The sequence below is a fragment of the Rhamphochromis longiceps genome, linkage group LG6, assembly GCF_057381845.1.
Source record: "Rhamphochromis longiceps isolate RC_006_pf linkage group LG6, R_longiceps_female_GT1.1, whole genome shotgun sequence".
NCBI lineage: Eukaryota > Metazoa > Chordata > Actinopteri > Cichliformes > Cichlidae > Rhamphochromis > Rhamphochromis longiceps.
In genome coordinates this window covers 42,017,256-42,161,434 of record NC_140562.1, presented here as the reverse complement: position 1 = coordinate 42,161,434, position 144,179 = coordinate 42,017,256, and the positions used below count along the sequence as shown (strand labels likewise).

Below are 144,179 nucleotides of genomic sequence, written 5' to 3'. Positions count from 1 at the left end.
CTCAGTTTTCAGTGACCCAAAACGGCGTTACCATGTGGTCGAAAGGCCCAAACGCATAGAAAACTCTGCATCTTCAAAAATACCCGTGTACGTGTGGCTGTAGCCTAAAGCACCTGGAAAGACTTCAGGAACAGGCATGCACGCATACACTACCATCATCTATTGGAGATTAAGTATTGGAATTTCAGGAGCGGGACCACGCCTCCAAACACGCTCCTTCCGGTTGTCATCTATATAGGTTCCCCCCAGCCCCAGTTCTGCAAACTGTTCATTCTCGTTTATGTGCCCTACCCTCTCTTCCTCCTTGTTCTCAATTCTTTAACTTCTTCACTCCTATTTCGTACATGGGGATCTGCCAGGCCTGGGAGCCGTCGCCAGTCCCCTTCGAGGCCTTGCCCAAGCTCAATTCATGTCCAAGCATTCACCTTTACCTACTAAAACGCTGTCAAACCTAAAACGAGGACGTGGGCCCAGCTAGTGAATATATATATAATAATGATCGTCAGGTATATGTGCATATGTTTTTGTATGCACCCCTTGGCAATTTTAAAAGAAAATTTGCAAGAAGATACAACAACTATTAGCATCAATTTTCTTTTTGAAAAACATTTATTCTAAATCCCATTTTCCATTTGCGCTAGACGTATGTCTAAAAATTCAACATAAGCCGCCCATACGTAACTTAACGATGACCAAATTTTGCTCAACTCACCACTAAACATAGAATGAAGACTCTGAAAAGCACCACGTGATAGTTATAGTGCTTTAACAGTGGTGAATGCTCAAAGTTTTAAATAATGATATAAATGGATGCGTAATCCCTGTGAGCCAAAAGCTCAGACCTCAGATTGATCTGAACACGTAGTTTTTTCCCCTCTTGGCTCAGTGTGATGTCACAGACAAAGGATAATATTAATATTGTCGTCTTAGGCACAAAAGCCTCACAGACCAGCTGTTCAAACCTTCTGTTAATAAGAAGCAGCCAATCACAAGAAAGATGGCTTAAAGGGATGGGAGCAAGAATGGCTAAGATATAAGTATGAGATAAATAAAGATTATTCTGAAGTCATCACACTATTCTAGTGAGGCCCAAGAATAAAAACTATTAATGTGGAAAACAGCATAATAGGTGCCCTTTAAAAACTCTGTTTATCAGATAATTGAATTCGTTTCTGCAAGTCATTAAACTACAACCAGATGTCGACTTCTCAAGGTCTCAGGATATTAATCCTCTATGTTTCTCAACTGAAACACAAATAATCCCGTGTCACTGAGAAAACCACAATTATCATTTGTAACCCTAATTAAATCCATAATGACTGAGGCCTAAAACATTACCGAATGGGACGTGTGCAGGTACAGTAACTCTCTTTGTCATATGCATCACAGATTTTAAAGTTTCCACATCAGTTCCCTGTCAGGCAGCCCCTCTGTGCAACATGTTACAGTTTACTGTCAACATATTTCAGCTCTGGCACACACACACACACATCAACAGTTGGAGGGATTCACACCTGCCCGGTTTAACACTGTTTTCAACAATTCAAACAGCTCGAGGCTGAATGGAAAAACTATACAGCCTCTAGCTACATGCTTCACTTGTTTGAAACAAAAGTGGGCAGAGGACTGGAAGAGGTTGACAAATCAAATCAGGTGTGGAGACATGGCATTTCCCAGTGATGGACAGCTCAGGAATCCTTGAAAGACAGCCTGCACAGCCACTCAAAAGGTCAACGAAAACAACAAAAGACAGAAAAGAAAATTTCCCAGCCTGGCTCAGTGGCGACTAAATATTTCATCATAGTTGGAAGCGAGCCTCCATGTGATTTCCCTTTACATTTTCTTTTTTAGAAAGACTCAATCCTCCTCTATTTTGTTTCTTCTTCTTCACATTTATCTAATTATAATGCATCTAATTTGGACAGCCGTTAATTTAATATAGACAGGGAGACGGAAGAAATTAACAGAACAGAAGAAAAGAAAGAGAGGCGAGCAAACGCATATGGCCGTGCATGTGTGAGGACTTGAGTGGGAGAGCCATATGCTGCAAAATGGCAGCCCAGAGGGGGTGAGAGACTGATAAAGATACAGTGAGAAGTGGAAACAGAGGGAAAGGCGTAGAGAAAGAGTGAATCCATGACAGAAAGAGAGGAAAACAAGTGTAAAGAGAGAGAGAGAAAAATAGTTTGGAGACTAGATTGAGAACAGCAGAGCTGTCAGAGAGCTTTGTGTCACACAGGGCAGATGAAACCTGACATACTCTAGCTATCGCCCACTCCTCCCTCCATCACTCTTTCTCTGTGAGAGTCCCTTTCAGCTCTTTTCTGGTGAGTGGTATTGACTGCGTCGGTTCGATGTTGGCTATTTCCATTTTCTCCTGCGGGGAAAGAGGAGACAAAGCATAGACAGTGGATTTCACTTTCACCGCAGCCGAGGCTCAAACCAGTAACACATCACTCACTGTGACATGCGTCGCTTTTTCACTTTCCCCACTTTCCCTCGCTTCTCCACTATGTGTGCATAATTTTAAAAAATACACACATGAAACAGCTTCCACACAAACACACACCCGACTGAAAAAGAGGCCCAAAGCGCTCAAATTCTGTTTGTAGTTCATTCCCAGGAGGAACCCGGCTTGGAAGAGGGCATAAATAAAGTCAGGTACAGCAGTTCATCTTTACCTCGCATGCACATGTTTACATATGCAAAACATACCAAGCACACCAAACAGACATGTCATTTATGCATTAACACACAGACACACATGCTGACACCGAGGTCTATAGAGGGAACGCACACACGCAAACGCACACACAGACGCACCTCTGAGCTCAGCTGTGTGGAATGGGGCCACTTTGAAGTGCTTAAAAACGTCCTCCCTCCATCTCCACCGCTCTCCGCTCCCTGCGGGATGTCTACTATGGCAACAAACACCACACACTCCTCACTTTGGGTCCACGCGCACATGCATGCATGAGTCCAAACATGCATTACATTAAGATCGTCGCTGTCGACAGAACCATGTTATGGTCGTGTAGCATCTGATAAGAAAACACATAAATAAACACGCAGATCCATTTTCAGACCTGATTTTACAAAGGCAAACGTGGCGTGAAGCGCTGACATGGTTACAGTCTCCATGGTGGAAAAAAATAAACATATATGGAGGAAAGGATGAGAACAGAAAGAAGATTGGATTTAAGGAAGAAAATTAGTAAAAAAAAGAGAAGATTACAGAGCTTAATACTCTCCACAACAAACATTTACACCAAGGCAAAGAATCCTTAAACACAGCAGTGTGTTTGGCATCCACTGCTTCCTAGCTCACAGTTGGTTGAATCCAGGCTGTATATTATTTTCACTCAGGCAGTGTAACGCTACCAATCCGGTATGAAGCAGAAGGTGAGGCCCACATGGAGCTGTGGAGGCCTTGGTGCATCTTTTCTGACACACAATGTGCAACAATAGAGCAGAAGAGACAACAACTCTCTGAAACCTTAAATAAAATAAGTAAATGAACCTTGCAGCCAATTTTACCATAAGATTTTAGATGTTTATCCTCACTTCACTACTTAACCTCCTAAGACCCAAACTCTCCCAAAGCATGCATTTTTAATTTCTCTTTGATATTTGGGCATATTGGCACCCGATGAATGTAAAAACAAAGAATTACCAGATTTAACCTTATTTTTGTTTCTGAGAAAAATGAGAGCCCTATATAAGGATATTCGTTTAAAATTTCGGCAGTATAATGTCCTCGTAAGTGGAGTAAGACCCTTGTAGAGTAAAATTGAGTATTTTGATCTAAATAACCCAAAATGTGATGTCCACATATGTGGACGCCAGGTCCTAGGAGGTTAAACTGCAAGGCTAGTTAGAATAATTCAAAATAGTAAAATAATACAAATAAAAGGAGAAGATGAAGCACTATAAATCAGTGTAAGTTTACAGGATGAGAATGTATTTGGAGTTGTAAATATGATTTGCTTATGTGTTGTGTGTGCTCATTATTTGTGGATCCTGTATCACACAGCAGTGTTTCATGAAGAACAGGATCCTTGGTAGCTGTGTTAGATCCTGCCTGAAGTTCAGCTGGGTACGTACCTGCTTCAAGCCCTCAATGCTTAGATGTCATTTGAAAATATCTTGTCATCTTACTATAATGATCGTAGCTTAAATATGTGTGACCATCACCTCCAATCTTAACGAAACCTTGCGTGAACCGTGTCTCATTTCCAGCGATTATTATCATCCATATTCAACATCTGACAAAAAAACTGCCAGTAAGGTTGTGTTAGTTTTCTGTTTGTCGTTAACAACCACTTATTTTTGCACAGTGTGTTTACATTTTGGGTTTTGGGCTTCATGCAGACATGTGAAACGCAGACTGTTGTTGAACCTGAGCACAAGACTTTGTTGTTAACCACCTGACCCCTGCAGCTATTTTACTTCAGCTTACAGAGTCTCACTCAAATCACACAACTCTGGTTTTAATCTGTGCCATTTGCACTGTGATCAACCCTCACGCCCCCGTACACACATTCCTTCCAAACAAGCAGGCAGAGGTCGATACTACATCCTCTAATTCTAGCCCACAGCACAGGCCACACACACCTCAAATCAAATTTTGCCCATGGCTTTTTTTCTGGGGGTGGGGGGGCTCATGTGTCAGAGAAGGCAGGCTGGTTGCCTCTACTTCACAGGTAATCTCTCCTGTATTGACTTAATGGGTTCAGGCTCTGTAATAGAGGTCATTTAGCGCAATGGTTTAGTGCTGTGGAACATTATGGGCGAAAGTGGGGCTTACCAATCCTAATGTTACATTTTAGCTGCAATTTAGGGATATTTACGCCTTTCCTTCAATCCTTGAACCCCCATGGTAAGCCCCTCCCCCCCCCCAAAAAAAGCCCTGGAGCAGCACTCAAACAGCCCCTCGAGACCACAGATTTACAGGATCATCTTCCTGTGTATATGTGAGCGTGGAGCAGTTTGTGGATGGCTGAGGGATATAGATTGATTTGGTTTTGTTAGGCAGAGAGGATTTGCACCGCAGCAACGCTTCAGCTCTTTTAAAGTCTCTCTCTCTCTGTTGATTTCTCTCCCACTCTCTTCCTCTTTTCAATGGGGACAGGGAAGTAATTAACAGCTACTTAAATTCCCTTGATGGATTTTGCGGACCAGGAAGCGAGGGGACGGAGGCATCATGGTGGAAGCTGTGCTTTTTTTCTCCGAAGCTTAATGCCACCATTTACACAGAGTAATTTTGTCCTCGAGAATTATTTTTTTTAAGATTCGTTGAAAAAAGAAATCTATTTCCTTATGTGGCATTATTCAGTAATGAAGCAGAATATTACAAGAAGCTGCTAATGCATTATGAAAACCTCTTTGAATTTATGCAGCTACCACTGATTGCATCAAAATTTCAACCGCCCTCAGTGCAGAGCTGCTTCTTATTGTTTACTCTCTAACTGTCCACTAGTGGCTTATGTGCTGACTCTTTGCATCCTGTTAGAAAGAAAAATCAGTCCTTAACACGTTTAATGATTCACACCACAATCAGCTGCCACGTCCCCACTTGTCAACAGGAAGCCAATAAAGCCACTTTTTTTTAAACAAGTAAAGTCAATCACATGCACATTTAGTTCCCCCTGATCAGACAGCAGTCCCCAGATTGAAACCGCATCACTTCCTGTCACCCAGGTTCACCTTCCTCTCCCTCCAGTTCTAACTGCTGCATCAAGTGTGTCAGGGCTGCCAGATCAGATGTCCCGTGTCCTGCGTGGATATCAAACTAGACAATGGACCTCCTGCTGCTGGCCGAGAAAATGCCGTCTACCCCAGAAAGCATTCATTTCCCGTCTCGGGCTAATCCTTGATCCCAGGAGAGACGGGCGGGAGGCTAATGAATACAGACGAGGAAATATGAGTCTGTGTGCGCCACACCAACGAATGCACGCCATCTTTATATACACATACGCACAGAGTTTGGACACATCCATACAAATACTGCACACTAAAACAGCGCTTAGTTTCCCTCGGCTGCTGGTCAGCAGTATAAATATTCATCGCAATGAAAGGGGAAATGCTCGACTGCACACACACAAACACACAGAGTTTATTTGCTGTGTCAAACTTATCCACAGGGATCAGCAGTTGGGTAAGTCTCATTATGAAAGAGAGTGATTATGGAACCAAAGTGATCTACTTTCCACACAGGTGAATGCGTGTGTGTCTGTGTGTGCGCGTTTAAGTTGCATAACCGTGCCAATGAAATATTCAATCACTGTCAACCTCAGTTAACCCTGCGCTGTTATACAGACACACACTGATTTTCCCACCAAGATACTTTTAATTCTTTCCACCTGAATTCCCTACATTGCTTATTTTTAATTTGCTCAAACACCTTTTTATTCAAAATGTGAAATAAGCATCTTTATTATATTAAGAAAATGTAAATTCTACTTTACTAATATTAAAAATATAAAACTAAAAGTAAATCAGAAGCAGAAACTTTATTGTCATTGTCACGAGAACAACGAAATGAAGAATGGTCCCCGATCATTGCATCACCCCTAGCAATATCAAAATATAAATAAAACAATAAAATTCAATAAATAAAATAGATAGAATACTTAAAATACTAATAAGATGTAACAGTAAAACATTCACATACATTCCCACACACATGCTTCAGACCGTGCATAGATTAACACAAGAGTGGCGTGATGGACATTTTTTTTGTAGTATTCAGATGTGTTATTGCAGTTGGATAACAACTGTGTTTGAGTCTATTAGTCCTTGCTCTGATTGCCCTGTACCGTCTGCCTGAGGGCAACAGTTCGAACAGGGAGTGGCCAGGATGTGAGGTGTCTTTTATGATGTTTTGGGCCTTTTTAAAACAGTGGGCGTTGTGTAGAACTTCCAGTGTGGGGAGAGGGCAGCCAGTGATCTTTTGGGCGGTGTTAGTGATCCCTTGGAGTGCTTTCCTCTGAGCCCCTGTGCAGCTAGTGTACCAAATACATATGCAGTAAGTTAGAACACTCTCAATGGTGGCTCTGTAGAAGGACACCAGCAGTCTCTGTGTGATGTTATTCCTCCTGAGAATTCTCAGGAAGTACAGTCTCTGTTGGGCCTTTTTCAGCAGCTCGGAGGTGTTCACACTCCAGGAAAGGTTCTTGACTCCCAGGAAGTGGAAGCTTGCCACCCTTTCTACACAGTCCCCATTTATGAATAGTGGTTGGATCTCTGCCTTTTTCCTTCTGAAGTCTATTATGAGTTCTTTGGTTTTTGAAGTGTTGAGGAGGAGGTTATTGGCCTTACACCATGACGTCAGCTGCTCCACCTCGTCTCTGTACGTAGACTCGTCTGTGGTGTCATCCGCAAATTTCACAAAGATGCTGCTGTGGTGGCGAGGAGTGCAGTCGTGTGTGTAGAGAGAGTAGAGCAGTGGACTGAGCACACAGCCCTGGGGTGAGCCAGTGCTGAGACTCAGGGCTGAGGATGTGTGATGGCCAACTCTGACTCTCTGTCTACGGCCCGAGAGGAAGCTATTGATCCACATGCAGGTGCTGTATGGAAGCCCCAGGTCTTGTAGCTTGGCCACCAGTTTGTGTGGAAGGATGGTGTTAAAAGCTGAGCAGTAATCCACGAAGAGCATCCGCACATAGCTACCATGCTCTTCCAGGTGAGTTAATGCAGCATGGAGTGCTGTGGCTACAGCGTCTTCCGTGGACCGGTTTGCTCTGTAGGCAAACTGGTGTGGATCCAGGCTGCGGGGCAGGGCTGCTGTGATGTGTCTGCGGACCAGCTTCTCAAAGCATTTCATTACCACTGGGGTGAGTGCCACCGGTCTGTAGTCATTCAGGCCGGTGATGTGGGGCTTCTTAGGCAAGGGGACTATGGTGGAGGACTTCAGGCAGAGTGGGACAGTCGCCTGTGCGAGGGATTTGTTGAATGAAAAAAATAAAACTCCAAGACATTTTCTTTTAAATAGTAATAGAAATGCCTTTAACCTCAGGTCACAGACAAATTTAATCTTAATTTTTTTTACTGAAATGGTACACTGGTGGGTAAAGGGACTTTAAGTATGCCTGCGTGTCAGTTACCCTGTCCGCAGTGACATGCGAGTAGCGGGTATCCAACGCACCACTGTTTGAAAAAAACAAAGTGTTTTGCTGTGTTTTGTGTTGGCAGATTTCACGGGGACAGCGGCTCTTTTCTGGTGGTTTTCTATGAACAGGAATCCTCACATATGCACTGTGCTTTGACTTACGCTGTGCTGCATTGAGGAAAGCACAGCAGAAGCCGACCAACAGAAATACATAACGACAGCCCACAGAATCATCCAGGCCATGCAGCACACCAGCTACTCTCCTTGTAACCGTCAGGCAGATAGAGGCGCATGGCAACACAGAATACCAGATTTTACTATCAAGTCATTAGATTACTCAACTGCAACACCTGACTAACCACAGTTCACTGTTTCTGGGTCTTGTTGTTGTTGCCTTTAAGTCTGGAAATATTGACTGGGTCATGCGCTGCTGCAATGTGCAACAGTGTTATTTTACCTGTCACTGGTACTGCTACTTACAACAATGCTGCATAACATATACCGCCCATCCCATATAGATGTATGAATTTAAGAATGTTTTTTATTTATTTATTGCTTTTATTATCTTATTTTTATCTCTCTCTTTTTATCGTCTTAGTTTTTATACTTATTTGTATAAATACTTTATTGTTTTTATCTTGTGACGTTTTCAGATGCTGAGTGACTTTTTTTTTGTCTGGTCAAACACGTTTCGTTGTAGTGTTGACCCTGAACTTAGGTTTGAAAAATAAACCTTGAAATGGTCACATATAGAACAGATGAAAACTGTGAGTGGGCTCTTCCAAGTGGATTCTTGGGACGAGTCAGTCTCTGTAGACTCACCTGTTAAAAATGTACAGATTTACAGCTTATTTGTAGCCTGGCAGAGAAATTAATAGATCAATACTCCCTTTAACTCTTAGTGGGTGAATTTTCCAGGATCCTACAGTACATTCATCTTTTATGCTGTCTATGAGTTTTATAGCTTAATGAAGCTTTAGCATGTGACATAACCACAGACTTTTTAAAAAGCAACAATGAAAAATGACACAATTCAATCCAGATATAATTTTATATGTACATTTATTTTAATATTTACACAGTTTTTGCTGTTAATAGTTAGTCAAAACATTAAACACCCTCCCAGGTCCCGCGTCCATGGTCTAAAGTGATGTGGACTGTGTGCATACAACTGTGCAATACACATAGTCTATTTAAGATACAGTGGAAAGGTTAATAAGTAATCACCACATATTTATTCAGCACAGTGACTCTTTTCCAAATATTCCCCAACATGACACCGCTCGGTTCTTGGATTTTCCTTGAGCCTGCTTTTAACTCATCGCACTATATTTACCCTTTACAGAAAAAATAAGCTCACAGAGGTCTGATGATATCATGGTATTAGCTGTAATGCGAGTTGGCAGAAAAAGGAAAGAGTCTTGATTCTCTAAAAGTGAGCGCTGACACTTTGATAGCTACCTGTCCAACCACAAGCCTGTAATTTGCCTCCATCAGGTGTCTGATACCTCTGGATATAAATACCCACCATTACTGGGAGGTTGCCAGGGGACCGATCGAACCAAGGCTGCGGCTTTGGCCTTCTTTACCACACATACACACACACACACACACACACAAACATACATCCAGTGGAGACAAACACTCACAAAATATCACCTCTTCAACTGGTAATCACAAACAAATGTTCTTAAAATAGAAGTGATAGCTTCTACTTGAAGCCAATATATGGATCTAGTGCTTTCAGGCACTAAATGAGTAGGTGTGTGTGTGTGTGTGTGTGTGTGTGTGTGTGTGTGTGTGTGTGTGAGAAAACCAGGGCCACATCAAGCTGAGGGACAGGTGCCTCCCAACTGCCCTTCAGTGGATCAATAGCCCTCGCTCTAGGTTTTAATTAGCTAATCAGTGGAACATGGGCTTTTAAGCGTGGTGGGAGAACGTGGCTAAAACCTGGCATCAATACCTATTAAAATAGCTGCCTTAAAAACGCGGCTGCCATTGACCCAGAGCCATTACTTTTTGTAGCAGTCACCAGCTTAGTGCTGTAATGAAACTCTGAGAATAAACAGCAGAAAATGGACACAAGCCTGTAGAGAGATATCTGCTCATTAATGTGTCACAAAACTTCACATATTATTTCAGTTTTCTAATATTATTACCATCTCCTCCTGGTTCACCTGGTAAAGGTCTCCCTAAGAATAAAAACACCTTTTCAGGACTAACTTGCCCAAGAGAGCAGCAAACATTGTTACAACAAAAGACAAATATAACAGCCACACATTAGAAATAAGGGAACACAATATCCAGTTCGTGACCAATAAAAGAGCAACGTTGAAATGTCAAAATGCCATTTTCCAAAACGCCACCTGCGTCTCCACATTATAAACAAGCTGTCCTTTGTTGTCGGAGCCTCGGCGAGCTGGTTATAGCCTATATATAATTCCAGATGAGGACTGGTTGTGATGCTAGTCTCAGGTTTATCAGCCCAAACACTGCAGCTCACATCCCTTTGAAACCTTTAGCTTTTCCTTTATTCCTTTTTCTTTTTAATTTGCCCCTTTGCAGCACTAACTTTGCCAGCTAAAAAAGGAGAATACTAAAATCATAATAAACAGCATTAAATTAACATTGATGCTATCACACTGCCCAAGAGTATTTTCTCTTTCCTTTAAAAATCTATTCATATCCTCCCACAGTAACCGGCTCTGACATTTCTCCTTTTCTATTTTATTACAGGAAAAACTGAAAGTGTATTCAAAAACCTTTTTGGAAAATTCTTTTTTCACTCTGGGGACAAACATTTGTAAAATATTTTGAGATTTGGAGGTCATGTGGATTTGGGGTTTTGCACGTGTGCACAAAAATAAAAAGGAGCAATGGACGCAAGAAAAAAAAATCCAGACATACATCTGGCAGCCTGCAGTGAACAGTGGTGTAACAAACTAAAAATAAATGTAAAACAGAAAGCGGCTTCTGCAGGTGTGGATCAGCTGCATTCATGAAGAGCAACTAAAGGAAAAAGGTCAAAAGCTGATGGGATTTATTTTAAAATAAGAAGGTTTTAACATATGATGATAAATTCTGATCAATAATAACACCAAATATTAGAGATGCACAAACATATCAATACGGTTGACTAATATCGACACATTGGCAAATAAGATGACATTTATTAATGTCAGTGTTTGATATTTATCTGGCACATTGGATCCATTTCAAATGTTACAAAATACAATAAAAAAAACTTAGATGATTACTTTAAACCATACGTGCCAACATTAGTTGGTTGTGGTTTGGGGGAGGGAAATAATTCAAAGTGTTGTCTTCCTCCAGCTGACGTCATATTGATGGCACAGTTTAACACTGAAGTTTAAGATGCAGTGAGATCTGCTATGGTGTATGGCACTGTCAAGGCCAAGCTGGAGGTAGCAGAGTTGAAGATGTTTGAATTTTTATTGGGAGTGACCAGTATGGAGAGGATTAGAAATTAGTATATCAGAGGGGCAGCTCAGGTCAAGGGCTTTGGAGACAAAATTAGAGGCAAGGCTGAGATACTCTGAACATGCACAGAGGGGGAACACTGCATAAAGGATGTTGAAGCTGCCAGGCAGGAGGAAAGGAGGAGGACTACAGAGAAGATTCAGGGATGTAGTGAGGGCTGGTGTGACAGAGAAGGATGCTAGAGATGGGGTAAGGCAGACGATAGAGCCAATATATAAAAAAAACAAAACACCCAGCACGCCCCTGCGGGCGGTTTATCCTTCAAGCTCGGGTCCTCTACCAGAGGCCTGGGAGCTTGAGGGTCCTGCGCAGTATCTTAGTTGCTCCCAGGACTGCGCTCTTCTGGACAGAGATCTCCGATGTTGTTCCCGGGATCTGCTGGAGCCATTTGCCTAGCTTGGGAGTCACCGCACCTAGTGCTCCGATTACCACGGGGACCACCGTTACCTTCACCCTCCACATCCTCTCGAGCTCTTCTCTGAGCCCTTGGTATTTCTCCAGCTTCTCGTGTTCCTTCTTTCTGATGTTGCTGTCATTCGGAACCGCTACATCGATCACTACGGCCGTCTTCTTCTGTTTGTCTACAACCACTATGTCCGGTTGGTTACCCACCACCATTTTCACAGGATCTTAGCTCGGTCATTCTCCACCACCCTTGGGGGCGTGTCCCATTTTGACCTCGGAACTTCCAGGCCATATTCGGCACAGATGTTTCTGTACACTATGCCGGTCACTTGGTTATGGCGTTCCATGTATGCCTTGCCTGCTGGCATCTTGCACCCTGCTGTTTTATGTGCTGGATTGTCTCTGGGGCATCTTTACACAGCCTGCACCTGGGGTCTTGCCTGGTGTGACAGACCCCAGCCTCTATGGATCTCAGAGCTTGTTCTTGTGCTGCCACAATTAGTGCCTCCGTGCTGTCTTTCAGTCCAGCTTTGTCCAGCCACTGGTAGGATTTCTGGATATCAGCCACCTCCTCTATCTGCCGGTGGTACATACCGTGCAGGGGCCTGTCCTTGCATGATGGTTCCTCGTCTCCCTCCTCTTTCTTGGGTTTCTGCTGCCTGTGGTATTCACTGAGCACTCGGTCAGTTGGGGCCATCTTCCCAATGTATTCTTGGATGTTCGTTGTCTCATCCTGGACTGTGGTGCTGATACTCACCAGTCCCCGGCCCCCTTCCTTCCGCTTAGCGTACAGCTAAGGTGGTAAGGAGCTTTCTTGTCTGTCTTTATGTCAGTGGCTTCTATCTCCTCCTTTGGCCAACTTATTATACCAGCTGGGTACCTGATCACGGGCAGGGCGTACGTGTTGATGGCCCGGATCTTGTTCTTACCATTCAGCTGACTCCTCAGGACTTGCCTGACCCTCTGCAGGTACTTGGTGGTTGCAGCTTTCCTAGCTGCCTCTTCATGGTTCCCATTCGCATGCAGGATCCCCAGGTACTTGTAACTATCCTCTATGTAAATGGTAAATGGCCTGTATTTATATAGCGCTTTACTAGTCCCTAAGGACCCCAAAGCGCTTTACATATCCAGTCATCCACCCATTCACACACACATTCACACACTGGTGATGGCAAGCTACATTGTAGCCACAGCCACCCTGGGGCGCACTGACAGAGGCAAGGCTGCCGGACACTGGCGCCACCGGGCCCTCTGACCACCACCAGTAGGCAACAGGTGAAGTGTCTTGCCCAAGGACACAACGACCGAGACTGTCCAATCCGGGGCTCGAACCGGCAACCTTCCGATTACAAGGCGAACTCCCAACTCTTGAGCCACGATCGCCTGCAATGTTGCCTTCTGGTAGCTTGATCCCCTCAGTTCTGACTACCTTCCCTCTCTTTGTTATCATCCGGCTACACTTCTCCAGCCCGAATGACATCCCTGTCATTGCTGTATATCCTGGTAGTGTGGATCAGTGAATCGATGTCTCGTTCACCCTCCTGTGAATGAGACATCCTCCAGAGGCCCCCTCTTTCCAGCTATCAGGGGCGGAGCGTGGGGGTGGCTTACTGGGCTTAAGCCCGGGTTGTCTTGTCAGAAGCCCGGGGTCTTTTGGAGTGTAATTTTTTCATAGTTAGATGCCTGGCTGACAACTGTATAAAACAAAAAGTACACACAATATTCGAAGCACATAGTGCACACTGTGGGAATTTACGACTGTGCGTGAATCCCCCCTGATATTGGTATGATCCGAGCTCAGGCACTAAGCGACTGAGCGAGGGAGCGGGACAGCTGCTGCCTGTGAGTGCGCTCTTGGAGAAACGGAGCCAGCCATACTAAGGAGAGCTTAAGGTTGACCAGGTACCAAAGCAAATCATTCGTACCGTACAAATAATGTAAATATGATGGTGAATCACGAAAGATTGATATCAAACTGATCACTTGACCAATATTACGTTACTTGCTCTTCAAGTGAATCAACAAACGGCGAAATGAAAAGCCGAACAACAACAATGCTGTTTCTTTAGAGAGTCTTAGCTTACATGTGTGTTTATTTCATATTTTCAGTTGTTTCCCTCCACGGCTAAATAAATCAGTTTCAGTAATGCACTGATATACAAGAATGGACATAAGGAGCTTCTTTCAAAGAAAAAACTCAGGTAGATGTTATTTTATATATTATGCTTTGTATGTTGTTCAGTATATTTCTATGCAAAACAAGAGGAACTTCAATACACAGCAGTATATTCACAGTTGAAACCAGATATTTACATACACTTTATGGAAAACACAAGAACATTTTTTTACTGTACAACATCAATTTAGAGTAAACTTGTTTTGTTTTGGATAAATAAATATTGAAATATCTTTTGAATTAGTTAAATGTCAGAATAAAGAGAGACAGAGCTGTCTATTTTTTATCACTTTGATCAAATTTAGGAGTACATGTATACTAAGTTTATTGTTAATTAATAAGAAACTCCAGACGATTCCATTCTTTCTTTTTTTTTCTTTCTTTTTTTTGCCTGTCCCATTTGGTTCTTTAGCCATCAGAATTGTTGTCTGAAGACCAACAAGGATACCCAATGGATGATCTCAATGCCACGATGATCCATTTGGCAAAGTAAATCCATTGGGTATCCTTGTTGGTCTTCAGACAACAATTCTGATGGCTAAAGAACCAAATGGGACAGGCAAAAAAAAAAAGAAAAAAAAAAGAAAAAAAAGAATTGTTGTCTGAAGACCAACAAGGATACCCAATGGATTTACTTTGCCAAATGGATCATCGTGGCATTGCCGTATTGGTCAATCCAACATCCATTCCCACCCTCATGCTCTCATATGCACTCACTCCACACTCAACCAACGTGGAGACAGACATAAAGAGACGCTGTACACACGATCACACTCCCCAAGCGTACTCTACAAACCGGGTCTAGGTACCCTTGCCCCTGGAGGGGGGAACTGCACCCAGACCCAGGTGGTGTTACCCTTTTCCCTGCGGTGGGGAGAGGCAGACCACCCCGACTCCGTAGCAGCAGGGAGGCCCCACACCCCAGACCGCAGTCGGACGGCCAACTCCTCCTAGCCCTCCCGCTCCAGCAGGCCGCAGAGAACGGGGGTGGGAGAAGACTCCAAACCTCACTCCACCCGCTCATTGTAGTGTTGATGCATTTGTGTTCTAAGGTGCAATTAAAACCCAGGAGGGCATGGAGCTACCTGCCAAGGAGCAGCAGGTAAGCGCATAGTCCCTCCTGCTAGCCCTCAATGTCTAAGTGTATTTAAAATTGAGAGGTGGGCAACGACGCCAGGGGTGAGGTGTACACCCTGATGGTAATTTGGACTCCGTGATTGTGCCCCCCCCCCCCCCCCCAAGATCCTATATGTATGTGTAATGAGAGTGTGAATAATGTGAATGTCTAAGTTGTGGGATAAAATTGAGGCAGAGGCAGCTAGAAGGGGACGGGGGGGGGGGGGGTAGCCTCCTCTGCACCCTGGTGCCATACCCCTACTCCAAGGCCCTGCATGTGTGGGTGGTTGTGGTGGAGCGGGAAGAGGGAGGCAGCTGGAGATGGGGAGGGAAGGAAGGGAGGGGCAGGTAACCCCTCCCTGGGGCCAGCTCCCCCGCTGACCCCAGTAGGCACTCCCATACTCCGCGACCCGCCAGGGAAAGGGGGCCCAGGCCCATCCAGACTGGGGCCCAGTGCAGCAGCGCCCCCCGGCCCCACAGAGCCCAGGACAGTCCACCCAACCCCACCACAGAGAAAACTGCACCCACCCCACCATCCACTCATCTTCCAGACTACATAAGACAGTAAACGCCCAGGCTGAGATCTTCCTCCACCTCTCCTGTATCTCCCCCTCCTGCAGAGAGAGTTCCTGAAGAGAGGAAAGCTCCTGCAAGATGTGACCATCTCCCCCACCAGTTGAAGAGCCCCCCAGGCGGCTCGACGCACCGGCGGCACCCTGCTCCAGGGCTGGGCCCCCATGCACCCACCCGCCCACAACCCCGGCAACACACCAACCAGGACCCAAGCCCCCAAGGCCCGGCCCGGGCCCCAGCCCAGAGACGGAGCACCCCCAGAACCCCACGCCCATCCTGGACCCAGCCAGGGCCAGCCAGGCTACCAGGTCAGTAACCCACGTCCGTCAGCACAGACGATTCCATTCTGAGCTGAAGAAGCTGAAGAAGCTTCTGATAGGTTAGTAGAGTCCATGTGAGTAAATTGGTGGCACAGCTGTGGATGCATATAAGGCAAAACACAGAGCCTGTTTCTGTGACATGGGAAAATCAAGAGATGTCAACCAAAACACCAGGAAAAGAATTGTGGAGCTCCATAAGTGTGGCTCAATTTTGAATACAATTTGGTGCCATTTACAATTAAGAAATACAGATAGTTTCTCTCTTTACTCTTAAAGTTAACAAATATGTTATTGATAAATAATATATTTATCAATCTAAAAAAAAATAAACATTTAGTCTGATTTGATGTTACAATTAAAAAAGTGTTTTGATCTGAAGAGTATGTAAATATCTGGTTTCAGCTGTATATTTGATGATTGTCAGCACAAAGAGAGAGAGAAAGGAACAGAGAGGGAGAGAGAGGAGAATGACAACAGAACAGAGATGAACAAGAGCAGGTGAGACAGACATGTTAGTCAAATGGTTGTTTACCAAAAGTATCACCGTATCATAGGTACTCATGTATCTCGTACCTAGTGTTTCTTTTTAGGTTTACTATTTTTCAAATTCTACATTTATTAAGTTATGCAGCTTGTTTGCACAACAAGGCTAAATAATTATATAAAGTTTTCTCAATCTAAATATTGTACTTTGGTAGAATTAAAAAAATAAGTGTAGTGCAGGTCTATGATGATTTTTAGTGCTACTATCATCTAGTTCTGATTCTGGTTCTGTCTTGGTTAAGTCCTCAGTAGTCCTGATTTTGAACTGTTGTAGTCCTGTTTTAATTCAGGATCAGTTCTGCCTGGTTGAATTGGGGTTTAGTCCACGTGTCTTGATGCAGCCCCGATTTTGTTCTGCCTTGCTGCTTAATTAAAAAACTAGTTTAAGGTGTCCTGCATATGTGATATATATTTTTCCCTATATGAAGTCAGTCTTTCTTGAACAAAACTCAAAACAGAGCCTATTAATCTTTCAGTCATTTCTACCCCCCCCCCCCCCCCCCCCCCCCAAAAAAAAAAAAAAAAATCCCACATGCATACTACCCTTTAGGGCTAAGCCCCGGGTGTTTCAAATGTCTGGCTCCGCCTCTGCCAGCTATCCGGTTGTTCAGTCTGACGTCACTAGCCGTGTCTGGGTCTAAACTCCGCTGCAGGTCCATATATCAAACGATCACTATGGCATTACTGAGAGTTGAAAAACTGTCTAAAGTCTTTCATCTTTAATAAAATGATCAGCGTTCTGCTCTACCAGGTGTAACAATTGAGTTTAACATCCAGGCATCCATGAAAACGGAATTTATGACATTTAACGGAGTTAGAAGTTAGCAGGGAGTTAGCTCGCTAGCTTCTATCTAAATACAATATAGCATGTCCTGACTGCGGGGTTTTGGAAACAAATTAAAACATACAGCTTTCTTATCACTTCCAGCATAAATGAAGACAGAAAACTAAACAGCAGTGACGTTTGTAGGGTTACTGAAGTTTGGCTAGCTGGTATATAATGATGCGCTACGTGACCGCTAGCGACATAGCTATGTTAGCATAATATAAACAAGCTAACTTTTTTTCCACTCGATAAAAGTTAACGTGAGTTTTCTCGGTGGTCAGAAACAAATGTAATCGCATGGCAGGATGCTGTAAAAGGACCAAACTTCAGCCAGGAGAACAACTGAGATAATTCATCTACAATACAAAGTTAGTCATTCATATACTGCTGCATGGGCTGGGCTGTAGTTACATCCTAAGGTTTTAAAAACTGAGCTTAAATAAATGATTAGCGGTAATAAAAGCCGAGGGAGGTCAACAGGGATCACTGACTGTTTTAGGAGCTTTTTGAGATCAAATAGAAGAAAATACATAACATTAAACATGTTAACAACACAAAAACCATATTAAACGCAGACTACTTTAGACCCGGAAGTAGGGTTGCCAACCGTCCCTTAAAAAACGGAATCGTCCCGTATTTAGAAACAAAAGCACACGTCCCGTGTTGAGCTAATAAGGGACGCACTTTGTCCCGTAATACAGTGAGAATCAAAAGTAGTCTATAAATGTTAATGGAATTAACGCTTTGTTTGAAAGCATAACTCCCAGCCCCTCTCCTGCTTTGTGACCAATGAGCTGACAGCACACTTATGACAATTCAGATTACCGCTCATCTCATTGGTCGAGGAAAGGTCGCTTGCGGAGAAAATACCGGAAGACAACAGATGACCACAACAAGAAGCATGGCCAACAGGGAAACAAACGCCGACACTGCGGTCTCGGACGACAGTACACCTAAAGCTGGGCAGACACTGTGTGATTTTTTCAGTCGCGTTATTCAGCTCCTGCTCAAACTGCACGATTGACTCGCAGGGGTTAGAAGTTGGTAGGTCACGATGCAGGTCTCACACTATACCACCCGATGCTCTGATGCGACCCGAGTGCTCACACTGTGCCTCCATAACATGAAGGTTATAACAGAAAATCTGTCGCTCTGTCTTTCACTCACACAGACACACAAACCACCACCATCAACTTTGCTAAATTGCTAATGAAAAACATTGATCAGGCAGCTGTGATTGAGCAGCAGTGTAAATCCAACTATTTTCACGGTTGTTGTGGTCGTGATAATTTTGTGATGCCACATCGAAAAGGCTCGGATGAGCTTTCCGAAGTTCTACAAGTTGTGCCTCCATCGCTTGTGTCCAGATCACACGCTGCACAGCCGTGCTGCTCCGTCTTTTTCACCGACGTTTACGTGTTTGCGCGTGAGCAGTGTGAGCGGCTCACGAGCGATTGATGATCGGGAGCTGCTCGAGGTGTTCATCGCTTCTCGTTACCCCACGTATACTACACGATGCACGATGAAGGCCAAAATTGGGCCGATCACCAAATCGGTCGCACGACTCAAAAATCGTCTCAAAATGGGCCAGAAATCGCACAGTGTGAGCCCAGCATTAGAGCAGCAATGTTTGTTCGCTCAGAGAAAGAAAAAAAGGCTGCAAAAGCACAGGGAGGAATGGGAAAAGGGAAACACCTGGCTGGAAAAGGTCACCATAACACCTATAAAACGCACTGCACTGTGTGCCGGCGCACTTTTTCCATAGGCATGCTTCTAATGGTCGGCACATGAAGAACATGAGGGGCGTGAAAGCTCAGGGAACCCTTAACCAATTTCTTGTCCACCAGGCCACGGCAGAAGCAGATATGGTATGTAAACACTGGTTTGTTTTTTAAACCCTCTGGTTAAGGTTAATATGGGCATGTGCAGTGAATATCAGCGCTATGTGGCCAGAAGTGTGATAATATAATTTATTTTGTGTAATAAACAACTGCAAGGATAGATGATTACAACAAATAGATGACTAATACATAAAAGTAATACATAGATGAATAATGATGATGAGTTATGATGCGTAATCATGGGAACAAGTGGGTTTACAAACAGGAGCAGCTGATTAGCATTAGAAAAGCTGAAATAATACCTCAACTGAAGCCAATTGTACTAAATGCACTAAATGTGCACAGTTACAAGAATATTTTTCGTTCTATTGCTTTCTATTAATTTATATAATTTTAAGTTAAGCAGGACAGAGTTCTTTTAAAGAAAGATTTACTTATATTCTCAAAAGTTAAGCATGACAGGCTTCTGTTTAAGAAAGAGACCTGTTTTACTGTGTTAATGTTGTCATTTTGAGCTAAAAATAAATGGCTAAATGATCATTTGTTTCCCATATGGTCATATCACAAAGAATATGCATCTGCTTAAATCAAATTCAAGTCAAATGGTTAAAAAATAATTTCACACACACAAAAAAGAGCTACCACACTGGGAAGGGTGAAGACAACTAGGTTGCCCGGCCCTGGCCACGAGGTGTCCCTTATTTATTTTTCAGGGAGTTGGCAACCCTACCCGGAAGTAGGATTCGTCGCGTCATCACTGAACAACCGGATAGAAATAACTGACTGAGATCATTTTGATGAAGACTGCTGAAGCTACAATTACGACTGGAAAGATATGTTGTTTGCATTTTCATCATTTTCATGTTTAGATAACACAGCAGTACTTCCTGAAGCTCAAATCAATGAAAATCTTTACAACTGCGGATTTCCAATTAGTCAAAAACTTGCCCATATGTATTTTGGTGTGTTGATCTTTACTTTGTCTTCACAGTAAACAATACTAAAAAGGTTAAACAAGAGCTAATAAATTCATCATCAAGCCGGTGTGTGTGCACAGAGATTATCTGTACACACATACCTTGAGTCAGGTTGCCAGGTTGCACTGATAGTCTGAAACTGTATTTAGAGTGTGGACTGTTTTGTAGACAGTCTTTGGTACTTGAGTAATATCAGATGAACACACAAAACTTACAGATGTCTCTATCACTGTTACTCAAAAAAAAAGTCTTGCAAATTATAGAAGTAGAAGTGTAAAAATGTCAGCTATTGTTTAAAATAAAGATCCACATAAAAATATACAGATGTAAGAATAACCTGTAAGCCAAGTCTTTATTTTTTTAACTGGAGGGGTTAGCTTTTTAATAATATCATGGATTTGGTGTGTGTTTGAACAACATTGAAAGATTTAAAGGGTTTGCACTCCTGAAGGAGGCGAGGAATAGATAATGGTGTCATCAACATAGAGAGGAAACACACCATTTGATTTATTACCACAAATAATATTTACTTCAGTGTGGAACAGGTGCAGAGTTCTGAGGCACATCTGATGATGCGACGAGGATGGCGAAAGAAGGCCGAGCAAAGATGTGCAGAGCCATTTCTGAGAAAATATAGACATGGCTGTTTTCTGATTAAGAAATAAATAGTCCTCTTCTATGCCTCTAATATTAAACATAACTTAATCCAAACATTTTGTGGTAATTTCAATGCCACAAATGTGGCTCTGACTAAATCACCAAGAGTGCTGCGTTTTTGCTGATCTGATCCAGAGTCTCAATTTCAAATCAAGAGTAAAAAGCTCTTCATTGGCCCTAAATTTCTTATTTTCACCTGACACAGAAGAGTGAAACGACGTCAAAAGCCCGGGTTTATCTGAGTGCACACAAAGCCTGCAGCAGAACTGGCTGGTTTAACAAACACAAAAAAGCAAAATGAAGCAACAGCCGGTTTGTTACCCATAAAGGAAACAAAGAAATGCAACTTCATGCGAGGAGTGTGTTTGTTTGTGTAGAAACCAAAAAGAAAAGTCAAAGCCACACCCAGTGGATCCTGGATGAACTGTCACATGCTGTAAATACCAGAGGGATTAAGATGACAGAGTGACACACGGCCAAGAGACAGGCCAAGTACTCAGCAGCCACGATAAACTGTTTGGTAAATACGCTGCTGTGTGTATGTGTGCGTCAGAGGTTAGGATGACATGTTTGCTTTGTGTCACAGGGCTCTTGCTCTGTGCATTGTGTAGACGCTCTAATTTATGTTCTTGTCAGAGGACTTACTGTGTGTATGTATTTGTATATGCATATGGACTCTGTGTGTGTGTTGGCGGGACTCGTGTTTGCCTTGAGCTCAAGCCTGGAGGTGGTGTCTGATTTTGGGTGACAACATGCATGCAGGTGGTTTTCCTGAGCCTCATGGTCACCAGTTAACTTTGCCGGGTTTCAGGACCGTACTGGGGCACCCAGTGAATATGCACTTGCTGCAGGGTGAGAGAAAGAAACTGAGCATCTTACAATGTCAGAAACGTGTTTTGTGGCTGTTGCAAAAGAAAAGTTAAAGAACTGCTATGGCTTGACCAGTTAGGCCCTGCTACCTGTGTAATACTTCCTGTTTCCTCTCTGTTTCAACACTAACCACCGAGTATCTGAGGGACAACTCCCTCGCAGCCACCAATGGCCTGTAATTAGGATTTTGGTTTGATTCAGCTCCACTGTGATGATATAGCACAGAGTTAGAAAAACACAACTGATGCAACCAAGAGCAACTGTTTAGTCTCTGAGTGTTCAGACAGCATTTGCATTTCCACCGCAGGAAAAAACAGGATAAAACTGTCTGACTTTCTTTGTGTTGCTGAATATGTGCAAAATCACCAGAGCAGATTTCAAGAAACCTTTACGTGCACTCGACATTTAAATTCCTACATTATCAGTTTCAATGCAGAAGTGTGTTTATTTAAGTTAAGAAAATCACAATTCACCTTATACTGATGAACTGTCAATTTCTTATCAATTGTTCATCTTTCAATAATCATTCCCAAATTTCCTCATTTAAAAAGTCATCACACATATTTCGGCACCAGGTGCTCTTCTATCTTCTTTTCTGTGCGCCTGGTTTCAGAAGCAACAGTTAGAGTGTAACGTCTCTCTGATACTGAATCATTTAAGAAGTCTGTGCACGTGTGATTTTTAATAGCTCATGTGTTTCAGCAAGATTTCTCAGAACACATCCCACATATGAGCTTTTGGTATGATTTTTAGTCATCTCTGCTCTGTTCCTGAAGAGCCTGAAACATTATCTACGCGTCCGACAACCCACTGAGACAGTGTGTCAGAACTATCGGGTTTTGCAGACATGAGGAATCTTGCAGAGTGACTACTTGTAGGACTACAACTAGATTCCTTTTGAAAACATTATCCTTCATCCTTGTGCTGGTGCAAATTTACAAGAACTGTTGAGCAATGAGTCAGAAACGCGAGGAGCTTAGGGCCACAGCCTCCTTTTGTGTGTGCAATGTTTTTTATGAAAGGCCAATCCAACAAACAAGCTAAAAGAAAAAGAAGAGACACCACAGAATGTGGACACAACACTGGCTAAGCAAAGAAAGCTGAGAAAAATCTCATGGTATCAAAGTTAAGTCTGTATTATGCATCTATTATATAAATATTTAAAGGGAATCACAGGGATAAATATTATAAATTAAAAACAAAATACTATAGACATAACATACATAAGAACATGTAAAACAGTCAAAAGCATGAGAGGCAGAGAGAAACAGTCACATGGAGAAATAAGATGAATAACTTCAGCTGTTATATCACTGAAGAAAATCATCTACTAAATGTGCCTGAACCTACTGGTTACTACACTCAGAAGCACCACCGCTCACTCAGATTAGATGCAGTTATTGCTATTAAGTGGAATCACTATCTAAATACTAAATTTCAAAATTCTTATTTTAAGATTTTATACACAACATTTGTTGGACACTGGAAGCCAGTAAACAGTAACTTTCTTTAGTTAATAACCTCCCAACAGGTTTGATTGATTAAACATGTTTGATTTTATTCAATGAGTAAAAATCAAATGATCAGCTATATGGAAACATGTCATAATCTGAAGTAAGACTGTTGTGATTTTCTTGTAATACTTGTGACATTGTCCATCACAAATCACTTGAAATATTATTTATTTATTATTATTTATTAACAAACTTGCAACAGCAATTAGAAAAAGGTTGACTTTAACCTTTTCACACATAGTGGTCACCACAGTGGACGCTATTCAAAGGCTGTTTTCTTGTATTTGTGTCAGAGTTGATGGTATACTTGCACATAAACACAACACACAGTGTATATTATTTATTCGTTTGTCAAATTCATAAGTCAAAACGTATGTTGCCCACCTCAGTGGACATGTCAAAAACTCTTTGAAAAGAACATGTTTAAAAAAGATGAATGACTAAAGATGAATAAAAATGCTGATTGAGGTTGTCATAATTCATGCATGAAAGGCTTTAAAAAATGCCCTAAATATCGGATCACTTCCTCCTTTTGCATCTATCAGCTCATACTTGTATTTCAGCACCTTTGAGGTATTCGGTCTGTCCTGTTATACAGTAAACATTAATTACTGTAGATAGTACAGACCAAACAAAGGACTCTGAAGCAGGAAGCAGCAGACAAAAGTTGAAATATTGTGTTAAATAGTGCAAGTATGTAGTGATGAGGAACAAAAAAAAAGAAACAGCCCTGAGTTATGTTACATCATTTTAAAAATGAGTGGTTAGGTTTTATTTGGGGGGACAAATGCATGATTTCAAATACTGAACGTCACCCCTGCATCGCACCTGTGTGTGCAACTACGTACAATAACAGCTGTTACTGCTACTGATGAAGATTACTCTACGTATAACCTCTATAACCTGCTTTCTAAAGGCCCTTGAAAATCACTGCGAATGGTCAAGCTTGCAGTTTTAAAAAGCACCTAAACAGTGTTTAGCATTTTTATCAGGCGCTGTTTAAAGCCATTAAACATTATTGATTTTCCCATCTATGGCATTTTGGATAAACACCACTACATGAGGTGCAGATTAAGCATCCACAGTGAAGAACACTTTAAAGTGCTGATACACTGAGCTGCATTATTTGATTTTGAGGCATAAAGTGTTTCTTTTTTTTTTCTTGCAATGCTGTGAAATGTTTATACTCGAATGTTTCCCGATAGAGACGTGTTACTATGTGATTACAGCATCAGTGAGAGGTTATCAGTCCATCAGCGGCTGAGGAGATTACCCTGAGTGACATCATTACCATCCAAAGATTTAATTACACTTGCTCTTTTCATTTCTCAGCTTTCACACTCTCACTTCCTTCCCTCGCTTTCTCTCCTTGCGTTTTAGTCTATCCAATCTGAGGTGCGAGTGGAGGAAGCGAGGAAATCGCAGCAGGAGAGAGGAGTCGAAGCAGCAGGCGCTTAACAAAACTTCCACACCTTTGCTTTGGAGTCTTGTTTTCATGATATTGATAAGACGTTGATCAAGGTGGCACAATATGAAAAGAATCCACATATATCGCACACTCTTACTTTTCTTGTATCTCACCAACGAATGGGTTCCTAGCATGAGTTGGATGGGCACAGGTGAACAGGTGAACAGACCTCTGTAAGCGACACACCTGCCCAGTAGCATCTCTCTTCCTCTCCAAGTGTCATTTTGAGACTTTTTGTGATGAGACACTGAGATAAATTTCCACGTCACAGGATGGAGGATAAAGGAGATGAGAAATAGAGCCACTTAAGATGCCCTGTTTTTGTTGAATCCATTCAAACAAAGACAGCACTGTCAAAGACTTGACTCAGAATTTAAACTGTCACAAAAATGCTGTGGTGCACTCGCTGGACTGACTGGTTTGTGTTTCGTGGCCCGACACTGCTGAAATATTAACAAAAACTTCACTTACAGCAAGATGCCGAAGGCAAAATATGTTTTTTTTATGCAGTGGTCAATTCTGGGTGTCTTCATTCAGACTAGTGGGAAAAGAAATACAAAACACACATTTAATAAATACAACATTTTTAAAACAAAAGGGAAACAAAGCTGTTAATCTTTACAGATAAATTGTATTTTATAACAAAAGTTTATGGACACAATTGCTGAAAGGCCATTTTCTTCTTCTACTCTGAGCCAGAAATCTCTTCTTCAGCAGCACTTACATACACGAGGCATTTTTATTTCTATCTATATTTTAAAAGGTGTTTTTTTTTTCTTTTACAAAGCAGTTTGTTCATCTATCATTCAAAGGCTGAGTTAAAATAATGTTTTATTCCAAAAAAAAGATATGAAGATCAATAAAAATGCATATTTGGATTTAAAAATGTTGTAATACCAGAAACAACCGTTTTAATGTAAGTAATCAACTAGGGAAGATTCTTTGTCATATTTATATGGTAAAAATGTTACCAGTAAATTGTGTTTTCCAATAAAAATGCAGAGATTTATAGCTTTTAAATTGTGTTTTTCTCATACTCAGAGATTTTTTATGTTTCATTTGACCTTACATACCCCCATATTTGGGTGTTTGTTTATACACTATTGAAAGCCTGTTTTATAGATCAATTTAGTCCCAAAAACATGCCAAGAATTTACTTTTCCTTGCTGTTAAAAAAGCTTTTACTGCAATATGTCGTCTGAAATAAGCAGGAATTTGGAACTTAGATTTGACAACAGATGTTCTGGAAAATAACACAAAGCAGTTGCATTTTTAACATGAAAGCTCACAAACCTCCTGTTACAAAAATGAACATTTCTAATGTAAGTAATCACAGGGCGATTTTTACCCTGCTCTCACATTTCCCTCTTTAAAATCAATTATCTGAAATTATTTTGTATTCTGTGTGAAAAATACTAGTCACTCCTTTCTAAGTCATTTTACATTCAAAGTAAAATATTTAAATCAAATACCATTTAAAAATTTAATTCAATTCCCTGTACTAACACTACATGCTGCAGGCATTCACAGTGTTTGCTCTGCTTCATCATGCACCTGGCGCGGTGCACAAGATCACAGAACATTACCGCTCTACAAATCCACGGCTGCTTTTTATGAGGTGCGGCTGCTCGGCCCTGAGGACTCGATGGAATTCAATATTCTTCCAAAAGGTACAATACACGTTGGTATCTGGCAATAAAAGAAGGAACAACAAAAGTGTCCAAAAAAAAAAAGCAGAGCATGAAGAAGAAGCAGAGGGAATGGGTCAGAATGGGAGGAAGAGGAGGAGGAGTGAGTTTCTATATGTGGGGGAGAGGTCGTGGATATGTGAGAAAGGGGGGTGATAGCTCAGTGCTTTAATATGATGACACCGGGCCGGCAGAGGCCATTATCAGCCTTGTAGACTCGTCTGAACACAGACGTGGTGACAGAAAGAGAAGGCACACCCACTTTAATAAAAGAGGCCCTTTGTTGCGCTCTGATTAGAAATATCATTTCCTGACGCCCGTCTTTCCTCCTCGATTAAATTGGTCGGCGCTGTGCCGGGATAGACTGTATATAATAAGCTGCAGGAGAGGGAGGACTGCAAAATAACCGAGGTGATAGACGGGGAACGGCCACACCGGCTGCTGCCTCAAACAAGCTAAGAGACAGAGCGATCCACACATGCATGTGGCTGTGTAGGTGCACGCAACGTCTGCACAGTGTTGTGCTCCTGCCTAACCTGGGGTGCGGGCGCTTTAATCTAAATCGTCTGCCTCTGCTTTGATTTGCTTCCATGAGTTTAATCTCCTGCCTCTTCAGCCTGTCTCTCAAAGAAAACAGAAGCATAAATAAAACCGCACACACAAGCACACACACATGCATATCCAGGTGACCTGAATGACAAACCTGATGAGCATCATTAGCTGCAAGTATCTCGCGGTAATGTGCTTGTGAGTAAATCACACTAATATTCATGTATTCTCGCTGTTACTAAGACGATAGTCGTGTAAAATGTATTCCAGTGTGGCATCAAGCAGTTTTCTTTCATTGCCTTTGCTGTGATTGTTGCTTTCAATTAGTATCATCATAATTATTCATGAGGCTAATTATCATGTCATTTTTCACATGTGTTTGTTAGCTGTGCTGCCACAGCAACTACATAACGATTACTGTTATTAAATGGTTCATCTCCGTGTGTGTGTGCGTGTACGTCTCTGTATGATTACATTATCGTTCTGAGAAGGAATAGCCATTTTGCAATGAAAGAGACACTCCTTCCGAGCTGAGTGAGGGAGATGGCCTGATAAGTGGGGAGGTAATAAATAGCTTGATCTTCCTGTGAACAGCATACAGACACAAGCACACACACACACGTACACTTTCTCTCTGCCTGTTGGCCCCTGTGGCCAAAAAGGCATCTGCTGCTCACGCTGATGTCATCTGGAGATAATAACCAGACCCAGCGTGGCACCAAGCCACAGCCAGCACCTCAGATCCCCTCCACACTCCATGGGGTTACCACGATCTGGCAACTTACATGCGGGGTCTGAGGACCTGGCAACCTACATCTGGGAGTGTTGTGGGATGAATCCAGTGGGGATAGCTGCTGGGCCAGGGTGTATCCACAGAGAAGATTTGACAAGTTACTCCATGTATGCTCAAGGTCTGGCAGTCCACAACTGGAACAGCTGTAGAGTTGCCTTACCTGCTAAGAGCCCGGCAGGCTCGGTGACTGTACAGCTGACAATGAGGCACCACCTACAGCTGCGAGGGATATTTTACAAACAGCAGCGACAGTAAATGCCTGGCAACGCCACTGTGTAACCACAGCACTACAGTGAACACAGCCAGCACTGCTGCGCTTGAGTTCAGGATAGGGTTTTGCTGATGGAAGATCATCTTGTAAGTCTACAGTGGTCACTGATAACCAGCAGCTTCACCTTTTTAATACACTTATAACTTTTTACACGTCTATTCTGCCAGAGTGCACCAAGTCCAGTAGCACGCAGGTTGCTTCCATACAGCATGTTTCCAACCTGTGATCCAAAAATGAAACTCATTACACTATGTATGGACTTGCAATTCTTAAAAAGCTTCTGGAGAAAGGAAGCTTGCCAGTGAGGCTGTAATTGAGAATGGACAGGTGTATCCTTAGTAATCTTTTTGCCCAGAGACAGGCGTAGCACAGTAAATATACACTGATCAGGGATACCATTATGACCACTGACAGGTGATGTGAATAACACTGATTATCTCTTCATCGTGGCACCTGTAAGTGGGTGGGATATATGAAGGAGCAAGTGAAAATTGTGTCCTCAAAGTTGATATTAGAAGCAGGAAAAATGGGTGAGTGCAAGGATTTGAGTGAGTCTGAAAAGGGCCAAATTGTGATGGCTGGATTGCTGGATCAGAGCATCTCTGGAATTGCTGCTCTTGTGAGTCCTTCACTGTCTGCAGTGGTCTGTATCTATCAAAAGTGGTGCAAGGACCGAATAGTGGTGAACCGAGTGAAGACGGGCCTGTGTGGATCGTACCCATCCGATCTATCTAGCTCATGAACTAATCGTTTGATTCAAGTGTGTTGACCCAGGGTCATATTTGAAACCTGCAGGAGAACTCGAGGCCTGGAGTTGCCTACCCCTGCTGTATCTCATATTGCTAAAGCTGGCTCTGGTAGAAAAGTGTCAGAATACATATGGACATGCATATGGGGCTGCATGGCCACAGATCGGTCAGCGTGCCCACGATGACCCCTGGGCATCGCTGAGCATCAGAACTGGACCACGGAGTAATGAAAGAAAGTGGCCTGATGAATCACATTTGCACAAGCAAAATAACGGCAGCTTTCATAGGTCCTAATGTGTAGTAAACATTTAGAATTTAGGATTAGAGTATTCCATGCTTGAATGTAGATATATGAAGCTGTATGAGCCATTGAAGCTACTTAATCTCATATTTTTAAAAATACCCTTTTCACCACATGTATAAATATACGACTATTCCATGTATAAAATTAATATAATTATTCTGAATCTCGTCAGTATCTGTTTCCCAAATTCATCCTGAAACAATATTTTCAGAAAATGTTTGTGTTTGATGTTTGTGTGATTCCAAAATTAAGTTGTGGTTTTGAATGATGTGGTTCGGCTGATAGTAGACTTACAAAGAGATTTCTCTTATGTTTCAAACAAAATAAGCAAAGTGCAAAGATTGAGCATTTAAAAGCCACAAAATCACTAAAGCACACTCACCACCCATTTCCAGTGTGTGTGTTACGTTCACGATGTGCATAATGTACAGAACCCACAAACACACACAGCTCCGGCTGACATTACGTTACCACCAGGTCGGACACACACCATAATTCACCTTGCCAGAGTCCTCTGTGGCTTAGTAAATCTATCTGTGCACATGATCGCAGCGAGGTAAGAGCACGGTGTCTGCTCACCGCCCTGATGCGCTGAAAAGGGCTGAAACAAGAGACCAGAACCGAGGAATTGAGTTACTTTGGACATGATGGCTCCTTTTCCCGCTGTCCACCTAAACTGCGGTCCATTATAAGAGCTATTAAAGCAGCTGAGAGGCATCAATCTGCCCATTTGGACAGCAGTGAGTGGGTGGATTAATAATTAGGTGCCTCTATGGCCTCTGCTATTCACTCCCACTGACATCCTCAACATTTTTTTCCCTTCTGGTTTTGTCTTTTCATTGTTATTCCTATTTTGTGTCAGTCTTAATTACCTCGAATGCCTCCAACTTGCACCTTCCTTTTCTGTCTTTATCACACCCGACCTTGCTTTGTTTCTCTGTCTGTTTCTGTCTGCATCTTGTACTCTTCTCAGAGTTGCTTGTCTGCTTTTCGTGAGGATCAAACAAGCTCTCTCTCTCTCTCTGTCTCCGTCTCTGCTGCCTGCATCTGTGGAAGAGAAGGAAGCCTTGAAGAAGAACAAATCAAATTGTCTCCCAGTGTCTAATTCCCCCCGACATCCACTTCAGCCTAGCTGTCTTTACCCACATCCTGGAGGGAGGAGAGAGAGGAGGAGGGATGGAGGAGGCTGTGGAAGTAGTAGCAGGGGTGAATGTGTTTATGTATGTGTGGAAGGCAGTGCACGGGGGTGGGGGGCTAGCTGGCTGGAGGCGGACTCTGACTCCCTGTGCTTCTTGTCAGATCAACCATGGATCAACCTGAGGCTCAGACCTCACCTCGGCATGAATTTGCAACACAGAAGCGTGCACACATACACACACAAACACACACAGACATTTCCTCATTACAATGTCTGTATATGCTTACAAACAAGCACTGAAAGAAGAAATGCACCCTTCTGCAAAGAGAGCCTTCAGATTAACAGTGGTATTGTCTGATAATCTGCATTTTAAATATGCAAACAAGTCGGATATCTATCACAGAAATATGGATGTAAATATTCCCTAAACCCCCATAAACACTTGATATATTTGATAAGAATGTATTCACATATCTCACATAACTCAAAATGTTCAAAATCCCGTTAAAATGATTTACATACATGTTTAATTCTGCTCATTTACAGCATGCTAGTTTCCTAATTCAAAATCCACTTTATTTAGGGTATACTGGGCTTTAATGAAGATCCACTGACGGAAACAAGCTCCCTTCTTCCCCTCTAATAAGCCTAGTTTAAATGGCCACCATATTGATTTTTTCAAGCCTCAACTGTGACGTCAGCACAGCCTGAAAAGCATTTAGGTGTCGCCACTCTGCATCAGCCCCAGTTCAGGAGGAGCAGAAGTGAAAGGAAATCACAGAGTTATTTTCAAACTGTGGACTGGGAGAATGGGTGATCCTGTGGGAGGAGCTCGGCTGCTCTGGGAATACCTCGGTGTTTCCCCCAGATGAGCTGGAGGAAATGGCTGAGGAGAGGGAGGTCTTCACTTTTCACCTTAGGCTGCAGATAAAAGTTGGATGTGTGAATGCAAGGATCGATGGATATTCATCTTTTGAAGCTCTCTCCTCCTCTGTAATCTGGGAATCTCTGAAAGATGACTGAAATGGATAAACACTGATACAATTTTGCACTTGCTACTTAAATCCAGCCGCATGACACACACCAGATTACCAAAATCGAGATTTGCACAGGGGGCCAAACCATCAACAGTGTTGATGTCACTTTCAACACATGCCTCCGTTCACAACGACAACAACATGAGCATGAAGTAGATCTAAGGTAGCTCGATCCTTGCAAACAAAAGGTCTGAACATCAGTATGTGGAGTTTCTTTGCTTACAGCTGGAGCTGTGAGCCTGAGGCAAACTTATTAAAATATTTCCACTCACTGACATCATCTACAGCCTAGATTAGAAAAAGCTGACAGCTAAAGCAGGTAATGCTGTCTGGTGCCCGGGTGTAATTACTGTTTGTTATCCACAGAAGAATACATCGATATTGATTGACTGACTTTGTCTAATAAATGACTGACCAAGCCGATATCTGTACATGATGTTTTTCTTTTTAAAGGAAAAGCATCAATTCATGTTGACTGCATGTAGCAAAGAGTTGAGACAAAGCCATGAAATGAGGCAATAACAAGTCTTGTCATCATCTATACTTTACTGTGAGTAAATGACATCATTATCGGGAGGTATTGATCGTCTCGTGGCTGTGTGGCAGCAGGTCAGCTAATAGATGGTGGTTGTTCCAGCTGAGGCCAAGTTTATAGACTAGAAACAGAGCATCAGACCTGAGCATTAGCACTTCAGTGGAGATGGTGAGGAAAGTACAAGATGTGATTATCAAGCATTATGTCTATTTATAAGAACACTTTCTCAACAAAACTGAAGCAGCGCTGCCTGCATCAAAGTCCTTAGCACTGTTCATATACTTTTTTAAGGACCACAACCCATTTGCACACATCGAGACATTTCCACAAACAGAAAATAATTACGATGAAGTGGGAAACACACACACACACACACACACACACACACACACACACACACACACACACACACACACACACACACACACACAGAGAGAGAGAGAGAGAGAGTAAACATTTCTACTGTACCAGCAGTGTTTCTATGTTCTTAGACTATCTTGTTTCTATAATAAAATTACACTGCTACACAGAACATAATGGTTTTTATAATTGTTTTCTAAAGTATCAAAAATGTATTTTCATTTATGTTAATTTTTTTTCTTTCTCCTCCATGTTGCTAAGCAAAATGAGGAGAGTTCAACACACACACACACACACACACACACACACACACACACACACACACACACACACACACACACACACACACTTCCTCACGTATCACATGGAAACACTGGCACAGTTATTACTTCATTTACACCCATATGTTCTGTGTTTTGTTACCATGTCATGTATGTTTTCATGCCTCTTGTCATTTTAAAAAAAATAACATATAAAATCAGGATATTACTTTTATTTCACAGTGGGTTTTAAAATGAGGAACTATGGAAATTCATTTAAACTTACTGCTTCTAAAGTAATTAAAAAACACCCAGAGTGCAGATCTGCCTCCTGAAGTTTAAAAAATGTTGGTGCACCACAATAAATGTCATCAAACAAATCAACTGTGAAGAAACAACCTTTGCCAGTAGTGTTGATTATCTGCTTGAACTTCGTACAAACGGAGCGGCGACTCCTTTCTCCACAGTTAAACACACCAACAAGACAAACCGGACCAAATCAAAACAGCTTTTTATGATTTTGTGCTGCCGGTCTAGTTTTCTTTTATGCTGACAGCCTCCGATAGGCCGTTGCAATCTGCATGGACACGTCAACCTTTCCACACCCCTTCCCAACTGAAGAACTGTAAAATATGTTTACTTATATACTCATCATCAAAATATTTACCATTAGCTGTAACGAGACATGTTGGCCAAAGTCATGAGATGATAAATTACAGAGTAACTTGTTTACTTTGTGCTACACAAATCTACACATGTGTATAATAAAGCACAGATATGTCAGAGCAGTGAAAGCAGGGCCAAGAGCAGCTTGTCTACTACACCGGTCTCCAAATTACCCACATATGCTCATATTTTATTCACAGTAGCAGCTCTAAGAAATTTGAATGCTTCTGTTTTTTTAGGGCTTGCCGCCGTGCTGCCTCTGAACGGGGCTTCACCCTGTCCCAGCCTTTGTCTTGACTGTCAATTCAGGTGGCAGTCATTGTTAACCCCGGCCTAGACAAGTGTGGTATGCAAATTTTACTGGTGCAGGTTTGATTTCGTAAAGATTGTACATCAGATGTCCTTCGTGATACAACCCTCCCCATTTATCTGGGCTTGGAACTGGGAGAGCAAGTACACTAGCAAACACCCCACCCCTCCCACACCTAGCTAATACCTAATCATATGTTTCTCTACCTGCAGGATGCCATGATTCACCCAAACCATTTCTTTAGATGTTAAATTGCAATGTTGACAAGTCTGTAATTCACAAACAAACAAGGTGAATCCACAGTTTAACTCCCTTTGCTTCTTGTAATGTGTTACTCAAGAAGTAAAAAGACACTCAAACAAAACATTTTCGTCTTAATAAAGAAACACTAAATATCTGATTATCAGTTGGTCTCATTTTAGCAGCTCCACGAGGAACAGAGGCTGCCAGTCCGGAAGACTACTAATGGGAAGGTTGACGGTTCAATCCTCATGTCCAGAGTCCCCAAATTCCCCCTGATGTGTGTGTGTGTGTGAGTGATAGTTCAAGAGCTGTGTGAATGTGTCTTCCAAAAAGTGCTTTAAGTGCTCACTTAGAATAGATCTGAGGGTTCATTCGCCAAGGACACGGTCCTTTTAAAGGCTGGGTTTTTTTTAAAAGAAATTCAAGCAACACATAAAGTTCTTATTTTTATCTGCCCTCCCGTTTGTAAGTGTTCCTGTCTCTGTTCCAGTATGAAAACACACAATGTTTTATCTTTTTTCTTCTTTCTTCACATATTTTTTCTTCTTCAAATATTTAAAAGAGAGCTACCTTGAAACTGTGTTTTTGTGTTTTATTGTGCAGATTTTCAGCTCATATTCCTCCGTCTGTGATTCACTGTGTTCCTGACTGCGGTTCTTCTGGCTCAGTAAGACGTGACTGTCAAGTAGCTGGGCGATCAGAGCAGCGACTCTGACTGTGACACTGTGCCTCTCTGACTTTTCCTGACCTCTGGGCACAATGTCTCCATTCACGGCCCTCGAGCATTCCTCAACCCTTCCTCAACCCTCAGTGTCAGACAGAGAACAGAGGAAGAGAAAGAAACAGGTGACAGAGCGTGGAGGAAGGGAGAGGGCTAAAAGGATTCACGTGTGTGCAAAAGTTAAAATGCAGGAAGAGTCGTAGGATTGTTGCTTTTGTTAAATACATATCAAAGTCAAAGTTAAATACTGAAAGGTTGAACATGTCCAACGTAACCAGGCTTTGTTTGCTTTATCTGACCTAACAAAACCTAAAACCCTAGTTAGAGATAACAGGTATCACAACAGTTGTTTTCAGCTTTCGTTGTTAATGCACTTTCTGCCTCAGGCTCTGTACATACTCACATAAAAGTGAGTGTTTAACATGTCATCCCACTTGTCTTCCTCACAAAGCAGATCAAAATAGATCAATTGAGCATTGTCAAAGGAACAGGCAACAGAGATCTCTAAAGAATAAAAAACAGCAGAATGCATAAGCTATGCTACAAGTAAGACACGAGAGCAATGCTGCAGAAAATCGTTAATCTTACATTTTGCATAAAACAGTAAATATAAAAAATCAAGTAAATATATTTACATATTAATTTAATTTCGCTCTAGGCACTACTGTTTATTTCTAACATGACAGCTGTATATTTTCAAACTTTAAAACGCATAATGGGATCATCTTGTGATGATAACGATATTTAGTACAGGAAAATCATACTCTTTTTTTATTGATGATTGTAGCTTGAAAATCTGCTGTCACGGACGACACACTAATTCAAAGTGTGAATCTATTGAAACAAAGTGCCAGCAGTAGCATTATAATGCAATAGTATACAGTTTTATATACATGACAACGAGCTGTAAGCACATAACTGCCATATAAATGTTTTCCCTTTAACTCTTTAAGTAAAGGTATAATGTAACTTGATTCACTTTTTACTTTAACAGTAACTAAAGTAACTTATTATTCTAACTCTTCGGGAGCTGCACAATATCGTCTCAGAATAAAACTGAAAGTTATTTTGTACCTGGGATTTTATATCTTGGGTCGAGCTTTTAACCAGCTACACAAAGCTCTCCGTTTCCATTGTGTAACCACAGTCAGTCTTTTCTACCCACTGTTTGCACTTCCTGTTATATAGAGCCAAATAGCCAGAGCTCCAGTGTTGCACAGTAGAGTCATTTGTTTTAGTTTGCCTAATAGCATCTCCTCCTCGTATGCCTTCATAGTCTGGTTGTGTTTTTGCTTCGAGTGCTGAAACACATTTGTTGCTTCCGTCTTTAACAGGAATAGTTTTCCTGCATGTTTTGCAAAATGTTGTGCTTTCTTTGAAGGTTGTTAAAACGGCTTCCTAAATTCTAATCTAAGGCTGGTACCAGCTCTCACTCCCAGACACGCCTGGATATGTGTTGCTGTTGTACGTGCTAAAGATAGTAGGGCTATACTATGAAGAGGCTGTGATACATCACTGAGGATGTCTCTTTTCCAACACTGGAGACTTGCAATGTTAAATGCATAATATGTTGCTGCTGAACAGCAATCTTAATGCCTAGGTTTGCAATCCTATTGAGCTTTTTCTTATTAACTGCAGGCAGTGAAAAATGCCAGGCAATTAAACAAAAACTCTCTATTAATGAATATTGGCTATCCACACCAAACTGTCTCAGCTACATGAAGTATAAATATTTTAAACTCTTTCAATCTGCATGTACAAAACACATTCTTACAGCAGGAAATCTGTAAAGCACTCAAGGCAAACTTTCAACACGTGAAAACGTGGCACTCCTAGTCTATTCCTTTGTAATAAGGAAATCTCTGACTTCAGGCTCATTAGAGCATATAAAAAAAAAAAACACCCAGCACGCCCCTGCGGGCGGTTTATCCTTTCAAGCTCGGGTCCTCTACCAGAGGCCTGGGAGCTTGAGGGTCCTGCGCAGTATCTTAGCTGTTCCCAGGACTGCGCTCTTCTGGACAGAGATCTCCGATGTTATTCCCGGGATCTGCTGGAGCCACTCGCCTAGCTTGGGAGTCACCGCACCTAGTGCTCCGATTACCACGGGGACCACCGTTACCTTCACCCTCCACATCCTCTCGAGCTCTTCTCTGAGCCCTTGGTATTTCTCCAGCTTCTCGTGTTCCTTCTTCCTGATATTGCTGTCATTCGGAACCGCTACATCGATCACTACGGCCGTCTTCTTCTGTTTGTCTACCACCACTATGTCCGGTTGGTTAGCCACCACCATTTTGTCCGTCTGTATCTGGAAGTCCCACAGGATCTTAGCTCGGTCATTCTCCACCACCCTTGGGGGCATCTCCCATTTTGACCTCGGGACTTCTAGGTTATACTCAGCACAGATGTTCCTGTACACTATGCCGGCCACTTGGTTATGGCGTTCCATGTATGCCTTGCCTGCTAGCATCTTGCACCCTGCTGTTATGTGCTGGATTGTCTCTGGGGCATCTTTACACAGCCTGCACCTGGGGTCTTGCCTGGTGTGATAGACCCCAGCCTCTATGGATCTTGTACTCAGAGCTTGTTCTTGTGCTGCCATGATTAGTGCCTCTGTGCTGTCTTTCAGTCCAGCTTTGTCCAGCCACTGGTAGGATTTCTGGATATCAGCCACCTCCTCTATCTGCCGGTGGTACATACCGTGCAGGGGCCTGTCCTTCCATGATGGTTCCTCGTCTCCCTCCTCTTTCTTGGGTTTCTGCTGCCTGAGGTATTCACTGAGCACTCGGTCAGTTGGGGCCATCTTCCCAATGTATTCTTGGATGTTCCTTGTCTCATCCTGGACTGTGGTGCTGACACTCACCAGTCCCCGGCCCCCTTCCTTCCGCTTAGCGTACAGCCTCAGGGTGCTGGACTTGGGGTGAAACCCTCCATGCATGGTCAGGAGCTTTCTTGTCTTTATGTCAGTGGCTTCTATCTCCTCCTTTGGCCAGCCTATTACCCCAGCAGGGTACCTGATCACGGGCAGGGCGTATGTGTTGATGGCCCGGATCTTGTTCTTACCATTCAGCTGACTCCTCAGGACTTGCCTGACCCTCTGCAGGTACTTGGTGGTTGCAGCCTTTCTAGCGGCCTCTTCATGGTTCCCATTTGCCTGCGGGATCCCCAGGTACTTGTAACTGTCCTCTATGTCTGCAATGTTGCCTTCTGGTAGTTCAATCCCCTCAGTTCTGACTACCTTCCCTCTCTTTGTTACCATCCGACTACACTTCTCCAGTCCGAACGACATTCCAATGTCATTGCTGTATAGCCTGGTAGTGTGGATCAGTGAATCGATGTCTCGTTCACTCTTGGCATACAGCTTGATGTCATCCATGTACAGGAGGTGGCTGACAACTGCTCCGTTCCATAGTCGGTATCCGTAGCCAGTCTTGTTAATGATCTCACTGAGGGGGTTCAGGCCTATGCAGAACAGCAGTGGGGACAGAGCATCTCCTTGGTAGATCCCGCACTTGATGGTAACTTGTGCTATGGGCTTGGAGTTGGCCTCTAGTGTTGTACGCCACATCCCCATTGAGTTCCTGATGAAGGCTCTTAGGGTCCCATTGATCTTGTACAATTCTAGGCATTCCAGTATCCAGCTGTGGGGCATTGAGTCATAGGCCTTCTTGTAATCAATCCAGGCAGTGCACAGGTTGGTCAGTCTGGTCTTGCAGTCTCGGCTGATTGTTCTGTCTACCAGTAGCTGGTGTTTTGCACCTCTGGTATTCTTGCCAATTCCTTTCTGTGTCCCGCTCATGTATTGACCCATGTGCCTGTTCATCTTAGCCGATATGATGCCTGACAGGAGCTTCCATGTAGTACTGAGGCAGGTTATTGGTCGGTAGTTGGAGGGGACCGGTCCCTTCTTGGGGTCCTTGGGGATCAGGACCGTCCGACCTTCAGTTAGCCATTCCGGGTGTCTCTCGTTAACTAGCAGCTGGTTCATTTGTGCTGCCAGACGCTCGTGCACTCGTGGAGTGCAGTCAGCTTCTTCAGCCAGTAGGCGTGAACCATGTCGGGCCCTGGTGCTGTCCAACTCTTCATACTGGAGACCCTTTCTTGGATATCTGCCACTGTGATGGTTCTGTGATGGTTCAGGGAGGTCGCTGTGGTCTGCCCTCAGATCCACTAGCCACTGAGCATTGCCGTTATGGGTTGCATCCTTCTCCCATATGCTCTTCCAGTATTGCTCCGTCTCCAGCCTTGGTGGTGCTGTTCTCTTATTATTATTGTTCCCTTGCCACTGAGAGTACACCTTTGCTGGTTCTGTGGAGAACAGCTGGTTTATTCTCCTGCCTTCTATCTCTCTGGTGTACCTCCTCAAGCGGCTGGCCAAGGCTGTGAGTCTTTGCTTGGCAGTTTCCAAGGCCTCAGGTATGGCCAGCTTGCTGTATTTCTTAGGCACCTTATTTGTCGCACCTTTCTGCAACTCTGTTAGTTGGCTAACCTCCCTCCGTGCTACTTTGATCTTGCCCTCTAGCCTCCTTCTCCATGGAGGGTACTGCCCCTTGTGGCTGTTCAACTTGTAGCCAAGCATCTCACTGATCACTGCTGCCGTATTGTAGATCAGCTTGTTAGTGTCGGTAATCGTGGTTGTAGGTATTGCCCGTAGTGCTGCATTAACATCATCTAGCAGACCTTCTGAGGGTACTTCACGTAATCTTGGTAACCGGCTACGGGGGATCCAGGTTTCAAGCTTGGCCATGATCCTATTTTTCAGGTCAGTTCCTCTCGCACTCAATGATCCTTCTCCTATCGCACTTGGGGCTATGTACCCAATCTCGGGTGGGGGTGATGATATCTCCCCCCTGACCTGGCGTCCTGACTCCTCCTTGCCGTAGCATTTGTGTTGTACCTCGTCAATCTCTAGCTGTGAGAGCAGTCCCTTCTTTCGAATGTTGGAACACTGAGCTACTAGTTGTTTCGCCGTCATTGTGGATGTTGGGTATCGAAGAATCCATAGGTCCCTCATCCTATTCATGTAGCCCCTTCCGCCGGGGTTACTTGCGTAGTAGCATTCCAACAACGCCCTGTTTTCGTCTCTTGCCCACCGATGCCTTCTTGTTCCAGTAGCCCACTTTTCGTCAGGGTGCCCTGGTTCCTCAACACCTGACGCGGACCTTGTTGATCCGGGCGACGTCCAAGCCGGCATGCCTTCATATTTATCTGTCTCGCTCATGTCTGCGGTAGGCTTGCTTAGCATAGGGGGTCTAGCCTTAGGACCCTTACTGGATACAGACGCCCCAGGCAGGAATCGAACTTGCGATCCTCTGTTCCAAAGGCGTGTAGTTTAACCACTACGCTATCCAGCTGCGTGTGTGTGTGTGTATATATATATATATATATATATATATATATATATATATATATATATATATATATATATATATATATATATATATATATATATATATATATATATATATATATATATATATATATATATATATATATGAATTCCTGTCATGTGCGTGAATTCCAGAGTAGAGTACGTATATATATATATATATATACGTACTCTACTCTGGAATTCACGCACATGACAGGAATTCAGGGTGATCCACATGCTGCTATGTTTTAGAAATAATGGCACTGTGATGCAAAATACAAAATATTTGGCACTGAGCAAGAATGTGTGCAGACAAGTTTGTGGTAAATGAGCCATAGTGAAGAGGGAAAATACATGGGTTTGTCAAAGCAGATCAAAGGTTAGGAGAAAACAATCCTGTGAAGCAAGGCTACGTGTCACACTACGGGTATATCCACCCTATGGTACGCTTCTTTTTCTATCACATCAGCTGTTATCTCAGGATCAGAAAAATATTTATTGAGGTCACACAGCAAAGGAGTGTAGACTTGTTTATCCATAGACTTCTGCACAATAAAATTATTTTGCAACGAGAAGAGTCGCCCTCTGTTGGCCAATAAAAGAATGCAGGGTTAAGGTGCTTGTGCATTGGCTTGACTTTTTTTGATACTGTCTCTGCACATGACAAACTTTGCTTTGCTAGATTACATTGGTCTTTAAGAGAAGCATAATGAATCTGAGATCAAAAGGAAAATTAGATTTTCAGCTTTCAGTGATTGTGAAGACAAGTTAACAGGGATAAAAATGTTAAAAAACAAACAAACAATAGTTTCACTATGAAGCTCTTATTGTGTGTTGTATTTTTTTAGGGGTGCAACGATACTCGTATCGATATTGAACCGTTCGATACAGTGCTTTCGGTTCAGTACGCATATGTATCGAACAATACAACATTTTGAATTTATTTCATCAACTTTTCTTCTGACGATGCTGTCTGTGTTGAGCGCTCAGTGAATCTGCGTTCGACTACTCCGCCTAGGCTGCACTGTCGAGCGCAGATCCACTGAGCGCTCAACACAGACAGCATAGTCAGAAGGAAGAGCGCAGGGCAAGCTAGCGAGACAGAAGCTAAGCTCTCGTTGCAACATGGCAAATTGAACCTCCCCCACCCTCATTCAGATCTGGCCTTTGGAACTATTTTGGTTTTCATGTGATGTATGACCCTGAAGGTAAGCGAGTCATGGACTAAAGTAAAACAGTATGTTGGATGTGCCATGCAATGCTCAATTGCATTGGTGGGAGCTAGTGTGTTAGCGCAGTTAGCTCATTAACGTGTTGGCCGTCCAGCCCCATGCACGGGCGATCCGCGGTAGCTCGTTAATGGAGATTTGCCGTGTTGTGGCGTTAACGTCATTTCAGCTTAACGCTGACAGCACTAGTGGGAACACAACGAGTATGACTGCACATTTACGCCAACATCATCCTAGTGCAAAGACAAGTGGAAGCAGACAAAAACAACAAGCACGCATGCTACTAACTTTACCCGAGTCATTTAGACAGCCGTTAGCACAGGATTCTCCTTACGGGGACCTGATATATTTAATATGCTGCTGAGAATATAGCCCAGAAGAAGCGTATAGTATAGCTTTTATTTTGGAAAGAGCCATTTCTCTGTAATAAACTCTCTTTTCCAAAGATGAGTGATTCCTCAATCAGATTAATTTTTTTATTACTTTGTTGTTTCAGCAACATTAAATTAAAAAACTTTACGTTTGAGTTAAAATATATATTTCTAATTTTAATAAATGACAAATTAAAAAAGCATGAACATTTTTTTGTGTCGAAAAAATATCGAACCGTGACACCAAAGTATCGAACCGAACCGAACCGTGAATTTTGTGTATCGTTGCACCCCTAGGTTTTTTTTGTTATTATTATTGTTTTTTCTTGTTTTTGCCCAAAGTCAATCACAAGTTAATTCACCCCAATCTAAGATGACCTGAAGAGAAAATTCAGGTAAAAAGACACTGAAACAAAACATTTTCGTCTTAATAAAGAAACACTAAGAAATACTTTAACGAAAATTACAATTATGAACACAACAATCAGGATTGTGGTTTTTGCTCTGCTATTAATCCCTCAAGACTTTTTGAGACTGAGATCCTCATCTTGGAGGATATAACATGTAGATATTGACCTTCACTTGAGTAAAAAAGAACCAAAAAATGTTTTTAAATCTACACACATGGCTGGAAAAGCAGCCAACATGCCATTAACCTTATTGTGAGCAATTTCATGTATGAAATATTTTCTTTCTATCGAACTTCATCCACCGAAAAAGAAATGCAGAGTTTGGATTTAATAATAACTACAAAGGTGGTAATGAAGGTTATACTGTCAGGTATGATAATGTCAACTCACTCACACAGCAGCTTGAAGCACCAGTAGGCCTTTGCTTGTACCAGCAAGCGGACGTTTTACCAGGTTTTCCCATTTAGGAGGATGCTGGTACTGTACCTACTCGCTCACAGTCATGGCCTGTTAGTAAACTGTAAACAGAGTGTCATTTAAACAGCACTTTTCTAGTGTTACTGACAACTCAAAGAACTTTTTGCACTACAGCTGGGACACTTGATTAAAAAGCCCTGTATGTTCCCTGACAGAACAAGTCTACATGAAGGTTAGTTTAGAGCTAAAAGATAAAATTTCTTTTTTTCTCTCCTGTCTCATTATAACCTGTAAGTATTTGATGTGTGTTGGGTATTTAGATTATGAGTGCATATCACCTGATAAATATATATACCCTCAGATAGGTTTATCTTTACATGAGGGCCACATTTTTGCAGTGATGATAAATGAAGCAGAAATGTTTAGCTCTGTCACGTTCTGTTCGCATCAATACTTCTTTTGCTTTTTTGTATTTGTTTTTCATGATAAAGGGCAAATATGTTACAATAAACCCTGCAATATTCTGGAGTGTGTCATGAGGTTATGTGCATTTCTTTGGGGTTTAAGCTCAGATAAAAGATCCAGGATTTTTACTGTTGATACTGTTTGTGAGTCCTAACAAAGTGTTGACTGAGCCGAGTTCCTGAGAGGATTTAATCCACGCTGGTACGCAGAGAGACAAGGCTGCCCTCAAGGTGAGATATGTGTGTGTGTGTGTGTGTGTGTGTGTGTGTGTGTGTGTGTGTGTGTGTGTGTGTGTGTGTGTGTGTGTGTGTGTGTGTAAGGCTCAACCATGGGTTTACCGCCTGTCCTCTGTGGCATGTTTCACACGGGGTCATGTGAGGGTCAGTACTCTGTGTGGAAAGAGACACAGATAGACAGATATTTCTGTTTTAGCTTTAAATATCCTCTGCAACACCGACAACAAACAAACGTAAGAGGGCACAAAAAAACAGACGTGCTGTGGGATGTTTCTTTGCAACAAAAGCTTTAAAGCTTTGTGCATTTCATTGATTTGAAATATGTCTTAAAAAAAAAAAGACAAAAATTTAAATGTGTCACTCATGTTATAAACATGCAGGAAATTAGCGTCAGTCCTATTAGTCAGTGTATTAGCAGCTAAAATATGTCATCTGAGTTTTCTTTGTGATTAAAATATACATACTGTAAGCTATCTTTACTTCATAAATCAAGCTGTGGTTATTCACCCTGAAATTATTTATTATTAAATTTAATTTTATCAGATTAAATAATAACTGAAAATATATTTTACCTCTTTCTTTTTTCTCTTTTTTTTTTAGAAAAGTATGCTTTCACTTATGAAACCATTTCCTGTTCCCCTGCTCCTCAAAACACTGCTATGATTGGTCCAAATCATATAATTAGTGTAATAAACCACATATTGCTTCATAGTAGCACTAACCGCACTTGAACTAAATTGTTTTCACAGTGCTAATGATAAAAAAAATTAAATGAACTGCATATTACACTATTAACAAAAACTAAGCCGAATGCAGAGGCGCAGTGTGAAAAACATTAGGGACCTTTACTGCATAAGTAGCATCCAGGGGCTGCTAATCAAATAATTTTAATTAACTGATCATCATCAGTGTGACCACTGCGATGAAAAAAGATGTTTTGGCAGTTTGCTGGTTTGGAGCATTAAGGTGTGTTTTGACATGATGCTGAGGAAGAGGGTAGAGGAAGAAGGACAGTACTCTGGAGTTCATTTTCAAATAATGTCAACTACCTGCATAGAAAAGGAGGGATATGAGTGTCCAAACAAATTTCCCCCAGAGTCAGAAACTACAAAAGCCCAGAAGCTACACCTCAGACTCTACAGGCCTCAATTAAAATCTTATATTTTCATGTTCATGACAATAATAATTAGGAAAAAGATACATCCACTTCTCTCTAAAATATACCAATGACAGCAGGTATGCTGTCCTCACTAAAGTTTGTTGCAGGCAACGTAATTTCAGCTATACAGCTAGCTTAACAATCTTTATTCCCAGCACTTCATCCTCCAAGAAACAGGCCGCTTGTTGTGTTTGGCAGGATTTAATGATGAAAATAAATTCTCTCTCTCTCTTTTTTTTGTAAAACTGTACAAAGAAAAGGAATACAAAATACACAATGAAGACATGTTCCATTACACTGGGAGAATAACATTGTTCTAGCGAAAAACACACGACCACAGATAAAGCATCTGCTGACAAAATACAAGCATCTACCTGCCTCCATATGATTTAACTCAAAACAGCGTCAAAACTTACTAATACACATTAAATGTATAGGAACTTACGGATGAAGCCGATATTGTGGACTTTAACACCAGGATTGCAGAGATTGCCATCAGATTACAAATGCTGTCACTGCAGCAGCTAAAGAGCACACAACTTCCTGTATATCACTTCCTCTACAAAAAAGACATTCTGCTTAGTTACCACTAGGTGGTAGTAACACTTCTTAAACAACTATAATATGTCCGTTCCATGACACTCCCCGCCTGGCATATTAAAGATATGCCACTTTATGCCACAGTCTCAATCCTCTAGCTTGCTGATGAGTCATTGTCCTGTGGTGAAAACAACAAGATTACTTGAGAAACTGGTCTAGAGAAGACTTTCGCTGTCTGGTTCCGTATCACCTTAACTTCAACTTTCCTAACAAGTCCATCTCTGCTGGGAACAACCTTGACAATAATTCCCATAGGCCACTGATTCCTCTTGGCTTGATCGTCCTTGAGCAGAACAATATCTCCTTCTTTGAGATTAGGTTTCTGAGATTGCCATTTGTGCCGACTCTGTAATGTGCTCAAATATTCACGGCGCCACCTAGCCCAGAAGGTATCTGCCAAGGCCTGAACTCTTTTCCACTGATTTTTGAGCAGATCCCCTCTTGAAAACTCACTTACAGTAGGAGAGGGAACACCCCCCTTCTGGGTCAGCAATATGGAAGGTGTTAGAATGAAAGGCGCCTCAGGATCAGTAGAAACTGGTATTAACGGCCTTGCATTGACAATGGCACTCACTTCAGCCATAAAAGTGGTTAAGACCTCATGAGTGAGTTTTACATGTCCAACCTGAAGAAGCATAGAATCTAAAATCCGTCTTGCCACTCCAATCATGCGCTCCCAAGCGCCGCCCATATGAGAGGAGTGAGGTGGGTTGAAAACCCAAGTGCATTTTTGTTGAAGAAGGTAATCCTCTACGCTCTTATTGCCAGGATCCATCTTCAGCTCTTTGAACGCTCCAGTGAAATTGGTCCCACAGTCCGAGCGAAGCTGTTTGGCATGACCCCTGATGGAGAAAAACCTTCGGAGCGCATTTATAAAGCTTGAGGACGTCATTGTTTCAATAACCTCAATATGTATGGCTCGAGTGGCCATACATGTGAAAAGGACAGCCCACCTTTTGTCTTGAGCTTGACCACCTCTGGTACGGCGTATCACCACTTCCCATGGTCCAAAAACATCAAGGCCAACATAGGAAAATGGAGGGTCAGCCTGAAGGCGCTCTGTGGGTAGGTCTGACATTTGTTGCTGCTCGGTTCTTCCTCTTAGTTTCCTGCATGTAACACACTTGTGAATAATACTGCTGATGAGACGTTTCCCTCCAACAATCCACAGACCACTGCTGCGAATTGCACCTTCAGTGAAATGCCTGCCCTGGTGCTTTACAGCCTGATGATGATGACAAACAAGCAAGCTTGCTACATGGCTGCGGCTTGGTATTATTAGCGGATGGACTTCACCACTTTCAAGTTGTCCTCGACCAATGCCTCCACCTATTCTTAACATACCTTCGCTGTCGAGAATGGGTCGGAGTTTGTACAGAGTGCTGGTTTTCGGAAGGTCATGTTTCATTTTGATGCATTTCAGTTCTTCTGAATACATTTCTTCTTGCACACATTTTATGATGATCTGTTCTGCTCTGACAATGTCAATGACTGACAGGCCACTTTTGCACATGTGCCATCCAACACACCTTTGATTCTTTGAGGAGTGAGAGAAACACTGAGCAATATGACACAGACGTGCCACAGTCTTACTGAGTGTGGTCCAGGTAGAAAAACGCTGGAAGCGTTTTGAGCCAAGTTTGTCTCTACTAACTTGTGTGGCGAGCGAGATTACCTCAGGACGTACCTCAGCATCAGCATCTGGGTTCACAAGGTCAAATGTTGATCCTTTATCGCCACTGGCAGCTACCTTTGTTTGTTTCATTAGGAATGCTGGTCCTGTTAGCCACGTGGTGTCGGCAAGCTCGGCGGCTGGAACAGAACGTGACCCATGATCAGCCGGATTTAGTTCTGAAGGAATGTAGTTCCACTGATCAGGTCGTGTTGACTGCCGGATGCGCTGCACTCTATTGTTCACATACACATAGAACCTCCTAGTCTCGTTGTGTATGTATCCCAATACAACTCTGCTGTCAGTGTAGAATTTCACTGTCTTGAGATCTAGATCAAGCTCCCTCATTACTAGATCGGCTATCTCAACGGCCATGACAGCAGCACACAACTCCAGTCTTGGGATTGTGAGGCCTGGGTTGGGAGCGAGCTTGGATTTCCCGAAAACAAAGCCCACCTCTTGGAGACCTTGTTCATTCGTTGTCTTAAGATAAGCAACTGCAGATATTGCTTTGACAGAGGCATCACAGAAGACCAATAATTCAGCGTGCTGTGCTTTTGAAACAGAGAAAGAGGCATATGTTCGTGGAACATCCAGGTTTTTTAGTGCTGACAATGATTCATTCCATCTTCTCCAACTTTCTTTTTTAGCCTCAGGGAGTTCTACGTCCCAGTCTGCATTCTTGGTTGTTAGCTCTCTTAGAATCAGTCTCCCTGTCACTGCAACAGGAGCTATGAACCCCAAAGGATCAAACAGACTGTTTACTGTTGACAGGACACCACGGCGTGTAAATGGCTTTTCATTCTCAGGAATACTGAATCCAAAAGTGTCAGTCATTATGTTCCAGCTGACTCCAAGACTGCGTTGGACTGGTAAGTCATCCACAAAGAGGTTAAGGTCTTTTACATTGTCTGCTCTTTGATCTGCAGGAAATGCTTTCAATACTTCTGCTCGATTTGAAGCTATTTTGTGCAGAGTGATGTTAGATGCTGCCAACATCTGCTGTGTTCGACGCAGAACATCAATGGCCTCTGCTGTTGTAGCAAAAGACCGGAGGCCGTCATCTACATAAAAGTCTCTTTCTACGAAGTGCCTCGCATCACTGCCATATTCAACTTCTTGGTGCTCTGCTGCTTTCCTGAGGCCAAAGATTGCCACTGCAGGTGATGGACTGTTTCCGAAAACATGAACACGCATGCGATAATCCACCACATCCTTACTCAGATCGTTATCCTGATACCACAGGAACCTAAGGAAATCCCTGCAGTCCTCACGAACAACGAAACAGTAAAACATCTGCTGAATATCTGCAGTTATGGCTACAGGCTCTTTCCTGAATCTGAGGAGGACACCGATGAGAGTGTTGTTAAGATCTGGTCCAGACAGCAGCACCTCGTTTAGCGAGATTCCATCATACTGAGCACTGGAATCAAATACCACTCTAATCTTGCTTGGTTTTTTGGGATGGTAAACACCAAACGTGGGCAAATACCAGCATTCTGCCCCCTCCTGGAGTGGTGGTGCAAGTTCAGCATGTCCCTTGTCTAACATATTTTGCATGAAGTCTGTGAAATGCATTTTCATTTCGGGCTTCTTATCTAAAGTCTTCCGCAGTGACATCAGACGGTGATGAGCGTAACATCTGTTATTTGGCAGACGTTTACGTGGGTGCCGAAAAGGAAGAGGGGCAACCCAGCTTTTTGTCTCATCCTGGAAGAATTCCTCTTCCATGATCTGTAGGAAGACTGAATCCTCAATGGAGTGTGCTAGCTGGTTGTCATCTTCTGTGGCATTGAAGACTGTTTCCCCAAGATTAGTCACTGTCAATGCATTTTGAATGTCTCTATTGGGTGGGGTTCTCTTTTTCTCATCTTTGCCATTAGGATTTTCTTTCACCTTTATCTTATTCTCACATGTGGCAAAGTGACTTGGTCTGCCATTTTCCAGGATGCAGGTTTTCATAGCACTCACTGTAGTCGTGTTGTGTGCACCTCCTATGCACACCTCTCCAACTATGACCCACCCTAGGTCTAAGCGTTGTGCATATGGGGCGTTTAGTGGACCATTATACTGGTCTCGAACCTTATGCGCTCTTATAATGTCTCTTCCCAATAGAAGAAGAATGTCTGCTTCTGGGTCAAGTGGTGGAATCTTATCTGCCACTCTTTTAAGATGATGGTGGTGACATGCAGCTTCGGGTGTGGGTATCTCTGACCTGTTATTTGGGATATCATTGCACTCTATAAGTGCAGGCAAAGGCATGGTAACTTTCCCGTCCAACGATTCTATCATAAAACTGTGGGCTCTTCTCCCAGATGCTTCTATGACACCTGCACAGGTTTTCAGTGTGTATGGCATGGTTGCTCCCTTGAGACCAAACATGTCAAAAAACTCAGATCTGGCCAGTGAAACATTACTTTGGTCATCTAAAATGACATACATCTTCTGCCATTGCTCTTGGTGGCCATTTGGATACACATTCACCAGACAGATCTTTGAGCAGGATTTCCCTTGAAACCCATCCCCACATACCTGGGTACATCTGGATGTGACACTCTGTGCCTCTGTGTCCGACCTCTCCCCGCCATTCTCTGTCGAGGAAGTAGGAACTGCATCTGAGCGCGAAGCTGGTCCGGGGTGCAGAGCGGAAATGTGTTTATCACTGTCACATTCCTCGCATTTTACGGTGGCCTCACAAGATTTGGCTTGATGAGTCGTAGAGGCGCAGCAGCGAAAACATATATTGTTTTCTTTTAAGAACCTTTTCCTCTCTTCCAAGAGCAGTTTTCGAAAACCTCTGCATTTTTGAAGAGAATGAGGCTTGTGGTGCATGGGGCATAGCTTCTCTGGATTTCCTATTTTGGGCTCTGAAGCCATGCATATGTTCGTCTTGTGCACGGAGACAGGTCTCGCTTGATTTGACTTCTCTTTTCTGTAAGAATTAGTGAAAAGATCTGGATAGTTAAAACTGGGATCATTTCTCTCTTCAGCCTCTCTGCAGATGAATTCTTTGAAGTAGGAGAAAGGAGGAAAGGCAGCATGATGATCTCTTTTGTATTTGCACCCGTGTGACAGCCACTTGTCTTGGAGATAAAAAGGGAGCTTTTCCACAATTGGCTGCACACCTCTTGATGTATCAAGATAGGCTAGACCTGGCAGGTAACCCTCTCGTTTAGCAACGTCGAGTTCAGTAAGCAAGTCAGCCAGTTCTTGTAGTTTTTGACTCTCTCTGTTGTGGATCTTGGGAAAACTCTCAAGTTTACAAAAGAGAGCTCTTTCTATCACCTCTGGAGCACCATATTTTTTATTTAGTCTTTCCCAGATCATTCTAAGTCCCACATTAGGCTGTCTGATATTCACAGACCGTATTCTGATTGCATGCCCACCAGATTCTTTACCCAGCCATTTGATAAGCAGATCCATTTCTTCACTTGCTGATAGACTCAGACTTTCGATTGTGTTGATGAACGTTTCTCTCCAGGCTTCATAGTGTTCGGGTAAGTCATCAAACTTTGTTAGGCCTGAGGAAACCAGCTGGGATTTAGCAAGGAACTTGGCAAGATCTGTAGATGAGTCATTATTGTGGGAGCTGTTTAGATGTGGTCGATTGTCGGGCAGTACCCTGTGCTGATAGCGCTCATCTTCTTGCTGTGGGAAGTTCATATGGAGTGGCTGAGCATTATTTGGAGGGAAGCTGGCTCCATTGTCGATGAGCTGGGGCTGTACATTCTGATTGTAGCTTGGAAATGGAGTGGATGTTGGCGGTAAAGTCGAATCATTCTCTACTTTGGGTTCTTGTGGGAATTGATCTTTTGTGTGCTGTGTAACATAGTGATCAGTCCTTTTCAATGCACTCTCTGGCAAGGGCAGAAAGTCAAATTCTTTGTTGTTGGATTCATTCACGTCTCCTGCAGCTGCCTCCAACACCTCAGCTTCAGCTTGGGCAGCCTCAGCTTCTTTCTGTAGACTAATATAATCTATCTTGGCTTCTAGTCTGGCCTTTTCGACTCTCAGTTCGCCTTCCTTTTCCATGAACGCTAGTCTGGTTTTCGCCGCTTCTGCTTTGGCTCGCGCCCTGGCTGCTTCATAGCTTACTCTGGAGCTTGTTGATGAGCGTGAAGAGCGTGACCTCTTTGAGCTGTGGCGTGAATAAATAGACCCCGATTCAACTTCATCTCGTGAGCCTTCAGCTCTATCTTCCTTTAAAGCTTGTGCTGAGGCGCTTGTGGCTTCCATTGCAGTGTGATGCAGACTGACAATCCTTCACTCTTCTTAACTTCCACGTTGAGTGGTCATCCTTTTACTATGCTGTCCTCACTAAAGTTTGTTGCAGGCAACGTAATTTCAGCTATACAGCTAGCTTAACAATCTTTATTCCCAGCACTTCATCCTCCAAGAAACAGGCCGCTTGTTGTGTTTGGCAGGATTTAATGATGAAAATAAATTCTCTCTCTCTCTTTTTTTTGTAAAACTGTACAAAGAAAAGGAATACAAAATACACAATGAAGACATGTTCCATTACACTGGGAGAATAACATTGTTCTAGCGAAAAACACACGACCACAGATAAAGCATCTGCTGACAAAATACAAGCATCTACCTGCCTCCATATGATTTAACTCAAAACAGCGTCAAAACTTACTAATACACATTAAATGTATAGGAACTTACGCAGTGGCGTCGTTAGGCCTATTTTAGGGGTGCTGAAGCCTCCCTAAAATATTCTTAAGCCCCCCTAAATAATTTGGTGGGGGGTTTTTTGGGGTTTTTTTTTTTTTAACTTATTCGATTTTTTTTTTTACAGAACTTGCAGACAAATTCAATATAAAGATGCAGGAATATGAGTTTAAAGAAATAATAATATAAACCTGTCGCTATTCACACAAATATGATCATAACTCGGTTGGTCCCTTTCGCTTTACATTGTTAAGGTAGCGTCAGTGCTTCGTTATCCAATCCGTTCCAGTTGTTCACAGGGGACATCCACATGACTGAAAATCCAGTCCTCGTTTTCACTGCTACTTTACACTCCGCTCGTATACACCTGCAGAAACACTAGCGTACATGTGGCAAACGGCAAGAAATCATGGATATACGCAAGTTTTTCAAGAAAGTAAGTCTTCATCACTGGCTGGTAGTAACAATTAGTTAGCTCCAGCTAACAGCAGAGAATCCCATGTAAATAATGAACCAGGTGCTCCCCATTTTGTAAATAAAAACCTGGCTAGCGCACTAAGTTAAATTGTTAGCATAATTTTAATTTCTGTCACTCGTTTTAGCTCTGAAAAATCCAGCTGAGCTCATTCAGGTATGGTTATCATCAGTGGAAATAATAATAATCACTCCATCCCCATTAACCTGTAGGAGTCAGGGCAGAGGAGCACAGAGAGGCAGAGGGGAGAGACGTCTGCTGGAGAGGTGAGTCAAAGGATGGAGTCATTTGTGATGGAGACAGTCTGATTAGAATTTTATGGGACTCAATATGGATATGAAATATGAAACATTTCAGTCACGGTACAACATATAAGACCTGTTTAACTTGAGCTTTTATTTAGGAGAGTCAAGGTTAGAAAGTGGAGAGAGCAAAGAGAGAGAGATATATATAAGTCAAATTAGCCTGACTCACATATTTTTGAGGGTTCTATTTTAATATTACTTCAATTCAAGTAATTTAGTAATATTTTTCAGGGCTTTAAATTGCAACCATTTTAGTCACATGCGTGCTCAAAATATAATGTTTGTAACTTCAAAATATTTGGGAGCAACAAATTACTGTGGAGCGGGAGCAGAAGTCATGATATTAGCAATTTACATTACAATTCAGTATGTTTTAATGTATCTTGAAGGGTGAGGCAGAAGGAGTGGCTGAGGGAGAAAAAGGTCAACAGGCAAGTTCAAGTCAGAGAGAGCAAGGAGAGACAGAGGAGCTGCAGCAAATGGATCGAGAGGCAGAGGAAGATCAAGTTATTACAGAGAGAGGAGAGCAAACAGGCCAAGAGAGGGAAAATGATGAAGCAGCTGCAGCAACTCATTCTACTACAGGGTTTGATTTAGGTGACAAAGACACAGGGCCCAGACAGGTGAAGCTGAAGAGCTATCCACATGATACGTTTGGTACACAGAAGCGAGCATTTAACCACAGCTGGTTTGAAAAGCACAACTGGTTAGAATATTCAGTCAACCAGAATGCAGCTTTCTGCTTCCCATGTAGAGTGTTTGGCAAAAACATCAAACATGATAGTTTGGTCAGTAACGGTTGCAAGAACTGGAAGAAAGCTTTAGTCATCTTTGGCAAGCATGAGATGGCACAAACACATAAGGACAGTGTTGTTACATGGAAAAGCTACCAGGGAACTAGCAAACAGGGAAACGTTGCACAGATGATAGCAACTGCAAATGTGAGTGAGATAGTCGAAAGAAGAGAGTATCTCAGACGAATTGTTGCAGTCACCTCTATGTTAGGGAGACAGGGACTCCCTTTTCGTGGCCATGATGAAGGTGAAGACAGCCCAAACAGAGGGAATTTTCTTGCATGCATGGAGCTTTTGAAGGAGTTTGATCCTTTTCTTCAAAAACATAATCCCCCATCAAATGCACAGTATATCTCACCAACATCCCAGAATGACATGATTGACTGTTGTGCCCAGGAAGTTACTAGTGTCATTGTATCTGAAATGACAAAGTCTAAAGTCTATTCCATCATGGTGGATGAGGCAAGGGATAAAAAGGCAGAGCAGTTAGCTGTTTGTGTCAGGTACGTGTCAGAGGGGGCAGTGAAGGAGCGTTTCCTTGCACTTGCAGAGATAAAATCATTTGATGCCCAGTCCATTGCAAATGAGATTCAGCAGCAGATCCAAAACTATGGTCTTGCAGAGCTTAAGTGTGTAGCACAAACATATGATGGTGCAGCCGTTATGAGTGGCTCCACTGGAGGTGTACAAGCACATTTTAGAAGGCTCCATCCTGAGGCTATCTATGTGCATTGTTATGCTCATCAACTCAACCTGGTTTTGTGCAATACTTGCAAGGCTGTCCCAGAGGCTGTGGAGCTTTTCAGCTTGTTGGAGTGTGTGTATTCTTTCTTCAGCACCTCCCTAGTCAATCATCATAAGTTCATGGAGACTCAGGCAAAGCTTGGATTGACAAAAACTGAGCTTGTGCAACTTTCAAACACTCGCTGGGCATGTCAGTTGCGATCAATCAGTGCAGTTCTTGAGACATTGCCTGCCATTTTGGAGTGCCTATCTGCAATTGGATCCCCCATAGCTGTTGGTCTCAGAGCAAAGCTCTACAAGTTCTCAGCAGTCTATGCACTACTGATGTTTCAGTCGATTCTGTCTGTAACCGAAGGACTCCACAAATTCCTGCAGAAAGAGACTTTAGACCTGGCAGAAGCTTTTATCTGCAAACTAGCTGTGTGTGACACACTTAAGGGCAAACACTCAGATGCATTTGCTACAGAGCTGTATGAGAAAACCAAGGCCCTGTGTAACACCCACAGTATCCCTGAACCAGGTGCCAAGACAAGGCACAAACAGAGGAAAATGGAGGATTTTGTCCTGGAGGCAACTGTGGGTTCACGCACTGAATTGAACAACTCAGACACATTGAAAAGAGAGTTACTTTTCCCTTGTGTGGATCGGATGGTTGGCGAGCTTGATCAAAGATTTTGCAGTGTAGATGCAGGGCTGCTAAAAGGCGTCCAGGCATGCAGTCCTAAATCTGAGAACTTCTTGAGTGAACCACACTTGAATGAACTTGCAAAGCACTACAGACTTGACCTGAAAAAAGAGGAGGTTCTGGTGGCCAGAAACTTTCTTACCCGGAAAACAGAGGCTGGATGTCCACCCAAAAATATGTTGTCTGTGTACAACCTACTTGATTCAGACATGTTTCCCTCTCTGAAGGCAACCATCCAAGTTGCCCTAACAGTGCCTGTCAGCAGCTGCTCGTGCGAACGGTCCTTTAGTGCACTGCGTCGGCTGCACTCCTGGCTGCGTCAAACAATGGGTCAGAAAAGACTTCACAGTCTTGCAGTCATGTCTATTGAAAAAGACACGCTTCAGCATCTGAGTCACAACAGAGTGATTGACCGATTTGCCACTCTTAAAAACAGACGTCATTCTTTGATGCTTCCACCCACCAAGTAACTGGTGATTGCAGCCAGAAAAATGTACTTTTTTATTTTCAGTTTTTTTCTTGTTATTGATGCGGCAAACACATTTCCTCTGTTTTTTTGTTGTACTGTATTATAAAGCAGACTGAAATAAAACAATAGATCTATTGGTGGCCTAGGATGTTTAATCTGTCCAAAAAAGTAGGAAAACAATTTCTCAGTCTTTGTTTTCTGTTTGTGAAATTTTGTGCTCATTCACTACGTTCGTTCATGTCGTGTGCATCTCTTGGGGGCTAAGCCCCCCCTGTCCTTAAAACCTAGTGACGCCCCTGAACTTACGGATGAAGCCGATATTGTGGACTTTAACACCAGGATTGCAGAGATTGCCATCAGATTACAAATGCTGTCACTGCAGCAGCTAAAGAGCACACAACTTCCTGTATATCACTTCCTCTACAAAAAAGACATTCTGCTTAGTTACCACTAGGTGGTAGTAACACTTCTTAAACAACTATAATATGTCCGTTCCATGACAGCAGGGCTTAGGTTTTAAAAGTTGGATCTTAACAAACCAACTCCTGGAACTCCTGGAATGTCCTTTGAACAAATCACCAAAGTGGAGATGTGTGGCTATAATTCCCAACTCCACGTTTGGGGGAAAAAAAAACCAAACAAACAGCATATCAACAGTCAGCACAGTGTTGGACGTATCTTGAGTTGAGGTTGTCTTCAGCCACATGACCTGGGTAGCCTGCAGCCATTGACTCAACCATGAGCACGTCCAATTACAATAGTATTCTAGAGTCAAACATGAGGTCAGTTAAAGCCCGAGCCATGGGAGTACAATGATCCCAATCACAGCAGCTAATTACAACAGAATGACTGAAAAAGTGAAGAATGAAGGTGTTGCAATGTCCCAGTCAAACTCCAGACCTCTGTGGTGCAAGAGCTGTGACACAACATCTGTCCACAAATAAGAGTGGGCCAGAATTCTTTGACATCAAGGTGAGAGACTGAGAAAGACCTACAGAGAACAGTTACCTCAGGTTATTGCTGTTAATGGTGCATCTGCATGCTACTGAGTCATGAGGTGCACTTACTTTTTCTCATACTGCTTTTTTTTTTTAACCACTTCACACACAGTTAAATTAATAATGACATGGCGTAATCAGTCATGTGTTGGGGTTGTTTTTAAATAATCTCACAACCTGGTGTGAAATAGATTTTTTATTACGTTCTGATATTTAACACCTCAGAATTTTTGTAGCTGCCTGGCATTGTGCGTGACAGCTCACTGGCACATTGTCATTACTAGGACACCTGAATAGTCAACATTAGCAACACCTGCGCTTTTCTTATTATTACAAGTCAAAACAGCTGCTATCAAACCCATTCACAAAGAGGACCTTAACTAAGTGGTAGGTAGTAATGAACTAATTAAGTAAATAGGGAGTCATTTCTCTGAATAACAGTGTTCAAGAGACCTTAACGTCCATATTCCTTTTTTCTCGTGCAGATAATGAGGGACTGCACTTAATTAACACCTGTTAGTCTTACAGAGCATGACAGGTGTGAGCTGCTGTTAAAAACTGCTTTTCACTGGGTAGGAGATGCCCAATATGATTATATTCTATTAGATAATAAAAGTTAATATTTGTGTAATGTTTGTTAAACTAAATATCTTTCCGTCTGAAGCTTTCAGACTTGTCCTAAAACCAATTAAATGACCTAAAGTAGATCTACATGCAGGCTTTTTTTAAATACTGCGACTGAGGTTTTATTACACTGTGACGTTGCACTGTTAAAATCTATGCAGGCACAGAAGCGGAGCTCACGATGGCCCTGTTGATTTTAATTAATGTGACACTTTTTTCAGCGTGAGAGGTATTTGGCAGCGAAGGGTGTTTCTGACTCTCGTGTGAGCGCATTCACACTTAAGAGCACTCACAGACAACTCCTGGCAGCAAATCTCTCTCACACACGGACACAGAGACGTGCACACACACACAATCTCATGATTTAGGGTAATTCCAAATAACAAGTCTTTTGCTCCAGCCTCTATCAATTAAACATCAAATATTCTCCCCCAACAGTTTTGCTGCCAAACACATTCCTCATTCCTTTAATCCCAAAAGCTGAAACTGAGGAAGAGAAAAGACAGAAAGGGAGGAGGGGGAATCAAAGCATGTTAATCGAGCCCCACAGTGCAGTGTGTGTTTATAGGGAGACAGTGCGTGAAAGAAAAATGGAGCTGGAGTAGATGTGCGTATAGTATATTTTCTTCTCCATCTCTTTCTTCCACGCTCTCCAGCTAAGGTTCCTCTCTCATCTCTGCGTCTCTCTCTCTCTCTTTCTCTCGCTCTCACATCACCGTCTGTAATGCACTCTGACAACACACAAATCACTGGAGTGGTTTCCCAGCAACAGGAGGGAGGGTTTGGGGTTTCTGGACCCTGATAGAGCCAAAAACATCTTCCAGGAGAGGAAATTGATTCAGTGGAAGTCTTGGGGAAAAGAAAATCCTTCAGATCCAGTCAATAATCACCACCAGATAAAAAGGGGGGGAAGGAGGAGGGTATGGGGCGAGTTGGTTGGGATTGATTATGCTTGTTTGGTGTTGCTTGGTACATGCACTGGCAGTAAAAGCAGGAGCTGGGAAACAGCCAACACAACAGCATGACAGTTTGATGAAAGACAGTGTTGTAGGCTTGTTGTCAGCACCCCCTCCTCTCGCTCTTTCTTCCCCCCTTTTTTCTGCTCTTCCTTCTTATAGCAGGAACCATGTTTTCTATCTTCAACCACTCCCTCCAAGGTCACATTCGTGTCTCTTTGCCTCCCCCATCAGACCACTCATGACAATGGCAGCATTTCTCACCTCTAAATAGCTCAAAGGGTAAGTGAAGTCAAACTGGTGTGCAGGTACGTCCATGTACCACAGGAGATTTTAAATCAAACAGTCAAGCTGTAATTTAATTGCAGGCTTTCAGTTTTAATTGAAGGAGTTTAACAAAAGAAAAAAATGCATTTACAGTTGAGGAATTACATTAAATTTTATACACAGTGCCTCACTTTGGGGGGCTCAAATTTAACTGGGTGTGATTCCATGTTTTCAATTCACATTTGACATCTCTTCACTGGAATTCTTAAAAAAGAATAATGCACCCAGGTCAGAAACACTTATGCACCAGAGAAGACAATTAAAGTGGTTCAATTCAATTTTATTTATACAGCGCCAAATCACCCCAAGGCGCTTTATATTGCAAGCTATACCCTACAATGGTACATACAGAGAAAAACCCAACAGTCATATGACCCCCTATGAGCAAGCACTTTGGTGACAGTGGGAAGGAAGAACTCCCTTTTAACAGGAAGAAACCTCCAGCAGAACCAGGCTGAGGGAGGGGCGGGGCCATATGCTGCGACCGGTTGGCGTGAGAGAACCATTATTATTATTATTATGTCTCCAAGCAAATGAAAATACAGAGGGCTTATAACAAGGTGTAGAGCACCTAGATGGTTACACTGAAGAACAAGAAGGCCAGATTAGACAAGAAAACAAAAGAACCTTAAAGATCCTGCACCGTTCTAGAAAAAGAAAAAACAGTCCATTTCAATATCATTTAAAAAATACTACACTGTTAATGTAAATGCTGTGATTAATTAACTATGTTAATCTCTTAAATGTTAAATGGACAACAATAATAAACAGTCAATAAATACAGGATTCAAAGTAAAGGACCACTGTAAATACACACACACACACACACACACACACACACACACACACACACACCCATATATATATACATATATATACATCGTTCATAATGGGTTGATTTTTATTTTTCCATATTAAGAAAATATTAGACACTAATCAAACCGTGTTTTAGTTAACAAATAAATGTGAAGTTTCGCGGTATTAAATTTCATTTACTTTAATAAAACCAGTGTCTGGCATGAAGTTCAGTTTGTGTTTGTCTCCATCTAGTGTTTAGTTATAATCCTTACAAAACTGTTTGACTAAACCATGTCGTCTTTTACTATTAAAAAAAGCTTTTAAAGCAATTCTCGACCCAAAAATTCTGTCTGTAGTCTCAAAACATATTTAGCCTTATATGTTTGTATGTTCCCTATTTGTAACTTTGTGTAACTTCTGTCGGTGCTGTGCTTTTTGGAAACCGAATTTCCCAGAGGAACCCACCCGAGGGATTAATAAAGTTTTATCTTATCTTATCTTATCTTATCTTATCTCTCTATTTCCTCCAAGACAAGTGACCCAATCTAGATGAAACTTTAACTAAACAATGCCTAGGCCACTGTGAGTGCCAACATTTATAAGTTATACGCAAATATTTTTATATAAATTCCTCAATCGTGTACCATTGACAGTTCAGCTAAGCACCAAAGACAATGTCATAGTATAGGATGGAATGTCAGATCACAATGGTGTCTCACAATGTATCATAATAGCATTGTAACTATGTATGTGTGTTTATAATGGTAAAATGGCCTGTATTTGTATAGCGCTTTTCTAGTCCCTAAGGACCCCAAAGCGCTTTACACAACCTGTCATCCACCCATTCACACACACATTCACACACTGGTGATGGCAAGCTACATTGTAGCCACAGTCACCCTGGGGCGCACTGACAGAGGCGAGGCTGCCGGACACTGGCGCCACCGGACCCTCTGACCACCACCAGTAGGCAACGGGTGAAGTGTCTTGTTTCTATATAAAAAAAAATTGGGGTAGTTCAAGACTTTTGCACAATACTGCTATAACTGTAAGATTATTATTTACTTTTTTAATTAACAACAAACAGAATAATTGTGAAAATGGTGAAAAAGCATGTTTGTGGCGCTGATTTGAAAAAACACACTTTTACACTTTTTTCATGGCATCTAAAACCATTTAGTCCACATCTACTGTAGGGATGGGTGTCATTCTATACCTATCATTTAACTTTTTATTGACAATATAGTATGTTCAAGTGAAAATTTTAATGACTTCATGCATTTCTGAACAAATAAAAATGTATAATTATTACATAAAAATATTCACAGGATTCCAGCGGGCCTTTCATTAAATACAGCAACTTTAATGACTGTTGATATTTATTTATATTTTTTTCTCTTCTGTCAAGCTTTCCAAACTAACTTAAATAGCGTCTTCCTCTAAATCATCAGCATGGCCAATTCCTACAAGACTGGTGAATTTGATCAGTTGATCCCTGTTACAGGCTACACACCACTACCTTTCTTTTACTTTGAAGGTCAGTTAGTTGTTTCAGCTAACTGCAGACCAAATTATTGTATTTTTTAAAATTCTTGAAGGAGTAGATCGCATGGATCTCCATGCCTGTCTTGTGTTTTGTTTTATTTTGATAGTCTCGTGTGCTGTGTTCAGTGTTTTGACTTTTGCTTCCCCCTTGTCTCATTATGTCAGATTAGTCCCAGTTGTGTTTCCCTCCCGTTCCCATTCCCTCGTTACTCCCATGTGTATTTAAGCCCTGTGTTTTCCACTGCCCCTTGTTGTGTTGTATGCCGTCGTTGCTCCCTGTCTCCACCATGCTCATGACAGTTCCTAGTTTCTTGTTTCAACTTCCTGGTTAGTTTTTGTTAGTGATGGCCAAATGAAGCTTTCTGAAGCATTGAAGCTTGTATTGAAAAATGGTTCATTACTCGAAGCTTTTCAACACAATCCTCTCTGGTGACATCTGGTGGGCAAAAATATGAAGAGCAGCTTGAATCCACAAAATAAAACCAACTGCAATGATTGCCCACTCTACAGAGTGGAATTCTGTCTGATATTGGGCTGCTGTTGTGTTGCTTTAAACGTGTATTTGTTGGGGTGACAAAAATGTTGTTTATTTCTTTAATAAATAATTTTGACCAGTAAACTTTCCTTGTTTAAACATGCACCATGGTGTGGTCTTTCTTTGCTTGTGACTTCTTGATGTTGGTAAATACAATAATGAAAAATACCACGTTACATATAATATACATATAATAATGTACAACACATTATGGAGTAGGCTTCTGCTGTGAGGTCCCGCCTCCATGTACTTATGCAGTTAATCGCTAGACGGGTATTTTTATAAATAATTTTACATTAGGGAAATTTTCCTATACATATTTTTGACCTGGGGGTAGAATTGATTGTGAACTAGAAAGGGAAAATGCTTATGAACTTGCAAATTAACGTGATGCATTTAAGGTAACCCTTTCCATTTGTATTTAAGAAGAAAATTAGTTCCACTGTGCGATGGCCGAACCTGTTCCTTTTTGTGGAGATAATTTCTCCTGCCTTAAGGAAAATCCCTTCACATGGCACAGAAGAGGCTGGAGTGCACAGAAACTGGTAGAGATGCAGTTATACAGTCTAACTGGGCCCCACAAACTATCAGCTAAAGAGAATAAATAAATTAAATTGCTGCACATTTTGCAGACTAACAGCTTAAGATTATTTAAAACATAAAATATATATTTTATAACATTAAATATAAAGAGTCAAATAGAAGTCTTTCTAAAGTTATTTAATGATATTTATATTATGAAAAGCAGATTTTTGACATTTTAAGTTTTTCCTGTTGTCAGAAAAAATAAACACGCACAAAACAAAAGCAAACAACAAGAACACAAAGCTGGAAAACCCACCCGATTGACCAAAATCAACTCAAAATACTCCCACGCAACAGAAACTCCTCTATTCCTCGCTGGCTCCAAATCTCTCAGTAAAAATATCAGTGGTTTGCTATCTGTCGCCATCAAAACAGTCCACAAATCCCGCGAATGATTCGCTTCCTTTTAAACCATTGAATCAGATACTGAAGCAGTTAGGTTCTAAATGAAGCTTCGGGCGTCACTGATCACGTGACTGTGGCTAAACGAATCAAGCTTCGACACAGTGCTTCTGAAGCAGTGTGTTGATTTTTTTGACACACACACCGGAGCGTCAGCTTCAAGCGGGCCATCACTAGTTTTTGTATTCAATGTCTTAGTTTTCTCCAGCAAATAAAGCTGCCGTTTTGAGTTCAACCTTTTGTTTGAACCCTGCATTCAGGTCCTCGTCCTGCCTGCCACACACCCTCAATTGACATGATAATTTTATTTGAAGAGTTTTAGTCAGGGTTTAGGATTCATCATAACACTGAAACCTCACTAGTGAAGGTTATGCATAATTATCTTACAGTCTAACCAATATTATTAAAATGAATTCAAAGAAATGTGCTCTGCTAGTTTAAATCAACGATAGAATTCATTCCACAGAGTTCCATGTTGAGACCAGAGCTATTTTCATGCTTGTGTGAGACAATATTATTAGAAAACACTGCATACATTTTCACTGATGTGCAGATGATACCAAGTTTTATTTATTAATGAAGTCAAATGATGTAGAGCATTAGTCAGCATAAGTACAGACATGTCTTAATGACATAAAGACCTGGAATATTTTTCTTCTCCTAACTTCAAAGAAAACTAAACTTATTGTACTTCATTCTAAAAATCTTAGAAACATGGTGTCTAACCAGATATTTACTCTAGATTACTTTGGCCTCCAGCAATCCTGGAGTCATTTTTGACCAGGACCTGTCCTTCAACATGCTTATTGAACAAATATGTACGACTGAATTTTTCTTAATCTGGACATTGATGCTATACGATGTATGATTAAAGCCTATGTATTTTAGCATTTTCCCTATTTCCTCCCTGACAAGTCAACCAGCCTTGATGAAACATTAGGGCACTGTGAGCGCCAACATCCATACGCCCGAGGCAGCATCGGTCCGAGTGTCAGGTGAACTGAACTTCGGGTAAGAAGTTATGACCTGCAGTCTATCTGGGTCAGATATAAACAAAGTTTAGGTGGAGTTTATTTTCGTTGTGCTGACTTTTTACAGTCAGTTACAATAAGTCGTACTGCCTATAGCTAGCATGACAGTTTTCACCAGCACTGTATAGCGAACTTTATTTTATTCATAAGGTTAGTTAGTAGAGTTGCCAACCGTCCTGTAAAAAGAAGGAATCGTCAGAGAAAATGTTCCGTATTTCATATTGAGCTGAAAAGGAACACAGTTTGTCCCGTACTTCAGCTAGAAAGGAAAAAGACACAAAGATGGATTTATTCTGTCATTACGCTGCACAGCTGCCTCTTCTTCTCACATTCTCTCCCCTCTCTCTCCTGTTGCTACTTCAATCATAAAACTGATCAATTGATCAGCTGATCGGCTTTTCTGGCGCAAGTCCCGTCTCTCTTGTTTGTTTATCGCCCACTTTGCACCAGAAAGAGGAAACCGCAGGATGTCGCTCTAAACAACAGCACCAATTAATTTCTAGTATCAGCTGATGTTTGCTGGAGCCACAGCTGTAAAAGCTGCTGGTCATGATATTGGTTTGGTTATCTGGTGAGAAGGAAACATGAAGATGAAACCAGGAGATGTCCTTACTGAATCATCAGAGCTGAACAGCTGATGGAGAAACAGGTTTATCTTTTAGGTGACATGAATGAGTTGAAGGGAAGTTGTGAACTGTTTCTGAGAGACAAATAACACCAGGATCCTTTTCTATGTAGCTGACACCTGGTAACTGTGCAGGGGCGGATCTAGCAAAGTTTTGCCAGGGGGGCAGGTAGGCATTAACAGGGAAAGGGGGGCACAAAGAAATACTTTCTTATTATCATTTAAAATGTCTGTCTGTTATTAAATAATTATCTGAAGCTTACAACCAAAGTTTTTATCTGACGTAAAATGTATAGAAATCATACATATACCAACAAGACTGTACATCACTGTCACAGCAGCGTTTGTTTTCATTCAAAGGCTTTATGGCTTTAATACCTGGTGGGCCGGTCTCTAGTCAAAATGGCCGGGCCGATTTTTTGTCCCAGTGCAGCCCTGGGCACGACACACAGTGAATTAATCTGAGAAGGTGCATTAAAAAATAAATGGCCGCGCCAGCAGTGCCCCTCCAAATTAGCTCGCATAAACACATTAGTTGTGCTGCTTCTTAATGACGGTATCTTAACTAACAACCCCAACTACCATATTCAACTTGTAATTGGCTAAAAATAACTTAGCCTACTGGTAAGAGGGATGTTGTTAGATTTCCACATTCCGACACTTCAAAAGCTTCAGGAGCTGTCCGCTCAGCACAGCATCAGCACCACGGAAATACACGGATACATCTGTAGACTCGAGACACAATGCATTTTTTTTTGGGACTTTCAGGAGTATGGACCAATGTTTTATTTTCTGATCAAACCAGAAATCTTTAATGAGCAGCTAGATTTGTCTCGCATTAACTGGCTGAGTTAATGCCAGTTAATGCAACATTGAAGCAGCTGGAATTCACAGCGTGTGCATATTCATGGAGCTGCATTTTCACCTGCTGGACATCACTACTGACAAGTTTAACTGTCTTCAGAACATTGCAGAGGCCTTATTGACAGTATTTGGCTCTACATGTCTGTGTGAGCAGATTTTCTCTCACATGAGTCCTCGGGTAGCCTCTGAATGCTGGACACTCGGAGACCTGTGTCTCTGAGTGGGAGACCAGAGATCACATTAACATGTGTATCCCTGTATTAACAAACATGCCATATTGGCCCAGTTTATTTTACTTATCATTGTTGTGAGGAGACCATAAATAGCGTTTGTATTTTCTGTCGTACAGTTCATTTGCTGTTATGGAGTTCTTGTTATTGATAAAAAGTGTCTTTTTTTTGTTTCGAAATAGCTGATAACTATTCGCTGATAGCTGCCAACATCTGCGAACAAATATAATTCTATAAAGTGGTTCTATATAGTGTGTAACTATTAATACAGACCGTTTTTAAATTTATTGCTAATGCAATCATATGGCACACTGGCCTCTGAGGAAATTCTAAATGGCACTCGTCATCAGAAAGGTTGCCGACCCCTGGCCTAGGGCAATTTTAAACCAGGGCCTTTGCAAGTGACTCACGAGGTGTAAACCCTGCACACTTACAGTAAGTGACTTTGTGAGTCACTTGCTCAGCCAAGTGAGCTTAACCAGGTCTCTAGCTCATGCATTCATTACTTCTAGGCTGGGTCATTGTATTTCATTATTATTATTATTGTTATTATTATTATTAGGTTTTTTTTTTTAAAGTTTACTAAAAGCTTCTAAATACTGTGCCAAACTGCAGCACAGAGCACCAAGTAGTTGGAGAGCTTTAAGGCCGGGGTAGTTCATGGACAGGGGTTATTAAAACCCTTCGCTGACCCTTAAAAATGCATCCCTTTAGAGCCCTGGGGACCAAAAATGGTCCCGCCCCAAAAGTGCAATAAAAAGATTATATATTCATATTTTTTTCCACTTTAAATTGGTCAGTCTTTTAAAACTACTTCTCCCTGAAATATTCATATAAAGTTTTAATTATATTTTCGTTGTTTTAACCCTTTAAATCCCAGTTTTATTACATGAGCGCCGTTTTTTAGCCCCAAAAAACAAAAAACTAAATATTTTCCAAAAAAAACATTTGAAGTAATATTTCTTTGTTATTATAATTAGGCCTTTAGATGGACTAAAGATTGGCACCAACAGTCATTTCGATCGCCTTTTTTTTTTTTTTTTTTCAGGACCAGAAAATGGTCTCCAGGCGGCAAATGCTCCTCCTCTAGGCCGAAATAAGTGCATGTTGCCGGGGTAAGTCGCGACGATCACCGGGGCACGATCACCGGGGACTGCTTTTTCCAGCCCACACGTCCGATACCACGTGACAACAAATACGTCATTTCCTGTTGACTAAAAAAAAAATGCACCCTCTCATGGTCCTAGGGACCAAAAAATGGTCCCGCCCGATCAGCGGGCGAAGCCGCTGCTGCACGCCGGAAATGAGGCTTCATTTCCCGCAGGTCTGTTACGGCAGCCCGCTGTTTTCCAGCCCGGGGTCAAATGTGGAGCAAGGGCGCCACCCAGTGGACAAATAAAAAAATTACAACTCTAAGGTCTCTTCTGCAACACGGAAATGATACTTAAGCGATCGCCGAGATGCTTACGGTATAAATCCTGCAGTGAAAAATAGCGTTTATAATGGAAGTCAATGGGGACCAAAAATGGTCCCCAGGGCTCTAAGAGGATGTGTATTGTTAGCTTAGCCACTGAAGCTAATTTAAGGAAGTCAGACTTGAATTTTGAAATGAAATTATGCCAAACTTTTTCTTAGAGAATTTGGCTATATTCCATTCAACACAGTGCAAATGGCTTGTAACTGAAAACCTAAAGGGACCATTTATGGTCCCAGGGCCACACAGGGGTTTTAAATGGTAAAAATGGACTGGTTCTTATATAGCGCTTTTCTACTCTCCCAGTGTACTCAAAGCACTCTATACAGCATGCCACATTCACCCAATCACACCCATTCTCACAAGCACTTTCTCTATACATAGTGCTTTCTAAGTACATTTGCACTCCAATGGATGCATCAGAGAGCAACTTGGGGTTAGTATCTTGCCCAAGGATACTTGACATGCAGACTGGAGGAGCCAAGGATCGAACCACCAACCTTCCGATCAGTAGATGAGAGATTTTTTTTCCCCTTCTTCTTCTTCTTCTTCTTCTTCTTTCTATTGCTATTGCTGGCTCTTGCACAAGCTCCACCCAGTGGCGGTGCCTCCCCAGTTCCCATTTCTCACCTGTCACACTTGCTTTCTGGTAAATATTTCTTTTATTTTTAAGCACCATTTGGAGTTACAACTTCCCAACAGATTGTTGTTGGTCAATGTGGTAATCAGGCCAGCTTAAGCTCCCTGTTTTTTTGTTGTTTTTTTGCCTTATGCTAGTATGTAATCTGTTTTCAAAGCCAAATTTACCCTTTGAGACACTTATCTTCCATGAGAACCAATGAAAACAATGCAGAGGTGCCTTAAACCTGTATAGTATGTGAAGACTGTGGGAAAACGGCAACAATTTTTCAGTCTTCTGTTGTCCATTTCTGGTGCAGTTTTCAGCTGGTGTGACGTTAAGGTTTAATGTTTTTTGCATTCATGCATGCTCTTCTGCAAACCTTGGTTATAATCAGAGGTGTAGTGCTATGTAGTAAAGCAACCATTACAAGAAAGCTGCAGCAAAATTAAAAAACAGAAAATCCGATGAGACTCAACCAATCTTAAATCTTCAATACAATCAAAAGATGTGTATTTTCTTGCAAATTGCATTAAAAAATATCAAAATCACAAGCTGCTGGCTATACATTTCAAATGCTACACAGTCATATACAAAGTGTTAAGGCCACCTGACACTGGGAAACAAAAAGTATCTGTGACTAGAGTCCAACTGATGGAAAAAATATTCTCTACAGTTTCAGCTGTACAGGTTTTGTAACAATGTAACAACATTATGAATCATTGCCCCCACCCCCCACACTCCAAATACACACAAAAGCCTTGAAACACCACTAATAGTTAACTGACCCATAATGAGTCACCATGTTCGTTTCTTATTGACAGCTTCAGAACTAAGCGCAAACAGCACCAACACTTGACTCAAAGATAGAGGAATGGAACAAAAAGTGCACTAGTTCAGCGGTCCCCAACCCCCGGGCCTCGGACCGGTACCGATCCGTGAGTCGTTTGGTACTGGGCCGCGAGAGCTGAGGCTCAGGTGTGAAATGTATGGTTTTCATGGTTTTTATCGGTTTTCAACGTTATTTTGTTATCGTTTTGATCGTTAACTCGGTTTTCCTGGGTCTTTTCAGGTGTGTTATGAATAAATCTTCTTTTTTTTCGATACCGGTACTAGTTTTATTTTGTTGTATTTATCCCTTCCTTCCCTCCCCATCTCCAGCTGCCTCCCTCTTCCCGCTCCACCACAACCACCCACACATGCAGGGCCTTGGAGTAGGGGTATGTCACCAGGGTGCAGAGGAGGCTACCCCCCCCCCCCCCCCCCCCCCCTCTGTCCCCTTCTGGCTGCCTCTGCCTCAATTTTATCCCACAACTTAGACATTCACATTACTCACACTCTCATTACACATACATATAGGATCTTGGGGGTGGGCACGATACACGGAGTCCAAAGTACCATCAGGGTGTACACCCCACCCCTGGCATCGTTGCCCACCTCTCAATTTTAAATACACGTAGACATTGAGGGCTAGCAGGAGGGACCATGCGCTTACCTGCTGCTCTCTGGCAGGTAGCTCCAAGCCCTCCTGGGTTTTAAATGCACCTTAGAACACACATGCATCAACATTACAATGAGCGGGTGGAGGGAGGTTCGGAGTCTTCTCTCACCCCCGTTCTCTGCGACCTGCTGGAGCAGGGGGGCTAGGACTAGGAGGAGGAGTTGGCCGTCCGACTGCGGTCTGGAGTGTGGAGCCTTCCTGCTGCTGCGGAGTCGGGGCGGTCTGCCTCCCCCCACCGCAGGGAAAAGGGAAACAACACCTGGGTCTGGGTGCAGTTCCCCCCTCCAGGGGCGGGGGCACCTAGACCCGGTTTGTAGAGTACGCTTGGGGAGTGTGATCGTGTGTACAACGTCTCTTTATGTCTGTCTCCACGTTGGTTGAGTGTGGAGTAAGTGCATATGAGAGCATGAGGGTGGGAATGGATGTTTGTGTCTGTGTGTGCCTGTATGTCTGTGTCTATATGTCAGGTTGGGTGTCAGGCGCCACCTCTCTGGGGACATCTCAGGCCCTCCAAGGTTTGGAGGCCTATCTCCCCCTACCACCACTTCCCCTGCCAGTGGCGGACCCCCTCAGACATCGGTGCGTTGGTGGTTCTTTGTGTCCGGGGATGGGCGTCCAGGTACACACCGGCTCACTCCTTGGCGGCCGCTTATCGGGGCCTGGAGCCTGGGGCTCGCTCGGGCCACTTCGGAGGTGGGGTGCCCCCGGCCTCTCGGCCTGGGGCTCGGTCACTCAGGCGCGGCTGGCTGCCGGCGGAGCTCACGGGCGCGTCACTGCAACTCCCCCTGGCTTCTGCTCCGCGGCTGCTGAGTGAGCCCTCATCTGGGACTCTCCTCAGCTCTTTCCGGGACAGTGGCGCAGCTGCCCCTCTGTTGGTCTTCCTTGGTCTCTTGTGTTCTGGGGGCCTCTGGATGTCTGGAGTTTTGATCTCCTCCACACCTGCTTCACGCCCTGGAGGACGGGGCTGTGGCCCCCCCACACCCTCTAGCAGATTATTACATGAAGGAACCTTTTAAAAAAACAAAAAACAAGCGCGTCCATGCTCACAGGTGTACACACGGGTGATCACACCCACAAACTACACCCTTTTTGGCTCCTACCTCAAAGCACACTGTGTTCTGTTGATCTTATGTGCTGCACAATAATGTTTAACATTTAGTATTTACTGTCATATTCCCATATATCATTGTGATGTTGTTTATTCTATTACTCTTGTTCTCTTCTGCTTGCTTTCTTTTTTCTTTCTCAGCAGGTGATCCAGGTGATTGATATATGCATTTTTTTTTCTCTGCCCGTTCTGTTGGTTTTTGTCTTTTGCCCTTTTCCCCCGTCCCTCTTCTCAGCTGTTTCTCTTTCCCTCTTTCTTTCTCCCCTTCTTTCCCCCAGTCAAGTCTGTCCCGTATTCAGTAAGTGAAAATAAAATAAACAATAAAAGGTGAATCAAATGGACCATTACGGCAAGGCTGGGATGGTCAGTTTGGTAAAGTAAATCCGTTGGGCATCTTTCTTTGCCTTTAGACAACAATTCTGATGGCAAAAGAGCCAAACGGGACAGGCCAAAAAAAAAAAAAAAAAAAAAAAGAGGTGCCTTAAACCTGTATAGTATGTGAAGACTGTGGGAAAACGGCAACAATTTTTCAGTCTTCTGTTGTCCATTTCTGGTGCAGTTTTCAGCTGGTGTGACGTTAAGGTTTAATGTTTTTTGCATTCATGCATGCTCTTCTGCAAACCTTGGTTATAATCAGAGGTGTAGTGCTATGTAGTAAAGCAACCATTACAAGAAAGCTGCAGCAAAATTAAAAAACAGAAAATCCGATGAGACTCAACCAATCTTAAATCTTCAATACAATCAAAAGATGTGTATTTTCTTGCAAATTGCATTAAAAAAATATCAAAATCACAAGCTGCTGGCTATACATTTCAAATGCTACACAGTCATATACAAAGTGTTAAGGCCACCTGACACTGGGAAACAAAAAGTATCTGTGACTAGAGTCCAACTGATGGAAAAAATATTCTCTACAGTTTCAGCTGTACAGGTTTTGTAACAATGTAACAACATTATGAATCATTGCCCCCACCCCCCACACTCCAAATACACACAAAAGCCTTGAAACACCACTAATAGTTAACTGACCCATAATGAGTCACCATGTTCGTTTCTTATTGACAGCTTCAGAACTAAGCGCAAACAGCACCAACACTTGACTCAAAGATAGAGGAATGGAACAAAAAGTGCACTAGTTCAGCGGTCCCCAACCCCCGGGCCTCGGACCGGTACCGATCCGTGAGTCGTTTGGTACTGGGCTGCGAGAGCTGAGGCTCAGGTGTGAAATGTCTGGTTTTCAGGGTTTTTATCGGTTTTCAACGTTATTTTGTTATCGTTTTGATCGTTAACTCGGTTTTCCTGGGTCTTTTCAGGTGTGTTATGAATAAATCTTCTTTTTTTTCGATACCGGTACTAGTTTTATTTTGTTGTATTTATCCGCGACACATTAAAGGCCGGTCCGTGAAAATATTGTCGGGCATAAACCGGTCCGTGGCGCAAAAAAGGTTGGAGACCGCTGCACTAGTTTATTTGTAGCTTCAACATCTCACAGATTTAACAAAGAAGGACAAACGACTCAGGTACGGTGGAGGAAGCCAGCACTTGGGTTTGGAGCAGATGTCGTGGCAGATAAGAACATTCATGCTGATGGACATCATCCAAACTTCTATCATCCAGACTACTGGATTAACAGAAAATGCAAATCAAAGCTACTATCAAAATAATCAAGGGCAAAGCTAGCAACTGTTTAACAAATAATATCCACACCTCTTCTGATACCATCTAGATGCCACAAAAGATGTTTGGAGGAAGAGGTGTATTACACATCCTCATTATCAGAACTGCTGTCTGAACTCCTGTCATACCATCATCTTCAGCAGAGGTTCGGCACAAGTCCCTGGAGTTTGGAAGATACTGAGGTACTCCTCTTTGATATTCTTCAAATTCTTCATTGTTATTTTCTTTGGTGACTCTGTGTTTGGCTGCACAGTACCTGCTGCTTGACTCTATATTTTAATGTATTGACCACAAAATAATGGTATTTTAATTGACCTGCCCCATCTTTCTGTCTTTGTTTAGTTTTCTTTTAATAAGATGAAGGGCCATTTTGTTGGGAGGCTAGGCACCTTTAGTGAGGTCCCCTCCCCCACACTTACAGATGTAAGTAAAACATCAAGAAACAGGTATAAAAGACACCGGTTTAGTTTGAATGAACTCTGCACTGAGGATTGCAGTGAAACACACTGCATTGCAGTGAGTAGTTAGTAGTGTAAATTGATTGTACAGTTTTGTTTTAGAATTCTTATAATACATTCATATCTTGAATATAATTCTGTGGGTTTTGTGTAGTATTAAACTTTTCTTCTTCTGTTGCATCTCCGGTCTTTTTTTTTTTTTAATTGATTTGGGAAATAAACTAGTAAAAGTAATCCGTCACTCTTATCCTTATTATTTAAGCCAGAATGGGATAATCAAAAATGATACACTGCCTCCATATGAAAGGAAAATCACAAGTTTTCTGATGCTGGGGGCTTAATGAGCCCATTACATTTCTGGTGCCTGAAAATATCATGGAAACTTTAATAATACAGATTCATCTGTGAAAGCAGCTAATGCATTCCCATAATTCATGAAGAAGTCAATAAACAGTCAATAGAACCCTGGTTATACTGATTATGTTATTATATTCATTATGTTATGTAAGTACGTAGCTAACAGTGTTTTTAGCCTGACCCTTCAACAACAAGTTAAGATATGTTATACTGACGGTAAATTGTGAAGGTGATTATTACACTGCTGTAAAATGCTTCTTGTGAAGCTTGCCTTACACATAAAACCTTGATGACAAAGATGATGAGCTAGATTAAAATTATCAAAGTAAATGTAAGGTTTACATGTAATATTATCATTAATCAATTTTAGTTTGGTCAGAGAAAGCCTTGATAAAGGCAGTGAGTTACATTCAATAGCAGGAAGTGAAAATATGAGTGGACGCAAGTGTGAGAGGTATTTCATATTTAACTTTTATTAAAACCCTTATATTCATTTTAAGTTAAAATTCAGAAAAACTCACAGGGTGGCATATCAGTGATGAGCTTCTTGTAGTAGATCTTCAGGAAAATTTCACCACATCAACAGTATAATATATACCACACTGGCGGTGTAGCCCAGTGTGGTTATATTAAATATAAGAGAAAGAGAGAACTTTAAGAAATTAATATAGCCACTACAGTGACCATCAAAACGGTGAAAAAATATTGCCGTAAACAGCTTATTTTGCAACACCACGAAACAAACAATAGCGTAAAATGAAACGATAGACGTTTTTATATCGTCACCCGATATATATCGCTATATCGAACAGCCTTACTCATTAATTTAAAAAAATACTTGGAATATCATATGTTATATCCTTTGTTTGGCTGTACCCACCAAAATTACACAGGAAATGTTTGGAAATTACACCATAAGATGAGTGCTGACCTTTATTTTTCATAGCCACAGGGCATGTTAAAAAGTGTGAAATATGCATTAATAGCAGATTATATTTGAGTAAGGGCATTCTGAAAGAAAATGGGTTTTCTTGTTTTACCTGCAGTAAGATCCTAAGGCTGATTTTTATTTAAAACGAGCTCCAAATGAAGCAGGGAGAAAACCTGTCAACAGGCTGGACTGCATGTCCGTTAGATTCGTTTATAACTCATAATTAGACTGATACTGGAATCAGTGTATAAACGTGGTTTCCCGCCCTGTGTCCGTCTGTCTGGGATTAAAGCTGCATCTATAAACAGAGAGTAAAGCTCTCTGCCCATTAAACGCTGCTTATCGGGTGCAAGATGCATCATGGCCCCACAGAGTCTCATGTGTGGATTACCCAGAGGTTATGGGGTAAGCATTGTTTCTTTTCTTTTTCATGAGGGTCAGCGCTTAGAAACATGTTTTGTTGGATTTCTACTAAAATGAGTTAATTATTTGCCTCTGCATAGAAAACTGGACGTATATTTGTGTTTTATACAAGTATTTATGCTATTAAACCTCACACTGTGATAAATTTCTTGAATAATCGTGTTTTAATGGTCACATTTGGAGCGTTCTTGTCTGTGTAGTGCCATATGTCATTACGTAGATTATCGGGATTAATCTGGATTACAGCCACCACCCCTTGGTGATAACTGTTGCCCTGTCTGTAGTCTCTGCGCTTTGCAGAATGAGTTTAACTTGAGGAGAATATAAATGGACCATATACACCATGCAAATAAACTCACTGGGAAACATTAAGGTAAAAGTGTGTTCATCACAGTGTTATTGTAGTCAGTTTTATTTAACAAAAGTATGGAACTGTTTTAAGGAAAAGTGGAGTTATTGCTAATCTGGTTATTAATTAGTAAATATGTAAGAAAAATTGTGTATGTTTCTGTTCTGTGTCCTGTGTACTGTTTGTTTGTATATGTGTCTTTTTGGCTGCTGTTACAACCAAATTTCCCCTTGTGGGACAATTAAAGGATCATTCTATTCTATTCTATTCTATTCTATTCTAATGAGTTAAGATGAAATTGATTGTGGCTTTTTTGTGTGCAGCTACTATTTGTTTGTATGTAAAATCTTAACCTACGGGGTTCAAGTTAGTATAGATGCCACACTGTGGTTCCCTCTCATGTGGTGGTTCTGAACCTGCTGCGGCAGGTGGGGCATGGAGCACCAAGTAACAAATATGAAGTGAAACTAAGATGAATGTGTGGAAGGCTTTTAGGGAAAATAAAGCAAATGAGAGAGCCAGTGCTGCCGTGATTGTGTACATTGCAACATTTCACATTGCACAATGAATTTTGATGAACATTCAGTATTTCTATGAGAAAATGTTAACTTTATTTTTTATCATCTTTAGCCTTCAGTTCATATACTGCCCATGCTCACACAGATGTTGCTCCCTCTTGCGTTCGTGATCACTTCTTGAACAGTTTTTGCTGTATTTCAGGCATGTAAAACTGAAAAAGTATACCTGTTATTTTTTTATTCCATGGTTTAGGAACAGAGATCTGTCTAGAAGTTCTGTTTGACCTTTGTGTGAGCTGGAAAGACGAAGTGAAAAATGCAGGGAACTGTAGTTGGTTACAGCCTGCGCTACTGGCTGACCCTGATCACGGGGTTGCTGGAGTGTCTGTTATTTGCCGGCCTGGTGTTTGGCCATGCCTCCCTGGTGTTTGTGCTGAAGAAAGAGGAATACTTTGGTTGGCTGTGTGTCGACACTAACAGCACAATGGATAGTAAAGGTGAGCAACTCTGGAGTTTAGATTGGACAGGACACTCATCCAGGACACCACAGAAGCAGGTTTCAGATATATTTGTGTGTGTTTCTGTTTGTTTTTCTTCCAGACTGTAGTGGTCAGGATGAGCAGTTCTCGCTGGTTTTTACTGTGGCCTCCTTCCTCAACAACTTCCTGACTCTATTAAATGGCTACATATTTGATCACTGTGGCACACTGCTGACCAGACTGCTGGCAATGTAAGTCAGTGCTGAAATACGTCTGGGCTGCAGACCCAAACACACAATTGTTAACTATTTCTTGCTGTTTGCCCAAAATGTTGTTAATCAACAATATTTTATAAGTAAACTATGATACCTTTGTAGGTCAGACCTCCAGCAGAATAAAAAAAAACCTTGTCTGCCAATTAGTTTCAGCAAAGAAACACAAAAAGTCTGAGATTAGTTAAGATTAGTACATGGTAAAACAAGGCGCAGAGATTAGACTGAAACAGAACCCACCTCATTCAACCCCAAAATATATTTGACAGTTTCTAGTATCAGTACTAATACTTGGTAATGTTAATGGTTTAATCTGGTTCAGAGTCCGGATCAATAGGTAACACTTTATTTATTTTCTTTTTTAGTAAATGAACTTTTTCTCTGCACAGGTTACAAAAAAATGTCCAAAAAAACTCAGTTATGTTTATATACCACGAAATCACACAATCACATACTATAGCTGCCCCAAGGCGCGTACTATGAAATCATCTACCTCACAATATTCAAATAATCCATCTCCCATGAGAAAACATTTGTTATTCCAAACCTGTTATGTTAATCATTGCTGGAACACTTAGCAATGCAGATTTGCTTTAGAGCTTTGGTGTAACATGTTATCACTTAAGTTTCTTATTTATTGCAGTGATCAGGAGAGTATGAGATTATATTGTGAGATTTGGGTTAGAGAATCTCAGTAATTAATTTCAATGAGATTATTTATAGAAAATTTGGTAAAATATGCAGTTATTCAGTCAAATTCATCTTTTACTTCCTGTCAGATGATTTATACTCAAACATGTGGAGAGACGCAGAGAAAGTCTGTAACTTTGTAAAACATGCGCAACAAGAATTATTACACAATTTAGGAATTAATGAGTGTTGTTGAGTCACTACTTGGTTTTTAAATAAAATAGGTAGTTAATTGTCAGTACCAGATTATATTGTTCTAATGTTAATGGAAATCGTGCCAGATTATTTCTTTAGTCAGTGTTCATTTGAAGAGCAATTTATTCAGATTACAAAATACAAGATTTGGTACAGACCAACAAGCCTTTTCAAGGTCAACTTTTGCTATATATACAAAAACTACTTACACAAAACTCAGTTGTTTTGTGTATTTATGCTGCTGTTTTTAACTATGCTGCCCCCTGATTGGTACTTGTTTTTCAGCATTAAGCTGCATCTAGACTTTTCTGTTAAGTTTTTCACTCTCTTCCACGTTTCATCGTCCTGTCGAGAGAGGCTACATGCATGAGCTTATGTGGTATCTGAGGGGAGAATGGACAGTTTGAGTGGATTCAGAAAACCTTGCCAGCTTATGTCTGTTAACGCTCAAGGCGACTTTGCTGCAGGCCAAAATCACCCTAAGGCCACCAACCAATGTCTCAATGCTCCCTCATAGGAACTCTGCTCCTCGTAGCTGATGTCTGATGGCAAAAACAGAAACTTTTATGTGTCCTTATGATACTTTTCCCTCTCCAGAGCCCTTTTTAGTGGCGGTACATTGCTGGTGGCCCTCTCTAGCCCAGGTAGGTGCACAGGTTACGATTATTAGAAAACACATATTTATGAGTCTTTTTTTTTGTTTTTATTAGATTCACCTTTCACCTCTGTCTCATAATTTCCACCTTTTCCATAATCCCTTCCTTGTGGGAATTTCGTGTTCTGGTCACATTGTGTTGGGTTTATTTGAATACCTGAAAGCTTATTCTGTGTGCTGAAGTGTAGAAATTGAACACCCTAGCTATTGTGACAACACCATTTTAGCTAATTAGCAGTTAGTAGTATAACTTGCATGTGCTAGCCAGTGTTGGCCTCACATTTCATATTCTTGTGGACAAACCTGTGAAAGCATCACCTTTGTTTTTTAAAAAAGAGCAGCTGTGTTGGCTTTCTCATCTTAAGCACAAAGCAGGTTTCATCTCCTCAGCTACTGCTCGGTCCATACCAAACACGAATGACAGAAAACAGGTAAAAGTTGTTTTCACTACATGCCTGATGACGTAGTCACTGTAACACCCCTTGTATATGATGAATCCCAGTAAAATAATCACAATCACTGTGAGAATTATGCACAACTGTGCATAATTCTGGTCATTAACATATTTAACGCGTGTTCTTTATTTTCCAGTATAGCCATTGGCATTTGATTTCAGTCTCATTTATATCGTATCACAACAGCAGTTATCTTAAGGCGCAATGTGAATACTCTACAATATTAGAGAGAAAGCTTAACAAATCAGGCTGTCGCCTGTTTACAGGCAAGTGTTCCCTTTTAATGGGAAAAGTCCTCCGGCAGAAACAGGCTCAGCCTCGATGTTTGTGGAATAGGGGGGAAAAGAGAAGAGAGAGAGAATGAGGGCACAGAGAGACCACGAACAACAAAACGCCCCATCAGCCTGACCTATAGAAAGTTTAAAGGTTCAGGGTCACTGAATCCATCCCTGACTGTAACCCTTGACTGCTGCTGGGGAAAGCAAAAAGTTTGTTTTCAAACATGATTATTCAGCATTTTAACTGCTCGTCAGCACTTCTGCTGCTCTGCTGCTCTCTACACCGTGACTCTGGAGTTTTAACTCTAACTGCCTTTAATATTGTGCAACATCACATTCCTAATGTTTGTATTTCTGTGTCTTGTAGAATTTTCAAATCTGCTTTACCCCGCCCTGTCTCTCCTTGCTGTGGGTGGAGTCCTACTGCTCATAACTAACATGCAGGTAACTACACCTGTAGAAAGTTTCTGTTCCTAAACAGAAATACACTTGAGCCACTTCTAAACTTTCAAACATATTTTGTCCTGATGATCCGTGTATCTGTGTGACGGAAAGGTGGGCAACCTGTTCCCTGCTCATCGCTCCACCATCATCACCTTCTACAATGGTGCCTTTGACTCCTCCTCTGCTGTGCTTCTCATCGTTAAGGTGGGACTGATAATTGCTACACTCATATTTGTCACACACATTAGATGGATAAAACAACACTGTCCCCACACTAGTGCCACTACTACTTTACTGAAGTGCAGTTTTATTCTTATTTGGCAAAAAAAAAAGGTGGAAACAAGCTGCATCCCATAGCTGTACTGGTGCACCAACAAATATAACTGTGAATTTGTGCTGAATACTATATAAATAAAATATTAGAATTTACATCCCTTCATCCAGTCCTGAATGACCCACTTCTCCCTATCTCTAAAGGAGAGCCCAGGCTCCCTACTGAAGCAGCTCATCCTGTTTTGTCGGTCATTACTCTCAGCTTATGCCCAAGGTGAGGATGGGAACATAGAGCAGTCAGCATATTGAAAGTTTTTCCTTCACACCCAGCTCTCTTCACCATAAAAGACTAGCATGGTATCCAGTCACTGCGGACCTTTCACCAGTCTGTCTACCCTAAAGACAGACTGTTCAAAACCCTGAGATACTTGGTACAGCAATGTGCAATCCACCCATCTCCAACTATAGACCATGGCCTCAAACTTCCAGGTGCTAATTCTCACTCCTGCTTCAGCTGCCCCAGTAAGAGCTGGTGATCATCCAACAAACCAACAGAACCACATCCTCCTTAAACAGAAGAGATGGTATCTAGATAGCGCCGCCTACTAGAATTGCATTTATCAAAATTTAAGCAAAGGCCTCTTGGATTGGCTGTAAGACACAGCACGCCATTTCATTGGTCAGAGCCACACACATATCAGAGGCCTAGCATAGCGACTTAAATTAGTGGAGGTGGGAAGATAGCCACCTGTGTCAGCATCCACCTATATATATATATATATAAGTGACCTTTTTTTCCCCTGCAGATTCTGTACGAACAGGGAATCTCTCTCCACTACTCTTTCATTTTCCTGACCATCTGCAGCAGCATTCACGTGGCGAGAACTTTCCTGCTGATGCCAAAAACCCACATCCCCTACACTCTGCCTGAAAACTACACCTACGGGTGAGAGCATGATAGGTTTTTGCCATTCAGGTCATAAAGACAGTGGGCGTCTTTGATACACACAAAATCTGTACTTAAACACATATTTCAAGCACAAATTCAGTATTATTAACATGTTTTTGTGTAATTTGTTCTTATTCTGTGAAAAACTACCTAAATAAGGAATCAAATACAAAATATTACTGACAAAGTTTAAGTCTTTTACCTTTTTAATTTAAAGTGGACGTAGCATTTGGATGGTGTAGTGATTGAATTCAGAAGTATATATTTTTCTAATTCTTGTTGTTGTTCGTGAAAATCAAAACCACCATTTTTTAAATCCCAGAACGAGGGAAATGGCTACAACAACAACGGTAGGTATATCATCACCAACCTCCACCTTTGTTGTAGTGTTCGTGTCGCATACGTCATAATTATGTCATGGGATGCTTGCCTACGTTGCTGTGAAGATGACCATACACATTAGATGGTATTGGATAGTAATGGAAAACCAGTCTGTAATATATGTTTGCACTGATTGCCGATCACGCTTCAACTGGGAGGCAGAGCCTTCAGTTTTCAGGCCCCTCTTCTGTGGAACCAGCTTTCAGTTTGGATTCGGGAGACAGACACTATGTCTACTTTGAAGATTAGGCTTAAAACTTTCCTTTTTGCTAAAGCATATAGTTAGGGCTGGACCAGGTGACCCTGAATCCTCCCTTAGTTATGCTGCAATAGACGTAGGCAGGTTTTTCCTTTCCAGTCACCTTTCTCACTCACTATGTGTTAATAGACCTCTCTGCACTGAATCATACCTGTTATTAACCTCTGTCTCTCTTCCACAACATGTCTTTATCCTGTTTTCCTTCTCTCACCCCAACCAGTCGCAGCAGATGGCCCCGCCCCTCCCTGAGCCTGGTTCTGCCAGTTTCTTCCTGTTAAAAGGGAGTTTTTCCTTCCCACTGTCGCCAAAGTGCTTGCTCATAGGGGGTCATGTGATTGTTGGGCTTTTCTCTGTATCTACTGTACAATATAAAGCACCTTGAGGCGACTTTTGTTGTGATTTGGCGCTATATGAATAAAATTGAATTGAATTGAACTGTGTCATCCTCGGTAAGAAGGAATGGTACTCCACAGTGATGTAGTTCAAACAAATTTAATGAAGGAGATGGCAGATGGCATAAACCAGATGAACAGCATTTGTGGGAATGTGATTAAATTACAATATATTTAAATGTAAAGGGGGTGTGAGTGCGTGTGTGGTCAGGTGGTAAGCACGCACATAGTATTAACTCACACAAGTAAATACGTTACTCCTCCAACACACCTGTGCAGAACCGCACTGAACACGTTCCCAAATGGAAGTACAATGCTGAGGTGCATCATGGGTAACGTGGTTTAAAGAAGGTGCCGTAAAGAAGTGGACTTTTAACGCAGTCCATCCAAGTGGAGCTGTGGCGACTAAATCCAAATAGGTACCAATGGAAAAGGTGCTTTATTGTACCTACAAGTTTCACTAGTACAAAAACCAAGCAAAAAAGAAGTTTTCCATGCTGGATGTCATTATTTAAACCCAATTTTCTTGGTTAATGAGTGAGTGAGCAGTGAGGTCCTGATCTTCAGGGAACAGATCAGGTGGTATATGTTCTCCACTTGCTTTCCGCTTTCCCTGTCACAACACTTTCTTTGTTTTCTTCATCTTTCACCACAGATGACGAGCATAAACCTTTTGATTTTTAATAATTCTGAGTCACTAACAAAAGAACAAAAGTGATCAGTGCAACGTTGATTTTGAATGTGCATTCATTTGTTAATCACACTTTTTTCTGACGTTCAGGATAAACTGTGGAAAGGGAAACACTGACACTGTGGAGGAGACTGAGATAAAGGAAGGTCCGCCGACACAGGAATCCCCTGAGACGGAGAACACGTCGCTGGCACCCGAGGGTAGGACAGAGGCTCAAAACACAGAAAAAGGTTCTTATAGCCACTTTACCATCCAAAACTGTTTGTGTCAAGTGTTTCTACTGTTTGGCCAACAAAGAAACCACTGCAGGCAAATACAAATACAAATACGTGTAACAAAGTAGCATGTATTTGTTGATGTTTTACACCCTGTTTTGTGTGTTCAGTGCAGTCGTTCGGCAGCTGTGTCAAGTCCAGGTTCTTCATATTTCACCTGGTGTGGTTGTCCATCATGCAGCTGAGACACTACTTCTTCATTGGCACGCTCAACTCCATGCTGAACCGGCTGGCTGATGGTGACTCCAACCTGGGTAAGTCATTGTCCTCATTATCATCTTTGATCCAGATATTGTCTGACTTCATTCTCTTGTTTTCTCATCCATCCCTAAATCATCAGTGAGCCAGTACACCAATGCGTTCGCAATAACTCAGCTGTGTGGCATCCTGTGTGCCCCCTGGAACGGACTCATCATGGACAGACACAAGAAGAAGCCTCTGGCTCCGGGTAAATCAGTGAATGTTGTTAGAACGACTTGTTTTCATGTGGAAACTCCTTCTGAATCTCTCTTGTACTGTAGGAGAGACGGAGCAAGAGGCGGACCTGCGCTCCTCCTACCTGTCCCTGCTCCTGACTGCCCTGCAGTGCCTCCTCTTTTCTGTGTGCGCCTCCATTGCTTTTCTCCCACTGCAGTACTTCACCTTCGTCCTGCAGGTCCTCAATCGCTCCTTCCTTTATGGGGGGAATGCAGCCTTCCTTAGCATCGCGTGAGTTTATATCAAACACACATTTAAAACTTCACTAGTTTCGCTTTTTTGAGTTTCCCCTGTCCTCTAAACTTCTCAGTTTCAATTAAAATACAATTTCAGGAGGCAAAATAATTTCAGATTGAGGTAACAGAGAATTTATTCATCAGTTAGACACAGACACGTTATAATCCTTTGGTTTCTGCTCTTTCAGTTTTCCAGCCTGTCACTTTGGGAAGCTGTATGGCCTGGTGATGGCTGTCTCCGCTGGAGTCTCTGTGCTGCAGTACCCCCTCGTCTCCGTGGTCAGAGAATATCCGTTTTATGTAGGTTTTTACCCCTCATCCGTAAAAACCTGATGAGGTATTACTGCCACCCTGCTAGGCGGGCAGACAGGACACGTGAATGCAATAGCTTAAAAACAGAGCGATGTAGGAGCTTCAAATTGATCTCATACGTGTATCTAATAAAAATCTCGGACAGGTGCCAATCTCAGTGACCTCAAGGTTAAGGTCAAACATAGATTTTCTTTTTAAAATTTGGACACATCTCATTTAATGGGTTTACTGTATTTTCATGACTATTTACATTGTACATATCGTTATGAAGTTACGATGAGTCAAAAGTGCTGAAAAATTAGTAACATTAATAAGTACCAAATTCCCCCACCTCGATGAGGTCCTGTAAATATTTACAACAAAAAGTTGATATTTTGCTTCATTAAATGTCACTATACTTGAGTGTCTCTGATTGATTTAACATTGAACAACCCAGCAGTGGCTTAATATCAACACAGGTCAATATTTAATACACTTTTCTTGCATTAGCTGTGCTCATGTGAATGCAAACTTTTGTCTGAATCTGTTCCAGGTGGACATCAGTCTTATTTTTCTCACTCTGCTGGCGTTCATCCATCCTACAAACGTCTTCATCCACTGCAGAAAACAAGGCCGCCTCAGGAAGGACCATCCTGAGAATCGAGCCAGACACTCGTCTCACCGTCTGTAGAGAGACGGTGAGACGAGTGTTTCAGCCTGTAGAAGGTTCAGGTTCTCTTTGTTCCTGCTCACTGATTTAAACTAGAAGCACAAGCATTTGCTTTAATGTTTTGTTGATCCTTATTAATTCACTTTTGTGAACTGTTTTTTGTAATAATCCAATAAAATTTTGTGTTAAACACTTTATGGTTCAGAAGAAATATTTGTTTGAGCCATTTAACACCTTGAAAGACTTTAATAACATTCAAAATAGATCAAGATATATGTATGTGTGTGTGTGTGTGTGTATATATATATATATATATATATATATCTATATATATATAGATATATATAGATATATAAAACCACAAATTGATTTAATGGAAACCAACGTTTCCATTAATCACAGGTCAATTTCTGTAATATTGATCTGGTCAAGTACCAGAGGATGGTGTTGATCAAGTTCAGCTGCTTTGGTGTTCATGACATTAAAAACAGGTGCACTGCAGGGCCAACAATGACACAACGGCCAAAACAGGGATGGAAACTAAAAAATTTCCCTCCACATCTTTTCTGACTGTTTGCACTAATTTTGCATTTGGCAAAGGTTAGTGTCATTATTTGTAGCATGAGGTGACACCTAGACTCTACAGAGGTTGCACAGGTAGTCCAGTCACTCCTGGATGACACATCAATATGTGCCATTGCCTGAAGCTTTGATGAGTCCCTCAAGAGCATGTAAGAGAAGACATAGGTTTTTCCCACATAGAGATCTGACATATATTTAAAGTTTTCCTTTCATTTCTTGGACCACTGTATTTCTGTAACTTTTAATGGATCAAACACAAAAATGAAAGACCTACGAACGAGCAGAAACTAAAGCGGGTAACAGAATCTTTAGCTTCCTCAAAAATTGCCTCATTGTTCAAAAAGGTATGGACCTAACGGCATAAGAAACCCCAGTATGCAATACAGAGCTTGTTTTTACTATACATTTATACAACTTATGGTGAAAGTAATGAACTGCACAAACAGCAACGTTTTACATATATATTTATTGAACAGTTAGGGCTACAACAGTTACTCAGCATTGATGTGAATATGCAAAGACTGAAGAACGCAGCAGTCTGAAGTAAACATGGTACTAATGCTGAGCCCATAGCAGACCTACAGTTAGTATAGTGATATCTACTGTTAGGGTTAATGTGCTTCTAATCTACTGTGGAACAGTACTATATAAATGAGGTAAGGCACTGGATGCTACAAGCTAAATCATAGAAACTATAAAGTTGAAAGTAAATCAGTAGTAAAACAGTCCAAAAATCTTTGATCTCCAAGTAAATAAAAGTGAAAATCATCAAAAAATCGCACTCTTTGGACTTCAGGTTTAAAAGTAGTTGATAGAGTTCAGAATGAATCTAGATTTTTTTGTGTGTGTGCTGTAGGAAAATACATTGATGGAAAATATTGAGGATTAACTCGTGAGCCGACTGTGCTGAAATGCAGCAATTTCTTCGTAACGTGAAACAGGATGGCTCTTCTCAAACAGCTTTGGGTAAAAATATGCTGGAAAAATTAAAGCATGTAAACTTGCTTCAGCAGAATCATATAATAAAATGATAATGCTAAAAATGAGCCTAATGGGAGCCTCCTTAAATCTGCTGCATGCATAGTGTTGTGTATAGCTTTCAGTACAGGAAGTGTTGGACGGCAGAGACGGATGTTTCAGCCTCGCAAACGACACACCTGAAAATAAAAACTCTTTCTAATGAGCGCGCCGTTGAGTGTGCGCCAACCTGTTGATCATGTGTTTTTAATTGTTGTGCTAGGGCTTTGGTTTCTGTTTGCGAAGTTGTAATGGCACAGCTGGGGATGTTTAACTTTGCACCTTTATGGCATCTTGTCGTCACTCCGAGCTGCCGTTTGCCCACTCTCAGTTGTGAGCAAGTGGTTGTGATGCAGAAAGAGGATTGCATCCAAACTTTCTGGAGGAATATTTGATCTCTTTCTGTACGTGGCTCCTCCTCCTTCCTCCACAAAGTTCTGCGCGCCATTTCCCACCACCGCGGGGGCAGCCAGGTAGGCCCGTGCCACTGTGGCCAGCAGTGGGAACTGCACCGTCTTCGTCCTCCACCACTGCAGGGGCTCCACGCCCAACGAGGCCCCTTTGTCAGCTCTGAAGACAGACATCTCCATATCGATAGACTCCTCCACAGAGCTCTGTCTGCTCCTGGGGGCGGAGCAGAACAGGTCTCCCAGCAGAAACTCCATACCTGACAGCCCACCCTGAGAGCCCGGGTCTCCTGGCTCGCTGTCCTCCACGTCGCTCTCATCATCTTCATCGAAAAGCTCTCTGAAGTTGATTGGGCGGGACTCTTTGAGGCGTTTACTCCTGCGCAAGAAGTCGCTCTCTGACTCTGGTGACCCGGGGGAGGGGCTTCTCTTCCTCTCGCTGTTCTTCTTACCTCGACTCCGCTTCTTGTCCTCCTTTGCAATCCTCACAGCCTCTTTCTTCAGCCAATCAAAAGTCTCCGTCCGGTCCTAGAAAACACCAGAAACCACAAATAAAAAAAAAAACAAGAATGTAAACCTCTCTGTTGTATCAGAAACTTATCATAATGTGAAAATGTGTTGTGTTAGAGATCAACTGTGACTCCACCCTGAAACCCTCTAGCTATCCAACTCCAAATCCAAAGAAGTGAAAGACCTTTGTGTGGACAGATTTGTTTGCTTCCACTTTTTTATTTTATCTTTAACTTTTTGGTAAATCCTGTTTATTAAAGTCAATTTAATAATAAAAGGAAAACATGTTAGACATAAAAACAAATTGGAAGTTGGCAGTCGATACACTGCTATACAACGTGCCTGCTAAATGTCTCATTGAATATCAAAATTAGCCATCTTGATTTGATTTGTAGAGAGTGCTATAGCTGTTTTAAGGCACTCTTTTCCCTGCGTGCCAGCTTTCCGACTCACCTTCTCCTCCATGAAGCCCAGTCCGTGGAACTGGGGGTCGAGGGAGCACGCCATGCTCAGGACTCTGTTCACAGCAGGGCTGTCATAACAGTGTGCCAGGCTCCGCCTCATCATCCTCTTTACCTCCTTCAAGATGGACGACGAATCGCACGGCCGGGACACGAGGTGCCGTGAGAGCAAGCCGGTGAGGATAGGTTTGATGAGGGACAGTCGGGGGAACGCCTCCTTGGCGAGAGTCCGGCACGCCACGTCCAGAGGTTTGAGGACCGAGCAGAGCTCCTCCAGAACCTTCCATTCAGAGCGCAAAGACGTTACACCCGTAGAGGATGTGTTGGAGGTGGAATTGGCGTGGGAGCTGCCACTTGAACTGGACTCTGAAGCGCAATCTTCTTTGGACAAACCCTCGCCTTTTATTTCTTTAATTACACAGCAAAAGAGGCTTTTGTGTCTGATGAGCATGCTCAGTAAAGTGTAAAGGTTATTCCAGGTTGGCTGGCTGTGTGCCCACGACGCAAGTCTGGCACGCTCCTGTTTCGTCAGACTTTTGAGGAGGTTCTGGGTATGAGGCTGGTATGAGCATTTGTTCTGAGCAACTGGTAAGAACAGGGTGGAGAGAAAACCCTGGAACTGGCTGAGAGTTTTGGAGATGACGGGATGTGACATCACTTCCTCCACACAGTCTTGCACGGCTCTGAAAAAACAAGGAACAGACGGAAGTCCTTCACTACTGTCAGCGTGCTCCGGCTCCCCGGGCGACACAGAGTCTTCCCTCTCTAGGAACGTTGTTGAGTTCGGATGGGAGGCGCTTCCTGCAACCTCTGCCCCCTTCTTGCTCTTTACTGGCTGTGTCCTCATCTTGTTCCTTATCTCACCTCCCAGCAACATCAGATTAGGCTGGGAGATTCCCCACTCGTGCGCCATCACCTTCACCTGGGCCTCCACCGTTCGGACGGCGTGCTCTTCCCCCCCGCTCTCTGTCAGCCGCTGGGTCGCCAAAGCAATGTTCTGAAAGCTAAAGCTACTGTCTACGTAGTGCGCCCAGAGCGTGAGGTACCTCTCAGTGTTTCCCTGCCAGTTGTGGAGCCAAACCTCTGCGCTCAATGTCACAAAGTAAGGAACTTCCTTCTGACTGCTGGAAGCTCGCCCACGTCTCCTGTGCTCGAACTCAATGGGAGCAGTGTAGTCCTTAACCTCCTCGCTCTCTCCGCTCTCACTTTTCCTCCTGAGCAGCCGAGCCAGGCTCGCCTTGCCTCGGGCGTGGTGGTCCGTCAGCAGACTCTCGAGCTGACAGGACAACGGCAGCTCCTTGTAATTAGGCAGCAGTGTGAGAATCAGCTTTCTGAAGCCTTCGCCTTCCACAAGAGATGGCGGCTGGAGGTCCACGATAAGAAAGTTGACGATAGCATCGGTCACTTGAGTGGACAGAACCAAGGGGAGAGTGCTGATGAGACCGCTGGTAAGTGTGAGTGGCTGAGAGCGTTGTTGACCTGTTTTTGTGAAAAAGCAGCTTTTAAATAGGAAATTAAAACAGAATTAAATTCCTTTCTGTTCTATAACAAACAAGAGTTAAGTAACTGCAACTGCATATTTGATAAAAGCAACAGTTTTCTAACTCACAGATTTTGCACAATAACAAAATACGTTGAGGAAAATAATCTTTTCTATGAATCCCACTGATTTAGGTGGGATCAAGTCAAAGTGTGGTCAAAATACAATCCCTACAAAATAGATAAGGACATGATTTAATACACCCATTCATCTGTCCAAGATGATGAATCCCCATAACTAAATGCTTTAATAACTTTGGGATGTTTATTAATGAAATTTCCCCCAGAGATTCTGCATCACTTACTCTTTCTTTTAACCTAATAACTTCTGGCACTGTGCATTGCAAACAGGAAGTAGAGAGTTACCCAGTGTGAGACTCCGGTCCTTGTCTTTCAGCTTGAAGTGGTGTTTGTTGGTCAGGTGGTTTTGGAGATCTGGCACTCCTCCCGCACAGCTCACGTGCTCCATGCACAGCTTGCACACAGCCGTGTTTCGGTCCAGAGGCCGACCGGTGGGGTCGGGCTCGAGTCCAAAGAAGTACCACGGGCTGTTCTGGATGGCGTTGGGGTTGCTCAGCAGTTTCTCAGTTCCAGGCAGAAAATCATACTTTTCTATCGTGTGAGGAGACGGGAAGGAGATGACAGAGGTGGAGACGAAGGAGGAGCCAGTGATCATGCTGCCTGGGTCGCTGACGGCGTCTGAGTTCGACATCGTCGTCACGTCGCTTATGACAGGCATGGGGCTCTGTGATTGGCTGTGATCTGACCAAAAGGAAGTGCTGCTCGGCTCCGGGAGGGTGACCAACTGAATGTCCTGCAGGAGGCGCAGAGCCGTCTCCTTGTCTCCAACTTCACATTTCACGTTGTCACCTGTACATCACCGACAAAGACAAATGTATCAGGCACCTTTACAGAGCTACCTTTCAGTCTGTACTGCATTAAAAACTGGGACAGAGCTCACCCATCCCCAGACCCAGAAGGGTGGCATAATCCTTGCCGATCCAGACCCGGAGCTCTGCTCCCTCTGAGATGGGCTGGGAAACCCTGTAGTAGATACGACGGTAAAACTGGAAAACGTCCAGGTTGTGCTCTTCCTCACTGCTGGTATATCTGACATACCTGAAACACACAACAAATGCGTGAAGTCTGCAACTACATCAGAAGATAAAAAATAAGCAAAAGGAACCATAAAAACTGCCCACCTCATCCAGTTCGATTTGTTTTCATCAGAAGCGTCCACGTAGATAAAAGCAGCATCGTCTCTGATCTAAAAACACAAAAAGCCCATCTTTGTGTTAACATATGGCCAATAGGAAACAACCCAAAGATTAAACTTTTAAAGCACAAAAAGGGATTCTTTACACACAGCTTTTGTCATTGTTGTTGGGTTTCTTCCCAGTCATTCTGCTAGAAGAACAACTTCTATCAAAATAAAATTACATCTTGTAATTCTTTATTTAAAGACAACAAAATATTTGCTTTATTTAAAGCAAAATACTTTGCTTTCCCTCTCAGTTTTCAGACTGCAACAGACTGATATGGGGTCCAATTCGCTGATCAATTTCCCATTTTACTTCCCGTTATGTAATTTACAGAAACCACTGTTGATTAAGAGCTGAGGCTATGCTGGAATCTGTCCATACGGCCTCTTAAATCAACACGGCTTATAATTTATAACAAAAAAACTAAACATCCAAAAACTGTCTACACGATGCTGTATGAACAAAAGTGATCGTTCGTTTTACTCACAGCCCAGGCATATTTGAGGTTGGCCGGCATCTGTCCCTTGCACACTTCTCCTACAAAGGGTCCAAACATGACACCCTGCTGAAGGTGGCACTTGGCGTACACCTTCATCTCCCCATTCTGCTCCTCGCCCAAAGATCCAGAAGCAGATAGTCCAGACCCGAGGTCCCCACAGAGGCACAGGCAGGAAGGCAGAGACAGCGCCGCCCGGGAGGGGCCGCTGTGGAGCCACGGGTCTCCGGGCGGCAACACCGCATCTGGGACATAGTTCTGGTTGGAAGTAGGCTGGAGCGAGGGAACATCCTCAAAGAACTCTTCATTGTTGAGATCCAAACCTGGAAAAAGAATATAATAGAGAAATAATGAAACAACAGAGATATTACTGAAAATTCAGGGTCGGGATTCATCTTCACGGAGCATAGTTCCACTTTCTTGGGTCGTTTTAAGCAACAGAATTCAGAAAGACAGGAAGCTGCTGTATTCAGATGAGGGGAATAATACAATACAGACAAACTTTAACGTCTGTATTACAGGCAGCCATCAGTGCTAGCCCGCCGTCTCCTAGCAGATGCACATATGATATGTTTATTGTACAAATTTGAAAAGAAAAGGTGATTTTCAGAAACGTTGACCTCTGACCTTCAAGTCAAAGTCGCTGGGATTTGAACTCGATATTTAATAGATGCACCCATGGTATCAATTTGAAAGTTTTACATTGCCTCATTCTCGAGTTATCGTATTGACAAACTTGCGTGTCCACACCACCCGCCCGCCCGCCGGGGTGACAGCAACGCTCCCAGCCACCAGGAAGAACACCAGTCACCATTAAATCTGTGTTCAGTACGTGAAGTGAGATCTTACCAATAATTTTGCAGATCAGGTCTACAAGTGGCTGATGGCTTTTATTTAATCTTTCCCCCTCCTTTTAATCACTTTTCATTTTGTTCTCTTTATTTGGATTTGATGATCTTCAGTCAGATCACACTGAGTGTTTTTTTGTCTTGTCTTTTCCCACCAGCCCATCCTGAAGCCTGCAGAGTAAAATAAGCCTGTAAAGGCACTAAAAAAAGAAATGCTGTCACTGGTGGCTCTTGTAGCATCAGGGTCGATCATAACAGAAGCTTTAAGTTTAACTTTCGAGATGGTGTCTACTCAAACTATCATCACTGAAATAATGAAGCCACTGCACCGCTGCTGCAAAGACAGTGTGCTCACATGGACTTCTGACAGCAGTACCCACTTGTCAGGCCCTGCTGGGCTGTCTGAATCGCTCTGTGGTAATATCACGCTCTGCTGCTTACGGCTGCAGAGGAATGGGGTCAGGTGACTTAATAAAATTGTATTTGAGTGATTCCCCAAACCTCGGCGTATCTGTGCACGCTGTGAGCCCAGGGCCACGCAGATGGTGGACAGTGCGACTGCTGTGATCGATTCTGGCTCGCACGATTGATGTTCACACATGTAGGCCAACACTGAGCCCATATAATTAAGTCCTGCAGGGAGAGTCTAGCCATAACCTCTGAGCTGATTAACTCTGAGACGGGATGCTCAGAGTTTCCAGTTGCACAACAGCTGATTGCAGTTCAATACACTCTGTGCGTGCTCACCCTGAGTTATGAAAGAAAGCCATCATCAGTTGGTAAAGCAACAAGAAAATGAAGAACAGAGCCTCCATTTTAATCTGACAGAGCAAGGACTACGAACAGGACCAGGACAGTTATCTTCAAAAACATGAGAGGCGAAGAGACTCCTTTTAGTCAGTGTTATCCAATAAGTTGTCTTTTACCTAGATCATTTTTTTTTTTAAAATAGATAAAACTGACAGGGGCAAAATACAGGTAAAGCTGAAGATAACATGTGGATCAAACCGATCTGACACAGTTTAGTCATGCACCTCCAAAGCACTCTGCAACAGTCTTGAGCCAACAGTTTTTATATTGTGCTTCAAAGGAGGCAGATTGTGTAGTGAGTTACACATTCATCTATCAAGCAAGAGATCCCTGGTTTGAGCACAGGTGGAGACACAAATCCCTCTGGGGTTGCATCTGGCATCAAAATCTGCAAACTCGAATACCCAGAGCTACATGCTGTGTCAGTAAGAGGGCAGCTGAAAGAAAAAGGTCTGATGAAGTGATGAAACCAAGTTATAAAATGTTTGGATCAAATGTTTTCCAATATGTACAAAGGAGGTAAACAAGGGTATACGGGCATCTGTAAAACACAGTGGAGGCTCTATCATGGCTTGGGGCTGCATTTCACCCAGTGATGTCATAAAAGTACCATTGGATTTTGATCCATCATGCAATACCATCTAAAAAGCACCTGATTGTCATGCTGAAAAATAAAGCTGCTGTCAGTGATTCCCAAACAAAGTGCTGTAAAAGTATATCTGGATAGAAAAGAACATAGTGGAACACCTCACCAGAGCCTGAACCTTAACATTACTGAAACAGTGAGAGAGGGGTCTATTTGTATTAGTATTTCTTCCTCATATGGGAGGGTTTTGTTTTGTTTTTAGAGGGGGCGGCTTAACACCTTTTAGAAAAATTGCTTGTGGGCAGTGGGAGTTACACGGAACACAAACCCAGTCTTTCTCAATGTGCATGAAACAGTGGTTATGGATACAAGCGGTTTATACCATGGCATCAACTGCGCATGTGTGACTGATAGCTATTCGTCATTTATTGCAGGACTTCCTGATGTAAAAAACACACCGCTGTGCATAGAGTATGGTACAGTTTATTCGGCGCGTACGGTATAAAAAATGCACATTATCTGAGCCAAGTATCATCCGGTTGATGATCGATCTGTTGTTTAGAAAAGCTACCAGATTGTGAGTGTGCACAGGCGCAGTACTAAACACACCTTGTCTGCAAGTTAACTGTAAAAAAGCTGCATAGTAAAGCAGCGTCGGGGCTCAGGGACTATTTTTTTTGTCACAGCACTAAAATGCAACTTTCAAGCAACCCCAGGTGAGCCATGTGAGCAGCCATGTCTGATCGGCTTTGCTGGGCTGGAGGCATGCAGGGTTCAGACATATGAGAAAATAAGTTAATGCATACTTTAAGATTCCACAAGTTTTCAATGAAGAAATTATTTTAGGTTAAAAAAAAATCACCTTGAGTGTCAAGTAAAGCTCCCGAGGTCGCGGAGGAAGTGGTCTCAAAGAAATCAGCACGATGTCGCCTTTTCAGGTGGCTTCTTAAATTAGTAGTATTTCCACCTTTTGCCAGCACTATTTTTCGGCACAGGCGACAAACGGCCTCACCGGTGTTCAAAGGTCGCCCCTTTTCATCCGCCTTTAAGCCAAAATACAGCCACACGATGGACTTGCTTCTGGGTTTACTGATAAGATCCATGTTTCTGTAGCTCTGCAGCCTGCAGCCCCGCTACCAGATCTGCGATGCATAGACAGGAAAACTACACCACCTGATTACATGCAACGCTCTTGTACCGCACAGATTCAGGTCAATGACGGCGAAAACCTTCTTTCTAAAAGTAAAAGCAGCAGATACCAATCAATATCTTAAAAGTTCCTGACTGCAGGCATGTGTACGACACGTGTTTTTAATAAATCACTTCCCTTCAAAGATGTGAAAAAAAATCTCACAGCTCTCAGTTTGGTTTTAAAATGAGAAACCGGTCAAAGAGCGTCCACAGCTTTTGTTTAAACACACAGAACTGCAGCCAGTGGGACCGCATGGCCTTCTACCTGCTCTATTTCTGGGCTTTTTACGTCTTTCTCTGTAGACTGACGACAGCACACTGCGACGGCCGAGTGTTGCCACATCTTGTTCTCAATACGCCGGCAAAAACACCGACTGCCTATAAAGATAAACACAGTCTCCACAAACCTCGGAAAAGGTTAAGGAGGAAAACAGCTATCAAAGCCAGCGTAAAGGTAAAATTGTGTGTGTGTGTGTGTAAAGCGGGCAGCTGCAAAAGGGTACCAAAAACCCAGGAGTCCTGAGGACCAGTGCTGCAGACATGGGCTGTGCTTGACCTGATGCTGTCCTACTACAGGATTTTTTTTTCCTGATATTGCCATTGCATGCTACAAATTATCAAATGATTGTCACACATTAAAAAAAAAAAGAACTATCCATGTAATTTTATTTCATGTATTATGTTAGTACTTGTTAGATTCTGGAGCTTCTGATAAAAGGTAGACGTTTTATTTATATAGTGCCACAACAACAACAGTTGCCTCGTATGGTTAAGACCCTATAATAATACAGAGAAACCCCAACAATCAGATGACCACCTATGAGCAAGCACTTTGGCGACAGTAAGTAGGAAAAACTCCCTTTCAACAGGAAGAAACGTCCAGCAGAACCAGGCTCAGGGAGGGCCAGTCATCTGGTTGGGGCTGAGGGGAGGGAGACAGGACAAAAAAACATGCTTTGGAAGACTTGTGTCAAGCCAGCCTCCAATTCGAGACTTGCAGTCAAGCCAGCCTCCAGTTTGTTTTACGTTCCCTGTGTATTCAAAGTATTACGGGAATGGATGTGGAAACCGGATTTCAAAATAAAAGCCAACTTCGAGTGAATTAACAGATATGTTAAGAACATAATAACATATAATTTAGGCTTTTTTTTTTTTACAAACTCTAATGTTAGATCTATATGACACAGCCTTGTACCCTAATTGTGCCCTGTCACTATCAAGGCCATCTTATTTTGGATTTCAAAGTAAAAGCCCTGTGAATCTTCATTTTTGAACTACTCTTTCAATGACTTAATAATGCTCTTAAAAGCAAAAGTCGTATTTCCAAATACTATTTGAACTTTATATCAACACTTTCCAACCACAGTCTTTTTACAGTGATACCATATCAATATCAAGTCAGTCTGATTTTGCCTTTCATAGTAATGGCCCTTTGAAATTGTCCATAATTGACTTAATCTTCTAACGATTCAAAATGCTCTAAAATGAAAAATTCTTGTTTCCACAGGGTAATTCCACCTTAGATCAACAGTATACAGCCCCACAGTGATACCATATCAATATCAACTCATTCTGATTTTGCTCTCAAAAATAAAAGCCTTTTCAAATTGTCCATAATTGACCTAACTTTCAGTGATTTCAAAATGCTCTAAAAAGGAAAATTCCTGTTTCCACAGGGTAATTCCACCTTAGATCAACAGTATACAGCCCCACAGTGATACCATATCAATATCAAGTCATTCTGATTTTGCCTTCCAAAATAAAAGCCTTTTTAAATTGTCCACAATTGACCTAACTTTCAGTGATTTCAAAATGCTCTAAAATGGAAATTTCCTGTTTCCACAGGGTAATTCCACTTTAGATCAACAGTATACAGCCCCACAGTGATACCATATTAATATCAAGTCATTCTGATTTTGCCTTCCAAAGTAAAAGCCTTTTCAAATTGTCCACAATTGACCTAACTTTCAGTGATTTCAAAATGCTCTAAAATGGAAATTTCGTGTTTCCACAGGATAATTCTACTCCAGATCAACAGTATACAGCCCCACAGTGATACCATATTAATATCAAGTCATTCTGATTTTGCCTTCCAAAATAAAAGACTTTTCAAATTGCCGATATACGACCTACTCTTTTAAAGAATTCAGAACGCTCTAAAAATGAAACTTGCTCTTTCCACAGGATGAATCCATGTTAGATCAAAAGTGTACATCCACACCATGGTACTACTTCAATTTCAAGTCATTCTGATTTTGCCTTCCAAAATAATGGCCTGTTGAAAATGCCAATAACTTACCTAACTTTCAGTGATTTCGGAATGCTCTAAAAAGGAAATTTTCTGTTTCCACAGAATAATTTCACTTTAAATCAACAGTATACAACCCCACAGAGATACGATGTTAAGATCAAGTCACTCTGATTTTGCCTTCCAAAATAAAAGTATTTTCAAATTGCCCGTAGACGACCTACTCGTTTAACGATTTCAAAATGCTCTTAAATTGAAAGATGCTGTTTCCACAGGATAATTCCACTTTAGATCAACAGTATCCAACCCGACAGTAAAACCATGTAAATTTCATGTTGGTCTGATTTCGCCTTTCAAATTAATGGCCCGTCGAATTTGTCCATATGTGATATACTCTTTCAATTATTTCAGAATGTTTTAAAAATGAAAATTGCTGTTTCAACACATATTGGGTTTTCATTTTGAAAAGCAAAATCAGACTCAATTGATTATGACAGAATTGAATCATAAAGATGATGTAAAAGGAAGCTGAAATTGCCACTAGGTTGTAATTGATAGTACGTTTATATTTTAAGTCTGTGGAAAGATGTCATTCTAAATAAAGAAATTACAAAACAGCTTGCAAACCAACCATGACATCTTTCCACAGACTTAAAATATAAACGTACTATCAATTACAACCTAGTGGCAATTTCAGCTTCCTTTTACATCATCTTTATGATTCAATTCTGTCATAATCAATTGAGTCTGATTTTGCTTTTCAAAATGAAAACCCAATATGTGTTGAAACAGCAATTTTCATTTTTAAAACATTCTGAAATAATTGAAAGAGTATATCACATATGGACAAATTCGACGGGCCATTAATTTGAAAGGCGAAATCAGACCAACATGAAATTTACATGGTTTTACTGTCGGGTTGGATACTGTTGATCTAAAGTGGAATTATCCTGTGGAAACAGCATCTTTCAATTTAAGAGCATTTTGAAATCGTTAAACGAGTAGGTCGTCTACGGGCAATTTGAAAATACTTTTATTTTGGAAGGCAAAATCAGAGTGACTTGATCTTAACATCGTATCTCTGTGGGGTTGTATACTGTTGATTTAAAGTGAAATTATTCTGTGGAAACAGAAAATTTCCTTTTTAGAGCATTCCGAAATCACTGAAAGTTAGGTAAGTTATTGGCATTTTCAACAGGCCATTATTTTGGAAGGCAAAATCAGAATGACTTGAAATTGAAGTAGTACCATGGTGTGGATGTACACTTTTGATCTAACATGGATTCATCCTGTGGAAAGAGCAAGTTTCATTTTTAGAGCGTTCTGAATTCTTTAAAAGAGTAGGTCGTATATCGGCAATTTGAAAAGTCTTTTATTTTGGAAGGCAACATCAGACTGATTTGATATTGATATGGTATCACTGTGGGGTTGGATACTATTGATCTAAAGTGGAATTATGCTGTGGAAACAGCTATTTTCCATCTTAGAGCATTTTGAATTCGCTCCAAGAGTAAGTCATATATGGGCAAATTGAAAAAGCTTTTATTTTGAAAAGCAAAATCAGACTGACTTGAAATTGACATGGTAACATCGTGAGGTTGTATACTGTTGATCTAAAGTGGAATTACCCTGTGGAAACTGAAATCTTCCTTTTTAGAGCATTCTGAAATCACTGAAAGTTAGGTAAATTATGGGCATTTTCAACAGGCCATTATTTTGGAAGGCATAATCAGAATTACTTGAAATTGATATGGTAACATCGTGAGGTTGTATACTGTTGACCTAAAGTGAAATTATCCTGTGGAAACAGCAATTTTCACTTTTAGAGCATTTTGAAATCTTTAAAAGAGTAGGTCGTATCTTGGCAATTTGAAAAGTCTTTTATTTTGGAAGGCAAAATCAGAATGACTTGATATTAATATGGTATCACTGTGGGGCTGTATACTGTTGATCTAGAGTAGAATTATCCTGTGGAAACACGAAATTTCCATTTTAGAGCATTTTGAAATCACTGAAAGTTAGGTCAATTGTGGACAATTTGAAAAGGCTTTTACTTTGGAAGGCAAAATCAGAATGACTTGATATTGATATGGTATCACTGTGGGGCTGTATACTGTTGATCTAAGGTGGAATTACCCTGTGGAAACAGGAATTTTCCATTTTAGAGCATTTTGAAATTGTTCCAGGATCAAGTCAGATATGGGCATTTTGAAAATGCTTTTATTTTTGAAAGCAAAATCAGAATGACTTGATATTGATGTGGTAACATCGTGAGGTTGTATACTGTTGACCTAAAGTGAAATTATCCTGTGGAAACAGCAATTTTCACTTTTAGAGCATTTTGAAATCTTTAAAAGAGTAGGTCGTATCTTGGCAATTTGAAAAGTCTTTTATTTTGGAAGGCATAATCAGAATGACTTGATATTGATATGGTAACATCGTGAGGTTGTATACTGTTGACCTAAAGTGAAATTATCCTGTGGAAACAGCAAAATTCTTTTTAAGAACATTTTGAAATCGTTAAAAAAGTAGGTCGTATATATGCTCAATTTGAAAGGGCATTTATTTTGGAAGGCATAATCAGAATGACTTGATATTGAAATGGTATCACTGTGGGGCTGTATACTGTTGATCTAAGGTGGAATTACCCTGTGGAAACAGGAATTTTCCATTTTAGAGCATTTTGAAATCACTGAAAGTTAGGTCAATTATGGACAATTTAAAAAGGCTTTTATTTTGGAAGGCATAATCAGAATGAGTTGATATTGATATGGTATCACTGTGGGGCTGTATACTGTTGATCTAAGGTGGAATTACCCTGTGGAAACAGGAAATTTCCATTTTAGAGCATTTTGAAATTGTTCCAGGATCAAGTCAGATATGGGCATTTTGAAAATGCTTTTATTTTTGAAAGCAAAATCAGAATGACTTGATATTGATGTGGTAACATCGTGAGGTTGTATACTGTTGACCTAAAGTGAAATTATCCTGTGGAAACAGCAATTTTCACTTTTAGAGCATTTTGAAATCTTTAAAAGAGTAGGTCATATCTTGGCAATTTGAAAAGTCCTTTATTTTGGAAGGCATAATCAGAATGACTTGATATTGATATGGTAACATCGTGAGGTTGTATACTGTTGATCTGGAGTGGAATTACCCTGTGGAAACAGGAAATTTCCATTTTAAAACATTTTGAAATCACTGAAAGTTAGGTCAATTATGGACAATTTAAAAAGGCTTTTATTTTGGAAGGCATAATCAGAATGACTTGATATTGATATGGTATCACTGTGGGGCTGTATACTGTTGATCTAAGGTGGAATTACCCTGTGGAAACAAGAATTTTTCATTTTAGAGCATTTTGAATCGTTAGAAGATTAAGTCAATTATGGACAATTTCAAAGGGCCATTACTATGAAAGGCAAAATCAGACTGACTTGATATTGATATGGTATCACTGTAAAAAAGACTGTGGTTGGAAAGTGTTGATATAAAGTTCAAATAGTATTTGGAAATACGACTTTTGCTTTTAAGAGCATTATTAAGTCATTGAAAGAGTAGTTCAAAAATGAAGATTCACAGGGCTTTTACTTTGAAATCCAAAATAAGATGGCCTTGATAGTGACAGGGCACAATTAGGGTACAAGGCTGTGTCATATAGATCTAACATTAGAGTTTGTAAAAAAAAAAGCCTAAATTATATGTTATTATGTTCTTAACATATCTGTTAATTCACTCGAAGTTGGCTTTTATTTTGAAATCCGGTTTCCACATCCATTCCCGTAATACTTTGAATACACAGGGAACGTAAAACAAACTGGAGGCTGGCTTGACTGCAAGTCTCGAATTGGAGGCTGGCTTGACACCAGTTTTGGAAGAGAGTCAGAGATCAATAATAACTCATAATTATGTGCAGAGTGGTGTATAAACACACGGTGAGAGTAAAAGATTTTTTTTAATGGTTTGTGCAGACGAGAAAAAAGCTGAAATATGCACAAAGTTTACATAGGAAAAAAAAAGTTTTTCGCAAGATATTTCCTCTCACGCTATATTATGATGATGATGATGGTAGGAAGCACCATCACCTTGGTTCAAAATCGGCTATAAAGTGCTCAGCTAGGGTGAGATCTGGCGAAAGCTGCAGCATATTATTGACGGGTTGAAATAAAAACTGTTGTAGCTCACCAATGCCTTTATTGAAACCAGCTTTCTCTTGATTGGCTTATTTGAAAGCGGGTGGGTGGGGTTTCCTGACATGACCGTATTAGGAATATTGACTGTCCTTGTAATCACACAGAGCTGGGAATAGAAAAACCCACAGAAACCAAGCACTTTGACAGGTTTGAAGCCTTGTGGATTACAAGGGTCAGCTACACTTTTTTTAATATGAATACCCATCATGACAACAGATCTATTTATCATCCATCCATCTATTTTCTTCCTCTCTCTCGCTCTGTGTGTGTGTGTGTGTGTGTTAGGCCCCATTAGGCATTTAATATTACTCGGGCTAAATGAGAGGCAGCAGAAACCCTACGTGAAACCGTAAAATCTGGCAACCCAGGCAGCTGTGGCCGGCCTCCCTGCCTGCGTTGGATGTTAGCTGTGGTCCTTCTGACTGAACCCAAACATCACCCCCAAATCGGGTACGCCAGGTAGGTAAGCACCATACCCCACTGCTGACAGTTGTAGCATTTAAATTTTGGGACCGGGGGCACACAGTATTTTTTCTATTCACGTTTCAAACACTGACTTCGCCAAACTTGCTTTGTTTTCCTGGGGCTATTTTCTGGCGGTTAGCACTTGGCTGATAGGTAGCTTCGAGCGTGCTGACGTCACCGGGTTGCCGTAGAGCTAGTAGCGATGGGGACACCGTTGCCCTGGCGACAGCGCTCATAAGTTATCGGCGATTGCTAGCTGCTGTATGAACTTTAACGCTGCAGAAAAGGCTTCAGGTGAAGGCTTTACTTAATAAAATGAATCAAACAAATATCGTGGGTTAAATAGCTTAGGATTTTGGACTGACTCCACCAGCCTCTTTTTTTTTTTTTTTTTTTTTAAACAAGTAGCAGACAGGGGGGGTAGCTGTTACCCCGACGACAGCACACACAAGTCATCCGTGCCAGCGAGCATCTGTTTGAAACGCTCCGTATACGGCTCGGAGTGCCGCTAACACGCTCCAAAACGTAGTCACATATGGCTTCTTCACTGGTGCCCGACTTTTCATCGGTTATGGTGGTTCTGGAGCGTTTAAAGGAGCTGGACGAATACCTGAAAGAGGAGGAGGTACCGTTCGCACCTGAGGCCAGCCTCCACCTGATGGAGATAACGACTGCTGTCAGCGAGCTGGAGGCAGACAGGCGTGCTGCTCGTGAACACTTGGAAGTGGAAAGCATAGAAAACAGCAAACTGAGACACCAGATCAGCAACATGCGTGAACGAATGAGCAAGGAGATCATGGCTGATGTAGCAGCGGCGCGAGCATCAAATGCCGAGGAGATCCAGCAACTGTGCAAAGATCTCAGTGCAGTCTCTCAGCTCCAAGAAGAAGCTACGAAAATGCAGGAATCCCTTCTCAGCCAAAACAAGTCCCTGTACCTGGAGCGGGATCAGGCGAAGGCTAACCATGATACCATCATGGCTACTCTGAATGATCTACTTTCCCTAAAGTACAGCTCACAGATGCAGCTGAACATGACGTGGGAGAATATAGAGGAGCTGAAGTCCTGCATTGCCGGCGTCGAGCAGGACAGATTAACCCTGGAGCAGAACATGAAGCTGGAGAGACAAGCCTCCTCCGTGAAAAGAAATGACCTCTTGGAAGAGGTGAGCAATGTTGAGGAGCAGACAGAGCAGCAAAACCACCTGAACAGGAGTAGCAGAAGAGAGCTGGATAGCATTACCAACAAGAAAGACAAAGCCCAGGGACGGCTGGATGAGCTGATGGATGAGTTGGGTAAGGTCGAGAACAACATACACAGACTGAATGTGTCACGGCACCATCATGAGGAGCAGCTGGAAGGGGAAGTCCAAAAGCAACGGGAGCTGAGGCAACAGAGGGATCTGCTGAAGGAGGAACTGCATGAGTTGGAGGAAGCCTTCAGCCTCACTGTGCAGAACTTGCAAGAGGAAATCGTCACAATGGACAGTAAAATAAAGGAGGGCAGAGCATCAAAACAGCATTTAGAGGCAGCCCTGACTCAGGTCTGTGAGGTGTTCAAGCATCGGCACACTAAAGAGAACTTGGTCAGGGCTGAGCATCAGCAGATCTCCAAGCAGCTGGAGTGGTCCAGGCTGCAACTGGAGGAGCGTATTGCCTCCATCATAAAGCATGGCAGGGAGATCAAAGAGATGGAGAAGCAGGTCAAAGAGCTCAAGGAAACTGATGTAATTAACAAGCGTCTCGTTGAGAGGAATCAGGAAGAGCTACGCAGCAATATGGATGCAGGAGAAAAGAATGTGGGCTGGCTTCAGGAGGAGAAAGAGCAACTCCTGCAGCTCCTGAAGGAGGCAAAGAGGAAACAGGAGGAGCATATTGAGAAAATGACATCTGACATTAGTAGTACCCAGAGAAGATATGAGGAGCTGCTTCAAAAAAAAGAAGCGCTCCTGAGGCAGGAGCCCAAGACCACTGATGCCAGCCTCCTGATGAGGCATGTGACCCGGTCCAAGGAGGAGTACGAAAGAATCGAGAGCCGGCAGCGCCAGGAGTTACAGCAGCTCACCACTGACGTCGACAAGGTTGCTCAGAGTGTTAAGGAGAAGCAGAGGGAGGTGGAGGAGAAGGAAAAGATTCTGAAGAAGGTGGAGGCCGAGTGGAGCGATGAGCAGAACAGGCACCACAGGCTGGAAGAGCTTCTCAATGAGCTGAGGAAGAGGAGGAGTGAGATGGAGCTTTCAATTCAGGCACTGAAGGAGAAAACCAGTGAACTCCTTCAGCCCAAAGAGGAAATGAAGGCTGAGCTGGAGGGGCTGCAAACGTGCCACATCAACACGCTCCACAGACAGGCATCTGAGCTGAGAGCCGTGGAGGTGGGCATCTACGACTGTGGTGTGAAACTGGAGCAAGTCACCATGGAGAACAGCAGGCTGCAGTTCCATATCAGTCAGATGACGGAGGACATCGAAACAGCCAAACTGGAGACGCACAAATACTGGCAGGAGGCTCAGAAGTTCAGGCAAGACACAGAGGCATTATGGGAAAGCTTACAGCAAGCCTGGGCGGAGGATTTAATGTTAACCCAGGACCACGAGAGCAGTGAAGGCGTCCTGTTCATGTCGATTAGTTCTCTGCTTGACCATCTGAAGAATCGGAAACAGCAGTTAGGAAACATTAGCACGCTCCTTCACCAACAAATGCTCGACTTCAGCAAACGACTGGGAGACAAGACCACAGCGAAACTATGCAGCTGACTTTATCCAGGATGACAAGTGGACTGACTTCAGGATGTCAGCCTGCTGTCTGTGCACAGGCAACGTTTGAGCCTGATATTAACCTGTAATGTGGACAAAAAAAAAGTTTGGTATAAGATGAAGATAATTTGAAATACTTTTTTGTTGTGGTTGGTTCACTTTGTTTCTTGACACAATTATCTGAAAAATGTTACCAGAGGTGGTGCTCGGTCCAATTTAAAACTGAACTTATGGAGCTGATGAATTTTTGAAAGTAGTTTTTGTTTGCGAGATGGGCATAATTGCACTTCTCATGCACTTTCACAAATACAAATCATTTCCTGTGTGACTCCTACCAGCAGATGGCAGAATAGATCTGGCTTTTCCTCAGCGTGACCTTTCCCCGCAGTTACAGGGTCAAACACACACCCACTTGTACTTCCTCTCAACAAAAACATGCACACACATGTATCCAGAGGCACGTACTCAGAGGGCTAAATACTGGTTTACTAAGACGGAACGAAAAACAAGGCTGCAGCTGCCAAAAAGTCAGTTTTAAGAGGAAGTCGTCATTTTATTCCAGTGAAGAAGGTAAGTCTCCAAAAAGCCCAGAAGTAAACTTTACTTTGACCTAAGGTATCTGTAGCTTTGTGCTTTGGCTGGACCTTCGTTTATATTTAGACAGTTTTGTTCATGTTTTTAATATCTTTGTCTCTAAATGAATCTGCTTATCTCGTGTTCAGGATTCTGTGTGTGGTGTATCTGATGCCACAATACAAGCTGTTCTTTTCTGAGATATTGCTTCACAAACGGTAGATTTCATCACTACCTCAAACTGTTGTTGTCGAAAGTTAATCCTTTTTTTAACGATTGGCTTCAGCTGAAGGACACACACGGCTCAAATGTAATGTTATCAGTCATAACAAGATGTACAAAGACACAAATGCTGATGTTCTCATCTTACATTTAAGATATTTTATCGTTACTAAGGCAGGAGTGCTGAATTCAGTTTCACTAAAGGCCGTGTTTGTTAACATGTTTAAATACATGTCGTACCTTTCTCAATGTAATTTGGTCCACATTAAACTTCGTTTAACCAAAAGGATTAAGAAAAGAAAACCAGGGTAACTGACAGGGAGCTTCCAACAGCTCAAAGGATGATCCTGAATTTGACAGACACTCATAGTTTTGTATCCTGATGTAAGAGCAAAACCAGAGATTTCTGACTTTGCTCTTACCCAGCCTCTTTCATAGCCCAGAACATGCCAGCTCAGTAGTTGGAAAACAGAGCAAGCTAATAAGAGATCTCTGGTCACGTAGTTTCCCCGTAACTCACAGCCGAGCCTTCTGCCAAAAAAACCGCTGCAACTCTGAGAATGGAGTCTAGGAAATGCTGTGCTGCAGCTAAACGTCTCACCTCAATTCAACAAATGGCCAAAGTCTCAATTTCCTGCCTGAACATCTAAATGTTGACACAATTGACCCAAATGTAAACAAAAAATGTTTCTGGGCTGTGACCACACGGCTCACTAAAGGCCCTCATTCCACCTCCATGCAATCTGTTTGTGACAGTTAGACCATAAGCATGCACATGAGCAAGCTGGAGGTTGTTTTGCAGGCCTCTGGGAATTCTCTTCCTCCGTCTTCTCATCCCTCTGCTGGGCTGAAGCCCTGCTAAGCTATTGTCCAACTCTCCTTGTGTTACTGCCCGTCTCTTGGCCTCTCCTGTGCTGAGAGACTCTGCAAGCCTGGTTGTGATAGCATGTGTGGATGTGCCATACCAGGGGACCTCCGATCCATTCAGACTACCTGTGTAACCTGAATGGATCGGAGGTACCGTTTCATGCTATCAGGAAGTGAAGAGGACAGGGCTGAGGAGAGAGTGATGGTCTGTGGTCACCAGCTGAACCACTCCCTACAGTAAATGGGGTTGTCTCGGTGTCTCTCCAGCACCTGTTGTACTTTGTGAATCCAAAACAATGGCTCATGTTCCCTAACCTCTGGATATATCCATGAAATTTAAACTGACTTTGTGTTGATTTTTTTTTCTAGAAAACTATAGTTTTCTAGATAATGCAATTTAAAAATGGCCCCTCATGAAATGATACTAGAAAAATGTATAAAAATACCCATGAGAGAAAGCTTAAAGCGTAGTTCAGAGTGGCTTAGTGTAACACAGGGAGTTAAAAAGAGATAAAAATGTTTCTCAGCTGGATAGACGTTAAAGCCTGCAGCAAAGTTATGTCTACGACACAAACTGTCAAACTGAAACGTCGAGCAGCTGATCTGCATACAGACTGCTTTCATTTTAGCTTCTTTTTAAGACGCTCTTACCGTGTAAGACAAACTGCTGGTGGGTGCAGGCAGCTAAAAACATTCTTCTCGTTATATTTAACTGACCGTGCATGTGGTTTTGATGAAGCACCTTTCTGTTATTTTAAGGTAAAAATAATGGGAAAAAACTATTTATTAGTGAGGGCCTGTCAGACACATCCTTCAGTGGAATCCCCATCACTGGCCCAGACAGATCTAACAAGTTTTTATTGGCCCCGGACCATCAGACTCTGTTATGTTGAACCTTTCAAATGTTTCCTAATTTAACTTAAAAGCAGCAGTGGTGCGTTCACATCACAAGATCACACACGTAGTTAAAGCTGTTTCAGCTCCTCTAAAAGGCACAAACTCATAAAATCCCCCTCACAGAAATCTGACAAGGCAGCTGCCCTCAATATGGAAATGTCAATACACCACCAGAGGATCCAGTGACAACTCTCTGGCCCCTCCCTCCTGCCAACACTCGTGCACTTAGTCACAGTTACATAGATTTACTACAGGTCGTCTACAGGATGTGAGTCATCCTGACCACACAGCGGCGTGCACGTGAATGCTCAGTGATCTTGATGTTCGTGATTCTGCTACAGTTAAAAATGACTTCCTCTTTGTTAAAATCAGCTGTGATAAGCTTAAGGTATGGGTTGTGCATGGTCAGCGTGCAGGTGTGAGTCATCCTCTAAAATTAGATGTTTTGTTGTTGTTGATAAACTACGACAAATGTGGTTTTGTGGGCTCACAGAACATCTGATGTGGTGTAGACAGCTACCAACTCGGAAGAATTTCTACTAGAAAAGAAGCGTGATGATTTTAATGTGCACCGAGCTCCTGCTTCTATAAACAGCTGCTCTGTAACAATGCAGCAGCCACACAGTAGCAAAGATTCCACAGAAAAGTAACAGAGTGAATAAAATGTAGTTTGGAAAAATAACAAACAATAAATCTATTAAAAAAATCAATAAAAGATCTGTACATCCGGTGTTTACAATTTGCAAAGTACAGACGTTAGGTAACTATAGGTTACTATCCCTGCAAATCCCCGTCCTTTATATTATATTTGACTTTAAACTGAGTTATGTTTGGACATGTGTTAATTCCACACAATTTTACACCACATGTGGATATAGAAACTTCAGCTAGTACTCTGAAACTGTCCATCCTCAGATTTAATGTAGCCCGACCGATTTCTACAAGATTCAAACTTTTTTTTTTTTTCAAATTTTTTTGATTATTAAAAAAAAATGTGTTCATGTGTGCTCAGTATGATTTGGTTCCATGTGTTTACACAGTCATTTTCCAGCACCGGTGTTTATCTGTTTGCGTTTAATTTGAGGTGTTTCAAAATACTAGATCTGGTTCTTCCAGCTAAATTGCCGTCGTTCTAATGATTCTGTCGGATTTGTTTTTCCACTTTTCACCTAATTGCCTTTAGATGTTGATATGTTCTTAATGCTTTTGCACAGAAATATAAAATATACACCTGGTGTTCTGCATTATAGTTATTACCATCATCTGCCTGCAGACTGGTCGTTTTATTAGTTGCAGCTGCCTGATGCAGTCCGGTGCAGATGCACTGCCATAGGTGCAGCTTTTCTTTCTATGCATTTGGCAGGTTGGAAAAATACAGGCTGCCACATAAAAAGTATCTAGAGACATTATATAAAGAGAAAACATTTGAAACCAGATTTATGTACCGATAAAAGTTCAGCTGATGCAGGTGAACAGCAGCAAAAATAGATCTACTTTTACTATTGAATATCTAGATGAATGCACAATTACAATTTGCAAAGTAAAGGCATTAGGTAAAGGTAAGAAGTGGACCAAACCACTGTGAGGTAGATGAGGGGGAGTCTGTCTCTCAAAATTGAATGAGTTGCTTTCTATCTGTTATTTTAGCTGAAAACTTTCTCTGTAGGTAATGTTATTTAATATTATATCATTAAATACTTACAGTGATGCAAAAAGGTGAGCCAGAACTCCTTAATCCCCCTCCCCCCTTTTCATTGGTGTGCCATTGCCAACCCCAGAGCTGCGCTTTTGCCCCAGCCCTGATCACTTGGTACCTTGCAGGGAGTGTCAGAAATATGTGGAGTATTTCTCTCTTTTCTTTTATAAACATATTAACAGTCCCAAGCCTGCAGCGTTGGAGCAAGTCTGCCAATGATGTCCTTTCTTCATTTTCTATGCTCACCATTCGTCCCGACAGAATAGTTTTAAACAGATATTGGTCTTCTTGCTGCACGCGTCCTTTAAGGTGACCCAAGTATAAGATCAGACGTGATCGTAGATATGAGAAATGAATACTGTCCCAGGGGAGTTTTATTTTTCCATGTCCAAAAAAATATTTGAGCATTTGACTGTTTTTGATTTCGAACATGTAAAAATAAATAAAATAGAATACATGGAAAACAGAAAAGCAAAGTAAAAAAATAAACTGCTTTTCCACTAACATCTCGAGATACCCCACACTTTACATGCTCGAAAAGTAGTAGGATGAATTAATAATTTACAAATCAGAGTTCATTGATATATATAATTGTTTATTTGTAGTGCTACGAGAGACATTATATAAAGAATCGACCTGGCGCTCGGTGAACCAGTCAGTCGAAATCTCTGATAAATATCTGAAACACCGTGACGGCGGGTGTGTCGCCCTGCACTTAAACAGCCCAACAACAGAGAATTAATTGTAGAGGATCCATCGTGATCAGGTCTGCGTAACGAATAGAATGTCTCTATTGTTACTGTAACATCCAAATAAGTGAACTCTCAACAGTGAAAAGATCACTTAACAGTCACTCCAGATTACTGCATTCTCTCAAATTGCACAAAGCACATTGAAATGGACATTGCAGCATTTAGTGCTTGTACAGTAACTGCTCACACAGACAGAAAGCCCCTAGAAACAGCATAGAAAAAAGGAGCTTGTGTGAATGGGTGAATGAAGCAAGTTGTGTAAAGCAGTCCATTTATAAGAACCAGTCTATTTACCAGATAAACCAGTGAATGTTATCTCGTGTAAGATCTGTAAATGCTTCAGCAGCCTGTTATTGTTTGTGTCAAAAAAGTTGATTGACAGGTTGGAAAACTACAGCATGTGTGGAAAAAAACTGTCATAGCACTGCTGAATGGTTAATTATAGTCATGTGTGTGTGTGTGCGTGCGCGCTGCTGTTACAACAGCCAAAATGAGGAAGTTGTTACCATACGTTCACACGCTGTGCTCTCACAGAGTGATTAGAAACTATTAACACAGTGTACTCGGGTGATAGGTGTTATGGTGTATCAGCGAGGATGAGTGCGGGGTATCGTGTTTTTGTGCGCCTCTATATTTAGTCGAGGGCCAAGTCGCTAGAGTAAATCTGTCAGTCATATCAGCCACTCAACAGGTTTGCCCCGCGCTCTCTCTCTCTCTCTTTGACTTTGTCGCTCTCTCCCTCCTCTCTCTGTCTCTGTCTCTCTGTCTGGCACATGACCTCTAATGCTCCATATGGTCCGCTGACGTCTGCGCTTCATAATTCCTCTTCCTCTCTCTCTCTCTGAGGCTTTATATGCAACAGTGACAAGTCATAGTTATTTCCACACACAGACCGCACATCTGTCACTGTCTCCTGACACACTGCAGACGTTTAGCCTCCCGAGCGGACAGGCAGCACATCTGTTAGGTAGCATTAAAAAGAGCCATTAAGGACATTTAACTAAGGAGTACCGTGGACATTGCAGAGGAGCATAATGGAGACTCTGGGTAAGAAGAAGCTTTTTCTTTTGGGTGTTTTGGTCGTCAGTAGCTCTTAATTTAGTCTCGCAAAGTCTTATTAGAGAGGATGGAGTTTTTGGACATGTGGTTTTTGCTACGTACAAAAAAAACTGTGGGGTTTAATTTAGTCAGCCTTGAAATAAATTTGTTTGTTTAAGCATATTTGGCACATTTCTGTTCAGTAAGTAAACACAGAGTCTTTGCTTTACGCTTCTATGTGAAAAGTTACGTGGTCACCACTCCAAGAAAAGGACCCTGGCCTTGCTGTGTGACTGAATTAAAGCATTATTGTTACATATTAATAAATAATATACTAATATAAATTTTAACAGAATGAAGATGCTTGTTTAAACGTGCTGCTGTTCTCCGTCTGTTTCACGCGAGACTGCACGGATCCTAAACATCCAGCTCCTTTTATAGTCACGTAGTTCTGGTCTCGGAGAGCTGAGAGGAAAAGTTGGATGTCAGAATTTTTATGTCGGAGCAGAGGTCAATCTGATCTCTGCAGCACATTTTTTGTCCGATTTAAGGAACTTGGAGTGCGCGTTACAGAGAGGAGTGCATTACTTCGCCTGTTAATTCTCCTTGGAATGCTGAAGCATAACAGCTTTTTTTGCTTTGGTCTTGCTGAAAGTCAAAACATTTAGAGATGCAAGATTATTGCTTTTTGTGTTTAGTTTGCACCTCTTTCAGTGTCTCTCGGTACAACATCTGCCCAATCTGAACCACTTTGGTTTCTGAAGTTGTTGCATATAGATGCTGTTACACACTCGTGGAGCAGGCGGTGTGGCACACTGATTTTTATCAGCAGGGTGTGGCTTCTGCTACCTGTAATTCATAACTAAAAGTTGTTTTCTGTGTTTAACATTTTTGGGGGGAAGCTTTTGTCACTTTTATACAAATTTTTGTCAACTTGGATATCTGCACTTCAACTTCTCTCCTCTGCTCTCTGTTTCACCGGTGAAACCCAAACAGCTCCTCTGAGAATCTGTCCCCAGCTCCACGTTTGTTTTCTTAGGTTTTCTGCGTGTGAAACACTGAGTCACTGCATTGACTGCTTGTTTTGCTCAAGCATAGAAACGTGCTAACAAGGTACAAAGCCTTCTTTGGAAGGGGTGTTTTACTCTGAGTTTGTTAGCTGACTGTTTAATCCAGCTCAGTCTCTGGCACACACTGGGAAGCGCACGTGTTATTTTTAGGTTTAATGAGTTTGGTCACGTGTAAGCCGACAGATGCTGCTGAAGCAGAACAAAAGGCTGAGTTGCAGCTGTCACTTTGGGGGTTTGTTTCATCTGGACTGCTGACGCTGTGATGGCTTGGTCCTTACACGACAACCTGAGCTGAAGCTCAACAAACGCTGGGAAAGAACAGATTATTCTTTCCATAAAAGTACAGATGTGTGTGTTACCTTCAGTTTATACGTCATGTTAGAAAGGTGGATGTGTCTCCATCCTATCACATGCTTCACTGTCGCTTTGATTTTCCTCCTCACCAGTGTATCCGATGGGTGGAGGGGCCACGAAGCTGTACAACGCTCTGACTCAGCCCCTCAGCAGCACCAGCTCTCTTCTCCCCTTCCCTTCTTCACACCTGAACCCCCAGCTACCTGCATTCACAAAGCTGGATCCAGATTTCTGCCCGGTAGGTTTTCTTCTTTTTCTTTTGTCTTCAGACTTTTTCTTTTGAATATTTTCATCTAAATATTAAGTGTTGTCTCTCCTTCTGTCGATGGAGCAGGAGGGGTCCTCTCCATGTCCCCCTGATCCAGAGGAGCTGCTTCGTCAGTGCGAGGAGGCCCTCACGGACCGACCACCTCGCTTCGACAGGAAATTTGTTCACATCGGTGATGGAGACGGCGCCCCCAGCAGTGTCATCAGGGTGATGCAATGGAACATCCTGGCTCAAGGTAGAGTGCACTCAGGGAAATTTAATATTCACACTTTCTGAGTCTGTTTTGGTGGAACACAAAACACATGGTGGATAATGTTGTTACTGAAGTCTGGTCTCCCACTTCCTCCTGTCCTGCAGCTCTGGGCGAAGGACTCGACAATTTTGTCATGTGTCCTTTGGAGGCCCTCAGCTGGTCCCGCAGGAAGTACCTCATCATGGAGGAAGTCCTCACCTACCGCCCCCACATCGTGTGCATGCAGGAAGTCGACCACTACTACGACACCTTGCAGCCGGTGCTGGCAGGTTTGGGTTACAGCAGCCACTTCTGCCCCAAGCCGTGGTCTCCGTGCCTGGGCGTTGAGGGCAACAACGGCCCTGACGGCTGCGCGCTGTTCTACGACGAGTCGCGCTTCGAGCTCCTCGACAGCGTCAACATACGACTCTCTGCCATGAGGATTCCAACCAATCAGGTGGGGAAAAAAATAAATTTTGTCAGGTGTAGTATTTCTGGAGCTTTAGCCTTTCTGGGAAAAATAAAACTACAACACTCTAACTCGCTGCTCTCTGATCGCAGGTTGCCATAGTGACCACGCTGCGCTGTCGGATCACGGGTAAATGCGTGTGCGTGGCCGTGACCCATCTGAAGGCTCGTTCTGGCTGGGAGTGGCTCCGCAGCACTCAGGGGTCAGACCTCCTTTGGCATCTCCAGAATGTGGTCCAGAAGCAGCCCGGCGACCCCGCCGCCGACATACCTCTGCTCATATGCGGGGATTTCAACGCAGTCCCAAATGAGGAGGTGTATCGGCGCTTCGCCACATCGCCTTTCGGCTTGGACTCGGCTTACAAGAAACTCAGCCGGGACGGTTTGACGGAGCCGGAGTACACAACGTGGAAGATTCGGCCCACGGGGGAGTGCTGCAGTACTCTGGACTACATCTGGTACACCAAGGACACGCTGAGAGTGGATGCCGTCTTGGACATGCCCACCGAGGAGGAGATCGGGCCAAACAGACTTCCGTCCTTTAGTTATCCATCCGACCACCTCTCTCTGGTTTGTGACTTCAGCTTCAAGGAGGAGGAGTGGGAAGGAAACAACAAACCGGCACACCGGAAGTGATGACGCTGTGGAGTTGAGGTTAGCGCTTCCTCCTTCTCGCTTTATTGTGTGACCAGGAGGTCACATGTGAGTGATAAAGACAGTGTGCCAAAACATGGCCAAGACTTTAATGGGACACAGTGTACTTCTGCAGCACGAGATATTCCAGCTGCAGGTGTGCTCTACCTGTCGTCAGACTGCACACACGTACTTTAAGAACTCTGTGCTTCATGCTGCTGATGCACTACAGGACAGACATGGTCTGAGTATCACACATATGAGGTGGAATCAGGTTTTTCACCTCTTAGCATCCTGCAGGCCACTCAGGGTAGAGTGTTTCCCACTCTGGATCTGTCACCAATGACCTGATGGATGTTAAGAGATTAAAATGATGAGTGAATTTTTCTATTTGTATTAAAAAATAAAAAAGGGCACGACAGAGTCTGGAAATGCATCGGACATCGTCTGCTGTCTTCTTTTCTGGCGACAACACATATCTGTGCCAAGACCTTATGTTCATGCACCTTTTTTTTTATTTTTTGAAATTTTGATGAATGCAGATAAATTAAAAACTAATAAAGATAAATGGTTGCTTGACAGTAGCCGATAGTTTTGTGACTTGATGTTGGTTCCTTCTTAAGCTCTCCACACCACAGACAGTAGTAAAGAAGGGCGCAGCCACGGTGACGTCACACACTGACCCAGGAGCTGAGCGTCTTTGCTGTCGTCATTTTGGCGTTTGGTAACCGAATGTGACGAGCCTGCGTATAGCCCTCCATTCTGACTCACAAAATAGACTTAATGCTTTGTTCAGTATTAGTACATGGCCATTCTGCAGTATTGTGTGGTCTATGATCTTTAGCCATAGTCACCTTCGTATCTGATGTAGATGAACTACTGAACTACCTTTAGGGAACTACTGGAAACTGTGTGCCAGTTTTGGTTGCTTAGCTCATGATCACATAAGATGAACTGAAACTAGTAGCTTGTCAGCTGAGGGTGTGTTTTAAAAAAAACAACAATCATCTGATTTCACAGAGCTTTAGTTCCCACAGCTGTTCGCCGATAACGATCGAGCAGACAGCTGTTGTGTGTCCAGAGAGGCGCACTGTTGAGGATTGGTGAACATCGTACGTTTTGTATGTAAAACTTACTATTCAGCCATTCATTTTAATATTTACCACAACTTTCCATGTCCGTTACTTTAAAAGCCTTTTGAAATCAGATGATTCTTTTTGATCCACCCTATAATTTCAGAGCAGAAACGTCGCCCCCTTTTCATGATATAAAAGAAAACACTTTCCATCTTTTAGATCATCAACAGGGGCTTCAGTTTTAACATTCGGAAGTTAAGTCCATCTTTTCTGTTGTCTGTGGTGCACAGAAAGCGTCTACCTCCACATTACCACATTGTTCTCAAATGTGATTGGTCAATAGTGGCACTTTATTCTACAGGTGGATTACAAACAGAAGCCAGGCCTCTCGTCCCCTCCCTGCAAACATCTTTTTATAGACGTTACAGACTAAATAATAATAAGCTGCTCGCACCCTCTCTCATGCCTCTTTTGATCTGCTTTGCCTGCAGTGATGAGTCAGCTGTAGTTTGCAAGGTTAAAAATTTGGCATGTCAGGAATGTTTTTGTCTTTGTTGTTGTCTTCCGATACCTCCCGTGCAGACTTGGCAGGTAACACCAAATAACTGAAAATCCGATGAAATCATTTGTAAAATAAATAGAAATGGAGCCCTTTCTTCACATTAAGGCCAAATTCCTACTGACCCCACCTGTGTGATGATTGCAACCGTGTGAGAAAGTTGTTTTTTCTTATAATTAACTAAAACTAGATGTGCTTTCAGTTGTTTACTTGTGATATGACAATAAAGAGTTGATTCCAAAAATAAAAGGCCTGTTTCCTCTTCTTATCCAGGTGTACGAGTGTTTGCTTTTTTTTATTTCCATGTTCAGGTTTTGAGATAATTGAGATTTCTGCTTCACCTAAAAAAAAAAAAAAACAATTGAGCTGAATGGAATCCGGATTTGTCAAAACAAAGACATTTTGCACAACTGAATTTCACCCAGATTCTTGTCTTTATCGCCTTCGACGATAAAGTTCAGTAAACTCAAACTGAATGCAGAAAGGCTGCCCTGTGCGTGCTTCTCATGAGTAAATATTATCACTGTATGTAGTAACTGCTGTATTTGTGACACAACTGTTTGTCCAGTTTGATCCAAACACCTGGAGTAATGTTTGGGAAAAAAGTTTGATAATGTACAAAAAGCTCGAGATCATAGTCTAAAACAGCTTTTTTACAGGTGGCTCAGATTCTCAGAATTTGTGAAATTTCTTTAACTCTTCAAACCCTTTTTCACTTTCATGTGTGAAATAATATTAGGAGACTCACATGACCCTTTTCATATCGGATGGTAAAACATAACTTCTGCTTCTTGTGTTCAGCTTTGTGCTGATAAACATAAAGTAGCTCGGGATATTAAAAATGTAGTTTATTGCTCAACTTTAACATCTACCTGCACCGCAGCTCAGCAGAAACCGACAGTCACCTCAAGCCTCTTTATTTTGTAAGGTATACAGAAACTCCAACAATCAGATGACCCTCTATGACCAAGCACTTTACAAAACTGGGAAGGAAAAACTCCCTTTTACTAGGAACCGGTCGGCCACAACCAGTTGAGGGTGAGGGGAGGGGGAGGGACAAAGACGCGCTGTGGAAGAGAGCCAGAGATTAACAATAACTAATGATGCAAAACCCTAGAGCTATCACAGCGCAGCCAGGGAACATTCAGGGTCACCTGATCCATCCCTAATTAAGCTTTGACAAAAAGGTCTCCCGATTCCAAACTGGAAGCTGCTTCCACAGAAGACAGGCCTGAAAGCTGACGGCTCTGCCTCCCATTCTACTTGTAAATACCCTGTGAACCACAAGTAAACCAGCAGTCACAGAGCAACATTCATAAATGAATGCATGAACTAGTTTTGCAGCATCACTCAGACAGCTTCTAATTAGATATTGCGCAAACGCAAGAAAACAGAAAGTGCTACAAATGCGTTGAAGAACGTATCCTGGTCACGGTGACTCAATTCCTCAAAGTGCTATTGGAGGACAAGGTGAGGCCATCCAGAGCCAGGGGGCCAATTCTCCCTCTGGTGTTTGGCTTTTCTCGGGGAGCTCCGGTTTCTCACACTACTGAAAAACAAGATTAACGCCGCCTGCCTGAGACATTTGAGTGCCTCACTTCTTGATTAAACGAAAAAACAACAACAGACAGCAGCCTCTGTGAACAGTTTGACTCTCTGTACAAAGTCTCTCTGCCATCTTTAGCTTGAGCTGAGCTAAACTGAGTAGACGGGAGGGAAAACTGCTCTGTAAAAGAACAGCGTTACCTATTTTATCCTGATTATCTTGTTTCATAATCATTTAAACCCAAACTCTAAATCTCCCAGCTCCAACATAAATGAACAAAAAAATAAATAAGTGATGCAGGGACAGCCGTCAGGTTTCAAATGTCTTTATATTTCAGTAAAATCTACTTTAATACACTTTGAAACAAGAGTACAACAAAATAGAATATACTTCAAATGTTGAATATACAAACAGTTCAGTCTGAACACAAACTTCTCTGTCTCTTCTTCTTCTTCCCTCTTTTCAGATTAAAAAAAATGAAATGCAGGAGCCTCGTTTTAAGCTGGAAGTAAAGTGACCTGGGATCCACAGTGAGCCATCTTTGCATAAACTTGATTAATTTCTTTCTTGCTTCTACAGACATTCCTATTTTCAGATGTGGCAGCATGCATCGGCTCAGTCGCGTCTTTTTGCATGCAGCCTGACTGCAGGGTCACAAAAATGTTCCAAAATTAAAAGAAAAAGGAGTAGCCAAGATCCTTTCTAGCCACATCCTCAGATGTGCTGTGAGCAGTCTGGCCTGTCAGATTCAACCTGTGTGAGTGTTAAAACAGCCAAATGGAGGCGGAAGAACCAGTAGAAAGAAAAATTAGTTTCCCTAGTTTCAATAATACTGTGCTTGGTACAAGGTATCAAAACACAAAGAAAACAAAACAACAGCTTACCGTTCAGACATCACATGAAGAAGAAAATTAAAATCTAAGGCTGTTCTGTTAACATTAGCTCCGTAAACTGTATAGCAGACATATTTATATTTATGTACATACATGACCGTGTTCTGTCTGATATCGCTCCTCGTGGGAACGCCTCTTCCTCTCACTCTCATAGCACCACCTACACTTGATCGGCACAGTGATATCATAATAATATTAATAAAAAAACTAGTTGCTGGTTTTAACGTTTGTCTCTACAAAAGCTGCATTACACCCCAGCCCCATCCTCCGGGTCCTCTTGAATGTGACGGTTCACATTTTGCTTTTTGATTATTTGCTTTCATTTGTGTTTGTAGTGTTTCGCTTTTTTCCCCAGATTTCAAGTCAGTGACGGTGAAAGATTTCCAAAGCATAAACTGTAGTGATCAAAAGTTGGTCCCTTTTCCCAACACATCCCTTTCCTTCAAGTCTGTTTTCCTATGTTGGAGAGGTTTCTGTGCAGCTCTGAGACAGTCCGGATTAGTTCTAGGCAGCAACATGGAAGATGTGAAGACGGGCTCAGGAAGAAAAGACACGCACAAAAAAAAAGGTGGGGGGGGGGGGGGGGGACTTCTGGGCGTCTTTAAAGTCTCACAGACTGCTGCTGGTTATTACGAAGAAAAGTAGAAATGACTTCAGAAATGTACAAACGAGCACGCTCTGGCAGAGGAGACACGGACGCATTTCAACACTCGGGCTCTTCTGTCTTCATCGCCACGTCGGCCGAGTCCATTGGCTCCGATTTGACGCTCTGGGCCATTTTTGGATTCGCCTGATTCTGCTGGATTGGCACCTGCATGGCCTGTACCTGGACGCCGGCGGCCTTCAGCTTCTCCACCGCTCCACCTCCTATGACCAGCTCTGAGCCATTGATGACACCGCTAATGATACGAGGCTGCGCCGCCACCGCCTGGTTGGCCGCAGACACCGTCACCACGCCCGCCCCGCTGCCCGGCTGCGAAACCACCAGAGTCTGTTGCTGCGCCTGCGTCGGCACGGTGAGTCTCATCACTTGCGTTCCCGGCGCGACGTTGACGGGCGTGAGGGCGCGGACAGTCAGGGGGCTCCCGAGGAGGCTGATGCCCGCCGGCGAGGCCCCGACACCGGGCTTGTTTGTGCCCGTGGAGGTCTGGATCTGACACTGAGCCAGCTGGTGGGCTGGGATGGTGATGATCTTGGCGAGCTGGACAGTGATCTTGTCTCCGTTCTCCGCAGTGGCTGGCACCATGGTGGGGATGGTCTGGATCACGACCTGATGAAAAGAAGCATCATCAGTTCATCTTTTCAGTGCTGCGCAGTGACTCAACTGTTTCATCACCAAAACAAACTTAATTACTCAGAGTTATAAACACATTTCTAAACTTGGTTTTGCATCATTTTCGATTTTGCACACCTTCTGCTGGGAGTTGGCGTTTCCGGCAGCGGCGCCGATAGCCGAGGTGTTGGTGAGCAGAGTGGTTTGGCCGGCTGCTGCTGTTGTTCCCGCGGGCTGCTGCATGGCGACTGTGGAGATCTTCTGACCCAGTGATGTTGTCATGACTACTGGCACCTGCATAGCCACCCGGACCGTCCTGCAGGAGAGACAGAGTCAGAAGGGTAAAGATCCGCATGAGCAAAGACGCCACATAGTGAACATCTGCGTGCAGGGGCCTCACCTCGCCCCTGTGGCGTTCGGGATGATTGCCGCGTGGGACTGCTGTTTCTGGTTCCCGTCCGACGCCACTGAGACCGTCACTATTCTTCCCGCCGTCACCGCTCCTCCTGCTGCTGGCTTGCTGCCTGTGGCCACTGGAGTGTGGACGACGTTGGTTTTGTTAGCGCCCCGCAAGATGTTGGGCTTCTTGGAGGATGACAGCTCGGTGGCGTGGAGCAGCATGTCTGACGGCGGAGGCACGCGCTCGTAGGACGCCGCTGTGTCCGAGCCGATCAGGTCCTCTGGAGCAGGAATCTCCGCCTTATCGTCGTCAATGATGACAATGTTTTTGGGCATCTCTTTGAACTGGTAAACCAGCCGCTGGCCCTCCACCTTGGCGAGGATGCCGCGCTGGTAGTAATATCTGAAGAAAAGGCATCAGAACATAAGATGCTGCTTTCAAAGAAAATAAAAATGAAATGTCAGCAGAGGACTGGAAATCAGCCTCTGTGAAGTCTAGCAAGGTAATCCTAAAGAGACGGAGCTATTTTTGTTTATCAAACCTCTACTGTTGCCTTTATCGCTGCCAAATTTAAAGTGTTTATTGGATCATAAAGATGTAATATACTTTGTTTCTTTCAAAAATGTAACACATCCGATTATAATCCCAGATAGGGACAGCCTACCTGAGTGCCCGCCCCATCGTCTCATAGTTCATGTCTGGTTTGTTCTTGTGCTTGCCCCACAGCTTGGACACGGCCTTTGAGTCAACCAGCTTGAAGATGCCCTTCTCCCTCTGGGTCCACTTTATGTATCTGGGACAGGTGTTTTTGTCCTGGAGGAGGTCCAGCAGGAATTCCCAAAGGTAGGTGGTGCTCCCTGCTGGAAATCAAAGATAATTAACATCTGTACTCAGTGTATTTATGCAGCGCTGCTGGACTGCTTTGTAAAAATGCTCCACAATTATTCTTCAAATGAGGAAACCGAACTTAAAAACATGAAACGTTGAGGTTTTCTCTGTAACATGACTCAGTCTTCACCTGGCTGTACAAAGCATTCTGAGGTGACTGCTGCTGAGAGTTAAGCACTGAGCACTGTATAAATAAAACTGAACCAAAGTCTAGTTCATGAAGGAGAAAAGCTAACTGAAAGGTCATATTAATGTTTAAAGCATGTTGACTGATTCATGAAATAAAAGTACGAGTTTCCGACAGCTGCAGGCACGGTGAATTTCTGTCTATGTTAACCAGAAAGCAGCATTTTTTTGTGTGGAAGAGCTAAAATGGATACCTCGGATACCTTTTCCTTCTCTTGGTTTCTTCTTGATGCCGACGTCCGGTGAGCCGTTGGAAATGGCTGACTGATGCGTCTTCGGCTTCCGTCCAGCTGGGAAGGGAAACATTTGAAAGAAGTCAGTTGTGAGACCGAGGTGTGACCCCCTCGGATAAATTGACCACTAGATGGTGCTCTTGGATAAAGTCACTGAGCATAATTACAAGGTTCTGGTTTTGGATTTACAACTTGGCATCAGTGCTTCCAGATGTTTTGCATTTAAATCTTGGCTTGAAACACTGAATATTTTCCTTTTCCCCCCAAAGTTTAACAAGCCCCCAGAAAGTTAAAGATATCAAATTAACATTTTGGGCTCTGGCTTCCTCCACATAACAGATAAGTTAACTTCCAGCTCTTTTAAGTCTACCTCGCTTCTTTCTGACTGGCTCGTGGTTGGGTTCTGGCTCCGGATCGTCCATAACCGTAGCCATATCCTCATCCTCCTCCTCACAACATTCCTCTGTTGATATCTCCACCTCGGACTCTGTGATCATGTCAGGCCGCATGGCAGCGTGGAGGAAGTCTTGTGTCGCTCCACTTTGTGGAAGGAACGCTTCTGCACAGAGGAATCATCACAGGGTTGATGAGGATCTACTAGACTGGCCAGCAGTTATGCTAACTGAGCATATAAACCTGAGCGGTGGTCCACTAACAGTGTATCTGTGTGTGTGTTACCTGGGCTGTGGTCTTCTTTGAGGCTGGAGGGCGAATCCATGCGTAGCAGAGCCTCTGCAGCCTCAATTGTTTTGTCAGAGCAGTGGACATTGGTGCCGTGAACAGAAGCCTCCACTGCGACAAACAGAAGACACGAAAACAGTCAGCAAACACTCGCCTGGACTTTTAACAGTTAGTGTTTTTCTTCTTTATTAAGCATGAGATCTCATCAATCTACTTCTTTTACATTTGAAGGAAAATATTAAGACATTTTTAATCTAAACAGATATGATACGTTAATGAGTTTTAAATAACTGAGATTGCCTTCTAGCTTCCGTCTGCAGAGTGGAGAACAGCAGCAATCCTAAAGTGGGGGTTCTCCTGGACAAACAAACATCTGGCACCCCCTAAAGGAAACCACCAGTATTGCAATACAAGTATTTTGACATTCTGAGTTCATAATTTCACCAATTTTGCCTGAAATGCAGCTTCAAACCATGACAGAGCCTCCACTGTGTTCTACAGATGGCTGTAGATACTGTTGTGCCTCGCTCCTGATAGCTTCCATACACACTTATCATAATTTATGCTGATTTTTCCCCCCCATGTTTCTTAACCACAGATCTTCAGATACTGTTCATCTGCTGCAGATAGTTTTTAGGCCTCATACATCTTTTTTTTCTCAGATTTTGCACATCACACATGCTAATTTCAGCTAAGAGCTCTTTGGGAATCGTCTTTTTGATGCAAAAATATAATTTTATGCCTGTCAAACTGTTCTATTTTACTCAGATTTGTTTAAAGAAATGTGGAAAATGATGTGTTTTTCCAACAGGTTGCTTGTAATAATGCGTGTAACGATGCAATTTAAAATTTGTTCTAAGCTGTTATGTGTTCATCCATTGGGTCACTCCATCCATAGGATCACTACCTGGATCCTGGACTACCTCACCGACCGACCACAGTATGTGAGGACTCAGGGCTGTGTGTCGGACAGGGTCGTCTGCAGTACGGGGGCCCCACAGGGAACGGTTCTGGCTCCGTTCCTCTTCACCATCTACACTGCAGACTTCTCCCACAATTCCACCCAGTGCTTCCTGCAGAAGTTCTCTGATGACTCTGCAATAGTCGGCCTCATTACTGATGGGGACGACAAGGAGTACAGAGGTCTGACCCAAGACTTTGTGGACTGGTGCCAGCTGAACTACCTCCAGATCAACGCCAGTAAAACCAAGGAACTGGTGGTAGACTTCCGCAGGCACAAGCATTCTCCACTGCAACCACTGAACATCCAAGGTATGGACATTGAGGCTGTGGACAGCTACAGGTACCTTTGTGTTCATCTGAACAATAGACTGGACTGGACTCATAACTCAGACGCCCTCTACAGGAAAGGGCAGAGCAGGCTGTACCTGCTGCGGAGACTCAGGTCGTTTGGAGTGGAGGGCCCACTCCTGAAGACCTTCTATGACTCTGTTGTGGCTTCTGCTATCTTTTATGGCGTGGTCTGCTGGGGCGGCAGCATCTCTGCTGGGGACAGGAAGAGACTGAACAGGGTGATCCGAAGGGCCAGCTCTGTTCTAGGATGCCCTCTGGACCCAGTGGAGGTGGTGAGTGACAGGAGAACGGCGGCTAAGCTGTCATCCCTGATGGACAACATCTCCCACCCCATGCAGCAGACTGTGACAGCACTGAGCAGCTCCTTCAGTGGGAGACTGCGGCACCCACGGTGTGGGACGGAGAGATTTCGCAGGTCTTTCCTCCCCACTGCTGTCAGACTCCATAATAAAGACTTTAACTGATCAAGCACACACATCCATACATATGCAATAATAGTAAGTGCAATAATCCTTTCTGTCATCGTTGTATTTTTACTCAGTTGTATATAGTATTTGTATTCTATTTTTATCTTATTGTATATTTATTTTATTCTACTGTATATAGTATTTTATTTTATTCTATTCTGTACAGTTGTGTACTGTATTTATTCTTATTGTATTCTAATTTTTGCCTCATAACTTTTGCACTGTCCACTTCCTGCTGTGACAAAACAAATTTCCCACGTGTGGGACTAATAAAGGTTATCTTATCTTATCTTATCTTATTGGTTAGGGGACTTTTTTTATGCTTGCCTGATTCATAGTTCAGGGTTGAATACTTCGACAAAATGGTCAGGTACAAGTACTGGACTGAAAATAAGTAAAAAAGCAGCAAATGTCCAAACAAAAACTTTGTAAGACCTTCATTAACCAACTACTGCTCAAAACCACTGTAAGAATTCCCAAGTCTTGTAACCAACATGTAAAGAAATAACATGTGACTCAAGACTTATGCACAGTACTCGATTTCCAGTTCACTCCCTACCTGCTGGATCATTATGGTGTCACAGTACAGTACAATACAATGCTGCAATATAGTGACATCAAAAAGGTGTATTTCTATCTATATGCAAATAGGGACCATCTTAAGCTTGAACAGCACAAATTTTGCACTGTTTTACAATAATTAATGTGATTATTCAATGTTTTGTTTATGATATATAATTTAGTCATTTGGATGAATTACTGAAGGATACTAAGATCAGACATTATGAACTCAATGAACTCACACTGTCAGCACAAAGACCACATACAAAGTAGACACCCAAAAATGTTTTAATTTCAATTCTTTCACCCCTTTTATATATTTTTTTCTCCTCTTCATAGGTTTTTTTGGCATGTATGATTTCCCCTTTGAAATGTTTGTCTTATTCACTCTTCCCACATAAATTAAAACTAGAAACATTCGTCACTTACATTTACATTTAATTGTCACGTATATATTGTATTAAAACGTTTTGGCTTCCCATAATTAAGCAAAATTTTTTGTCTACACAATTTAGCATGAGCAGACAAAATACTTGTGTTGACTTATACGCAATTTCCCAATAATTATGGCTGTTTGTTAAGCAAAAACAGAAGCCTGGGTAAACTAAAACCTGCTCACAGAATTTTTTGTTTTTGTTTTTAAATCTGGTGATTTTTCTTTAGTTGAAGATCTAAACCTCTCTGAGGACCAATTTTTTGCATGAAGGAAAAACTCAATTTTCTTGCATATAAAGCCCAAACTCACTTCCTGCAAAGCTGGGTGTTTAATTCAATATGTTAACAATCAAACTATTGACCCACTCAGACGTGAGCAGCCCTCCTGTTTTATTCAAAAACAGGATACAGCCGCTGTCAGGGAAACTGTACGTGGACCTGTCTGAGGGAGCTCTGAGAAGGCACCCAGGAGCACCTGCTGTCGTTGTCAATCACCGGTGGGAAACACAAGATCCCATTACACCCTGCCCTATCCATGTTTGGCTATCTTGCTGAGGCAATGGGCACTGTGTCGAGGACAGAAATAGGCTATATTTAGGCTGTCCCACTCATTCACAAGCAAACAGGACACACTGCAGAGGTCCTGTGGCCTGCAGAGTCGCCCTTGAAAGTAAGCAGAGGTGCTGCAGTAAGGCCACCGAAAGGGTTGAGTTCAAACAGCTGCAGATGTGCCTGACCAACATGTCAAAATCTGAATTATCAAGGTTATAACTCATGTCTGATTATCCAATAAAAATTGCAAAATTGTTCAGTTTATTAGAATAATTATTTAAGTGTAAGCAAAATTACAATATATAAAGTTGGGAAAATCTCTCATTCACATTTACAGCTCGGTAACGGGGCCAAGAACAGCAGCAAGTCCGACAAAAAGTAGTGCTGCCCGTGATGACTTCCGTGTTTACACTCCTCACCCGTTCCCTCCAGTTCTCCTCGAAGAGGCACACAAATCCTCCTGTCACTCAACACTCGCTTTGCCTCCTATTGGCTGTCGCTCAGTTCAAAAGCCTGCCCCCAGACGCATCTGATTGGACTGCTGCTTACGTTCGGAAGCAGCGCGCGCACTACAGGACTAACGGACGAGTCAATCAAACACACGCCCCGCCCCCTCACATAAACAATGCTTCCGCCATCGAAATATTAGAAAAAAATACTTTGACATTAAAATTAAACAGAGGCGGAAACAAACACGGCGTTTAAGCGATAAAAGCCCGTTATTCAAAATCAGGAAACACGCAGGTGAAGAGAGTTTGTAGCCGGAAAGCTGAAGCCAACAACAAACGGCTACAAGGAAGAAAGCGCGTGAGCCAGGCCGTCCCACGCGCCTGCACAGCGGCTCCACAGGACGGTAACGGAAACCGTGAAACAAACAAACACACACACCAAAACCCGAGACCCAGAGGGTGCCACCGTGAGCCGATCACACATTAATCCACAAACATGACACAGGACGGCGCCTCACTCCCCGGAGCTGCTAATCAAGGATCAGCCTGCAGATTATTCAGGCTAAACTGACCCGAAACCGAAGCCAGCCGCAGTCAAACACCAAAACAAACGGCCATAAAAACGATCACAGGGAATATTTAACTGTGCACGCGTCGTTGATGCTGGTAAAAATAAACCCACATGTCCTTCCGACTCAGACAGCGTGGCAAAGACGTAGGAAAGACAACATCTCCACACTTCCTGGTTGTGCAGCCGAGCTGCAGACCGTTATTCTACACCACGCGGAGGGCAGAAAAAACTCCTCCCGCGTGCAAAACACCACTCATGCACGTAACTCTCCACCTGTACACACCACCGCATCCAACTGAAGTTTCCCTCCTTATAAACCGGCTCCGATTAAACCGTGTGGCGACGCCATGCAGGTTGCTAACCAAGGTGATCACTTCCTGATTGCCCTCCATTACTTCACCGCACTTCTTCTCAGCGGACGGCGGCGCAGCGGACGCACTTAAAAACAACAACCGCGCGCAGCTCAGATCGAAGCCGCGAGTGCGAAAAATTACGTTACCGGCTCTGATGAGTAGATCGAGTTGGTTTGCGTGCCCCTCATGCTGCGAAGTCGCCATGTTTTCCCCCTCGCTGCAGATTCACATTGACTCCTCACTGAATTGTATGGGAAGCTACTAGTTCAGATCACTCCGCCGCTAATGGGAAATCTCTTCGTATTGAACGCGACGCGTCACAGCGCCAGCAAAGGTACCCATCCGCCACCAACACAGGAAATCCTTCCGTCGACCTCCCCTTCTTGCGTAGTGAGCACGTCAAATAAAAGCTGCACCGTTTTTTAAAATAAGCTCACCGTTTTCACATCGCTGAAGCAAACTGACACGGATTTTTACTGTGAGTCTCTTAAAAAAGCATGTCAGTATAAGACCCAGCACTTAAAAAAAAATGCTTTAAAGGTCTAATAAAATACAATTAAATAAGTATTATTTTGGTGACCAGTAAAGTTCTGCTACTGATATATGTTATATAAATATTTAAGCAACGTTTCTCATGTATCTTACATGAGATACATGAGGGGGGGGGGGGGGGGGGGGGTGTCAAGATCTCTGTCTAAATAAATAAATAAATCTGGGTAAATTCCTATGGAACGCCAGGACTGCCATAATGAATTAATTAAATACACCATTAAATAATTAATTAAATGTGGCAATAATTAATTAAAATTGGAATTAATTAATTAAATAAATAGTTATGATATATGTAATTAATTAATTATTGACACATTTAATTAATTATTTATGTATTTCACGTTTTAATTAATTATTGACATTTAATTAATTATTGACACATTTAATTAATTATTTAATGATATATTTATTTATTTCATTTTGGCAGTCTTGGCGCCTGGCTCTCATCATGAAATAATTTTATCTGTCAGCCTCACCCATCAAACTCAGGGGGCGGGGTTAACGCTGATCGAGTCAAAACCATTGCTTTGGCCTGGTGGCCATTGTTTCTAGCACACAACAACCGGCATGTGGAAGCTAACAGAACTGAGCTTTGAAAAACCCTGTTTGTGTGTTACCAAATACCGTTTTAATATTTTTTTAGCCGAGAATGTAGTGGTTTAATCTTCATGTGTCTGGTCGGTTTGTCAAGATACAGCCTCTTTGCAAAAGTGTTTCGATGATTTCGGAGATGTCGTCCCAGTCTCACGGCAAAGCGTGGGATAGACCCGCTCGCCTCGCAAGCAATCCCACCGACAAAGCGCAGGCCCCGGTACACAGCTGTAGTAACCCCCGCTGACTTCTTTTACTGAGGTTATATTTATCGGTGTTTTATTTCCTGATGTTCTTATGTGTCCTACGTGTTTCAGTCGCCAATTCTGAATTATAACTAACATTAAAAACATGTTTAAGGAGGAGAGAGAGCAAATAAATCTGTTTAACATCTGATCTTTGGGTTTTTGTTCAGTAATCAGCGTGACCTGTGTATAAACACATAAAAGAGATAACGTTGGTGTTTCCGTCATGTAGTAACTGCTGGCTTTAACTGTACAAAGGTTGTTCGACACTATGAAACACATACAGACTTCATGATGTTCGGCTAATATTTTTATTGTGAATATTAATCATGCTGACCTCGCTCTGTACACCACGCAGCGAGGTCAGCATATCCACGATATCCTCAGCTCCATGAGTTAACACAAAGTTTCCCAGCTGACTATCTAACTGCCAACTATTCCAGAGACGTGAAAATATACAGCATAAAGAAAAGTGTAAGAGACTCAGCAGCAGATTAGAATAACAGTTATACATTTAATAAATCACCAAATGAATCCAAGAAACGAGCAAACCTGTTCCGACAATTTGAATTTGTATTCCCTCAGCTGCAGACTCGCTGCTGTTTAAATGTTTGAAAAGGAAGATTAGATATAAAAAACGTCAAACATAGACTCAGTCTGCCTTCACATTTGATATGAGGCCAGCACGTATAGTGGCCTCAGCAGGCTATTACTGAAATACACATGCTATATCATAAACTATGATATAAATAGGGAGGTCCTATTAACATGTTTAGTTTTAAAGGACACCTTCCTGCCTTTAGTCTCATTCATGAGCAGTATTAGTTTTCTTCTAACATCCAGAAGTCTGCACAATGTGTTTCATAGTTTGTAACAAGCCTTTGACAGGTAAACATAACATGACCGAAAAAGCAAAAATAAAAAAAAATAAAAAAAGAAAAAGAAAGAAAGAAAGAAAGAAAGAAAGAAAGAAAGAAAGAAAGAAAGAAAGAAAGAAAGAAAGAGAGAGAAAGAGAGAGAGAAAGAAAGAAAGAAAGAAAGAGAGAGAAAGAGAAAGAAAGAAAGAAAGAAAGAAAGAAAGAAAGAAAGAAAGAAAGAAAGAAAGAGAGAAAGAGAGAGAGAGAGAGAGTGTTGACATAAGAAGAGAAAATGCTCTCAATTATGGAGACAGACAAATGGTTCATTTATGTTTGATGTGTGTTTATTCCTCCCTAAATATCGTCGGTGAAGTTTGCCATGCACGTCAGATTTTCCTGCGCATTTTTATACCTCTGCCAACAGAGAGAGAAAAAAAATCACATTCTAACAGACAGCTGGTGCTTAGAATACAGTTGAATAACTATTAAAAAAACAGATGATATTTAGATGATAGTTCAGTCTAACACATGTGCCAGTGAACCATTAAACGTCTGTGAAACTATGCAGTTATGAAACGTAACTTTAACCTCAGCCAAACCGATTTGCTCAGTTGTAAATAAAACAGCGAAGTAAACGTGACCCGACAGACAGAACCTGAGTGAATGAAGTCCAGCGTTTAACCACTGAGAGCTAAAACTCAGCTGAGGTTTCAAAGCTGTGTGCCGGTGATTGGACATCAGCCGCTGATAAAGCTGGCTCGCCTATAAAGTGCTCTGTAAGGAAACAAGCTCCAGCAGCTCTGCGCTCGGGGAAAATACTATATTTACTTATCTTGTGCAGAAAAATGCGCTGACATTGCGTTATATCGAGCACCGGCTGCCCAGTTAAACTGTGACTATCACCAGGTAACTAGGCGTGTTTCTTGAATTAGCAGCAGGTGTTAAACAGCTGACAGATGAGGAGGAGGATGCATGCAGGTAAACTGGGGGTCTGCTGAGCTGATCGCTGGTTTCGTGAGAAAAATGTCAGCTCGTTCTTTATGTTACAGAAGCACAGAGACACAAGACCAGGCGGAAAGAGACGATCGTTCGGTGAAAATGAGAATCTGCGAATGCAACATGTGGAACACGGAGAGTGGAATATGTAAACAAACCGGTTAATGTACCCCCTCGGTGCGCTCTGCATGCTAATTGTTAGCAGAGCTAGTGAAATCTCTGAAAACATCTGAGCACTTTTGCAAGCATGTTCTATGTTGACAACCTGACCAGACATACGGCGCGACATTCGCGGCTAAAACACTGTTAAAAGTGTAGCTGGTGACAGAAAAACGGGGTATTTTAAAACTACACCACCACCATTGCTGCCTGTGATTTGATCTGCATTCTGGGATAACTGGCTGCCCCAAGTCTACACAAGCAATCGATTATCTAGGATCGACCTGTTTTGACTTACTTTGCACGGCAACCAATCAAATGTTAGAGAAGCTGCATGGGCAGCGTTAACCCCGCCCCCTGAGTTTGATGGGTGAGGCTGACAGATAAAATTATTTCATGACGAGAGCCAGGCGCCAGGACTGCCAAAATGAAATAAATAAATATATCATTAAATAATTAATTAAATGTGTCAATAATTAATTAAATGTGTCAATAATTAATTAAATGTGAAATACATAAATAATTAATTAAATGTGTCAATAATTAATTAATTAAATGTGTCAATAATTAATTAATTACATGTGTCATAACTATTTATTTAATTAATTAATTCCAATTTTAATTAATTATTGACACATTTAATTAATTATTTAATGGTGTATTTAATTAATTCATTATGGCAGTCCTGGCGTTCCATAAATTCCCAGATAATTAAACATGCAACTATTTTGCTGGTGATAACTGAAATGAGTAAAGAAAATCAACAGCCTATTTATGCAAGATAATTCATAATTTTATTGGGGGGGGGGGGGGGGGGGGGGTTATATTGTTTAGGTCTGATTATGGGGGGGTCATAACCCCCCTAACCCCCCCGGAAATTACGCCCCTGGAGCTGGAAAGTATTTATCATTGTTTTATTTATTTTGTCATATTACCATTTTACTAACTTAACTTTGACTATCTGTAATACATATAGATACATATTCATGCATGTGCTTACAGGTCATGGCACATAACAATGCCACAGGAGGGCAGAGCAGCACTGTTTTTAAATATATGACAGCATTTTGAACTGAAATACAATATATACACAAGGGAATGTGGCTTAATAAGAAATAAACTTGCTTTGTGAGGATTAAAATAATGAACTTATGCAAACTAAATTAGGATTGGTCAACTTAAAAGAGCTAGTGGAAAAATAAAGAAGATCAAATCTGCCATATGTTGCGACTTAACATCTTATATTTATACAATTATGTTAAAACTTATTTATTGATGAATGTCAGTGAGCTTAATTGTGATTCAGTGGTTTCTGAGACGACTAAGAGAAATAAACTACCTGATGATGATGCTACACATGAAGCAAAAAGTATGAAGTATTCACCTGATCGAAAAACCTGTATGTCTAAATTGATTGGATGTCTTTCTCTTCTTGTACAAGCTTCAAAGCCTGATTTCAAGCATGGAGCTCCAGGCCTATTTACACACGTGTGTATGAAGGTGAGCTGGATTGAAACGCTGCAATTTAATAAATCTATTATCTTTGTGGGAGTTCATTTTAAATCACATACTTTACAACTTAAGTAAAATTGAGACATGGAGTTTGGTAAAGCAAAGGTTAAATACTCACACATGAACTACTGCACTAACACCTAGTGTGGTAGGAGGACACCTATGCAAGTCAGGCTTTGAAAAGTATTTGTGTCTCTTTGGGATTAAAAATAAATCATTTAAAGGCGGGCACGGCTCATTTTAAAGGAGGATGTCACTGAAAAACTGCAAAACAAATGGAATTGTGTTGAGGATATTCTGCGCTCCACCAGTGACCCCCAAACCAAGTGTGCGGTGAGTTCATTAATCATTTTCTACACCTTGAGGAAATGCCTCTCCTGTTTTGTGCACTTGGTAATCTAACCAAACTAAAGTCTGAGCCATGAAACAATTGCAAGAAAACCTTCTGAGCAAATGAAGGGAAAAAAAGAAAGAAAGAATAATTTGCATATATGAGTTTACTACATCATCAGATTTACTACATCAGGTATTTTTTGTGTAGCTGGCAAAAGTTTTCCCGGTTTATTAATTATATCAGACTGCCTCTTACATGTCTTCAATGCATCATCTTAAATGTGAACTCAACAGGTTTCTTACTGAGAGCCACTATTCTGTGGACCGTGTCTTTTTTCCACATAACACACACACACACACAAAAAAGTGTGTTCAAACATGTAACCGCATCTTTAAAACAAATATGAGCGGGGGTTCCGGTGAATATGGTAGGCTAGAAGACGTGCTTTCACTGTGCTCCCGCTCCCACCTGTACTTATCACAGTGTAATGCGCACTACTGTCTATATTTTTACCTAAACTAGTGACTGAGAGCTTTGGGAATACTCAGCAGTCCTAAATACGCTTTTTGGAAGTTAAATAATGTCGAAGCAGACGAAGATACAATCTCGAAAGACCACGGCCGTCGTGATGAACAATGCTAGCCAAACTGACATGCTAGTAGCAATGGGCGACCAGCCCTCGCCCCCGGTGGACACCGCAACTCTCGTCCGTGAGGTGACCGATAGCATCAGTGAGGTAATTGACCAAAAACTGTCTGCACTGTCGGGGACACTGGAGAAAATTTCGTCCTCGCTGGAAAACGTCTCCAAACGCGTCACGGAGGCAGAGCAGAGAATCTCAGATATGGAAGATGGGGTGACTGACCTCGCGGGGAGGCTGGCTGAAGCGGAGGGGAGGATTAAGGTTATGGCAAAAGGTTTGGACGACTTAGAGAACCGCAGCAGGCGCGACAATATTCGCATCATTAACCTGAAAGAAGGTGCGGAGGGTGAGAGCCCTACTCAGTTTTTTGAGGCTTGGCTGCCTGCCACACTCGGGCTGAGACACAGCTCCGCGGGTAAAGCCCGCATTAAAGTTGACCGCGCACACCGGGGCCTCGGCCCGCGGGGTGCTCACCCCAGGCCGGTGATCATCAAGCTCCACAACTCCGGAGATAAACAGCGGATTATGGCTGCAGTGAAAGCGGCCCCCGAACTCCACCACGACGGGCAGCGGATCTTCATACATCAGGATTTCTCCTACGCGATCCGTGAGAAACGACGGGGATTTAATGCTTCTTGCCGTGCCTTAATCGACAAGGGCATCCGCTTTAGGATGCGCTATCCAGCGACGCTTGTGCTGACTTACAATGGCAATGAGCACAAGTTTGAATCGCCTAAAGATGCACAAAGTTTCATCAATGCGCTGGATTAATAGATGCTTGCCCCGTACAAACTGTGGCACTGCCGGACTTAACTGGGACCGTGTCATTGGACGCCTGAGTCCGCAGCGTTTAACGCAGTTTGAGGAGGCAGAGACGGTTTAACGGGGAAAATAGCCTAATTGTTTACTCAGTCTCTAATTTTGATTCACAACTGACAGTAACTCGATTCCATTCAGGTTTGGGGAGCGGGGGCGGGGTTTTGCTTTGTTTTTTTTTTCTTTTTCTTGTCTTCTCTCTCCTTCTCTCCCGTGGAGTGAAACTTCTTTTGGCTGCACTGGGCTTGTGACACCACCCGGTGGGTGGCATTTTCATTTTTGTTTGTTTCTTGTTTGTCTGTTTTTAGTCCGTGATACCTTGACGTTTATCTTAATTCTGTTATTGTATGCAATTTGTTGTGTGGGTGAAGGTTCCTTTGCCATCTTTTTGTGATGGTTTTGTTCATGTCAGCACGGCCGGTTCAGGCCATGGGTTAAGTCTTTCACATGTCTTTTATTATGATGGCTCTTTCTGTTTGCCTTGGGTTGACGATTCTTGTCCAATGACAGATTACTTTTGCAATGAGTAACACTAAAATTATTACTCTTAATGTCAAGGGAATTAACCACGTCATTAAGAGGCGCAAGATAATTTCCTTACTCAAAAAAGATAGAGTGCAGATTGCATTACTGCAAGAGACTCACCTCACAGATTCCGAACACCTAAAACTCAAACGTGATTGGGTGGGACAAATTTATTATTCCTCCTTTAACTCTAAAAGTAGAGGCGTCGCAATATTGGTCCATAAAAATCTACCATTCACGCTACATACTATTGTAAGGGATACGGACGGACGATTTATTTTGATTACTGGGCTTCTATATGGGGAATTAATTCTATTGGGAAGTGTTTATGCACCAAATACTTTTGATAGATCGTTCTATTCAAATTTTCTGGCAAAAACCTCCCCTGTGTGTCCGAACCACGTAATAATTGGTGGGGATTTTAACTGTGGCTTGAATCCTGAAACTGATTATAATCCACCAAAATCTCAACCATCTTCAAAAATGGCAAAGGCTACAACGGACCTCTGTTCAGATCTTGGTCTCTTTGATGCTTGGAGAGTTTGTAATCCACATGTGAAGGACTTCACATTTTTCTCACGCCCCCATTTTTCCTTTTCCAGGATTGACTACATGTTTGTTTCTGGATCTGTCCTTGACAGAACTCGGGGCTGTTTGATCCGCACATGTGCGCTTTCGGACCACTCATCAGTTTCAATGGAGCTATCACCACCTTATTATGACCCTTCGTCTAGACATTGGCGGCTAAACCCAGCTCTCCTTAGTGACCCTAAATTTGTAAAGTATTTAGAAGATCAGTGGGAACTCTATCTTTCTACAAATGACTTACCGGGGGTTAGTGCTTCTACTCTATGGGAGGCGGGTAAGGCATTTCTCAGGGGCTCCGTTATCTCTTTTACCTCGGCAAAAAAGAAGAGCAACTTAGCCAAACAATTAGTGCTTGAACGCGATATCACTGACTTGGAGAGGGAGTTTAAGAAATCCTCGTCTATTTCTGTGCTTCGGAAGTTGGATGCAGCTAGATCGGCCCTGGACCAACTGTTAACTCAGAAAGCGGAAACTGCAATATTCTATGCGAAGCATAGATTATTTGAATCAGGCAACAAACCTGGACGCTTGCTCGCCCGACTTGCCCAAGGGAAACGGGGCTCTTATGCAATACCCTCTCTAAAAGATAAGGCAGGTGTCTTACAGTTTGAGGCTAAACTTATCAGCAAAATAATGAAAGAGTTCTATCAAGACTTATATTCCCCTGAGTGTCAAAATACTGTAGACGCCAGGAAACTGTTTCTTGACACTGTTAACCTCCCTATACTGTCAGAGGAAAGTCGATTGGATCTTTGCAGCCCTATCAGGGTGCAGGAGGTCTTGGATGCAATTAAATCCTTACAGAGTGGGAAGGCTCCGGGCCCTGATGGGTTTGGGCCAGAGTTTTATAAAAAAAAATGGCCAAACATGTGGCGGGTCCTTTGTTGGGAATGTATACAGAATCTCTTGAGAGGGGCGTGCTTCCACCCACCCTAAACCTTGCCCATATATCCCTGATCTTAAAGAAGGATAAACCCGCGGATCTGTGTACATCCTACAGACCTATAAGTCTACTTAGTGTGGATTGTAAGATTCTGTCCAAAATTTTATCCAGACGTTTGGAGGAGGTTCTGCCGGTTCTGATAAAGCCTGACCAGACGGGATTCGTCAAGAATAGATACTCCCGCTCCAATGTCCACCGACTCATAAATGTTGCGCAGTTCTCTCAGAACACCAATTATAGGGCTCTTGCGATCTCTTTGGATGCTGAGAAAGCATTTGATCGGGTGGAGTGGGAATATCTATTTGATGTTTTGGACAGGTTTGGTTTGGGATCTGAATTTGTCAAGTGGGTCAAACTGCTGTATGGGGCCCCAGCTGCAAGGGTCTTGGTTAATGGCTCGGTCTCGGATGTCTTCCCACTGGGTAGGGGAACGCGGCAAGGATGCCCCCTCTCTCCCCTGTTGTTTGCACTTGCTTTGGAGCCACTGGCAGAGGCTATAAGAACTGATCCTGAGATCTGTGGGGTGACCTTGTCGAATACTGAATACAGGATTTCCCTTTATGCAGATGACGTGTTGCTCTTTCTCACTAAGCCAGAAACTTCTATTCCTGCACTGACACATATCATCAACCAATTTGGCCTCTTCTCAGGGTATAAGATAAATTATGATAAATCTGAAGCTTTGCCACTGGGTGACGGGGGGAGGTGGGACGCTCCTCCTAATTTCCCTTTTAGGTGGTCGACCACGGGTTTCACATATTTAGGTATCAGGGTGTCCGCGGACACAGCGGAGTTGTACAAGTTGAACTTCAAGCCGATTGTGGCCTCAATCAAGAATGACCTCAATAGGTGGTTTGACCTCCCCCTGTCTTGGACGGGTAGAATAAGTTTAATCAAGATGAATGTGCTACCCAGAATATTATACCCCATTCAAATGTTGCCTCTCAGGATCAACAGAAAAACATTCATAGAGATTGAGGGATGTCTTTCTAAATTCATATGGCGTGGGAAGAAATCTAGACTAAAGATACAGATTTTACAACTGCCCACGGATGAGGGGGGTCAGGCACTGCCTAACTTTTTATATTACTACTGGGCTTGCCATGCACAAATAATCTCAGGGTGGTTACATTCCTTCCTTCACCGGGGCGAACCATCGGTAGATGCCTGGTGCTGTGACCCTCTCTCACCTCTTAGTCTCTTATCCACTGACCTGGCGGACCTCCCTCTTGGTGTCAGAACTAATTCCGTCTTGATGCCCACTTTAAAGGTTTGGCGTGATATTACTGCCCACGTCGGAAGAAGAGGTTTCTCTAGTGCACTGCAGCCTCTAACTAGGAATAAAGCTTTCCCCCCGGGTATTGGCATTAATATATTTGATGATTGGTATTCCAAAGGTATGAGATTTATTTGTGATCTGTTCGAAAGGGGTAGTTTTATGGCCTTTAATCAAGTTCAAGTTAAGTATAATTTACCACAGAAACACTTCTTTGGATTCCTGCAAGTAAGGCATTATGTGAACTCCCTTAAATTTCCAGCCAATCAACCAGTTTTGAACCCTGTTGAAAGCTTTCTTCTCAAAGTTAACGAGGAAATGACTACAAAAAAGAAATTTATTTCTCTTTGTTATGGGAAATTGTTGTCTTTGAACTTTATAACCACTGATAAGGCCAGGGTTCGGTGGGAAACCGACCTCGAAGCTCAGGTTGGTGCGGAAGCATGGTCCAAAACTTTCAGATCTGCCATGAAATTGTTTCCCTGTAACAGACTAAAGGAAAGCCAGTACAGAATCTTACATAGACTACAGCGTACGCCGGAGTTCCTAAATAAAATTCACCCTCAGATTTCTGCTCTTTGTGTGAAGTGCAATACGGCTGTAGGGACCTATTACCACTGCATATGGCAATGTCCTTTAATTACTAGATTTTGGAAGAATATTGCTATAGAGCTTTGCTCTATTTTCCACCGAACGATCCCACTGAACCCTATGCTGTTCGTTCTGGGTCTATCTATAGAAGGGCTCTCTCTGTCTTCTGTACAGATGCTTTTGTTAAGTAAACTTTTACATTTGGCGAGGCGATGTGTACTGTTTCAATGGATTCAGAGACGGCCTCCTACTGTTACACAGTGGTACAGAGAACTGCTCAGGGTGCTGCCGATGGAGCGCCTCAGTGCCATCATAAAGGGCAATTGTAATGCATTCTGTAGCATATGGCAGCCTCTGCTTGATCACCTACCTCATGACCTTACTGTGCTATTACATAAAGGGGACTCGCAGTTTGTTTTTAAACACACTGATTAATGTCTGTGTTTTCCCCCCCTTTTTTTTTTTTTTTATTTATTGTTTCCCTTGACTTCGAATGTGAAACGCTTTACATATTTTGTCCCAGGCGTGTGTACTGGTAACTCATATACCTGCATTTGCTTTGTTATTTTTTTTTTTTTTATTTTTTTTTTTTTGTGTGCTTGGCTGTGCTGACTTGTTGCTGTTCGTGTTGTTCTGACAAAATCAATAAATCATCGTTTCCAAAAAAAAAAAAAAAAAAAAAAAACCAAATATGAGCAGAGGGACAGACTTTTATTTATAAAATTATTATGATAAAATTTTTTCATTATTAAATTATTCTTCTAAATTATTCTTTTTTTAAAAAATACACTTTTTCTATCATCTTTAATAGAGACGCACAGATTGACTGTCTAAGGATCAGAATCAAAATTTCCAATGTTCTCTGTTCGGGGAGGTCACCGGCCGGTCAGTCTCACATATGTCCAGTTATGAGCTGGTCTATTTCATGCACGCAGGACATGTGCACAGCGGCACACAAACACGCACTGATATCTTGTTAGTATGAAAGCTTTTCACTGTAAGTGAAGACACAAAGTTTGTTTAAGTAAACTGTGAGGAGGGGAAACAACAAACACTTAAACCTCCTTCACCCAGCTGAACATGGACATTTTACAGAAGCTAAGAAAGGCAAAGTGGCTAACGCTAAAGCTATTCACAGTTCAGATCCAGCCATACGCCAGCGGCCTCGATACGAGCAGCGAACAGTCCAAAGCTTTCACGAGGAAAATTATGGAGATGTGTGAAAAAGAGAAAAAGGACAGATGGTGAATTTATAAACTCACTGGAAACTAGGGGTGGGGGGGAAAAAAAAAAAAAAAAAAAATCGATACTGTGTAGTATTGTGATATTTTGTTTGCTAATAATGTATCGATACAGGGACAGCAGAAATCGATATTTTGTTACAAAAAAAGGTTTTTGTGCTCTGACTTCAGAGCATGTTGATCAGCTCCCTTTTCTGAGCAAGAATCCTGACATTCCTTCACTGTCCAAATGTGTTTAACTTTTTTTTTGGCAGCAATAAACATGACAGTTTACTTATTTTAATTTAAGACATGTTTTATTTTAATTAAGTTTAAAACTTTTTTATTTAATGTAAAATTATATTTTGTTTTAATTTACTTTCAAATTCTTCAGTTGCTGAAGGGCCTGCATAGTTTTCATAAATTGCGAAAGTTCAGAATAGCTATAATTGTACCAGATGGTTGCATTCAGTTAAGTTGGACTAGACTGTAATACAAACCGTCCAGTTTGTCACCAATATAACTGACTGAAATGAGAGAAAGACTGAGTGTGAGACTTTATCAATATTCATTTTATCTAATATCAAAGTTTACCATTATGTACAGAATCTGAATATCGCAAAATATTTTTAAAAAATTGCAATAATATCGTATCGTGTGTTAAGTATTGTGATAATATCGTATCGTGGGATGTATGGTGATTCCCACCTCTACTGGAAACATACTTTTGTTACTTAAATCTGCTGCCCCTGCTTTTGTTTGGTACGGTAAAATGTGTCAGGTAAAGGTGCGTGTACACGTTTTCAGTTGATTATTTGTTCCACTTTATTTTGAGGTGTTTAAGTGAGAGAAGATCCTGAAACTTAGCAACTTTTTCTTATGATCAAAACTATTATATTTCACTGAAGAAAAGTTGATTTTTGTTGAGAATTTTAATTACATGCTGCAACTTAAAGTTCTTAGAAAGAAAATTGAAACCTCCATCTCTCTGACCTTTAAATATGTTCCAAATTACTGAAAACAGCACTGGACTGGACGGCGGGTATCACCAATATGGCAAAATCTAATTATTAGCCAGTAAATATGGGATAAAACCTCATAAAACAGAAAATTCAACTACACAACAACACCCACAAGGTGGCAGTGCACTCCCAGTGTGCTGACTCCCATCACCAAAGAAGTACTGGGAGTTGAATAGTGACAGATACAAGGGAAGCCCTGCTGTAATCACAGGAATTCAAGAGTAAGGGCCTGAATGCACCGAGTAACCTTTAAATAGTTTAAATATAGTTTAAAGATTCAGAGCTCTAATTTGCACCCCTAAATACAGTTAAGGAATGAATTCACACGATTACTAATTTTCTGCAGTTTTACTCTCTTGCTTTATCTGTAGCACGAGTGTTGATTTCTGACTTCTTAAAAATATTCTTTATTGATCCTTATCACCCGTATTCCTGATTTGATTAGTTGGTCAGTTTTGTGCTAACGAAGAGTGAAATGATGCATGAAACAACACCTGAAGCAGAAAGCCTGAGTTAACAGAAAGTTGATATTCACCATCATAATATTAGTCATCTCTGACCGAGGTTTAAGGATTTACTCATCCAGCTAGCACAAAGAAAGTCTGGCTATGTTGAACTTTAAAGGACATTTTTTAAGTACAGCACAGATGTTGCTCAGTGATTTAGTTGGTGTCTTTTGTTAAGCTGATGGCCTGAGTTAAGTGTTATCGAGGTTCTTGTAACTAACTTTTTTTAAATACAATCACGTGCAGTTTTAAAAATCATTCTGATTGCCTTTGAGGCAATAAAATAACCTCTCCAAAAAATCTGATTTTATGCTGGTTTTAACTGGAAAGACTATTCAAAATCTGACTGATGCAATAACATAACAAAGACCGTGGCACACTTTTAGTAACACAAAACATTTTTGCCTCACCTGGGTCCCGATCCGTCTCCACTTCCTGTTCGTTTCCCACTTCCTGCATGATATAGGCCTCATCACCATACAACAACACTTGGGCTGAGTAATTCTGCTCCTCAGCCAGGCTGGCACTAGGAATCTCTTCCACTATGACTGCTGGGTAGTCCTGAGCCTCCTCCTTTTCCTCTTCATAGGCCTCCTCGGCTTCACACTCACCCTCCACCTCTCCCTCCAGCTCCAAGTCCACCTCACACTCTCCCTCCTCCTGGAGAAAGTCGGCAAGGAGAATAAAAAAAGAGAAACTGTCATAAAAAGATTTTTCTAACTGAAAGAGTAAGTTTGAAATGAGTTTGTCTGTGTCTGCCGCACCTGCTCTGGGTCCTCTTCAGCTGTGACATACTCCACCACTGTCCCACCAGTGTCAACCAGCACCACTGAGGTCATGACTCATGCTCGTCTGCAATTTGCCACAGCTGCTCTGCCTGGTGGGCTGGAAAAAAATAGAAGAGGCAACAAAAACAAAAACTTCATTAACACAAAAAGTCCACACACCAGTCTCACTAAAAAGCTCCCAAAGCTGTGAAAATCAGAGTACAAATCATTACAAAACAGAAGTAAACTGGCCAGCTCCTTGCCACACCTTCCTCCTTTGTCCAAACTACAGGCCAAGCTCTCATTAAAGGGAGCAATCTCATCTCGCTCATCTCCACCCTTCTGGCTTTAGCCTACAGGAAGTGCCTTTCTGCTGTAACAGGAAGAAATGAGCTGACAACAAGCCAAATCCACCCCCTGAAACACATGCACAGTGTCCAGTGGAAGATCAAGACAAGGTGGAACCACAGGGCCCTCGCTTTCCTGTCAGAGCTGCACTGCTGGGCCAAAACATATACAAACATGAACACAACAGCAGGAAGTCATTTAAATCTTTAACTGCCCACTGTTTAAAGGGTTGGTGTGGTCTGATGTTGTCAAATGGAAAGTAAGGAAAGAAAGGTATGTCAAACAGAAAATAAAATTTAAAAAAACAAAACAAAACTCAACTTCTCAGTAAAAGTAAAACTAAAAGCATCAAAGTATCTCACCTCCAACCCTCCCTAAAACAATCATAGTTCACCAAGCATAGACACAGAAACCCTTTCAAACTTCCTCCATGTACTTGAAAGGGTTTTAACTCTAAATACACTAAAAAGTGTAAGAAATGAATTAAACTGGGCTTTCATATGCTCTGCAGTGAAAGCATTACTTGGTCTGGCTAACAAACTATGTCTGGGTAACAGTAGTAACCAACCTGCAGGGCTTTTACACTGTGTATGCAACTGCACGTGCAGGACTAGAAAATCCACGGTGTGGAGAACAGTCCGCATTATGGTTTTTCTTGCTTTTTAACATGATATAAACTGTTACAATACTTGATGCTCACAATACAAAAACAAAATCTCTTCTGAAGAGAGCTCGACTCATGGCAGCTGATAGTTGTTGAAATCAGAAAAATTAAAGAAGTCACCACTTCATTGCTGGAATATTAAAAGAAGATGTTGAAATAGGAAACAAAGCACTTGAAGCGGTTTCTCAAAAACTTTCAGAAGTAAGTAACTATGCATTTCAATACATGTTTACTAATGTTCTATGCAAGAAAGGAAAGCCACCATGGACAGGATTTTAAGATAATTATAGGATTTTAATGCAAATATAGCTTATTGCAGATATATTTTATAGAAAAAGGTTTGTCTGAAGCATGCACTACACTCTATTTTCAATATCAAAGAAGACACAAACTGAGCAGGTCATTAACTACAACACACAAGACATGGGATTCATGCATGGTCCAGGGCTTTTTGCTCCTCAGCCATAAAAGGCTAAGGCGGTATTGTCGTCACCCTGACGGCCAGGTGGGCACATAGCCTGGACACCCAAGTTTGTGAATCCGAGAACGAAGCAATTCATACCATAGGTGCATCTACTAGGAGGCTGAGGGGTACCACTGGCCACTGCTAGTATTTTATAGTTTTATACCCACCCTGGTGCACCAAGCTGACCACAAAACGCGCTCCACAGTGTGTTTCAGGACACTAGGACATGGCCGGTTACTCCAAGTGCTGTATAATGGATGAGCCATGCTGTGCCGGTGTTCCCTCGCCTCGGCTACTGAAACCAGAATGCTATCAGCTCAGTAGAAGTCCTCTGCTCAATTATTCAGCATCATATGGCAGACACTAATTGGCAGAGCTGTAAGGGCTACGTTATCCTCACAGACATGTTTGGCAATCATGTGACCCCTCTCAAAGATGGACATTTAGTGTAGAGCCTCCAGAAATCAAGACACTGCAGGTTTCCATTCTGAAAGTAAAGATGAGTAAACCTTCCTTTACTCTCAAGCAATCCGGCTACTTAGCAGCTAAAATGACTGAGCGACCGCACTGTATTCTGTACTGGAATACTTTTTAATGGCCTTTTGGCGTTATCATAACTGTTTGCTTTATCTGTAATAAAATTTTCAGTGCGCTTAAAGTGAGACGTTAGAGACACTGTACCTTTTCAGGTTTGAGGTTTCATGCCTCCTGCTCTCTGACACAGAAACAGGGTAACCAAATATAGGTGTGTGTGTGTGTGTTTCTCTGTGTTTCACTACTCCGCTCAAACTGTCAGACGTTATTATGCAAGCTCATGGAGAAGTCAGCGATTGTGACACACAGGGTTTTTGTAAACTATCCAAGTTATCTCACTCTGTCCATCAGAAAGCGACTGAGTGTCAAAGTACAGACTCCTGCGTGTGGAAAGTGTACTGTAGGTTTTCACTAATATGACGACACAGATCGGCAAAAACCCTTTCACCTACTCAACTAAACAATCTGCAGTGGTATTGAATATGTAGGTTGCAGGGCCAGTTCCACAGTGGGTTGATTACATGCACACACACATACACACAAAAGAGATCTGTTAAGAGCCGGCTCTCTCAGGCCGGTTGCACTGATTCAAACAAGTATTACAGGACCTGCTACACGACACGCGGCTGTGTCTCACTTCTCAGCTCAAACATAAATGAGTAAAAAGGCAGTTAGTCATGCTGGTATTCCAGGAATGGGAAATGTTTGCGCCGGTCTGCATTTCCTCTGCATGTGTGCGAAACCCACCTTTAACTTCATAACCGATTGCCAGGATGAGAGCAGAGTAGCAGCTAAATTTAATTACAAATGTTGTTCTGGGTTCACAGTAAGCGAAGTCTCCAGATTTTGTGAGGTTAAGCAGCCATTGTGACATCAGGTAAGCCATCCCACCACCACCACCACTCAATCTCAATGAACTAAAAAGAAAACTAGAATAAACTTGCCTCGCCGCAGAGCCGATGCGAAATGCTGCGTTGCATCTTTACTGAAATCGAGAAAAAGAGAATCGAGGAGAGTGAAAGAAGGATGTGATGTTTTCTTGCTGTAGAAATGAGAAAGCAACAGAAGTTATTCTGAATCTCTCTGCGTCTCTGAAGATGTCTCCGTATTCCTCTCTGTCCTGACATCCATCCACTCGACCAGCACTCTCCTCTCCCTGTGTGCATGCTCGTTTTCTGCCTGCTCCCTGGGTGGAAGGAACCTCTCAGAGCGACTCAGCACTTCTCAGACCCTGCCCTGAGCTCACATCACATGACAAGGGTGGAACACACACAGTCACATGATCTCTCAACAACAGCCCTTTTGTTCCAAGTAACTGGGGCTGCTGGTCACGATACAACGCCATGCCTTGTGCCCTGCCCTGCTGGCCTTCGCCAAACACACACAGATGACAGAACAAGCACATACACAGCAAGTATGACCTCAGGATTTACTTGACACCCACCCGACTCCATTCATACAGGCACACAAAAGAAAAATACACTCCGCTTATATAAAGAATTAAACAGCCATTAAGTTACTGATTATACATTTAATTTTTAGTTTGCTTTACAATACACAAGCCAGCACTGCCAAAATGGTGTGAAGTAAATCAGCTATGCTGAACCTTTAACTTCTGGATGTCAGTTATTCAAGTAGTCAGTTTGCGTATTGATGGTGGAGAGTTTAAGTACCACGCTTCATGGGGGAAAATGCCATTAACAGCCGAGTCCTTGGTCGACCTCTGCTGCATATGAAGTATCTGATATCTCCGTGCTGGTGTTATTCTACCAGATCATAATGCAGTTCCAGGACTATCGTTCATATCATTATCAACATGAAAGATAAGAGACGTATGTAGACATTATGATATCGCCTAATAGTTCTGGAGGCTGCATTTTGAAGCTAGACTGTAATTTATCATGTCAAACTCTAACATGCAGGTGCAACACACACACACACACACACACACACACACACACACACACACACACGTACGTTAATTATTTGCCAACTAAAAAGAACTAAAGACAAGCTTCTCAGATGATCTATACGTCACATCAAACTATAATATCAGTCAGACAATCCATTAAAAACACTCCAAAAGTCTCCAACCTGCACAAACAGAGTAGAGTCCAGTGACTCAATGTAGTGAATGAGGCCAACTCAATAAAAAAAAAAAAACACATAAAAACAGATAAAAATAAATAAATAATTCATCTGAATTTCTGACAGACTAATCAAATATTTAACTCAAGTTTAACTTGTTTCAACTTTCATTTTAAAACTACTTAAAACTGCCTTTTATGAATATTAGAAGGATTAAATGACACAATTATTACAGAGATATTTATCACAATACAATGTATAAATGAGATGGAATTAGCAGTTTAGAAATGCATTGTTTATTTGTATCCTCTGTGCAAATTGAATAATGCATGTGATTCAGAAAACTCATCAGCTACATATATATGGCTTTGAACAACTATAAGAACATAATAATTCAGATGAAAATTGTTCCTTTTATGCTGTCACTCTTGTTTCTTTAGGCTGAAGCATTTTCACTCTTCTCTGAAACCCCAAATTCACTCCCTCTACAGGCTGTTGGAGCTTCAGATGAAGTAAAATGACTTCATCTCTTTGGAAACACTTTGGTTTCAAGTGTAGTAAGGAGCAAGAGCAAGTGCACGATGTCCCAAAAATCAAGTTATAACATTAAATAATAATGAGCATAATTTCGGCCACAGTCACACAAGCCCAAAATATAAAGACACACACAACAAGTGCAACCTTTTGTGATTTAAACTTGCACACCTCTCTTGTATCCCATCATACATCATCTTCTGTGGCAACCAACCCCTTGGACCCAGGGTCCATGTTTGCAGTGGAGAACATTTGTGAAACCTTCAGACCACACAGTTCAACTGTTGACTCGCACTGCAGGACATGGTGTCTGGTTAATGATGAACGAGCACAAAGAGTGGACACTCCCAGCCTGCAGCATTTAAATAGGTCCTTTGCCCCACACAATCAAACTGTAAATACCTCCACACACCAACGCACACAACTGCGAGAAAGAGTGTGAACTCTTTGTTAATACTAATGTAATAATTACCCATACAAATGATCTCAGATCATCTCAGGAGCCCTAAGAACAGTCGGGATATCTTTAACCCTTCGCAGGTCATTCCTCAGAGTCTCAGATTAACATCAGGACGTTAAGCTGATACATGCACCAGCAGGGGGGCACATGCTGAATCAGGCCAGAGATACATTTAAAATAAATAAATAAATCCCATATAAGCCACACATAAATCAACCTTATAATGCACACTATTATATTGGCTATTTTTCTACACAGTTTGTTCAATCATCACAAGGTTAATTTATCTACTCATTCACTCACAAGACAGATCTCTGAAACCATGATGCTGCCTCCACCATGCTTCACAACTGCAATGAGGTTTTAGTGTTGGTTTCATTTTTGTCCCATCTGTCCAAGAACTGTTGCAGAAAAATGATGTGCGACAAAGATTTAAGAAAATCTGCAACAAGTGTTTATTATTATAATATTTTATATTATCGTATTTATTTATTTAAGTATTGTAAAGCAATACTCTCTTCCCCCCCCCCAGCAAGCCCTCCCCCACCACTTAGTTGTGTCATTACATTTCCTATTCAGGATATTTGTAGGGCCTACATAAAATTAATTAACAACATTGATGGCAAAATGCATTACAGCGTGTAGAGGAAATCTTTCCATTTTCAGCTAATCACATTTTCTAACAGGAAATGAGGGGGGAAAAGAATAAATACATGAGCAACAATGACCTACTTCTGACCACAACACCTGTTATAACATCATAATGCAAATCTGCCTCTCAACCCGCACACTCACCTGTGTTGACACTATTCTGTCAACACAGGTTTATATGTTACATGCATGCAGTAGTTACCAGATCCCGACAAACTAAATGTCAAAGAAATTACTGATGTCAACAGCGTATATAACTTTAAAAACAAACAGCTGCTGTATTTTGTGTTATTGTCTGATGCCTTTCCGAAAGCAAATTAAAACCTCAAAGACAACGTGTTGGTGTGTAGATCTATAAAAGTTATAAATATACTGCATTTAATTTTTTATCCAATTTTTACAGCTTCTCATACATATAAATGACTCTTGCTAAAGTTGGGGGGTTTACGCTGGTGTCTATCAATTATTCTCTCATTGTAACACAATAACTTAAACATGTCAACTGGACTAAGGCTGAAGGTGCTGTGCAGTCCCATACAAACTGGGACACCTGCTCACCCTAACCTGGAGTCAAAGACTATGTTGGACATAAAGAGCAGCCCACAGGAGGGAATCTGTTATTGAAATGATACCTCCCTGAACTAATAGTCTACTCAATTCAGCATGTAACGCCCAAATCTCTTTGAGAGCCCCGAGCAGAAACTGAATGTGGAGCATTAACTTCGCTAACGCTAGCTAGCTAAGTTAGCAATGAAAGAAAAGCAAGTAAACAGAGGATAACAACAAACCATGTGGCTAACGCTGCTACAGAGCTCACTCACCGTCTAATCCTTCCTTTCAGCTCCTGATCGGCTCACAGGCAGCAGTGTGTGGTTAGCTGGGTGCTAACCTCCTCCTCCTCCTCCTCTGAACCCGCCGCTGCTGTAAACTGTCAGCCCGGAGGAGTCCCGCTGTTAGCGGACACTGCTCGGCTAGCGTTAGCTGGTCGCCTTCATGGTGAGGAGAGGGAGGAGGAGACCTCCCGGATCCTCCCGGCCGACCAGAATCAAGTTATCCGCGATTCTGGGGTGTAAATGCGGGTCCGTGAGTGAGCTGCGAAACGGTCGGTCGAGTCTGCAGAGGCTCATGGAGACTGGCTCAGTCAGTTTACTCTCTGCTTGTTCAGGCAAGTGACACTAGTGACGTCACGCCGTATCATAAACAATCCCAGCCCACCAACAATTAAAGAGTCATTCTTTACAGCTGTACACAGTGGGTTTTAAATCAAACAGTCCACACGTGACTAAAGTGCAGACCAAATGCTGTTTCCTCTCATCAGATGCTTGTTTGTGGATCTCTCTGCCTTCGGGTTTGTCTTCAGCAAATGAAAAGCATGCTCTGTTTGCATAGAGAACATGAGATCAGTACTTGAAAACTGAAGAATATCTTTTTTTGTTGCTTTTGCACTTTGCTTTGGGTCATTATCCATTTGCACTGGATCGTGCTTTCCACCTTTGACCCCCCCGAACTAAGCAGGCTCTTTT

At 42.2% G+C, this 144,179-nt stretch overlaps 6 protein-coding genes across 18 annotated transcripts; 4 read left to right on the top strand and 2 right to left on the bottom strand.

Moving 5' to 3' along the window:
* Window positions 1–52,705: 52,705 nt before the first annotated feature.
* LOC146668787 (zinc finger MYM-type protein 1-like) lies at window positions 52,706–54,655 on the top strand. Its single transcript, XM_085410796.1, has 2 exons — window positions 52,706–52,821; window positions 53,023–54,655. Exons 1-2 carry the CDS (start codon window positions 52,751–52,753, stop codon window positions 54,596–54,598), a joined length of 1,647 nt encoding a protein of 548 aa, XP_085266922.1. The 5' UTR covers window positions 52,706–52,750; the 3' UTR covers window positions 54,599–54,655.
* Window positions 54,656–73,831: 19,176 nt separating this feature from the next.
* LOC146668786 (equilibrative nucleobase transporter 1-like) lies at window positions 73,832–82,067 on the top strand. Of its 2 annotated transcripts, none has more exons than XM_085408754.1 (12): window positions 73,832–74,029; window positions 74,133–74,262; window positions 75,766–75,812; window positions 76,924–77,000; window positions 77,112–77,204; window positions 78,080–78,219; window positions 80,036–80,145; window positions 80,331–80,474; window positions 80,561–80,668; window positions 80,742–80,928; window positions 81,122–81,233; window positions 81,778–82,067. In XM_085408754.1, the coding sequence occupies exons 1-12, from the start codon at window positions 73,849–73,851 to the stop codon at window positions 81,913–81,915; spliced, it is 1,467 nt and encodes a 488-aa protein (XP_085264880.1). In that variant the 5' UTR covers window positions 73,832–73,848; the 3' UTR covers window positions 81,916–82,067. The 2 variants fall into 2 exon arrangements, with proteins under 2 accessions (XP_085264880.1, XP_085264879.1); XM_085408753.1 differs by having other exon boundaries at window positions 80,036–80,175.
* Window positions 82,068–82,927: 860 nt separating this feature from the next.
* LOC146668785 (uncharacterized) lies at window positions 82,928–91,840 on the bottom strand. The gene is made up of 7 exons (XM_085410788.1): window positions 91,275–91,840; window positions 88,160–88,491; window positions 87,613–87,677; window positions 87,372–87,529; window positions 86,777–87,280; window positions 84,864–86,350; window positions 82,928–84,428 (listed from the first exon to the last, which is right to left on the bottom strand). The coding sequence occupies exons 1-7, from the start codon at window positions 91,513–91,515 to the stop codon at window positions 83,778–83,780; spliced, it is 3,438 nt and encodes a 1,145-aa protein (XP_085266914.1). The 5' UTR covers window positions 91,516–91,840; the 3' UTR covers window positions 82,928–83,777.
* A 73-nt stretch (window positions 91,841–91,913) lies between these two features.
* On the top strand, window positions 91,914–112,216 carry noctb (nocturnin b). Of its 6 annotated transcripts, none has more exons than XM_085410794.1 (6): window positions 91,914–92,057; window positions 98,330–98,494; window positions 108,823–108,968; window positions 109,062–109,233; window positions 109,356–109,687; window positions 109,792–112,216. In XM_085410794.1, exons 3-6 carry the CDS (start codon window positions 108,831–108,833, stop codon window positions 110,332–110,334), a joined length of 1,185 nt encoding a protein of 394 aa, XP_085266920.1. In that variant the 5' UTR covers window positions 91,914–92,057; window positions 98,330–98,494; window positions 108,823–108,830; the 3' UTR covers window positions 110,335–112,216. The 6 variants fall into 6 exon arrangements, with proteins under 6 accessions (XP_085266920.1, XP_085266919.1, XP_085266918.1 ...); XM_085410793.1 differs by having other exon boundaries at window positions 98,330–98,507; XM_085410792.1 differs by having other exon boundaries at window positions 91,915–92,057; window positions 98,330–98,503.
* ccdc175 (coiled-coil domain containing 175) lies at window positions 98,939–101,263 on the top strand. Its single transcript, XM_085410789.1, has one exon. It carries the CDS (start codon window positions 99,045–99,047, stop codon window positions 101,259–101,261), a length of 2,217 nt encoding a protein of 738 aa, XP_085266915.1. The 5' UTR covers window positions 98,939–99,044; the 3' UTR covers window positions 101,262–101,263.
* Window positions 112,217–113,821: 1,605 nt separating the features above from the next.
* Window positions 113,822–143,811, bottom strand: elf2b (E74-like factor 2b (ets domain transcription factor)). 7 transcript variants are annotated; one of them, XM_085410780.1, is made up of 10 exons: window positions 143,478–143,811; window positions 136,909–137,029; window positions 136,555–136,804; window positions 118,064–118,177; window positions 117,756–117,944; window positions 117,347–117,442; window positions 116,743–116,938; window positions 116,079–116,480; window positions 115,817–115,994; window positions 113,822–115,675 (listed from the first exon to the last, which is right to left on the bottom strand). In XM_085410780.1, the coding sequence occupies exons 2-10, from the start codon at window positions 136,981–136,983 to the stop codon at window positions 115,109–115,111; spliced, it is 2,067 nt and encodes a 688-aa protein (XP_085266906.1). In that variant the 5' UTR covers window positions 136,984–137,029; window positions 143,478–143,811; the 3' UTR covers window positions 113,822–115,108. The 7 variants fall into 7 exon arrangements, with proteins under 7 accessions (XP_085266906.1, XP_085266908.1, XP_085266909.1 ...); XM_085410782.1 differs by having other exon boundaries at window positions 116,743–116,935; XM_085410783.1 differs by having other exon boundaries at window positions 117,356–117,442.
* Between the last annotated feature and the right edge of the window lie 368 nt (window positions 143,812–144,179).

What these genes read in the sequence shown, in the direction of transcription:
- LOC146668787 (XM_085410796.1), top strand. Translation starts at nt 52,751, where the DNA reads ATGGCACAAACACATAAGGACAGTGTTGTTACATGGAAAAGCTACCAG. An exon ending in ACTAGCAAACAGGGAAACGT is followed by an intron (nt 52,822 to 53,022) that starts TGCACAGATGAT and finishes TTTTCTTCAAAA; the next exon opens with ACATAATCCCCCATCAAATG.
- LOC146668786 (XM_085408753.1), top strand. Translation starts at nt 73,849, where the DNA reads ATGCAGGGAACTGTAGTTGGTTACAGCCTGCGCTACTGGCTGACCCTG. An exon ending in GGCTCAAAACACAGAAAAAG is followed by an intron (nt 80,176 to 80,330) that starts GTTCTTATAGCC and finishes TTGTGTGTTCAG; the next exon opens with TGCAGTCGTTCGGCAGCTGT. An exon ending in TCAGAGAATATCCGTTTTAT is followed by an intron (nt 81,234 to 81,777) that starts GTAGGTTTTTAC and finishes AATCTGTTCCAG; the next exon opens with GTGGACATCAGTCTTATTTT.
- LOC146668785 (XM_085410788.1), bottom strand. Translation starts at nt 91,515, where the DNA reads ATGGATCTTATCAGTAAACCCAGAAGCAAGTCCATCGTGTGGCTGTAT. An exon ending in ACCTCAAATATGCCTGGGCT is followed by an intron (nt 87,678 to 88,159) that starts GTGAGTAAAACG and finishes TTGTGTTTTTAG; the next exon opens with ATCAGAGACGATGCTGCTTT. An exon ending in AACAAATCGAACTGGATGAG is followed by an intron (nt 87,530 to 87,612) that starts GTGGGCAGTTTT and finishes TGTGTGTTTCAG; the next exon opens with GTATGTCAGATATACCAGCA.
- ccdc175 (XM_085410789.1), top strand. Translation starts at nt 99,045, where the DNA reads ATGGCTTCTTCACTGGTGCCCGACTTTTCATCGGTTATGGTGGTTCTG.
- noctb (XM_085410790.1), top strand. An exon ending in TGGATCCAGATTTCTGCCCG is followed by an intron (nt 108,969 to 109,061) that starts GTAGGTTTTCTT and finishes CTGTCGATGGAG; the next exon opens with CAGGAGGGGTCCTCTCCATG. An exon ending in TGAGGATTCCAACCAATCAG is followed by an intron (nt 109,688 to 109,791) that starts GTGGGGAAAAAA and finishes CTCTGATCGCAG; the next exon opens with GTTGCCATAGTGACCACGCT.
- elf2b (XM_085410780.1), bottom strand. Translation starts at nt 136,983, where the DNA reads ATGACCTCAGTGGTGCTGGTTGACACTGGTGGGACAGTGGTGGAGTAT. An exon ending in CAAAGAAGACCACAGCCCAG is followed by an intron (nt 117,945 to 118,063) that starts GTAACACACACA and finishes TCCTCTGTGCAG; the next exon opens with AAGCGTTCCTTCCACAAAGT. An exon ending in ACGATGGGGCGGGCACTCAG is followed by an intron (nt 116,481 to 116,742) that starts GTAGGCTGTCCC and finishes CCTTTTCTTCAG; the next exon opens with ATATTACTACCAGCGCGGCA.